General features: G+C 31.3%; 4 protein-coding genes and 1 long non-coding RNA gene across 14 annotated transcripts in view; 3 read left to right on the forward strand and 2 right to left on the reverse strand.

Moving 5' to 3' along the window:
• LOC134715629 (uncharacterized) overlaps positions 1–10,271 on the forward strand; it is a 17,666-nt gene extending 7,395 nt beyond the window's left edge. The window contains exons 3-10 of the mRNA XM_063577937.1: positions 1–76; positions 772–950; positions 2,219–3,388; positions 3,601–3,791; positions 4,165–4,315; positions 4,977–5,168; positions 6,434–6,591; positions 7,005–10,271. The exon at positions 1–76 is cut by the window's left edge and continues 728 nt beyond it. Of these exons, the coding sequence (XP_063434007.1) occupies positions 1–76; positions 772–950; positions 2,219–3,388; positions 3,601–3,791; positions 4,165–4,315; positions 4,977–5,168; positions 6,434–6,591; positions 7,005–7,157 (2,270 nt within the window). The 3' untranslated portion in view covers positions 7,158–10,271. The remainder of the gene's footprint in view (positions 77–771; positions 951–2,218; positions 3,389–3,600; positions 3,792–4,164; positions 4,316–4,976; positions 5,169–6,433; positions 6,592–7,004) is intronic.
• A 2,590-nt stretch (positions 10,272–12,861) lies between these two features.
• LOC134715630 (cilia- and flagella-associated protein 99-like) lies at positions 12,862–38,005 on the reverse strand. 9 transcript variants are annotated; one of them, XM_063577939.1, is made up of 20 exons: positions 37,907–38,005; positions 35,486–35,601; positions 34,970–35,114; positions 33,832–33,926; positions 32,771–32,883; positions 27,853–27,944; positions 27,382–27,440; positions 26,591–26,698; positions 26,121–26,273; positions 23,193–23,213; positions 20,126–20,214; positions 18,519–18,723; positions 18,213–18,271; positions 17,797–17,879; positions 17,222–17,274; positions 16,474–16,614; positions 15,966–16,049; positions 15,308–15,387; positions 14,741–14,921; positions 12,862–13,779 (listed from the first exon to the last, which is right to left on the reverse strand). In XM_063577939.1, the coding sequence occupies exons 2-20, from the start codon at positions 35,597–35,599 to the stop codon at positions 13,651–13,653; spliced, it is 2,004 nt and encodes a 667-aa protein (XP_063434009.1). In that variant the 5' UTR covers positions 35,600–35,601; positions 37,907–38,005; the 3' UTR covers positions 12,862–13,650. The 9 variants fall into 9 exon arrangements, with proteins under 9 accessions (XP_063434009.1, XP_063434008.1, XP_063434010.1 ...); XM_063577938.1 differs by lacking the exon at positions 37,907–38,005 and adding an exon at positions 37,679–37,816; XM_063577940.1 differs by lacking the exons at positions 23,193–23,213; positions 37,907–38,005 and adding an exon at positions 37,679–37,816.
• A 7,962-nt stretch (positions 38,006–45,967) lies between these two features.
• On the forward strand, positions 45,968–84,408 carry LOC134715632 (uncharacterized protein ZK1073.1-like). Of its 2 annotated transcripts, XM_063577948.1 has the most exons (14): positions 45,968–46,117; positions 46,284–46,334; positions 47,975–48,032; positions 48,426–48,543; positions 49,474–49,509; positions 56,384–56,446; positions 59,991–60,051; positions 63,428–63,514; positions 67,629–67,706; positions 77,034–77,149; positions 77,871–77,906; positions 79,264–79,408; positions 80,164–80,215; positions 81,117–84,408. In XM_063577948.1, exons 1-14 carry the CDS (start codon positions 46,091–46,093, stop codon positions 81,320–81,322), a joined length of 1,134 nt encoding a protein of 377 aa, XP_063434018.1. In that variant the 5' UTR covers positions 45,968–46,090; the 3' UTR covers positions 81,323–84,408. The 2 variants fall into 2 exon arrangements, with proteins under 2 accessions (XP_063434018.1, XP_063434019.1); XM_063577949.1 differs by lacking the exon at positions 49,474–49,509 and having other exon boundaries at positions 45,974–46,117.
• Positions 84,409–113,236: 28,828 nt separating this feature from the next.
• Positions 113,237–124,484, forward strand: LOC134715634 (uncharacterized). Its single transcript, XR_010106784.1, has 3 exons — positions 113,237–113,352; positions 123,572–123,608; positions 124,233–124,484. It is a non-coding gene; the product is annotated as an uncharacterized LOC134715634 (long non-coding RNA).
• LOC134715633 (matrix metallopeptidase-21-like) lies at positions 113,927–136,951 on the reverse strand. Its single transcript, XM_063577950.1, has 6 exons — positions 136,775–136,951; positions 129,041–129,785; positions 126,053–126,364; positions 121,188–121,442; positions 120,564–120,739; positions 113,927–119,075 (listed from the first exon to the last, which is right to left on the reverse strand). Exons 1-6 carry the CDS (start codon positions 136,949–136,951, stop codon positions 118,749–118,751), a joined length of 1,992 nt encoding a protein of 663 aa, XP_063434020.1. The 3' UTR covers positions 113,927–118,748.
• Positions 136,952–144,179: the final 7,228 nt, after the last annotated feature.

Raw genomic sequence — 144,179 nt, forward strand, 5'->3', positions numbered from 1 at the left:
ATCATGGAGACAGAAAAGTAGATGGTAAAAATCATCCCCAACATGATACTGACAACCACACACAGAATTTATATGTGTAAGATAAAAAGGCATTTCTTACATTAGTTTTTATACACCCTTCTTTAAGACGGGACATATTATGGTATACTGTTGTCTGTCCGTCCGTCGTCCACACTTCTGACAATAACTCAAAAATACTTTCACCAATTTCCATGAAACTTAAGTGAATTGTTTATATCTATTGACGTAAGCTCACTTTCGTTTTTTTTTAATTTCAGATTTTAAGTTTTGGATTTATGGGGCTTTATTCATAAAAAAAAAAAGGGTGATTTTTAACACTTCGGACAATAACTCAAAAAAACTTTCACCAATGTCCATGAAACTTTGGTGAATTGTTTATATCTATTGATGTCAGCTCTGTTTCAATTTTTATAAATTTCAGATTTTACATTTCTGTGTTATGAATTTTTATGCTTAAAAAAGGGGGATTTTCCAATTTTGGGACAATATATTTAAAGCATAAAAGACAAGTTAAAAGAGCAACGGGCGTATCATGCGCTAAAGTGCAGCCCTTTATTTATAGTATTTCTTGAGGTTGGAAAAATTACCCATTTCCCAATTAACACCTTTCATGTTAATTTAATCAATTTATTATGCTTAATATAGATAACATTAGATCTGCTTATTGAAAAACATAGCTGCCTGGTAATACCAATTATATGTAACAATAGACTTGTATTTTAACTTTTAAGAATGCTTGTATTTTTCCAGACCACCTCCTCCTGGTATTGCAGAAGTACCAAAGATGACAGCTCTCCCTCTATCTGAGAAGGAGACACTCACACAGAAGAAACCAATGTTAGCTGCTCGAAGTCTGTCTATGTTGACTGGTCTGATGACTACAGCCAAAGCTGAGAATGTCATACATGAGCCACATATTAGTCATAAAGGTAGGTATGATGATTTATGTATGCTCATTCATGTCATTTGAACTTGGGTATCCTTCTGCAACAGTTTGTCATTGCAATTCCTCTGAACTACACAAAAAAACCTAATGAAATTTTGTAGTTAATAAAAAGATAATCTGTAGATATTGTATTGACAAGAAATTATTACCAGGTGACTTTTTTAGGAGTTGAAGAGTGAGGTTTTGTTTGCCCAGTGACAATGTGGGTTATGTGAGTGCTCAATTTTTTTATTAATTTTTTTAAGCAAAGCAGATACAAGACATTCTGAATAGTAATAGGCACAGATGAAGATTTTAAGGATTGCAACTTTGTATCTTATACTAAACTAGCAAGGGACACAGGGTTTCCGCTGGCGGTCGCCATTTTTGCAATTTGCGAAAAAACAATAATTGTGGCGATTAAAATTCGTCATTGGCGAAAGAATTAGGCGAAAGAAATTTTCAACCATCTTGTTTATTTAATCTTTTCGGGTTTTTCTGACTTTACCGATCAGACAATACTCTGAATTCACCTTGAACTTGTTAAGATTTTGACAGAAAATTAATTATCAGCTGATTGCATTTATAGCTATGGTCAGATATCGACATCAAAGGACTAATAAATAAAGGTGTTGATTGTATGATATGGTTAAATGGCTTCTGTCACATGTCACAAAAGGAATTAACCACGTTGCGACGCACATGTTAGAAGCAAAAATTTTACGCTTCCTCTCCTTTTTTTAATGATAGGCCAGAAAAGAAAACTGTTGTTATGACGAAAAATGTTCAAAAGCAAGAAAGGTCTCTGATTTAAAACTTTATCATTTAACTTTCATATAGATTATTGATTTGAGTGGTACTTTAAAGTCGTTTCAGTGACACACAAGTATCAAGCATATAGTTTTACTTATTTACGATGGTCTAGAAGTAGAAAACAAAACTGTCGTTATGAAGAAATCTATTAAAAAGGTTGGCATGAGAGTAACCCTTCAATGAAATGACTACACCTTGCACAAGGGATCAATTTCAAGTGATAAGATGTTTTGTTTTGTTGTAAAAACCACTTCTCATTTAGGGAAGTGGGGAAAAAAAGGGGGGGGGGGGCTGGGAAAAAAGTAAAATTTTAAAAGAAAAATATATTTGTGTAACTTGGCGAAAAATATATTGTTTTGGGGAAAGAGGTGGCGAAAAAAATAATTGACCCAAGGGAAACCCTGAAGGGACATTCATATTGAATATTGCCTACAATTCTATTATTTTCATGCATTTTAGGTCCTGAAGATGCTGAAAATTCAGACTGGTGGCGAAAATCATCTGATACAAACAAATTCCAGTCACATGTATCTCCAATTATAGAACCCAAATCTATTGAAAAATGTCTGCCATTTGGAGGAAGTCTAGGCTCAGGGGAAAGTAAAACAGAACATTGGTTGAATGACCAGTCAGACATGGTGACCTCTAATTCTATTACAAGTACACCTAAAGGTCAAAAGAAAATTGCTGAGTCAATATATACAGATCAAAGTCTTACCGATGAAGAAGCAGAGGAATTTAGATTGAGGAGACCTTTAAGCAGTATAAAGATATCTCCCCGTCCAGTAACGGTTAAAACTGAAAAAGATGCAAATAACAATTTTAATGCTATCCCAATAAATTATAGAATGGCCAGTCTAGAAGGAAGTGGTGGACATCTTGACCATAAGAAGCAGAGTATTATACCATCACCCGTAAAATTTGAACCCGTACCGTTGCCTGTTAAATTTGAACCCGTACCATTACCTGTTAAATTTGAACCCGTACCGTTATCTGTAAAATCAATGGTCAAGACTGAAAATCTTCATACCAAAGATGACAGGACAGATTGGGATTCAAGCGGTGTAGCTGATTCTGGCTGGGAAGAAGATTCTGGAGTGTCTGATGGTAAAGATTCCGGAAAGTTTGGCAACAATTCGTTGGAAACCTCCCAAGAGAAAGCTACATTCATTAGGGGCGGAGAAGTATGGACAGAAACTGTTCCCAAGGTTAATACGACTGGGAAAAGTAACCCTCCTTACAGGTCAAATGTGGGGATAGGTCACAATGCAATGAATGACTGGTGTGAAACAGGCATAAATTCTAAAACAGGACAACATTATGTACACAGCTTAAACAAGTTACAGGAAGCATATAGTTCAGGTGATGAATGGTGTGAGACAGGATCTGGTGCTAAAAGTAAACAAGTAACCAGTTTGTTAACAGGCAAAAAGGGGCATAACCCTAAAGATGATTGGGGTAGTTCAGGAACTGGTACTGTAACAGGAATCACTATCAGTATGAGCAAAGTTAACATCAGAGAACCAAATGAAACAAAACTGAACAAACCTGTACCAGACATGCCAAGTGTTAATCCTAGAGCTAGTACACTTAGTCCTGTTGCTAAATACATAGAGAAAATGTCAAAAGGTATATTATAAACATTTTAATAACAAATGTTACAATTTAATTTATGAACAAATAGCAAAATGTGTGAAGGCTTAAAGACAGCCTTGTATTGCTGTAATTGTGGTTTTCCAACAATATTAATGTTCAGTAGTAATTGCTCATGTATGTAAAAGTATAAAGTTTATAATGGACAAACCTGATTAACTTGCATGCATGTTGATTTTATATTATAGGTGTATCCAAGATTCTGCCTCCAATACCAGCCAAACTCATCGGAAAAATTGGTGGGAAAGACCAGGGTTTCCATTTCCCAATAGGTGTCACCACTTCCAGTAAAGGGGATGTCATAGTGGCTGACACTGGAAATCACCTTGTTAAGATTTTCACAGCTGACGGCAAGCTGAAACTGACCATTGGTACCACGGTAATTTAATTTATAACAAATTGTGGTTAAGAACAAAACAAATGATTCAAAATTTTCATTAGTTTTGAAAATGTTAATAAAATTCTTAATTTGTCTTTTTATATTGTTTTTCAATTTTGAATGTGCCTGTTTTTGTGGGTTTCATGATTGATTAAATGGAACAGTTTGCCCTGAACATGCAAGACATATTTTCCACTGGATGTAAAGCAACCAACAATCAATCATAAATAGAACAGCCCTTCCATAATTCAGACTAAAAACAGTTCATTTTCTGCATAACATTTCAGGTAATTTTGAAAAGCTATTTGTTTCAAGTGAGACCTCTGTGATGTCTATCCCGGTTATTTAGCATACTATATTATTTTTTTGTCAGCTAAAACCTGCCATGCAGAGACCATCAGCAGTGGTTGTGAATGAGAGAGATGAACTGTTTGTAAAGGATGATAAATGTATCAGAATGTTTGATTTAGAGCGAGGTGCTATAATTAGACAGATGGGTATTGGTCAGCTCTCTCAACCTTATGGTAAAATATGGTTATATTTAGATATAGATGTGTTATAGTTAATAGACAGATGCATAAGGCAATGGGTAACACTCCCAGCCTTCTGGTACGGTATGATTAGTTCAGATATAACTAGAAAACCACTTTCTCACCCGTATGTTAACGTATTGTCATACTGTAAATTCAGAAATTATTGCGTGCATTTATTAATGCGATTTTGTCATTTTACACTTGAATGCGATTTTAATTTTAACGATTTTAAGAAAAGTCATGCTTAATTCAGTTAAAATATTACAAAATGCGAGTTTTAATTATTGCGTTTACAACTCAGTCGCATTATTCGCAATAATAAAAACCTCGCAATAATTTCTGAATTTACAGTATTCAGATATATAGTTTATACTTGAAGAAAATTGGAATTACTCAAATCCTTCATCAATATGCCTAAATGGTAAAGAATTGTTAAATTCAGATATAAACATCCAATACTTTGAAATGGTTGGTACATAATTATGTACAAGATTTAATGCAAGATACAAAATTTTGAAGATGATCAAAATCATCAAATGGCATAGACCCCAGTAAAATCTACAAGTCTTGTTTGGGTAACACTGTTGTATATTAAATGATAATTTTCAACTTGAATTTCTATTCTTCAATGTAATCAACTGTGTAATTTCAGGTCTGAGTATGACTCCAGACAAAAATCTGTTGACACTGGATGTTGATAAAAGAAACCCCAAAATAGTTATTTTCTCCCAGAAGGGAGAACTGGTTAACTCATTTCCTTATGAGCCACTGCAGGGACGTATTCCACAGACAAGATGTAGATTTCTAGATGTTGGCCAGAGTTCACTTGTTGTCAGTGATCTAGGTAAATAGCTACTATAGAATCTGAACTAGAAGCACAAGTAAAACAATAGCACAAAAAAAACTTCATCAACAAAGCTCAAAATACCTATTAAATCTTAGATCTGTTGCATTTAAACATACATGGTACCCAGAATATAGCCATTTTGAAAACAGGGTAACCGTCTAGATGAATAATAGAACAGTATTTAAATGTAGGAAAATATAAGATTTTTTTTTATGTCTCTCAGTGAATCTAGTACAACTTCATAAATTGCATTTACAACATCTGACATACTTAATGGCAAAATGTCTTAAAGGGGAGATAATTCAACTCATCTTGAATGTAAATTTTGATGGATTTTACATCCTTAGGGTGCAATCAACAGTTTTTTTCTAACCCATCATATTTTGAGGGACCATGCATATGTGACCCTTACTGGTGGACTGATTAATAAAGATACTTGTATAAAACTAGATAACACTGGAATCAGAATGTTCTCTAGTTTAGAATGAAATAAAAATAATGTGTACTTTTAATATATTATAAAATTTCATTCAATGAACATGGGGGAAAAAGGGTATAATTTTCACATAAAAAACTTGAAATCAGGTCATGTGCACACCTATGAAGACTTACCATGCACATTTTTCTTAATCAAAACTGTATGAATTTTGAAGGTTTTTACCTGGCCTTTCAAAAAAAATCTTTTTTCAGCGACGGTTTCCTGCTTCGAAAAGAGCTGCAAATAAGTTTTCAATTTTCACTGCTAAAAACAGTCTGTTTACAGTGTTGTCTCCCCTTGAAACATGTATATTTAATATAATTTTTTAAATTATTTCAATCATTCAACCTGTTTGAATTGAAAGCTAATTAACTAATTTTTACAATCAAATACAAAAAACATGAGACTTTTTCACCAAGTAAGTAAATAAACAGGGGTTTCCCTCCATGGTTATTTTTAGTCGGGGGGGGGGAATAACTCCTAGTTTTTTTTATACGAAACTGTTTATAGCACCCTTATCAATCAATATCAATAGAAAACATCCTACAAAAACACATACAGGACGTGGCAGTGTACATTTCCATCCCTCATCTCTAACAACAACATAAAATACCCTACTAAGTAGTCTGAGGTGTGAGAGTACTTGACTTGCAGTTTGTTTTCAAAGCAATTAACATCAAAATTGAAAAAAATCAGTATTTCAGATGAAAATATCTATCAATCAATACACATCCAATAGATTTAGTTTTCTAATTTCTGATTTACTAAAACATTTATTTTCAAGGTCGACATGAGATCTATGTCACAGATCTAAAAGGAAAGATCAAGTCATACTTTGGTAGAGGAGGATATGGCAATGGAGAGTTCTTTGAACCCTCAGGTGTTGTTGTGGATAGTACTGGTAATATGATTGTCGCAGACAGTAAAAATGACAGGGTTCAGGTAGGAAATAGTTTACTAGGTTGTGGATAGTAGTGGTAAGATAAGAAAATGATCATGAAATTTCAGCATTAATTACATTTTGCCTCTTATAATTATGCCCTGTCTGTTTCTGTGTATCCTATATCATATTAAACTTTTGATAAAGGTAGTTGGGAAGTTGAAACTTGGTAGTACACATGTTCTGTTTATTGTGTTTTGATGTTTTAGGGAATATGGCATTTTCTCAAGTATTTGGTCTGGAACTTCAGGCTTACAAAACTTTTGTGATGATCTAGTCCCATGAAATATTTCCTCTTTAGGCAAAAGACTTTTGTAATTACTTGTTGATAACCTTAACATAATTATTGATGGGATTAATGGAGTTCCCTTGGTAAATGTGAACAACATTAAGTAAAGGATTTTTTGTATTTCAGATATTCCGTCCAGATGGTGGATTTTTGTGTATTGTTGGTTTCTCAGAACCCATCAAAAGACCCTCCGATATGCATTTAACAGAAGATGGACGTCTAATTGTTGTCAACTTCCTCAATCATCAGCTCAAAATTTACAAACTAGGTGATACCTGAGAATTATGTGGTAGGCGTGTCAATTAACCAAAATCATAATTGGTTTCAAAGAAATGGATATGTGCCTGTTATTCCCTGATTATTATAAGAGAAAAAAATATATTTTTCACGATAATGTGAAGTAGTAAATACATGTAATGGAGGAATTTGAACAATAAACTGATATTGAAAAAGAAGCAAATTAGAATGACTTTGTTAACACTTAGATAACAAGGTGGTAGTCCTACATGTTAGATTTTATTTTTCGCATTCCAAAGTAATCATGTTATTTTTTTTATGTATTTTTTGGTTTAAACAGTTATTTAGGTTTATGTAGATTTGTATTATATGTAAGGCCAGTATTTTAGACGAGGTATAATTAAGAATAATTGTTATGTGTTTGGCACTGTTGTCAGTTGCGGCCATAATGGTTGAAATAAATATACTGTGGATTCATTTATTTTCTTGGCTACCAATTTTCGTCGATTGGGGAAAGCTTGCATATTTGTAAATGTTTGATTTCGTGGTTTTCGAAAGTCTGCATTTAATCCTACAGCAAATAATCGATTCCTTGAACATTTAAATTTGTGGTTTCCCTGTACCAAGAAAATCCACGAAAATTTGTTTCCAACAAATGATAATGAATTCACAGTATATTATAGACGTGTTTACACTTGTATGCAAATTTGTCTGCCATTATGTAAATCACACAAGTTCACGTAAACTTTGACATCATAATTCAAAACATTTGACGTCACAATTAAAAAGTGATTGTTGCTTGACATCAAAAGGTGATTCGGAGTAGATCTAAGGTCATTTGAAGGCAAAATACAGCTAAATACAAAAAGTGTAAATACGTTTATTGATGTAAAGGTGAACCTGAAAAGCAGTATAAGTGACTGCCATTTCCAAACTGATGCTGGTATTTCTTTTCTAATGTCATTAATTTTACTATTTGCCAAATTTTCAACAACTATGGAAACATTGACTTCAAGTGTACAACAATGTTACCAAATACTTGGATGTTTATTTGTCAGAGAGCTTTCATATACTAGGTAGGAGGACTATGTGTAGTTCCATTCTCTTGACTATTCCACCTGACAGATTTCATTTCAACATAAGTAAACCATAGTTTTAAAGTCAGTTGCAGAGTTCACGAAATCTCTTTTCCCCTGGTGGACCTTGAAGAAAATCTGCTGGTCCTAACTATTAATTCTATTGAAAAATACTAAAATTGTGTCAGTCCTATGCAAAATTTTGGTGGTTAAATCCTGAGAACCACACTTTTTGCGAATTCTGCAGTTATCCTTTAGAGTGAAATTATATACATTTATACAACTTTGATTGCTCTTGAATCATTTTTGCAACCTTATTTCTTGCATAACCATTTATATTAAGTCTGTAGTTCTTGATTAATTGGAAGTTATGTCTTTGATTGATATTATCATGAATTAGCCATGGTACACAAATGGGTTTGTTAGTATCATTAAATCTGTTTTTGTTTTCAATAATTTTGTATACAAGTTAAAAAGGTATTTTTGTTATATTTTTTTTTAGTTAACATATCATAATTTGTTATTGTTGTATCAAGTTTAACATATTTTAGTGTTAGAAATATAATGTAAACAATTACGAGATTTCATGGAGATTTTAGCCCTCATTGAAATGTATTTATATATTTCTTTTTCCTAGATCTTTTAAAGTCATAAAAGAAGTAGTTTAAGAAAAAAAATCAGGATAAATATATCGTAGAAAATTCCTACTTGTAGACAAATAATTTTACCATTTAGAAAAAGCAGTAAAAGAATAAATTGCACTAATTGGTTTATATTCTTCATCAATTGGCAGTGGCACCTTATATCCAGACACTAAAAGTGGAGCTATGTTGCATTCACCATGTCCGTTTATCCAGCACATGTTTCTTCCACACTTTTTCCATTGGGCCTTGGTAGCTTAGTGGTCTAATAAGACATATTGCTATATCCCAAGCCTGTCAACACTGAGGTGAGTTTGATCCCTTTCGATTCTTATAATTGACTGGGATTGTCAGTTTTCCAACTGAAGGTCAGTCGCTCTCTCTCTGGCACTTTGTCTTCCTCTAACATTAAAAACTGAATAAATACCAATCAATCCATTATTAACTTTTCTAATGATTAACAGAACAGTGATTTCATTCTTAGTAAGCACTTTTACAATGATGAGTTGTAATGTGTGTCTGCTTTCTGTTAAACAAGGCAAACATTGTTTGGCCAAGTTTCTTCAAATTGAAGGTTTAAAGAAACTGCAAACTGTACTTTAAATTGAAAACCTATATCCAAAGAAAATTATCAAAAGCAGTCATCATGCATTCAAATCATGGTCACATGAAAATTTGTATGTTTATATTTGTTGGGGGCCATGTGCTTTTTTTTTTAGGGGGCATTATGTTTTTTGGTCTGTGACTCTTTCCTGCTTCAAGTTCAAGTTTTTGGCCAATGAAGTTATTGATGATGTTAAAGTCCAATCAACTTGGAACTTTGTGCACATGTTCCCTATGGTATGATCTTTCCAATTGTGCTGCCAGGTTCAACTTCTAAGCTTTACTATTGGACAAGTGTTCAGATCCTGAATTGCGCATTCCTCAATGGATATGGTAATCGTATCCATCTCGGTTACTTAAACTTGTAGCTTTTTCATCCTTTCTTTCCCATAAGGGCTAACTGCAAGGTTTATGATAATAGCTAAATGATTGATAATAAATGTTTACAATACTTTATTTCAGAAGATTAATAATGATATCAGTCAGTGGAGACATTAATTCATTTATTCCAGAATACATGTATTTGAAAATTGCATTGAAAATTAAGCTCTCTTAACTTCCATTAAGAGATTTACTTTTTTTTTTAAAAGAAAAGAAGAAGATCACAAGAGTTTTTACTGAATATTGTAGTGCAAATTATCAAAATTATTAGATTTCAGTCCTGCTTTCTAAATAAAGGATGAATGTACATTATTAAACCAAAAACAAATTGTGAATGGAAAAACTGTTTTTGAGCAGAGATTGACCTTGTAATTATTTTCTAGTCATTTTGTTTATGGGAACATTTCTTTTTTGTTAAATATGTACAAATGTTACAAGAATAAAGTTTAAAAATATTTTATATTGTCATTTATTTGACTCTTCAGCTCAGATGTGTGTGTCTGTCTGGTTTTTTACCAAGAGTAATACATTATTAGCATGAAGTATGATAATCTTTCCTTCCAAGATGACCCACAATTAGTTAGATATATTGAATTTGCATCTGTCAGTGATTTTGGTCAAATGCTGTCAAATTCATATATGTTGGTTAGGAAAAAAATTGTTTTGTCTAACAGTGGTCGGTAAATATTAAGAAGGATGAGTGCATTATTCAGCTTTCAATTTCTATACCCTTCTCACACTAAGCAAGTCTAAGATAAATAGTCTTTGCTGATCAGTAATAGGAATACCATGCCTAGCTATTAAAATTTGATGAACTAATAAGTGCTCAAGACCAGAGTAGTTTTTAGCTTAAGATTTAAAAAATGATGGTGTACATGAAAGGGATTGGGAAACCTGAGCATGAGGAGGATAACCATAGAAATTGAAAAATTAAATTTATTTTTACTATCTAAACACATGAATACATGGGTTAAGAATGATGCTTTTCAGTGGGTCTCTGAAAAAGCTCATTTCATTAAAGACAAAAGATGAGGTTTTTGACACAAATCATAAACAAGAGTGATTTACTGTCAATTGATTTTATATTTCAAGTCTTGAAGAAAAAGTTTTACTACAAGGATGTCTTAAACTTAGCATTTTTAAAGATCCATGACAATGAAGTCAGTGTCAGATAAGTTCTGTTAGACAAACATGCACATCTTCATATATTCCTTACACCAAATCAGATGATATATTGATTTAAGTAATTGAAAAACAGACCAAAACACAAAAACTTAATATTTACCATTAAACCGTGAAAATGAGGTCAAGGTTAGACGATACCTGCCAGATAGACATGTTCATCTTATAATGATCCCATACATCAAATATAACACCAATTTCTATCAGTATTTGAAAAACACATCTAGACATAAAACTTTACATAGAGCAATGAAAAATGAAAATGAGGTCAAGATCCGAAGAATACAGCTGACTGACATATTCATACAACTATTCAATATACCAAATATAGTTGACCTATTGCTTACAGAACTTGAAAAAACAGACTGAAAGTGAAACAAAAAACTTTTGACATTGATCAATGCACCATATAATAAGGTGAAAGTTAAATGAAACCAGCCAGATTGATGCATTCTCCTTTTAAAAAATTAACACATACTTGAACTACTGCTGCTTTAATATCGTATCTGAGAAACGGACCTAATCACAAAATAGAAACCTTGACTGATCCATGAAATTAGTTCGATGTCTGGCAAAAGCTTTCTGACGGAAATGTAGACAAGGATTCTGTATACCAAATAGTTATACTTTCACTCATAATAAGGGAGAAATTCATATTACAAAATATTTTTTTGTAAACAATCACCGAACCATAATAATGAGATAAAGGGCAATAGATATGCCACAAGCGGAAAGTAGTCCCTATGTCTAGCATACTGTGAGTTTCATCCATAATGATGACTAAATTGGTCTATGAGCACTTGTGCAATATCCTGCTACACAAATCCAGTTGTTGCTCAACACTTATATCCATGACAATATATATATTTCCTGAATATAAAGAAGATGTGGTATGAGTGCCAATGAGTTAACTCTCCATCAAAGTCACAATTTATTAAAGGTAAACCATTATAGGTCATAGTGCAGTCCTCAACATGGAGCCTTTGCTCCCAAAAATTATAAGTGTAAAACCATTCAAACAGGAATACCTAAAAGGTGTAATCTATACAATACATTAGAAACAGTTGTGAACCACACCAACAAAAAACAACTACTGAACATCAGGTTCCTGACTTAAGACAGGTGCAAACAAATGCAGCAGGTTTAAAAGAGGGACAAAAGATACCAGAGGGACAGTCAAACTCATAAATCAAAAATAAACTGACAACAACATGGCTAAAATGAAAAAGAATAAACAGACAAACAATAGTACACATGACACAACATAGAAAACTAAAGAATAAACAACTCAAGCCCCACCAAAAACTAGGGGTGATCTCGGGTGCTCCAGGAGGGTAAGCAGATCCTACTCCATATGTGGCACCCATTGTGTTGCTTATGAGATAACAAATCAGGTAAATAGTCTAATATGCTAGGTAAAATTTATGAATGGGAAGGGGATTAAAGTTACGACGTAAGGAACATATCCAATATCATTTGTGAAACGGTTATTCCACAACTGTCAACCAACTCATGATTGTGTACGTCAAATTTACAAAGAAATGATTCCAACTTCACCATTTAATCATTTTAATAGGTACCAACCTTTACCCTTACCCGAAACAATAGTTAATGTAAGATCACAACATAGAAAGACAAACTAAAATATCAATTCAAATGGCTTAACTCAATCAAACGTAGAAACACAAATGATACACTGAACAATTCATACTTTCCCCATGTCAAAAATTCGAATATATTTTGTCACTTTTGAAAAATGTGAAAAATTATATGTTTTTTTTCTGACAAAAAAGTAGAGCCATTATCATACCTTTTTGACATCAAAAATTATTTTGGCAATGCAAGAATAATAAACAACTGTAATACAAAACATTATCTAATAAATAGTCACAAAATAAAAACAATTGATGTAAAAATAACATCTAGGGACAGAATGTTCATGATGGTACAAAAGAACTGCAATGACTTGTAAAACATTAAACTGGTCATTTAAATGTAGCTAAACATATACATCGTTATTAATTACCTAGCCAAGGTCTAACAAATGATAATGGACAGTAGTTGGTAAATTAAAATTGTACTTGTTAGCAACGTTTAGCCAAAGAAGTTCATCTGCAGCATAAAGAAACTTAAAAAAAAAATGCTTTGTTCTATGATACTACCAGTCCATAATAAATATAGCAAAAAATACAGAAATAAATTTACATTGTCCTTCATACTCAATATTTATACATATAACTTATACAAATGTTTACCAAAATAAAGTATTTTTATATGATAAACTCTTTACAGTAAAATTAACATTATTTTAGTCTTATCACAAATATAAGAACATTTCATTGGTTTCAATATTCCTTCAGTAAAATATATTTTAATCATGAAATAATCCTAAAAAAACCATTTAACTGGCCACTTTTTCTAATAATTATTCCTTCCTTTCTTTTTAGTATTTTGACAATTTAAACTTACATTAATCCTTCATTCTTTTATTTTTTAATTTTTGTAAAATATCCAATAACCTTATAAATACTGTATATTTCAGAAGTTATCACAGAAAGGGCTTCAACAAAATCAATGAGGCATTTGGAATTAGTCTTTTGTAAATTGGAATGCCTGTAATAGTGTGTGTTTTATAGAAATCAACCACAGTGTCTATGTCATAACCAGATTAGAAGCTAGTCGGGATGCAGATTTACTTTTCCCAAGACTTCCGTCCATAAGTTTAGCTGCTCTCTCTTGTGTAAGCTCAAGTTCTCTCCATCTGTTTTCTTCAAGTGCTTTCTGCAATAAATTCAAATCACTTTAGAGAATAAAGAAAAAAAAACAGAAAAACAATACAATAAATTTACATATATATTTCAGTTTAGATAAATGTAACACATAAATATTATTCAACACTTTTTGAAAGAACAAAAATTTGAAGATGAACAGGTGATTTTGGACCAATGATTAATTACAGGCAGATGAGCTGTGTTAGATAAAAATCATCCTTATGCAACTGGATATCAATAAATTTTGTAACTCATTTGTCTTGGTGAATTTTTTTTTACAGAAAGTCTATAACCATTTGAAAATTTATTTTAAAAACCATACAAAACAGACCGAAATTCATGTTTTATTTCGTATTTGAAAATCCAAAATCGACAATAGTGTTATACATGCATTAGATCAATAACTATCTGTCGCAGCTCAAATGTTTGTATACCAAGGAAGATACATTTTTTTACACACTTTTACATTGTTCTGCTTTTTTACAAATCATCTTTAAAAAATAAATTCTATCGTAAATTTTTCATGGCAAATAATTGCAAAACTGTTTGAGTGCACTTGTTTAGCAGACATAAGAATGTAACTGATTCAAAATCACATGGATTTCATAATATATTACACATTAATTCACATTCAAATGTATTCTAATGCATGAAAGTAGTTACATTTTACACCCCAACTAACATTTAGAAATTAAAGACACATGTTTGCTTTTGCAGAACACCAAATATCATATATACTTATACTTAAATAAAGTGAAAAGACCAAAAGGTGCTAACCACAAGAAAAAAAAAATTAACTCTGCTTGTGGCAAGGTGTGCTTCTCTTTGATTTTAATTATAAAAGATCTCCAGAAGGGATTTGACCTCCTCTAACAACCCAAACTGATCACCATAGTACAGCCATGGTCATTGTAAGAAGGGTTAAACACTTAATTAACAAACAAATCATAAATCATTGCTCTTTACAATACCTTCTGATTAATAAGACTTCTGGTTCTATTATCAGCTGAACTCCGTTTTGTTCCTAATTTTGCAGATTGTCTTTCTTTCATTCTCTGAGCTTTTCTTTCTTCAAGTCTCTTCTGTAATTCAGTGAGTTTTTCATCTTTTAATTCTATTTTCTTTGGTTCTGATTTCTTCTTTGTTTCCAATCTAAAAAGGAAGCAGCTGAACATCTTAATAAATACATATTAAGCATTATCAGTTTCTATAGACGTTTGTCAATTTCAGATTTGATCCTGTCTATCCTCACTTTTAACACAAGTTGATCCCCTCAACAAATTGTAGCCCCATGCAAATCATGGTCTGCTAAAAATGATAAATATGTTTTCAACCCAATTTTACGAAAAATATTATTGATATCAAAAGTTTCTAGTTTAACATGACATTTGAAAAAGTTACATATACACACATTATGCACAGATAAACTTTCTCTTTTACGAATTCGAATATCTAAAAATATTCATCTACTGACTAGACAAAGAAACAGATTAAAACTAATTATACTATGCACAGTCTGATTTCTTATACAGTTATACCTGGTGGCAGCCGCTCTAGTTTGTTCTAGTCTGTGTTTAGAAATTGTTTCTAATGTATTCAGTAACAGCTGGTCTTTAGCCTGCAAAGTATAACATAATTAATTAATTAATACTATAAACGTGGAAAAAAATACTTTTTGTGCATTCTTGTAAAAAACATGTGAAGATAATGAAAATTTGAAAAATAAACTTCAAGTTTTGATTTGATTTTATTCTTCACTGAAATAGATTCTTCAGTACAGGTTATTTTGTACAACCTTTCTTGTTTACCAATTTAAGCTGAGACACTGACAATTTATGATGAATTATCTCCCTTAGAACACATCTATAATTCTAAATTTAGCCTGATGTAAAAACAATGACAAGAAAAATCTGACATTGTCATAATTTGTGTATATATACAATTTTACATGGTTGGAAATACCAATGACCAAATCAGACCATTTTTTTTATTGAAAAAGAAAACATTTTTTTTTCAATTTCACCCAAAAAAGACCTTACTTTATTTTGTGTAAACCTTGGATAGACAGTGAAATACAAATAATATGCTTACATGCAAACAAGTAAGAACTATAAATGATAATTCCTATATTTGGCCTATAAAAACTGTTTGGCATAAGTATGAATCATTTTTTTTTTTGTAGAGAATAAAACTTGCCTCTTTATTCTGAAGTATGTCATCCCTTCTGGTTTCTTCTGATTCTATCTCTGCAGCTTTACATAAAGACACTCTTTCTCTTAACTGTAAAAGGTTTGCAAATAAAAGCATGGAAACATCTAGTAACTTAATCTACATCACAAATCTGCTTACAAAATATAACTAAACAAGAAAATTCTTTAAAGTTAAAATGCTGCATTTAGGTTTCACCTATAAATATTTATTCCTTCAAAGATTTCTCAATGAGAAAAAAAAATATATAACAGTTCTCTCTTTAAGGAAAAAATATGTTTACAGACTTCTCTATAAGAAAAATACAAGAATCAAGTGATGTTACAACAACAAAATATTTTTGTAATATTCCACTTCTCAAAAATAAAATCATAAAACCTATCTTTTCCAAGTAAGAGAGATGTATTAAAAATGTGGAAACAACCAAATCTCTTTTGATCTAAGAAGCATCCTTACAAGATATATGAATTATTAACACTAACAAAAACTGGCTTACCTCTGCTATAGACATTTCACTCAGTAAACCATGACCAGCAGATTCAGAAAGGTCCACCAATTTCTGTCGTATAATAGGAACAGCCTCCATGGCTTTTATTTGGTGTATTAGTTCCATTTTCCTTCTCATTTCTAATTCAGCCTGTAAAGAGAAATATCTGAGATTTATAAAAAATATAATTCAAACTAAACACAACAATTGTATCTTTTTTTTATGCTACTAATATCTAGGAATGATGTTGGTTTATTTGGATATTAAACTAGTTTTTTGTAACAAAAAGTGCTTCAAAGTTAGTTACTACTTTTCGTATCATTTAATTCTATTGTTTTTGTCGTAAGTATGCTAATGAGGGAATTCAGTTTTCCTTGAATTTAAGTTAGTTGTACTGTTTTGCTGTAGCATCTATTTCCAGTGTTAGCTCAGAATTATGTTTAACTCTACTATATACTAAAACCTCCCTGTCACAATGTGTAGGTATTCCAGGGGTGATGTTCAGTTTACTGTTGGCTCTTGAATTTTAAAATTTAATAGACAGTTTTTTTTTCTTCATTAAAGTCTTCCTTCTTGGATCTTTATTCAGTTAGAGGCCATATGTTGACCTCTTAATTTGAAAGTTTTCCTTTTATCATTCTTTTTACTTAGGTTGATAGTTGTACCACTGGAAATAATATCAACTTTCTCTATTTTCATTATAGGTTTTTTTGTATCAAAAGATGTGAGATGAACTTTATTTGCTATTGTTGCCTACCTCTTCCAAAGCCTGTTTCATTAGCTCTTTGCTCTCTTCATTGACTTCCTGGACTGAAAATAATCAGTATAATATTATAACTTTTACATTATATATATTGTGCCAAAATTGTAGCTTGATTTCAAAATGTGCATTTTTCCCTACATACAGCACTTATATGAGGCAATTTTTTTTTTTACATCTATGGGGTTGAAAATTAAAAACAAGCTCAGTTACCCCATATTAGATTTTATATATTAATGCAAGCTAAGATGATAAAAAATATGAAAAGTTATAAAAGAGTATTTCCCATTTTCTCTAACTGGATCCTTATAGTGATCAATGTTGAACTTTTTTATAGCTACTGTGTTGACTCATGTGACTTGCTTTATACATCGCTTGACTTGTGTTCATTATGTTTTTCAGGACCATTTGCCTGCTCATTTGATAAAATTTTGTTATCACAATGAGGATATTCATTTATTTTAATTATTGTCTATGAATGTTATTCGATCAAGTTGGTGACTGTATTTTTTTTTTATATCTCATGTTTTTTTGTTTTTTTTTAATAAATTATTCCAGTCGTAACTTCCTACCAATTTTTCTTTTATAATCTTTTAATTTCTTTGTAGCTTCTTTTGTATTCTTGTGGCCCTGCATGGTTTCTTCAACAAGGTTTCTATACAGAAAAAAGAAAATATCAATTTTGGTAAGACTTAAGTTTTCACATTCAATACAAAATATTATTGGCAAAAGGAAAAGTCACTGTGAGGTGTGTGCATAAAATGAATATTAAGTTATTTTACAAACTTTTTATTTAAGGTACAAAAAGCATAATAGTAATATATATATAATTACTGCCTAGTTCATTATTTGTAAGATATTATCTATGTAAAATCCCAATAGATGGAGCACTGCTTGTTTGTGAAACACATTCAAAATCACTGTTTATACTGTCGTTGTTATTTGGTTAATATTGTACCTGTTAGATTATAAATTCTAATTTCTTTACCTCATTTCTTTTTCTTCTTTAAACTTCTTTTCTAAGAATTCTTGCATCATTTGCTGAGTCTGAAAATTAAATACAACATATAAAAATAGGTATATATACAAAAATAAATAATAGATTTTTTACATTTTTCAAAGTGATCTATATAAAAAACTAAATCAGCAACATAATTACATTTGTGTAATTGAAATTATCTCCCTTTGAAATATTTACTGAACAATTTATCATTTTAAAAGCTAAAATTTATTACAACAAATATACATTTGACAGTAAAATCAGATGTAGGTAGGTATGTAAATTCAAGCATACCTCTTCTTTCATTTCTTGAACTTTCTGTTTGTTATCCTTGATGAGATTCTGCCTGGCAAAGATGGCCTCCTCATGACTTAGTTTTCCTTCTAATCTCCTTCTTTCTATGTCTGCTAGCTTACCCTCAAGATCCTTCTGTCTCATCTCAGACTGCCATTTCAAAAAGTCACTAGCATCTTTTGCACCTGCTTCTAAATTCTCTAATCTACAAAGAACAAAATTTTATATAAAATTATGAAGAAAAACTTTGATAGGTATTTCAAATAAGAGAAAATCTAAAATTAACTTTCTCAATCTGGTTTGTCTCCAAAATTGTATATTGTGTGACATTTTCAGGATTTATATGTGCGATGTGTTTGTATGGAGTATTTTGCTTACTCACGGCAGATTTTTCAGTTTATTTTCCAGACGAATTACTTTTGTGTCCATTAAAAACTTCAGTCTTCTACCAAATTTCAAATTATTATAAATACATCCCCTAAAGAATACCCAAAAAAAACAGAAGCATTATCAATTAAATAACAAAAGTGATGTGATTTTGTATCACTTTAGTTGTATCTCCTATGATTACCTCTTACTTAAGCATTTATCAGGATTTGAAATAATCATCATCAATAATAAGTAAAATTATAAAAAAGTTCACCTAGTTTTAAAATAGGTGCTTTCAGATATGACAAATTTATAAATGCATAAAACAATGAAAATGCTTCTACCACTTTTACTTTTAAATTTGACAGTATAGAAGATAATAAATACTGTTGAATCATTTATTTTCGTGGGTAGCAATTTTCATGAATTGCTGAAAACTTACATATTCGTGGATATTTAATTTCATGGTTTTGCCAATCTCTGTATACAAAGCCTATTGAAAATATGTTATTCGTTGAACATTCAAATTTGTGGTTCACCTGCGCCCATGAAAATTGGTATCCATTGAATGATAATGAATCTACAGTAGTACTGGAAAAATCCTACTTAAAGTCATTTTGACCAATGATAAAACAAAATTTAAATACCTTTATAACAAGACTTTTGAGTGACTATGAAATATGAAGTAGATTCCAATTTGCTGAATATAATCCCCATATAAAACAACTCAATTACTTACCAATAATGAAAATGAACAGACAATTGATTTAAGCTTCCTTAAGTTAATAGATTTATAGTGTTTACCCTCATTAAATATTCAGATCTAAACAATTAATTTACATCTCATGAGAAAACAACAAGTGATTAACTTTCAGTGGAATCAATTGGGTAGAAGATACATTTCCTCTTATATCTTCATTTAAAGAAAACAAGAACATTTTCTTATGCAACTTCCAATTGCATTCTTCTTTATTTATTTGCAAGAAATTAAATTCAAGCATGTGAAATTGTCATATACAAGATTTCATTTGTAGGGAACATAAACTAATTAATGCTTTATAAAAATTCAATCATGTCTAATGGAAATTAACTGAGTAAATAAGTTTAAGTATAGTGGAAGTTCATTACTGCTTGGCCAACTGATCAGGAATATTTTTTTGTTTTCAGATTGCTTGAAAGAAGTTACGAGTTGGTCAGTTGATGAGATTATAATTTTCTGTTAAAATGTGCCTGGTTACTTTTTAATAATCTCTTCTTCCCTCTGTTGATACAACTTTCCTTCTCTTAAAATCTGGGCAGTATTCATTTTCACAGGAACTTCACGAGTCTGAAAAATAATGTGCAAAAATTGTAAAAGATATGGATGTCAGAGTGCATGCAGCTAATGCACAGCTAGAAATGAAATGTTTTAGAGCATTACATGAAATATGAATAAGTTAAGCTGAATTGGTCTTTGATTTGTTATTTAAGAGTAAAAGTTAGCAAAGGAATGAACATTTTACCTGACTTTGGAAACTACCATCATTATCTTTATTAACCAAAACCAATTATTATTCCTCTAAAGCATTACAATTATACAGAAGAAGTTGAAAATGCATGAGCAATCAATGTGGTAAAAATTAATGCTAATCTGTTATATATTTTCTTAATTTCAAATTTATGTAAAAGATGTGCCAAGATGTAGGTCAAAATGACCTATTTATGTAAGAGGCTTCAATCTATACTCCCTTTTACCAAGTGATATATGATTGTGGGCTGTTAAAATTTGACATACTACAAAAAAATGTATTCAAATCCTTGTCAAATTATTAAAAATATGTTTTACTTTCAAGTCTATCTTATTGAATAATCACAGAAATTATTAAAATAAATCATTTTTTTTCAACTTCATTTCATTACAATCATCTATACATGTAAGATTTTCATACAATGAACACTATCTTAGAATTTAGTTAAGAATTTCAAAATAAGAAAAAATATGAAAAACTTAAACATAAAACAAGATTGTGTAAATAAAATTACTTAATTCATTTACACAGCAGAAAAGCATTTTGAAAACAATACTTCAAAGTTATAATAAGACACACAATGCACATCAAAAGTCAAATGAATCACATAAAAAGTACTTTTAAAAAAAGCTAATGATTCCAGATGCTAATATAAGAAATTCATTAATTCAAAATGCAACACAGCAGTAAAAAAATGATGAAAACTTTTCATTGAAATGATAATTTATTTACTTTTATTGAAACTTAAATAAACTTCAACTTATTTGCAAAAAAGAACAGCACAAAAAAGTCTTTCAATCTTAATCTCAGCCCTGGACTGCCTGGAAGTTTCAACAGTAAAAAAAAACATAAATGAAAATTGCAGAAAAAAAGGAACATTACAAAAAATAATCCCATCACTCAATTGCATTGAAAGCTTTTTAAAGAATTGATAATAACTAATATTCAGCATGTTCAGTATAATTCAAATATTACACACACTGAAAGAAAGTGCCACAATTTGTACAACAAAAACCACCGTCTACCACATATATACACTTGATGACAGACTTACAAGTATGGCCCTCCATTTGGTGGGGGTCATATCTGATATCTCTGGAGTAGACTTAACAATGAAAGATAATGTAATATGTGTTAAATGTCATTTATAAGCAAGCCAGCCTCAATATGAGATGAGATATATTAGTTGATTATCTCCATTCACCCTTCAACATTTATTTCAAGGAGACAGTTTCTCAACATATTGTAATGTAAAACATTATTCATTAACTTACAGATAAAAGGAGACACTATAAATTTCAAACATTGCTTATCAGAAATCACAATCAGGAGGAGATAATTCCATATAAAGACTCATCAGTAAATTATCTCCCCTAAGGGCAGATACAAGAATTTTCTTCATGAAATTAATCATGGAAATGGTCACTAAGTATGGTTGTACTTTCCCTGTTTGATGTAAAATTCAAAGAAGAATATCAGTTTAAAATCTATTACATAGTATATAGTTATGGCTTGGCAAAGCAAATACTAATAAATTTTAATATTATCTATTATATTTTTTTTCAGAATTACTTCCTTCAAATGGTTCACAAAATAGGATTGAAAATTTATTTTTTAATTCAATCCTTTGAAATTTGAAATACTCAATGTAATTTATAAGTCATTTTTATTGTGACAGTTTTTAAGCAGAATATCCTGTCTTCAGAAAAACAATACTATATAGTAATTTCACTTATTTTATCCAATTTGTACTTTATCCCAAGAGTTCGTGAAAGGAGAGATGGTAAATCTCAGAAGATATTTTCAATAAAGAGTAAATAACCCTGGACTTTCACTAAAACAACTTGTAATTGCAATTTTTCTCTGAAACAGAAACACACTTAAGGACAAAAAATAGAACAATATGAAAATAATTATAATTTTCTTAATCACAGAACAAATCATGCTTTATGAATTTTCAAACATTGATATTAATATAATGATACGCTGTACATACTAAATGTCTATTCTAGCAAACCTATCTCAATTCTTTTAATCCTATTTTTACATATCTGTGACTTATTTCAATGTCAAGCAACAACTTAAATACGGAGTTTCTAAAATTGAACATTATATACTCTGTACAATTTTTAGTCAAAAAAATAAATGATCTTAGATCACTAAATGTATGCAGTTGCTATGCATTTTTTTCTAGCTATAAAGCATTTATGGTTTAATGACTGATAAATGTAAATGGCTAATTGGAAATAATCATCATGGATTACATTGCTACTGGTGAAATTGTAAATACACATCCTCTTTTTTATTGAGTGAATTTAGAGAAAAATTAAATTACTCGGTCTATGTTAATCCTATAAACAATTTATACAAAATAATACAAATGATATGTTGAGTATATATCAAGAAGACAGCAACCCAACCATAAAATCAATAGACTAATCTGAAACACCAGAATATAGGACAATAGTGAATAAGTTGAATTTTGATTCCGATCATGTTTTAGTTGCATGTCACCAGTATCGATGTAATAAACACAAAATTACTATTCTATTTAGGAAAAAACAAAATTTCAAAATCCTGACTGAACATTTTAAACATACATGCGTTTCATTAATGCTCTATGTGTATCTGTAAACAAGTGTTCTATTTAGTCACTAGCTGTATATATTTGAAACAAAATGTCTTAAAGTAATTGTTCTATAATTATTTGATGGTAGATTATGTATGTACAATGTATATTAAGGGAAATATCAACATGCATTTAATAATATACATTCGCATGCATGCAATTCCTAACCTGTCGAAACTTCATCAATCTCTAAAAGTAATCAAAGTTCATTGAATTCTATGTCTGAATATATTTTACATATCACTGTAAAACTAACCTATTAACATTTTTTTCATAATAATTATTGTAAAGAACCTGTTTGCATTACATTAAATTATGAAGTACATGTAAAAGTATTATGATTTTTATACGACCGCAAATTTTGAAAAAATTTTCGTCGTATATGGCTATCACGTTGGCGTCGTCGTCGTCGTCGTCGTCGTCGTCGTCGTCGTCGTCGTCCGAATACTTTCAGTTTTCGCACTCTAACTTTAGTAAAAGTGAATAGAAATCTATGAAATTTTAACACAAGGTTTATGACCATAAAAGGAAGGCTGGTATTGATTTTGGGAGTTTTGGTCCCAACATTTTAGGAATTAGGGGCCAAAAAGGGCCCAAATAAGCATTTTTTTGGTTTTCGCACTATAACTTTAGTTTAAGTTAATATAAATCTATGAAATTTTGACACAAGGTTTATGACCACAAAAGCAAGGTTGGGATTGATTTTGGGAGTTTTGGTTTCAACAGTTTAGGAATTGGGGGCCAAAAAAGGGCCCAAATAAGCATTATTCTTGGTTTTCGTACAATAACTTTAGTTAAAGTGAATAGAAATCAATGAAATTTAAACACAATGTTTATGACCACAAAAGGAAGGTTGGTATTGATTTTGGGAGTTTCGGTCCTAACAGTTTAGGAATTAGGGGCCAAAAAGGGACCCAAATAAGCATTTGTCTTGGTTTTTCGCACCATAGCGTTATTATAAGTAAATAGAAATCTATGAAATTTAAACACAAGGTTTATGACTATAAAAGGCAGGTTGGTATTGATTTTGGGAGTTTGGGTCCCAACAGTTAAGGAAAAAGGGGCCCAAAGGGTCCAAAATTAAACTTTGTTTGATTTCATGAAAATTGAATAATTGGGGTTCTTTAATATGCCGAATCTAACTGTGTATGTGGATTCTTAATTTTTGGTCCGTTTTCAAATTGGTCTACATTAAGGTCCAAAGGGTCCAAAATTAAACTTAGTTTGATTTGAACAAAAATTGAAACCTTAGGGTTCTTTGATATGCTGAATCTAAAAATGTACTTAGATTTTTGATTATTGGCCCAGTTTTCAAGTTGGCCCAAATCAAGGTCCAAAATTGAACATTGTTTGATTTCATCAAAAATTGAATAATTGGGGTTCTTTGATATGCCAAATCTAACTGTGTATGTAGATTCTTAATTTTTGGTCCAGTTTTAAAATTGGTCTAAATTAAAGTGCAAAGGGTCCAAAATTAAACTAAGTTTGATTTTAAAAAAAATCAAATTCTTGGGCCTCTTTGATATGCTGAATCTAAACATGTACTTAGATTTTTGATTATGGGCCCAGTTTTCAAGTTGGTCCAAATCAGGATCTAAAATTATTATATTAAGTATTGTGCAATAGCAAGTCTTTTCAATTGCACAGTATTGTGCAATGGCAAGAAATATCTAATTTCACAATATTGTGAAATAGCAAATTTTATTTAATTAAGAGTTATCTTTCTTTGTCCAGTAAAGTAAGCAAGAAATATCTGCAAGATTTTTTTTAATTGGAGTTATCTTTCTTTGTCCAGAATCAACTTAAATCTTTGTTATATACAATATACAATGTATATTCACTTTTTACTACCAACTGATAAATTTAAATAATCTTTACCATTCAGTGATAACAAGCAGTTTTTTTACATCTTAATATTTTATGATGTATTTAAATGAGTAGTAATTGTTGCAAACTCCATTAGAATATTTTAATTGAAATTAGTTTTGGAATAAGGGAGAGGGGGATGTGATTAAAAAATTGGGTTCAAATTTTTCTCATTTGAAATTTCATAAATAAAAAGAAAATTTCTTCAAACATTTCTTTGAGAGGATTAATATTCAACAGCATAGTGAATTGCTCTAAGAGAAAACAAAAAAATTAAGTTCATTTGAATACATTCATTCTGTGTCAGAAACCTATGCTGTGTCAACTATTTAATCACATTAAGTATTGTGCAATAGCAAGTATTTTCAATTGCACAGTATTGTGCAATGGCAAGAAATATCTAATTTCACAATATTGTGAAATAGCAATTTTTTTTTTAATTAAGAGTTATCTTTCTTTGTCCAGTATAGTAAGCAAGAAATATCTGCAAGAATTTTTTTTAATTGGATTATCTTTCTTTGTCCAGAAATAACTTAAATCTTTGTTATATACAATATACAATGTATATTCACTTTTTACTACCAACTGATAAATTTAAATAATCTTTACCATTCAGTGATAACAAGCAGTTTTTTTACATCTTAATATTTTATGATGTATTTAAATGAGTAGTAATTGTTGCAAACTCCATTAGAATATTTTAATTGAAATTAGTTTTGGAATAAGGGAAAGGGGGATGTGATTAAAAAATTGGGTTCAATTTTTCTCATTTGAAATTTCATAAATAAAAAGAAAATTTCTTCAAACATTTTTTTGAGAGGATTAATATTCAACAGCATAGTGAATTGCTCTAAGAGAAAACAAAAATTTTAAGTTCATTTGAATACATTCATTCTGTGTCAGAAACCTATGCTGTGTCAACTATTTAATCACAATCCAAATTTAGAGCGGAATCCAGCTTGAATGTTGTGTCCATACTTGCCCCAACATTTCAGGGTTCAACCTCTGCGGTCGTATAAAGCTACGCCCTGCGGAGCATCTGGTTTGAAATTATGAAATCGTGAATTCTTTTTAATATATTATTTTATATCTAAAGAAAAAAACAAACTACATGAATATTCAAACATTTATTCATTGGCCAATTAAACTTTTTTAACTAAGAAAAGAGCCCATAAATTTGTTTGATCTCCCTCATGTTTATTTTCATGATTATTTTATTTGTTTACATACCAGGAAAGCTGGTGTAGGGTTGGCTTTGTGTTTCTCAAAGTCTATTTTACTTTCTTCCTCATAGATTATATTGCTTATAATTTCCTTTGTTTTCTGTGATTTATTTGGATTAGCACAAGCATACTGTAACCTGGAGGCTTCCATCAATCTTTCCTGTAAAATAAAGAAACTGTCTAACAAATACAGTTTTTGTCCTATTAGGTTCATTCTAATTTGCTGTTTCAGATTGGTGTTACCATCCTTCTCAAACCCCTTCTGTTACATCATTTGTCGTATATCATTTTTTTGGATATCATCACCAATCATTTGCTCAGAAGTTTACCCAGAATGCATTTGATTTTTAAATGTTTGTCTGCTTTTTAAGTTTTTTTCATATATGTCTAAATATATTTGTTTAAATATAAGAACGACAAATGAAACAAATATAAATCTTGCAGTTGTCTCATGTTTTGTAAGCCATTTTATATTACCTCAGCCCTTCTTCTATTAGCTTCCTTGGTTCTTTGTATCATCTCTAACTCAACAGGTTTATCATACAGGGTCACAGGAGCTGGTTTGTGTTTCTTTAACTTTGGTATCTTGAATAAAATACAAGGAAAATAAGCTTATAAAGACTTACAGTTGTTAATTACTTTGCCATTTTGGTCTCTTGTGTAGAGTTGTCTAATTGACAATCATACCACATCTTCTTTTTAATATTAAAAAACTTACACAAGAACGAGTATCAAAGAATAAGCAAGTACAGCCATTCGCAAGGCAATCTGTACTTAGCTCTAAACAATTGACAAATCAACAAACTTAAACAGACAACCATTGAAGGGTCCGAAAGAGAAAACACACCAACTGAGAATTTATCAAATGGACCACTGATGAAGTCAGACACCTATCATTTAGGCTCATGGATGTGCTTGGATGCGTTTTTTTTTGCAACATCTTAGATTCTATGATTGCATACGGATTCCTTCCACAATTTTGATTTTCTTAAGTGATTTCAAACAGTGCTGGCATTTCAAACGATATTACCTGTACATTTGATATGAGAATATAAAAAAAAGAAGAAAAAAAAACCACCTGCCCCTAGTTTGAATATCAGCCATATCTATAAATAACCTTGGATTGGCCCTATTGGCATCAGTAAAAACAAATAACTAACTATGATAAAAGTACTGAGCGATCAAACAGATTGGTATTTTCTAATGAGTCGTATTCTGTCATGATATTAACAATATATTCCCTATTTACAACAAAACCCTTGACTTACTGGTTCAGGTACAGGAATACTTCTAGGTCTTGGCTGTGTTATGTTAAAAGGTCTGGTCTCTGGAAAAAAACAGAAAAGGACACATTTGAGTCAGTTAGAGTCATGTTTTTTCCAGACATTGGGCTATATTTTAACTATTATATAGAAGACAGATTCAAAATCATTATTCATAGTCTTCTTGTTGATTCAAATGTTCACTTGTGATGTTACCTTATAGTTTCATTGAAATATTTTCAGTGTCTCCTCATCTTATTCATATACTGTCCTTCATATTCAATCTTTTTGTTAACTGAACTTACTATTTCATCTAAAAAATGAGAAGTTTGCATAGAAAAAATTGTTTTGTTGCTATTAAAAAATATCTTTAAAGATTGAAATAAGGGAAATAACTCTAACTGCCTTAAGACTTTATAATACCTGTAGTGTGTAAATGTTTTCTATTTTGCATGATAAATGTTAGAGATTATTTACCTGTGACAGAGCCTGCTCTGGATTTAGGTTTTAATCGGTTATCTATTGTGCTCTTCATCATTGATAACATGTCGTCAATTTCTGGCATCCATCTGAAAGAAATTACAATTTTTAAATTCATATGCAGAATAAACTAAATGTATTACATGAAATAGTTTCCTCACCTATTCAGTCGAACTAAAGAGAAATATCTAATTAGACTGTTTTACATAGGGAAGCTGCAATCAATTCTTTTATCATTAAAGTTTATTCTTTATTTCAATCACTTCTCCCCCTGTCCTTTATCTTGGTCATGATTTGAGGTCTCCCCCTCCCCCCTAAAAAAAATGCAAAAGTTCTTAAAAACACTGCAAACTAAGGACATATTTCTATTATCAGGTCACAGTACACCAGAAATGTGTCTTGAGAGTTGAGACACATTTCTTAGATCACAATACTTACCCTTAATAACTCTTAGTGAAACTAACATAAGCTCTTAACTTAAATATTTTAAGAAAATGATTAAAAAACCATTTATATGTTATAAAACAAGATGTGATGTATACATTTTCTCAGATTTGCATTTACTTTTGAAATGTAACTCCACTATACTCTTTACACCTCACTCAATTTATATTTTTATCAAATACCTTAACTAAGACTTAACAATTATGTGGATAGACAAATTAGGATATGGGACTTTTTCACATAATTTTTGAACTGCTATAACTCAAATTATTTGTTCCTTAACTAGTGATCCCTTATTTCAAGAATTGATAGTAAAATGGGTTTCTTAAATAGGTTAATGGAACTGAAGGGAACTTAACCTGTTTAAAACAATGAATGGCCTTCAACATGTTCAATTGAAGTCAAGAATTACATTTTTTCATATCTAAGTTTTTAGTGGTTATTTTTAACCAAAACAAATAAAACTAAACAGTAACTACACATCGATAATCAATTATGTTAAAAGAGATCTGATTCATAAAAATTTAAAACTGTCAAGGTCACGTTACTATAAAAAGTATATAGTGGTATTTTTATTGATCAGTGACCTTGTTACCGATAAGCAAAACAAATGTTTGGTTATTAATAGCTGACAAAGTTTGTTGACAAATATTAACACACGACTAGCCTGAAGTGTTGGAGGGAGAAATGTCTTGTTATCTAGACTTAGAAGTCAACACCACAGTTGACCGATTATCTGGTCAGATGTTCAATAAACTTTAGCTCAAAGACAGTGACCTTAAACCATTATTTGAAGTGTTATCTGTGTTCAATAAATGGTACCAATTTGGTTCTATATATGATAAAAATATGATCACATAAAAAGAATGCTGACCTATGAATAATTTGTTTTTGTGTTTTTCATGTCATTTTAATGCTCTGTTTAATATCTCTATATAACTACCAAAATATTTCTGTTTTTATTGGTAACTTGGGAGTTCTTTTGTGTTTAAAATAGGGAAGAACATACTTTACTGCTACATATATTAACCTAAATTTGACTGTTATTCTTTTAATTTATGTTAAAGGCAGAAAAAACAAGTATTTACTATTAGTATAATTCACTCAAAATACACATGCCAGAGTACATGTCAAGGAAGTTTCCCTTAAATACTATGTTCACTTCAGAAATATTTTGGTAAAACCTCTTCCAAATTAGCATGACACAGCCTTCCTTTCTAAGGTTATCACTTCTGGAGCATATAAAATTCCTGGTAATGTTGTCATTTCCTCTTACTGTGGATTCATTTATTTTCATGGGTACAAATTTTTCGTGAAATGAGAAAAACTTGCATTTTTGTGGATATTAGATCTCATGGATATTATAAAGTCTCAATTAATACAACCTTTTATATGGAAAATGTGTAATTCATGGTTTACCTGTATCCACAAAATTCATGACAATTGGTACCCAACAAATAATAATGAATCCACAGTACTTTTTTTGATAAAAAAAATATTTTTACGAAAAAAGATTAACAGGAATAGCCAAAAGCACAACACAAACATTAGGCCACAATAACTATCATTTTCTGACTTCTTCTTAATAACAAACATACATTTAAAGGAACAAAACATGGTCTATGATGATATTTAGGTCACTTTGATAAAAACCAAAGCAAATTTAATATTACAAATACAAGAACAAGAACAACTTTGCATACATGTACATGCAGGTGATTTCAAATAAAACACAAAATCATTGTTTGAATTTGTAATTGCTTTAATTAAGTATACATAGAGTTCACATGTAGTACTTTATAGAGGTAAATAGTACTTCAGACATAAATATCATTCTGACCTCTCTTTTTTACTTTAACTGTCAACGTGAAGAAAAATATGAAAACACAGCACTAATTTCAGTCAAATTTTGATGGGACATAATTTTCACCTTAAATTAGAGATCATACTTTTTTTTAAATAAAAAATATCTGTTATTAAGTTCATCTTCAGAGGCAGATTTAGAGGGGGTTTCAGGGGGCCTGGGCACTCCATTTTGGGGAAAAAAATATTTGATCATAAAGGGAAACAATGAAGCATGCCTGGATTGACACCCCTCTTAGGCAGTCAGTGGGCCCCCTCCCCCCTTATGAAAATTTCTTGATTTTTATAAGATTTGGTATTAAAATGAGTAACAAGAATGGTGAATACCACAAGCAATAACTATACTCAAAACTAAAATATCAATTAATGAAACCTATCTTTACATTTATAAATGGGGAAATTTCCAGAGTACAGTGCATCTTTAGCTTTGTTCAGATGTTTTGTCATTAACAGAACCTCACAACAAAAATTCATAACACAAAATAGAAAAAAAACAGTGGCGGATCCAGGGGGAGGGTTCCAGGATTGGAACCCCCTTTTTTTTTTGGACAATCAATGAATTTGAATGGGGACATATAGTTGTAACCCCCCTTTGTCCTGGGTTGAGACCCCCCTTTTTTAAATGGCTGGATCCGCCCCTTAAAAATATTAGTCAAAACAACTTGTCAAATTTTACATAATAATGTCAACTGTCTGGTGATTGTGATAAACTTAGAATTGAGAAATTAATATTCATTACACAGTTATCAAAGCAAATACAAACTTTTTAAATGTAAATTTGGAAGATTTATCATGTAAACACATTATGTATTCTTGTGATATTTCTGTGTTAAATGTCTGCAGGTAAAACTTGGCCACCTCTACATGTTTTAAAATTAATGTCAATTTTTTAAATAAACATGTCACTCAGAAGAAATAAAACAGTTTTCAATTAACATGATGTTTAATGTTAAATTACAGCTAAATATCAAGACCAAGTTTTTGCAGGAGGAGTAAAGTGGTGTGCCCTTTGAGGGTTTCAACCTAACTCAAGATATTTATTGCTGAGAAAAATACTAAACAAAGAAAATTCAGTACATAAAATATTCTATGACTCAAAATATAATTCTATACTTTTGTATTAGTTTTGAAAGTGCATAAATTCAGATTTATCTTACTTAAGTAATCAGAGATTCAAAATAACAAACAAATGATATATGCATCAATTTCTAAAATTACAATTAGCAAATAATGGAAAAAAAGAAATAAATTGTCTTCAAGCATTTGTCAAATAATATTCGGACAATACATCTTCATGGGAAGTAGGATGCAATTACATCCTATGCACATCTTTATCATCATTGAACTTTCTGAATATGGTGTTGATTTTCCTATCCTTTTACAAATGTTTATTTTTTTTCATTGTAACAGGGTCAGTAGTAAAGCATTTAAAAAGTTTGCAGTTGCAAAATGAAAAAAGTACATGTTTTTTCGTGTCCTACCTTTGTAATGGGGACAACAAAGATGTTTGTATGAACACATGTTCATAGTATTTCTCCCATATCCTACCTTTGAAATGGGGACAACAGTGATGTTTGTACGAACACATGTTCATAGTATTTCTCCCCACCATATCCTACCTTTGTAATGGGGACAACAATGATGATTGTACGAACACATGTTCATAGTATTTCTAACACCCATATCCTACCTTTGTAATGGGGACAACAGTGATGTTTGTACAAACACATGTTCATAGTATTTCTCCCTACCATATCCTACCTTTGTAATGGTGACAATAGTGATGTTTGTACAAACACATGTTCATAGTATTTCTAACACCCATATCCTACCTTTGTAATGGGGACAACAGTGATGTTTGTACGAAAACATGTTCATAGTATTTCTCCCAACCATATCCTACCTTTGTAATGGGGACAACAATGATGATTGTACGAACACATGTTCATAGTATTTCTAACACCCATATCCTACCTTTGTAATGGGGACAACAGTGATGTTTGTACAAACACATGTTCATAGTATTTCTCCCTACCATATCCTACCTTTGTAATGGGGACAATAGTGATGTTTGTACAAACACATGTTCATAGTATTTCTAACACCCATATCCTACCTTTGTAATGGGGACAACAATGATGTTTGTATGAACACATGTTCATAGTATTTCTTCCTACCATATTCTTCCTTTGTAATGGGGACACAGTGATGTTTGTACAAACACATGTTCATAGTATTTCTCCCATATCCTACCTTTGTAATGGGGACAACAGTGATGTTTGTACGAACACATGTTCGTAGTATTTCTCCCTACCATATCCTACCTTTGTTATGGGGACAACAGTGATGTTTGTATGAACACATGTTCATAGTATTTCTAACACCCATATCCTACCTTTGTAACGGGGGCAACAGTGATGTTTGTACGAACACATGTTCATAGTATTTCTCCCTACCATATCCTACCTTTGTAATGGGGACAACAGTGATGTTTGTACGAACACATGTTCATAGTATTTCTCCCAACCATATCCTACCTTTGTAATGGGGACAACAGTGATGTTTGTACAAACACATGTTCATAGTATTTCTAACACCCATATCCTACCTTTGTAATGGGGACAACAGTGAGGTTTGTACGAACACATGTTCATAGTATTTCTCCCAACCATCTTTAATCCAGGTCAGCAAATTCCTCTCATTCAGGAAAAATGATAAAAACTACAAAACAATATATATATATATATATATATATGTATCTTCAATTTAAACAACAACAAAGACATTCAACTAAAAGGGGTATGCTGTAAGACTGAAGATAAGTGATTTTTTGTACAAATTATATTCAGTTTTTTTCCATTACATTTCTGATATATATATTGATATTCTTCAACTTGAATTTTTTTGACAATCTTCCCATGTAATTTCTCACAGTAATTTGCATCAAATTCTGACATATATGTACTTCATTGATATTAGGGTATAGGCACAACACCTAATTTGAAAGTCAGGATAGCTGAAACCCAAGTAATGAAAAGATTTCATAAATTATATCTAAATAATTTAGACACATATGTGTATTTTGTTTATGAAAGTCATCCATATCTAATGAGATGATCTGTATAATAAACGGAACTGCCACTCACTAATTCTAAATATTTACATGTTGTTTTTCTCACAATATGATATATTTTATATGTGGTCTGACCTGATCTCATTACCTACATGGTCTTCCCTTATTTAGAAAAAACAACAAATAAACAAATACTTTCAGCTCATATCTGGACAAATGTACTGTTTTTACAGTATAATTTTATTCGTAGATCTTATCTTAAACTAATAAAAAACTTTTTTTAAACCATTCTCTAGAGTTCTGTGAAAATAACCTCATATGTTTCAATATTTGCATTATTTTTTAATTAAAAAACAAGAAACAAACAAAAAGTATAATCACTAGAGAAAAATATTTAAAAGCTAAAATGCAGGTGCAAGTCTGAATACAATAGTGTTAAATTCATGCATATGGTTTGTGCATAAAAGCTAAATGCTAAAATTCAAGTGTTGTGGTTTGTATACAAATTTCAATTCATTTATATTTTATTTTAAAGTTTTTTTCACATGTCTAACATAAGTAATTTAATCATATATGGTTTTATGAGATTTACCTACCCTATACATTTTGTTGATATCTTGTGAGCTAACAAACTTTCTGAAATGAGCCATTCCAAGCTCATCTAATCTGAAGGTTGCCAGGTAACAAATTACTGAAAAAAATAGTTTTTTGATAATCAATCATTATTCTATACTCACTTGAAAATAAACTTACTGCTCAAAACACAGTTTTTAAAAACTGGAGTCGCTAGTCTAGTTAACCATGATGCAGATTTTAATACACACACGTGCATACATGTATATATAAACAGGATGTTCAAAAAAAATTATGACATAACAGCTAGATTCTTTCAAAATAACAAATTTATGTACATGTACTTAACTCCATGGCGAAATTGATGGAGAAGTGTGTTTTTCCTGACTTGCTATAAATTCCACCAGAAAGTGATGGGTTAAACAGGATTTAATGCTATTTAATGTTCTGCAGAGTGTTGACTCAGAGGCATATCTATATTTCATGAAGACCAACATGCTTCCAAAATGTAGAAACTTACAATATCACTTGTTCCCAAACTTTATAACTAAATATTTAAAAATCATTTTCCATATTTGTACTTAAATCCAAAGACTCTCATATTATCTGAGATGTTAGCTGAAATCTTATATGGGTTATGGGATGATATCAGGATTGTCATGCAAGATAATTAGTTCAAATCTCTTTATCATACAAATCCAACAAAAGTGTCTATTAATCTACAGTTCACAAAGGTGGATCCAGGGGGGGGGGCTCCTTTTGTGGGAAAAAATTTGGTTGATAAATAGGAAATCACTGAAGAAAGACTGAAGCCGGCCCGCCTTAGAAATTTTTTTTGATCCACCAATGGTTCATTAATAATACTACAAATGTATAACTACGTAACTTTTTAATAAAGTATCAGCACTTGCATCCATATCAATGTAACTTTAAGCCTTTATGTTAATATTGTAAGTCATTAGAGTAACAAGTAAGACATTCATAAGCTGTCAGATTAGAAATAAAAATATAAGTGGAAAACAACATCTAAATAGATCTAAGTTTCAATTGATAAGTGATCGCTAAAATTACGCTGCAGCAGCATAAAGTGGCTATATCACAGTTATCTCAGATTCAAAGCTATGTGAACGTAGCTAGACATAAATTGTTTTCTATACTTACCATGATATAGATTCTGTTCTGAACGAAGAGTAGTTTTTCCATCTTTATTGTAAAAACCATTGAGGACAACTTCCATTAAGTTGGAATATCTCACACATTCAGAAAAAACCTCAACAATAAAAGTTTGATCACTTTCATCAAAGATCTGAAATAAACATGGACTTAATTAAATTCCAAATGCTTTATTATATTAATCAGGATTTATACAATTTTCAGACCAAATCAGATGTCAAACAAGATAAGATGTACAAGCTCCTAAATTTGATTTCCTTACTTTTTTCTCACAATTATGTCCTTACTGGAAATGACAAATTTTGAATTTGCAACCTCTGGTGTGGTATTGAATAGGTTTTTTTAAATTCTTTTGTGTTATTGGGTTGCTGTCTTATTGTATAACATCCAACTAATTTAACTTTTAATTTGTATTTCTGCTTCATTTTAAATGAGGTATCACATTATGTCATATCTTTACATTTAGGAAACCTCTGCATTAAAATTTGATTCGTAATCAATTACCCCATTTTCTTTCAGATATCTGTTGACATGTTCCTCTACAGATTGTGTATCCACATTATAAGTATTCAGCACTTGGACACAGTGGACAAATAACTGCTTGTGATTCTGTGTCATATCTACAAAAACAAAGATTGATTTAACAGAGGCTAGCCTGGTTGCAAAACAAACAACACCAACATGTAAACAATTGAAAAACAACTTAGTTTTGCTGATACTTTATTTCATGAGCTGCCAACTGTGAAATTGGGGTCACAACTCTAATTTGGCATTAAAATTACAAAGATTATATCATAGGACATAGTGTGTACTAAGTTCATGTAAGTTTATTGGGCTTCAACTTCATCAAAAACTACCTTGACTAAAAACTTAAACCTGAAGCGGGACAGACGGACAGAAGGACGGACGAACGAACACACATACCAGAAAATATAATGCCTCTCTACTATCATAGGTGGGGTATAAAAAAGAGTTCCTTTCCTAGCTTTCCTATTTTTTCAGCTTGGAGACAGAAAAAAGCATACGGGTATATATGGGTGTTTTCGTCTTAAACATATGCCATCTTTATTTTCCAATTTTTCCAATTCAAATTTTGTTTACTTTTCCAGTTTTAAAAATTATACCTGTGGGGTGTAAAACTACAACCTTGGGGTTTCTGCTTCAATTCAGGCTGCATCAGTACTAACTTTAAAATTTGATTGTCAAAGTGGACAGTAAGAGATTAGTCAGGAAAAAAATAAGATTCAAGAGGTTAAAACTATGAATTTATAACTAATAGAGGAAAAATGACAAACAAACTGCAGAAAAAAGCAATTATTACTCATCAAAATTTTACCCTCTTGCTGCCAGTAATTAAACTAAAGTTGCATTTCATATGCCAAAAATACAACAGCTTCACATTTGTAGCGTCCAATGACCAACAATGATGTTACATTGGGATCTATATGCATATTGAAAAGAAAATTATTACAAGGTTTAATCTTCTGTAAACTCTTTGTTTTCAAAAATCCTGGACCAATACATGCAATAGGGAACATACTTTATATAATTGTATCAATAAACTAATTTTTCAAGACGTTTCAGCCATTGGCCTTCTTCAGTTTTTTTATTTCTCATCTCAACTACATGGCTGACATTATATTTTTCAATCATTTAAAAGATGTTAAACTATTATATATTTTTGAAAAAGATACAGCACTGAAAAGACAATTGCATGATCATGATAATTGAGCATACATGTACATGTTTCAAGCTGATTGGACAGTCTGAGGAAAAACAGCTTTTCAGTATAAGAATTGCCAAATTATGGAACAAGTTACCGGATAAAGTAACAAAAGCGCCATCTATTAACGCATTTAAAAATAGATTAGATAAGTACTGGGAATACAAAGAAATATATTATTCTGATTATCGAGCTGAAATTACTGGAAGCAGCAACAGAAATAATAGAGGTAATAATCAATCATATGAGTCTGGTGAAGAGGAACCCTGAGGATCCTGTACCGGAAACATCATTACAAATGTAACTTGTAAGTATCATTCAGTAAATATATGTCCCTCTGGCGCAGCAATTGGGGACAAAAGTCGGTTTAAAGCTTAAATAATTAAATCCTGCAGCTCTAAATTAAGCATATTTTTTATTATTAGTTTTAAGAATACAGAATCAGTATTTAATGTACACCTATTAGGGTCCGAACACATGAGTATTTTGAAAAAGTATGCATACGTTCCAAATACTCATACAGTCTGGAACATTTACATTGAATATGACATCCATAACATAAATAACATCACAACTAAAATCCCTAACATCGCCAAAATCAGAAACGTTACAGCAGTTATGTGTATTTTCTAACCATTTTGAAGTTAAAATGTTTGAATTAAAAAAAATATTCATACAGACTTCGTCCCCTTTCACAGCCTGAATGTCTGACTTAGACTAAAGACCTCATATTAAATACTGTTGTCTGTATTACACATCCATTGCCCGGCATTGGTCTATTTCATTGTACAGTTGTATGCCAATTGGGAGAATGCAATGATTTCGATGTAAATTCAGCACTATATTGTTTTTTCTGACCTGTTTGTCTCTGTTGATAATTTTTTTTTTTAGTGATACTGATACCCACAAACACCACCGACAAAATTCATTTTGATTCAATTTGATACATTCAAATTTCATTTTTATCAACATACTATGTGTATAAAGTTGCAATTGCTTTAGGATTCTCAGTAGATATGGTTAACTGACTTAAATGTTTGCTAATTTCATCTAAGTTTCGTGTTTAAATTTTCGTAAACACTTTTACATGGAGGTCGCCATTTGCAGTTTCCTTGGCAACAGTAAACTTGTCGTTATTTGTTTATTTCTAATTGTATTAAAACAATGTAACAAATATTCCTATCTTATGTGTATTCAAATACCTTTTCGTATGGCCTAAAGCAAGTTTTACGTATTTTATATGAGTTTTTATATCGTTTTTGATTTTTGAGATTCAAACATTTTAGTAACGTCGAATAAGATAAATCTACAGAGAGTTTTTTTTTATGTAAACTAAAACATTACAGATGACGGAACCCCTCTGTAGTCAATGCGGAGTTATCGAATATGCAGTAGTAAGATCTAGTTTATAGATCTTTATAGCCCGAGAGAGTTTGATCGATTACTGATCGATGACTTCAAGTCATCAATCGATTACTGATCAAATATGATCGATTAGTGTTCGATTACCGATCTGATCGATTAGTTAAGTCTGGTTATAGTAGAGGGTCATAGTAGACAACCGTAATAGAAAAATATATAAAAACACAAGCAATTCTTTATTGAGCTAGATTACATACTGAAAACATTAACCCATTACTAAAAGAAAGTCAACACCTTGATTCACAAGGAATTTATACTTGGTCCACATTTATAAAAGATTCAAGGCTCAAGAAATGAATATTGATATACAAAAAATAATGTTCTGTCAAAATATGGAACAAGTAAAAAAACATTAAGACTTGGATTAAGAATAGTACTAGCAACTTTTATTCAGAATTACTGGACAATAAAATAAACAGTTTGAACGAAAATAACAAACTTTTTCTGTACACAAATATCAAAGTCAAACAAGACCAAGAATTTTATCTAAGATATATCCAAATTTTGAAATTAGAGGTTTATTTACAAAATTAGAATTAGTGACCATGATTTACTTATTCAGAAGGGTAGATATCTAAAAATACCTCGCCCGGACACAATAGAACATGTCCAACTTGTACTTTGCCGGAAAACCTGAAGAGGATGTATATCACTTTCTCCTCTACTGTCAAATCAATAATATTTTACGTATACAACTTTTAAATGACATGGCTATAGATAATCCTTTTGTTTCCAAATCTATCTGATACTGACAAACTAGTAGTTCTACTATTTCCTTCAAATATAAACCAAGTGAAAAAAGCACAGGTTCCTTTAAAAACAGTCTTTAGAGATGAGTACAGGGGACTCTTAATTAGTTTTATTTGTATAGATAATTAGATATGTGTGTGTTCAACTCTGTTCGGTCCTACTAAAACTTGAGCGCCCGGGAGCGCCCTAGAGCGCCCGGGAAAAGAAAAAGCGCCCGGGGAAGGAAAATTAGCGCCCGGGAGAATAAATTAATAAAATTTTAGAACATTTTTTTCTCAAAAAAAAAAATCATTGCTAAGTTTGTCCTTAATATACATGTGAATATGTACGATGCTACATTTAAAGTGTTGTTGCACTTTTACATTTTACCTCAGCATTTTACATTTCAAAGTTGTATATTTATAAGCAGAGACATATTATATGTCTCTGATATAAGTTAGTCAATAAATATAAATAAAAATAAATAGAAGAATCATGAACGATATTGTCCTCGATCAAAACGTATATTTTTTTTATTTTAAAAAAATCCGAGTGCCTGAGGTCTAATATTTTCGCAACTGCATGGTAATAATTTTTTTATGCATATGCTGATATAGATTTATTAAATCCTTTTATTAAACTAAGACTGTGTTAATGGCTTTGCTTATTATGGTTTAGACTTTTAAAAATTTAAACCAAACTCTTTCTTTTTATCCCCTTGTTTTAAGTATAGTACTGCTTCATTTGCTGATTTATTATGTGTTACTCTTTTGATTTTGATTAAATTAATATTTAACTGTGAAATTTAAGTTGTTTGTTTACATTTTTTGAAAAACATGTATTTTGATGCCTTACATTTTATTTATTATAAATCTTCTGCAGTAACTATGATCCATTATAACCTGTCTTTCGAAGTAGTATTCATATATTTTTGTTAAAATTGAAACATTCATACTTGTTTTTGTGATTTATCACAAATGTATAAAATTTGAATTAGCAAATAACTTGTCTAAAATACAAAAAAAATCAATATGCATAACATATTTCTTCGACTCAAAGTTGCCTCATGCCAATAAAATATATCTATGAATTTTCACCGGGTGTTTTTTTCTTTTCCCCGGGCGCTATTTTTTCTTCTCCGGGCGCTTTTTCTTTTCTCCGGGCGCTTTTTCTTCACCCGGGCGCTCCGCGGCGTGCGCATTTTAGTAGGACCCACTCTGTTATCTTATTGTTGTTACTTTTCGGTTTATGTCACAAGTATAATGTTACTTATATGACAAATACAGATTATAATAAGTAACGTTGCAAGTAATGTTTTGGAGTCGGCACATTAACATATATAATGATTAAACATGAACACAAGGATGCTTTTTTTTAATAATCAAATTCAATTACTAGTATAAGCGAACATAGAAAAGGGCAATGATAAGCACACATAATCTCAGGCAATAATAGATCATAATACAATAAGTTCAAACCGGCGAACTTGAGCAAGGAAAATGATGATCACATATAAGGAAAGGTAGTTATGAGTGCACATAGTTTAATCAAAGATGATAAAAAAAAACACACATACGCAAAGTTAATAATCATGATGCACACAACATCAAAGTGAAATCAATTAAGTCGGGACGTATAACTAACATCTTATATATACGTCCTTGAGTCAGTCAATGATTTTCTATGCTATACTTTAATTAGTACAGAAAGTCCCTGAGTCAGTGCAATATATAGCACACATGAGCAACAGCCTTGATAAGCACACATTAGCAAAGTTAATATTAGTAAATAATAATCAAACATATAAAAATCAAATGAACTTGACAGTATTTAAATCAAAAGCGCATCAAAATGTCATGTAATTAGGGTGATAAAGTATAATCTTTATTGAAATAGAGAATGGAAATTGGGAATATGTCAAAAGACAGTCGAAAGCTACAATGATGGGTCTTCAATACAGAGAGAAACTTCTTCTTCCAGTAAGCAGCCACCGTCAACTGGTTGACTATCCTGCCACATTTATGGAGTGCGCGCATGAATAAAATTTTTAATTTAACAAAATAACAACGGTGTAGTGGCATGTGCATCGGACTACTTACGCAAAGGTTTCGTAGTTCGATTCCCATACCGGGATGAAAATTTCAGGGACTGGATTTTCGGCTCTCCCTTGACACCATTATAAGTTATATGGTTCGCTACTGACCCCGTACGGATCCATAGAGGGTTAGTAAAATCCATAGGGGGTGAGGCCGGAGGCCGAGTCCCCTATGAATTTTATTCACCCTCTATGGATCCGTAGGGGGTCAGTAGTTAACCGTATAACGAATTTATCGGACGCTGGACTTTTCTGCGTCGTTTTGTTGAAAAATAAACAATAAAAAAATAATAAAACGCAACAACATTAATAGATGACGTCGCCATTAACGCGTCATGAACCCCCTATGAAACCTACTAACCCCCTACGGTCTCATAGGGGGTCACCATGTGACGGCGTTTAACCAATCACAACGTGATAATTCATCTATGGTCCGATAATTGCGAGTATGGTCTTGAGGAAGCGACGATAGTCCGTCGGAAGGGGACAATAAATGGCTGACCCGTGTAAAGACAATCTAATTAAAAATAGATTTCGAAAAAGAGCAGGCTTATGCCGCTACAAGGTAGCAAGGAATTAATATAAGTTGTAAAACTTGTTTTCTAATCCACTTTAAATAAATATGTTTAAATAAAAATAAAAAAATAAAGTTTAAAAAGCATACCACGAATAAAATTTTGTACGCCAGACGCGAGGTTTCGTTTCTTAAAACTCATCATTGACGCTCGCGTCAAATTAATGAAAAGCAACATAAAATTCGAAGTTGAAATGCATTGTAGAACGATAATTCTTAAAGAATGTATATATACAATGCATTTAAGTTCATCTATTCCTGGGGTAGAAAATCCTCACATTTTTTATTTTTAAACAGTTAACCATGCATCCGGAGCACCTGAGATCACCAGTTTTTGATGGGGTTCATGTTATTTAGTCTTTAGTTTTCTTTGTTGTGTATTGTGTACTATTGTTTGTCTGTTTGTCTTTTTATTTCTTAGCCATTGCTTGTCAGTTTATTTTCGATCTATGAGTTTGACTGTCCCACTGATATCTTTCGCCCCTCTCAGTAAGTTCGCGTAAACACAGAAGTGCTGAATGTACTGCATGAAGATGTTTATATCCTCGTCGGAAGAAACCTCCACAAAAAGAGATACCTACACCTTTACCATAAAGCTCCTTGTATTTTAGCTTATATGTTTATCAATGACATTATTATCCGATTTGCAACCCCTATAATTCTGAGAGATATTTGCCCAAAACGTAAAAAACATAAAAGGAAAGTTTAGAACGTGAATACAGAAGTCGTCTCTGTTGTAAGTAAAAATACAAATTAAAGGTAAGAATACCTGAAATTGTATCTAGTGTATTCTTTCTTTGAAGTTTATTATGATAAATATAATTAATACTGTTGATACTTTAGTTTGGAAAAACGTTGAATAAACATTACATGTATATTGCTATTGGCTTTGGTCCGACTTTCAGTAACAACTAGCTAATAATATGAGTCAAGCCAATTCCTACTGACTTATAGTTTGTTCTTTATGTCAGTGTGTTGTGTTAGTCTACTGTACCATGTTAGATGTATTTAGAGGGAGGGATGCAAAACACGCTCAACTCCATCATATTATATACATCTTGTCACTAGTCATATAGACACTAGAGCTTGTGTTTCACTGAATATCGACTCCAAATGAAACTTTGAAATGAATTGAATACCCTGTTATTCTGTGCTTGTAACCCCCCCCCCCCCCCCAAGCATGGGGGGTGACCAATAATCACTGTTTTGGCCAATTTAATCACAATATCATTTTTTGTTTGAAACAATAACTTAAATATTAAATCAAATAATCCACTATTTGACCTATAGTTGATTAAATCTACTTCATTTTGGATAGTCGTCTTATTTGAAATACTACCACAGCCGGCCTGATTTTATATGTATAGTACGTCATAAAACTGTGTATTATCTAACGAGAGCACATTATCTATTATCATCTATATATTGTGATTTTTATTCTAAAATCAATTAAATCTACTTAGGGGAAAATCTAATTAAAAACCGTTTTCTCTTCGCTCCCGTTTTCTGATATGAGGGAGATCTAACGAAAATTGCTTTCATTCAGTTTTTACATAAATAAGACCGTTAGTTTTCTTGTTTGAATTGTTTTACATTGTCTTATCGGGGCCTTTTATAGCTGACTTTGCGGTATGGGCTTTGCTCATTGTTGAAGGCCGTATGGTGACCTATAGTTGTTAATGTTTGTGTCATTTTGGTCTTTTGTGGATAGATGTCTCATTGGCAATCATACCACATATTCTTTTCAAGTTATATTAAGGTCTCACTCGACATATGAGAAAACGAGAACGATGAGAGATGGGGTTTTCATTAGATTAACCAGTGTATATAAAACCCTGATTTTTTGCTGGGGCCGTTTTTGATGCTAAAACAAATGAAGTGGATGTAAACAAACTTCGGCCAATTATAGACAAGCGCACAGCATTCAACAACGAGTATAGGGAAACCACATACCGTATGGTCGGCGGCACGAAAAATATGAAGCAAATCAATTGAGTAACCCAACGGTCTATCTTAATTTCAAAACACTTTACGAATTAAAGATATGACAAACATGCACCTGACTTGGGACAGGCAGATAATGATAAGTGTAGCCTATATCACCAATCATTCAGCTAAAGATTATTAATTTTAGCCAGACTACAGTACAATGCTACTAAACTATAGAACATAGACAAGTATTAACTTATCACTGATTTTCCTTAGTTGAATTGTAATTGATATCTTTTAAAATGTTGACGATGGAAGTTTTTAACGACCTTGACTGACTATACAGTCCTTGCACGGTCGGTTGAAATAATGTCTGGGACTAATATACATTTAGTTGTACTTATAAACCGATCATAGTGTACCTCTTATGGACAACGCGGCATATTATGTCAGTCATTTTATGTGCGTGTGGAAGTGCGTGTAATATCTTCACTTGCACCAGGGGTCGGAGGGCATGGGGGTTGGGATGGGCGTGTTATCCGATCACTGATTTTAGATTTTAACTTGACCATGTCTGAAAACGAAGATATCAATATTTGTGATAAATTTTTCAAAAAAAGTTTTCAGAATTTGACAATGGAATACGAAAAATAAAAATGAAATAAAGGGGACAACAAAGGAATTTGGGAAAAGGAGAACACCGTGTCACCCCGACAAGGGGTCCGTCTATAATTGTCTTTGACAGCTTCAGACATAATGATTTTGTACCTTTTTCAGCTAGACAAAATCCTTTACGTTTACTTAAAATGCATGAGTGCAACACGATCTGGGTTTGTGTTACAAGAAATTTCTGCTCTCTTCTTACATTGTAAAGCCCGCATAGATGAAGTAATGAATGCGGAATATATATGATTTTTTTTCTAATAGTTCGTTATCCACATTAAAGCATCATAAGACTATAAACTAGTATGAAGAAAAAAACATTGCCAATAACTAGTAACAAGATTGGACCCAACAATAAAGATTACAAAACATTGATTTTTGAAAAATGTCCATATGATATAATTTGCTACCCCTGGTGCTGCTGAAGATAATATAACACGCATACACACATAGTGACATGCGCTTTGTATTGGCCGGACACATAGTTCTGGTACCAATCGTGTAATCCGATCACTGATTTTCAATCTTAAGATCATGGCTGAAAACGACGATATCAATATTTGTGATAAATTTTCAAGTTTTCAGAATTTGACAATGGAATACGATAGTATGAACTTCACAGAATGGCCAAATTACTCGACTCGCTACAGGTGTATAAATAGTGGAAAAGATTTTCAAAGCAGACTAGTTTTGAAAAGCATTTACAATGGCATGTCTAACCTAATAAAATTTAATTAAAATTCCGAAAATGAATATTGCAAGTAGCCCCTCGAAGTTCGATATTAGGAGAGGGGCTGGGTTTTTTTTTGGGGGGGGGGGGGGGGGGTGTTATGGCGGAGGAGGAGGTTACAAAAAGTGGAGATGATGCATATAGGATTATATAAAGTTGGTAATGAAATAAAGGGGACAACAAAAGGAAGGATCGGGAGAAGGAAAAAAAAAGGAATGGGAAAAGGAGCACACAGTGTCACCCCGACATGGGATCTATAATTGTCTTTGACAGCCGTTCAGACATAATAATTTTGTAGCTAAACAACATCCTTTACGTTTACTTAAAAGGCCTGAGTGCAACACGACCTGGTCAACGGTTTGTTTTACAAGAAATGTCTTCGCTCTTCTTACAATGTAAACTCCAAAGATAAAGTAATGAATACGGAATATATAATATATGATCCCTCCTAACTATTCGTTATGATATCCGCATCAGAGAATCATTAGACTATAAACTACATGTAGTATGAAGAAAACAACAATTTCAATTACAGTAACAAGATTGGACCCCAACAATAAAGATTACAAAACCGTTGATTGATTTTTGAAAAATGTCCATATATATAATTTGCTACCTTCTGGTGCTGCTGAAGCTAATCATAGGCGGATCCAGGAGGCCCTGGAGGGCCCGCCCCCCCCCCCTTTTCGTGGGAAAAATTTGGTTGATTATATAGGGAATCATTGAAGCATGACTGGAGCCCCCCCTTCTTTAGGCCAGTCAGTGGGGCCCCCTTTAGGAAAAGTTCTGGATCCGCCACTGATAATATTACACGCACACACATATATTGACATGCGCTTTGTATTGACCGGACAAACGGTCCTGATACTAATCGTCCGGCTAGCCGTACAAATAGCAACTGCCTTGTTAGTTTGTTAACTCCCCGTATAGACCCCCTATAACGGTACTTTCCGGAAAATTGTCATGAATCTTCCGGATTTTTTCGAGGTTTTATTTATCGAATCTTTCAAAGGCAATCTCCAACCTTTAATCTGATAATACAATTTAAATAACTTCAATTATTTGTATCGTATTTTCATGTTTTGTTGTCTGCTTATATTTAAAAAAAAAAAATTGATGCTCACGGAAACTTACGGACATAAACGAAGATTGAGCAGCTCATAAATATTCATGTTAATAAACATAGCGTAAACAGTGTGTGGATATTTTTGCAGAAAACGCTGTGTTTCATACATTATACAAGAATGTCAGCTACAGAGCAACCTAGGGAGGTATGTTGGAAACAAAAGTTTTAAACAAATTTTTAGCAAGTTGCATTCTTTTTTTGCGTGAAAATGCATTATGTATTTTGCATTTCGAAAACGCGCGGAATGTTTTGCATTTGTGAAAATTGTGGATATGCCAAAATGCTAACGCTTTTTCTTTTTCCATTTCCAGACCCGTGAAATTTCTGCTCCAAGAGTCGGAAAATTTAATGTGCACGTTCAGGTTAGTATAATTTTATTTTATGCACATGTGTTTTTTAAACCTAATGGTCAATGCAAAATGCAAAACTGTGGTCTTTATTGATTATTTTCTTTTGTCAAATTATCCTTTGCAAACCATGTTTTAGATAGCGTGCAATACGCATATTAATCAGGATTTTTCTTATAAAACTTTGCAATAGATAACGGAAATTATTTCCCGCAAAAGCCTCACTGAAACGCTATAGTTGTCGCACTCTAATGTTGATATGTGTCAAGGTACAAGTTCAAGGTCAGACACTAAATCGGTGAACAGAACAGCAATTCTTTTGTTTTTAAAACTGCAATACAGTAATGAGTTTGAATATTAATAGGGACCATAGAGTACCAAAAGTTTATAATAATAAATTCACCATTTTTGCTCTCTTATGAGGAATATTGTACTTCTATAAATTATTGATCCACTTCATTGCTTTATTTGTAAACAACATGCTTGGTTGACCTCAGTTAACTTGCAATATTTGGCAGGTGCCCTATTGATCATACTGTTAAGATAAGCATTCCAGTTGTCACACTTCACAATGAATAATACATGCTTTAAGTATAAAGATAACAACAAACATAATCTTAGTAAAAATGTTACATTGCATAAAACTAAAAAAAATGCTTTTTAAAGTGCTTCTACATTTAAATCACCACTAGATATATTTTTTCAAGGACTAACTAACATATGTTATACGCCCTTGATTATTTTACATTGTTTGCCTAGAATATTCAATTTTCTATTTTTAAACCACATACTCAACACTACGATGCTTGTACTGTCTTGTTTTTGGTGATAGTATCTACTATGATTTAATATCCCTTATTTAACTTTTCATACTAAAAATAACAATAGTATAAAAAATAAGGAGATGTGGTATGATTGCCAACAATCAACAGTTCTTTCACTGGTGAGGCCATACCAATTGTTTACATCTTAAAGGGATTTATTTGCTACCGATTTGATTATTTTTTTGCTGTTTATTTTTTTATCCAATTTGAAAAAAAAAATCCATCAGTGATAAAAATGTATACATATAATCTGCATACAGTATCAAGTCAAATGTTCCATTATAAAAGAGGTTTTATTGAAGCTAATAAATAAAACCACTTGAAAAATGCATCTTTTCCTGAAATGTTGCAGTTTGACCCACTTTCCCAAAATGACTGGCTTTTTTTATTTTTCTGCAAGTTTATTGTTTATTGTCTGGATTCAACGTCACAGATTTCTGGTATCTATCTCTGAAATTGGAAGGGGACAAGGCAAAGTTAATATTTGTCTTCAAATTTCCGATATAAATCAGTTGATTTTAACGACTTTTTATTGAAGCTGTTCATGCAAATACAAATAGCATATGGTCTTGATAACAAAAAATACAGTTAAGGGGAGACAAGTCATAGTATTTTGTAGATCATATGTGTAGTAACATTTTCAAACAAATCCAAACTTAATTATATAATGCTCCTAAATTTTTAACTCATTTTGTGTTTAATAACATTATAATGTTAATTTAACAGATAATTAAAAACATAACCATAATAAACTTTTTTTTTTTTAAATTTTTTCAATTATAGAAACTTACTAAAATTGAGGATTTATTTTATTCTATTTTGAACTTACAGGGAGATTTAAAACACAGACAGTTTGTAATATTAACAGTTCATGATCTAGGATGCAATCGTAAGTAAAAAGTAACAATAACAATAACACATACATTTTATTTGGAGAACTTTTCTGAGATTCAAAAATCTTTATTATTAGACATATATAAAGTTAGATATATCTAAAGTGGGCTAAGACAATTTTGAAATAACCTGTAACTAAGAAAAAACAAAACATGTGTATTGCATGTATTTAGTAGTTAAAATTGAAGTAAAGATACTATACCATTAATTTGAAGATTAAAGGGGTCATACATTTTATGTGACAATTGAAGGGTCTATGATCAGTAATTACAATGTATCTATTAACTGCTGTGTAGCTTTCTCAAGTCTCATTTAAAATTATTTCCAACCTCTTTATATTCTAAGAAAATAAAAGAAGTTGGACAACTACTATATTTGTATATTATAGACAATCAATGGAACAATTTTCTGAACCATTGGTCGATGCAGGAGATTACAAAGAGGGCAGCGTTCATTCACATTGATATCCCAGGACAGGAAGATGATGCCCCAGATCTTCAAGCTGAGTAAGTTATCATATTGTATGTCATTGCAGAGGTTGTGTCATTGTCATTCATCAAGTATATATACAATACATATAATCAAACATGAACTGAAAATAACTCATTCTTCTTACACATAATTACATCTGGTTTGCAAGTACTTAGTTGTTGACATGTTTATTTGCCAATTATTTTTTTAAGCACAATTTTTTCATTACAATTTCTTCTCATTTCTTCACCTTTATGAAGTGATGGCATATCTTCAAGTATTTCCTTTTTTCACAGGCTTGGTATTTATCAAATTATTGCACTGTATTACATGCCATTTTTATGTCCCTTATATAAAGCTTCTTAATTGAAAAAGTTAGCAATCTTCTAAACACATTTTTTTTTTACTAAAGAATGATGATTTTCAAGCTTTTAGATTGTCAGATCAATTACATGTAATTACTTTATAGTATTATGCATTTCAGAGTTCTTTTTAATAGTTGAAATACCTCAACAGTTTTAAACACAAAAAAAGTGTTTGTTACATGTACATGCTGAAGCCCATATAAGATACATGCAGAATAACAATTTTCATATCTTAAGATACATTATGATTTTTAGATAAGTGTTGAAAGCTATTAATTTTGAATTCTTGACAAATCGAGAACTATTACCTTCAAATATGGATAACATATTGACGTAACACTATGTTTTACACCAATGGTTTTGCTGTCCAGTTGACATGTTTATATTCTGATCAATTTTGATTTAAATTATTCAGTTTGAGTTCATAAAGTCATTTTTTTTATTTGAAAATTTCCAATTATCCATTAAATGACAACCTCACACTGTTTCTAAATATACTTTTGTCAGTTTATTTTGAACACTTGTTTTATTTTACACAAACACACAACAACACATTATCTTTTTGGCTGTAACAATGATGTGCATGTTTGATTTAAACAGGTATCCACCAAAGAAAGGTTCAGGAATATCTATATGGTAACGTCACTAACGATGACGACTTTCGTCACATTTTCATCTTACTGGTACATTTGTAAAAGTCTGCCTCGTACCTTTTGGAGAATGGATTTTTGCCTCCTATATTTATAGTGTAGACAAATCCCAAAGTCTTATTTCAGCCATTATCACATATGTAAATTCATATATATTTTTTTAAGTTATATGCCAGAATCGTTTATTGCTTCAGAGTTGAGTTTGCATGAATGGAAAATTTATTTGGATATTTTGCTGCTTTTGGTACAGGAAAGAGCAAATATTTTATTCAAAATGTACCATTTATAGCTGAAGGAATATTTTGTTTTATTTAATTTCATAGTCTTTTTAACAAACAATGTCATGGCCTGTGGTTATTTATTGTGACCAGTTCTACAAATGTATTGCCAAAGAAATAACAATAGATAATTGAGTCAGAAAAAAGTACTATTTCTCGATATCATCTTTTACATGTTTTATTTTCAAATTAGTCATGATATAACCCTTGATACTTGTTATAATATATATATATAGTATCAAATATTGGCCATAGAATATCATCTGAATATATATAGAATAATAGGAAGTTGAGTTTTTGATAATGACTATATCATGTGGAATATCTAGACGAGCCCGTTAGGGCAAGTTAAGATATGATATAGTCAGTATCAAAAACTCAACTACCTATTATTCTGTTTATTGGTAATTATGACGTCACGCAATGTATTGCCTATATTTTCAGTGATACAGACAGTACTTTGATAATCGAAAATATTAGGCAGTAAGATCAAAGGGAAAATATAAGAATTACCACTAAATAAACGTAGCCTCCAAATCTGGGAATTGAATGGTAGAAGAATATACCAATTTTGGCATAAAACATGTATAAAGCTTGCAGACTAATACTTGTACACTTATTTTTACTTTTTTGTCGCTATAGAAATACTTCCCAGCCAAACAATTTAAAATTGAAGATATTACTTGTAGTTAGCTTTACAATGGGAGCATCTGTCTAGTCTATTAGAGAACAATTAATAAGCTGATTACATGTTGCATGTCATTTTACTAGATCAGAGACACTGCAGATTTAGAAATTTGCACATTTTGTTCTTAGTATTATTGCTGCTGTGGAAATTTCAGTCTCAATTTTATTCAACCAACATTAAATAATACATAACTTCATAATTCAAACAAAAGAACGATTTTCATTTATGTCTTTGATGCAATTAAGAAACATATGATTTTTCAAATTATTGAACAATGAATAGGAGTAGTTGAATGTAATCTGACGTACATGTATTACAAAAAAATAAAATTATGATATAATTTTTTATAGTTTGTTAGCCCCCCCTACTATAGCAAAGGGGCACAGTGATTTTCTTGCCTTTATTTTGGGTCAGAAAGGCCCAATTCCAAATAAGAAAAACCCTAATTTTTTCCCAAATGAACACTGAAAATTCCCAATTCAATCAAGTAGTAGCTGACAGGTTATTGACTATTTTATCGTTCATATGAGGTAGCCCTCTTAGCTGGTAAAGGAATTTAGTTAGTGTCAAACCCTGATGATATATATATATTAACATAAGAGGTACATGTATCTGCTTCACATTTAAAATATGTCGACTAGGTATGATTTCCTATGGGAAAACTACCAACTAGAGACCAAAAGATATAGAGGTTAGCAAGCTTGTTTTTCAAATGTTTTTAACCACCAACAAGTTGAGAAAAATTTTGATATTTTCTTCGGAATTTAGAGCAAGAAGTTGTATCCATGTACAATTACTACTGAGAATGTACTACTGAGAATGCACAATATGGGGAAAAAGTTGTCTTTTTGGGAATAATTTTAAGCCATTTTTTTTCAAATTGGGATGTTTCTCCAGGGGAAAAAGCCTGTGTTCTCCAGTAATTTAAGGCAAACAATGTCACTGCAGTGAGTTACAAGCTTTGTCACAAACTGATATAGAAGAGCATAGTCTTATGACTTACTATCAAGCTCAATTAGAAAACTTAGAACAAGGAGTTCAATCATACAGGAAAATACAGACTAGCTCTATCACAATAAAACTGACAGAGCAATGCAAACATTCAGTGAGTTACTGATAAGATTTCACAAATGACAGTGACATGGTTACTGAAAAGCTCTATCATAATAAAACTGACAGCAATGCAAACCTTCATTGAGTTACTGAAAAGCTCTATCACAATAAAACTGACAGAGCAATGCAAACCTTCATTGAATTACTGACAAGCTCTATCCTAAAATATTGGCAGTCCAATGCAAACCTTCAGTAAATTATTGACCAGATCATCATTAAAAAACAGCATTTTTTTGCAAACATACTGAAAGGCTCTATCCCAAACTAATACATGAAGATCTCTGAAACTTTTATTGAAATACTGGAAAGCTCCATCCCAAATTGACAGATCTCTGCAACTGTCAGTGAGTTTAAATACTGAAAAGCTCTATACCAGACTGAAAGATCACAGCAACTGTCAGTGAGTTACTAAAAGCTCTATCCCAAACTGAATGATCACAGCAACTGTCAGTGAGTTACTAAAAGCTCTATCCCAAACTGAAAGATCACAGCAACTGTCAGTGAGTTACTGAAAAGCTCTATACCAGACTGAAAGATCACAGCAACTGTCAGTGAGTTACTGAAAAGCTCTATACCAGACTGAAAGATCACAGCAACTGTCAGTGAGTTACTAAAAGCTATATCCCAAACTGAAAGATCACAGCAACTGTCAGTGAGTTACTGAAAAGCTCTATACCAGACTGAAAGATCACAGCAACTGTCAGTGAGTTACTAAAAGCTCTATCCCAAACTGAAACTTTCAGTGAGTTACTGAAAAGCTCTTTCTCAAAGTGATAGATCTTTGCAACTTTTAGTAACTTTTCCAAACTGGTAGATCTCTGACATTTAGTGAGATACTGACACAAATTGACATAGCAGTGCAAATCTCTAGTGAGTGACTGGCAAGCTCTGTTGCAAACTGACAGAGCGGTCAAAATTTTCAGTGATTTACTAACAAGCTCTTTGTCAAAGTGACTAGAACACGGTTTGAAGAAATCTGATAGGGTTGGTAAATATAGTCCATGACAGTCATATATTATGATTTTTATAATAAAAAACCTTATCTACCTCAGTACCTGTCCTACATACTGAAGTATAGAGTAAAGGTTGTATGTAACTAAATATTTGGAAATTAAGAACATGGGTTTTTATATGTTAACCAGAAATAACATGTTGCATGTATTTATTGAAGAAAAGTAATTACACGAGACCATTAAAGAATGTTCTGTTGTACTAAATGAAACAAGTCATTAGCCTTGTTTACTGTATTTCAAAGGCCATATAACATTGTTTACTTCATTCCAAAGGCCATATATATTATTTACTGTATTCAAAGGCCATATGACAACAAAGATTGAAATGAGATTCAATATCAATGAATACCTGCTGGCAGACTTTTATAATGCTACCATTAAAGATGAAAATGTGAAGCATGGGAAACTTTTATGTTGATATTGTGATGAATAGAATGATTTTATGTTGCTATTCGAGACTGAGATTTTCATAACATACTGTACATATTTGTTGTTGGCTGGACCAGAATGATTGTTGATATTTTATTTCAGTGACTATTGTTTTAACTAACTTCCATAGATTTTATTTAGTTGTAGATCAATATATATATGGCACAATGTTTTTTCAGTTGGAATGGATGTTGGGATATTTTTGCAGAAGAATGGTTTTAATCATTTTTGTTTTATTTTAAGTGTCATTCATTCATTTTTGTGTCATTACCACATATATCTCACCCACATACCAAAATTTCACATTTTAAGTTTCAGCTTTTTCATGCTTATATTTGCTTCCTTTTTTGTTGAAATTAAAGGGTTTGTTGTATATTGTACATGTATTAAAACTTTTAACAAATAGACTAACTACATGTATTTTTGCCATAAGCCAAGTGAACTTAAATATGATTACAATGTATGGTATCGTATCGTGCACATAGACATGTTTTTACCTGCTATGTGCTTTAATTTTGTCTGAATCCCAAATCTCCTCTTAAACAGTTTCTTGCTATTTTGAACTCATTTATTAAAAAATGGTCATTGATCCATCAACCATGTCCTCAGTCATTATTAAAGTATTATTTATTCATCTGACCTAAAGGACCATTGTGCAGTATTGTCCTCCTATAAGCTGTATACTTTAACATGAGCAAAACCCATATTGCATGGTAAGTTAACAAAGGTGACATACTTTATCTATCTTAATTTTGCTATATCTTACATTTATGAATCTCTGGCATAATGATGCATTGTTCTGACGCCTTACACATTGGCAGATCCAGGGGGATGGGGGGTGGTTCCAAGGTTGGAACCTTTTTTTTTTATATAATCAATGCATTTGAATGGGAACATTTAGTTGGAACGCCCCTATATATTCTCTGGGTTGGGAACCCCCTCTTTTTAAAATGACTGGATCCGCCCCTGTAACATCTCCAAGTTATAGCTAAAGACTTGTTTTCATCAACTTTCTTTAATTGAAATTCTTTGAAAATTGCTTGAAAGAATTCAACAAGCTTGCAAAGATTTTTTAAATGCACCTGCCTTTTTAATATCAGATCTGATTGATTACAAGTTTTCCCATACTAGAATGTGGGTGATGCTATTTTTGCTTCTATTATTTAGAGAAGACATGAGACTACTACATTTTTGGTTGTACCTATCTCTATGATAAGTTGTAGATTTAAGATTGTCCGTCATCTCTATTGAACCCAATAATAGTTAATACAAAGTGTCTCCACTCAGGATTACATAGATTATTTGGTCATTGTTGCTGTCTGAAAATTGAGCTCAAGATTTTAATAGGTTTTTGGCATTTTCATTTCATTGCATTATTTTAGCCATTTTAACCAGCATTCATAATTTAACATTAACTACTTACTAGTCATTATCATGGAGTACATGTGAGCACAATGTGTAACAAGGTCCTACTTACTTACCTGCATTCAGTAGTCAATGTTTTCTAGCTAGGAAAGTTTGAGAAGTTTTGAAAAGCTGCATGGTATGATTTGATGTGACAGTCTGTGCCAAATTGTTTTGTGGTTTGTCTGATCGAAAAAGAAATTTGATCTTTTCTGCTATATTTTCAACCAAAACATCTAAAAATTTCTGTCTGACCAAATGATCTTTTGTCAGATATTTTGTCGGTCCTTCAGAGTTTGGGATACACTGATGTGATATTACTTATAATCTGACAACCTTTGGCAAGATTTAGAAAAAAAACATTGATTAGACTGATTTTACCAAATAATTACATGAATCTTCTTCCATCCATTTATAACAAGTAATGTTTTTTTTCTGCCAATAATCACAGATTTATATTTTAAGATCTAGAGTGTTAGGTAAATAGAGTTAAAAGATTTGGAGTCGGTTTCACAAAAAACCTTATGACTACGCTGAATTTTTCAGGACTTACGATCAAACTTAGTTGTAAGATTTTTGTGAAGCCAACTCCTGAGTTTTTCTTAACAATTTACAATTGAAGAAGTCTGTTTTCAGATTAAAATTCTTGTTCAAACAGACTATTTTCGTATTTCTTAGGCTGCCAACACCATTTAATGACATTATATTTTATTGAATTAGAATTATTCAGACTGCATCAGGATTGTCGACAAAGTAAATTAACTCTTCTGACTTTTACACTGAGATTTTTAATGACTTTTACTTTCACATCAGTTGATTATTGATGGGGACATTTCTTTTTAATTTCGATCAACTGGGTTGTCAAGGCCAAATTCCACGATTGATTATGGGTTAAAATGGTTAAAAAAACCTTTATATGTCAAGGCTTTATACAGTTGACAGTTTAAAACATAAACATGCAGAAACAAATTTGTTAACATGCAAATGCATCACGTAAATTGTACTTGTTACATTTGCATAAGATGTTGTTTTTGTTTTTAACAAGGCAGATCTGAAGTATGTTGACATTACAGTTTAATTGCCTTAAGCTTAAATGGTTCACTCTGCATAATGGATGATAAATTAAAACTGACAAAATTAGACCATTTAATAAACAATTTGTTCTTTTAATGTAATAGATTTCTCCTTCCTGTGTTAACTAAAGATGTAACATCAATACGTAATTCTGTTATGTCTGTAGCTGTCATTCCCTTGCTTTGTAATTATGATGACAATAATGCCTGTCTGATCCATTATCAGAAGAGAATAATCTAGTGATTGGATATTTGGTTAAAATCTTCAAAGACTTTTTTCTGATATCAAATTAATCCATAATTTATTTTTGAATTTAGATACAAATTGAGACTTTTCCACTGAATTAGATTTTTCATAAGTAGCTGAGATTGAGATAAATATTAAATTTTCTGATTCGATCAATTTTAGAGTACGGACTTTTGACCTGGTAATATCATTGAAATATAATATACAAGACATACTGTTACCATTAACATGATTTTGACATCCTGGCAAGCAGCATGAATATGGGACCTGCTTCTACATTTTTTGTCAAGTAACTGTTAAATTTTAATTGAAATGATTGCTTTGTGCAAAACATGAAATGTTGTTTTCTGTCTGTTAGTATTATTAAAAAGTGACTTTTTTTTTTATCAATTTAGTGTCCATGCATTTCAGTTTCAAACATGAAAAAAACTTTTTGAAGGGCACCATTTTATTCTTCTAGAAAAAGACTTTATAATCATCTTCATTGTACATTGACTACATTCCATTTGTCATTGAAAAAATATAGAATCTTTGATATCTTTCATTATTTTGTATGATTTTTATATGTAATTTAATTAAACAACATGATAATAGTAAATATTGTGTATTTTGTAGTTATACTTTCCCCACCATGCAGAGTCTAGGAGAGGATATCGTCTGTGTACTTGATCAGTTAGAGTAAGTATATTGTAATTTTAGGTTCAGTTTTGGATAAAGTTCAGCCTTCAGGAGATGATTTAGTCTGAGTTCTGTAAAGGAGAAGGTTTACTCTATTTTCTTATTTGACATATTAAGTAAGTATTCTATAATCAAGGCAGCATAAATGGCTTTAGGACACCAGTGTATAGTATGCTAGTTCCATGTTATAGGTCTGTAGAAAATTAAGCTTATGTAACTGTTGTTGCTTAGAGTTATAAATTGTGATCAGAAGATCAGTTCCAGGTTATGCATAATGTGCTGAAAGTAACAGAATATGATAAGGCAGTAGTATGTAGTTAAAAGAAATATGATTATGCTTCAAATTTCAATTTTGAAAAAAAGACCAATTATGGACATTGGCTTTAGATTGGTGTTTAAATGACCCTATCTTGATAATTCTGATTGGTTAGTGGACATTACAGTGGCTTTTGATTGGTGTAATCATATTATAGAACCCTTTCTTGATCTTTCTGACTGATTAATGTACATGGACAGTGGCTCTAAAATTGTAGTTTAATTGAACCTGTCTTGGTCTTTATGACTGGTATATGTTCAGTTGTTACTGATTGAAATTTAATGGGCTCACTCTTAGTCTTCATGGACAATGGCTCATGATTGGAGTTAAATGGACCGTGTTTACATGGTTTAGGTCTTTAGAAATAGAAATTGATTCCCGATTCTAAATATTTACCAAACATAAACTTTCTAACATCTGAGCAGCTTAGATTACATGATATTACATGGGGAAACAATTTTACATTGTTGTTACTATAGACAGTGCCATATTCAATCATTGATGTCATAAATGGGAAAATATGAATAAAGATTGCTGATGTTCTGCCTGTTATAGTTATTAAATTATTATGTAAGACAAAAATCAGAGAAGAAGAATTACATATGATTGATGCTTCAAGGTTTGATTTATATTCAATCTTGTTGTTTAAATCACAATTACATTATTTGTGTATGACTTTGATAAATAATAGTTGATCCAAAGATACTGGCAGAATGTGAATAAAGTATTTCTGTAACAGACAGCATTCAAAGGAGAAGTAGAACCAAAAGACATCTTGGACTAACATACACTCATTACAGTCCTCAACAATAGACTGATGCTGTGTAAAGCAATTTTCAATCAATCAACAATAGACAGCTCATTTTGGTGTATATCTTAATTTACTTTTATAAATCCATTCACTAACTGCAAAATAGCTTTACCCTTATTTAGTAATAAAACAGGGGCGTAGCTAGAAAGAACCGATGTGCAAGCACCTACCGCCGAGCGGAGCGAGGCGAAAAATTTTTGGGACCCTTTTATGCAGGAAAATGGTTTTTTTTTTTGGTTTTCGGTCATAGGACAGTTGAAAGAGGAGCTACATGTAGATAGGACTTATAAAATTTATGATTGTAAAACTATTCATAAAGCTTCTGAATAAAGTAAATCATGGTTAATTGAAAACATAAACTACACATTTTTCTGATACAGAATTTACTCAAAATTGTCCAAAATCTGCTCTTCGGGTCTAGGCAGAAACGAGCTTCTCTATTTATTTGTCAATATTCACACTGAAATCTCGTTGAATATGCAGTAATGCTAGCGATGATAACCTGTCATTGTTCATTGTTGATCGTACATTTGATTTCAACAGACGCAGTACACTGATAGACCACCACGGTAGCACTCGCGAGATGTTATAAACCAGTGTACGTGTTTGCCATCGAGCGACCTCCCAATTGAATTCGTCAAAATTACATACCAGGTCAGTTTCGTATGTCTCAGACAATGTTGAGATTTGTTCGTTTGTTATATTTCCTACAACACGAGGAAGCAGATACGGCAAAAAGAAGCGATTTTCTGATAATACCAGACGCGACTCCACTCTCCAGTTCCATTATCATATGGTCTATAAACGCAAAATAAAATGAGACTTTCCAATAATGTTTTGCGTGTTTGCAGGATGAGTGGCTCTGATAGTCCCTCGAACACATCGCCGTGGCATAATTTCAACGATATCGAAGGGTTTAAAGCTAATGCCGATTGGTACATCCCATTCCAAACAGATAAACTGTACTCTGTAAAATGTGCTCCGAAACTACAGGTATTAGACTGAGTATAACAAATTCAAATCGTGTAAAAGATACAAGTTACAGCGTCCGATTTTGTCATGCATGATCTCCAATAAAACTTCTATTTTGAAACCAAATGCCGTTATTTAATGACATTTCATCAATCAAAAAAGTGACATCATGTGTGTTTCCTTTAAAATTTGATTTATAAAGTTTTAATTTTGCAAAAAAATATTTTGCATGCCGAACCGATGTGCACGCAACTGCGTGTTGGCGTATAGGGAGCTACGCGCCTGTAAAAGTTATGTTGAAGGAGTTTATTGGTGAGTTAACTCATCCAACTCGCTCACAAACTGATAAAGACTAAATTACAACTTGGTTTACACATCATAATAGAAACATACTTTCATAGCCACGATAACTTACATTGCTTAACATATAATGTCAAAATCAATTTTGTTGTAAAACAACCTAGTCTGAACTCCAATAAAAAAAGTCTCTAAAAAACCAAATTAGCCGGGAGTGTATAAATTTGAAGAAAGTGTTTTAAAACGAGCTTAGTCAATCCAATTATTGAACTAGCTTTTAAAACTTAAACATTTCTCTGCTGTCTGATTATGATATTTGCATAAGGTTTTTTTTAAAGTTTATTTTATCATTTCCTTTGATGATTATATTACATAACTATAACACTGACATTTTAAAATTGTTCTCAATGCCTTTTGAGACTTTTCAGATGTATGTGAACATATGAGACAATTGTCTATTGGTAATGTATTATAGATTTCTGTTGACAGAGTCAATCTCCTTTTCACAGACTTACGTCAGAGAAGGAAAGACAAATATCCCATTGGAACTATACAATTATTTAACAAAAGAATGGTTCTAGTTTTCAATAAAAGTCTTTATATTCTTGTAATTGTTTTATTGATTGTCAGTTAATAAGGAGTGTAGGGAAAGATTTCTTAATGGCACAATAACATCCACACATATTCAAAATGACATTTTCTTCTCTATTATCTGAACAGATATGTGTTATTAACATTTGTGGAAGCATCTCTTTGTATGACAAATTGAATCAGAAAAACATTTCTGGATTCATTTGAGATAGAAGGCACCATTATTTTTTTGCGTATATGGTAGAGATGTAGGTGTATCAAAGAGCTTCCCATACCTTATAAGCACAAAATATATAATGCTATATATATAAGAAAAAAACTCAGAAGTGACTGTTTTGTTGGTACATGTATATATAAAAATATAATAACCTGTATCTATGTATAGTGCTGTATACAGTTGATTATGATGCACTAAAGAATTTCAAATACTGAATATATACATATGTTCATAGGTTTGGTTTTACTTTGGAACTGGTTGGTCATTATTTACAATTAAACCACTTTATAAGCCATTTCACAAATGTGCATTACCGGTAACTGTATGTTTTTTCTTTCAGTGTCAAGCAAGTTGTATGTATTGGAGAAGGGGCTGGGGCTAACATTGTAGCCAGATTTGCTGTAAGTTTTGTCATCAGTTATTTATCAATTGTTCAGAACAGTCTCTAAGTTGATCATCCTGTAAAGGTCCACACCCAAATACTTAACTGACATTGTGTGCTGGCTAACAGTTTTAAAACTTTCCATTTCGATTATTTTACTTCGACTCCAAAATCAACCAACCAAGATACTGTATTTTTTTACACTTGTGCGTACTGAGTAAAGTTTTATGACTTAAAAGCTAGAAAGCAGAATATAAGGTTCATTTGACTAAAAGTTATACCCCCACTTACTGATTGGGTAATATACTGCACTGACCGTGTCTGTATGTCCAAAACTTTTGTTTCTTATTACTCTGCACCATAATATCAATGAATGATACTTTTAAAAACAGTCTGGAATTTTATAATGATGATTTTTACAGTGCAGTCATTTCTAATGTGGTATTTTTTAAGACCCACTGACCATTGAATCATTTAGTATAAAATGTCAATAATGAGTTGGGAATGCTTTGAACAATTATTTGTGTGACTCCTTGTTAATCTTTATAATCTTTAGAAAACCTCTCACATTAAACATACCAGTAAAAGCAATTATCTAGAAAAATACTTAATTACCATTTGTGAAAAGAATTGTGTAATTCTATTACAATTGCACTTTATCGTCTAAAAATAACTCATACATGCTACAATGTTAAGGGAAGAACTAATTTTTGCTGACTGAATAACTATTACTATAGCTGTATACTAGAAAGAACATGTCTTCTGATAAATGATGGTGCCATTAATTATATATCGTGTAAATTGTAAAAGGACATACTTTATCTTCATTAGTTTTGTAAAAGGTCTTAATGATGTATGTATTTTGCCCAGTTAACAAGAACATCAGACTTTTATTAGCAAAATTTAACTACAACATGGTCTAACAAGTAATCCTAATAATGCATGTATTACATGCATAATTTTATTGACCTACATATATATAATATAAATATACTCCTGGCCTTGAAGAATACTTATTTTGAAAGCCATGCCTTGTCAGTAAAATGTTGTCCAAATTTCTATCAATATCAAACCTTATATGAAACATGGGGGGAAATGGACAGATAAGGAGGGGCCAAGAGACAATCAAGTTGATAGGTTTTATTCTTTTTTAAATTTTGATTTCACTACCTAGGTCAAATTATTTAAATACTATAATGAAATTACACATTTTTTTAAGGCTTTCCCATAATACACACACAGGATTCAGGGAAACTATTTCCATAAATCTCAACAACTGGTTGGTATTTTTTTGCCCAGCCATCTGTCAATGTCTGTAGCGACTGTATGTTTAATTGGACTATAATACTTACTCAGCAAGATATTGCATTAACAATTATAAGTTTTAAGGCTAACAAATAAATATATTGATTGTAATATTGATACATTGTACAATGAAGTGGGTCTCATTGGGGTCGAAGAGTGACCAGGGATTGCCGATTTTTGGTAAGCGTGACATGGAAAGTCAAATTATTGTGTCGTGAAAACGGGAAATGAGGTCATGCGGGACCCAGGAAATGACAAAAAATTAAGAATTGCTTACGTACATAATGTTAGCTGGATCCTGAAGGAACCCCCCAATGAAAAAAGCATTTATTTATTTCAAGGCGCTGCATTATTGAATTTATTATAGATCATAGTAATACTCTATCTTTGTATGGAAGGATTACACACAGCGAAGAAATCTATTTGATGGGTTTCTATCTAGAATTGATTTAATGGTTCTACAAGTCACTGATTATCTGACAATGTATAAAGTTCACTGTCACACAATTTGTCATTGTGTGTAAGGCCTAGCTGATTAACAGACAATGTATTAAGTTTAGGTTCACACCAACACTGTATGTGTAAGACCAAACAAGGTCACTTTCAGTAGTTTAAATCAATTTTTACATAAAGCTGCATCTTCTCATGTTATATCATTGGATACTTGAGAAAAGAAACACATCCAGACTTATGTTTATTATTTGGGTAGCGGGTGCGGATATCAGCACAGTTCAGTAGTTTTTAAGAAGAATTGAATCATTTCAAAGGAAATGCTTGTGGTTAAAGTATTTTTTCTTTATCTATGTTGTCTGATATTCAAGTACATAGACACTACTTGAACATAGATACTGAATTTGATCTTTGTACCCTTTTTCAACAAACCATCTTAAAAATTTTGAAGATATAAATCTTTACAGGCTATTTACTCACTGATACTGATTTTTTTTTAAATCTTTTTTAAAACAATACCAAGGATCATTAGGATGTACTAATTTATGAAAACCTTTGGTTTCACTGAGAAAATGATATTAATGTTTAGTTGTACCAATACAGTGAAAAAATGTAAATAAAAGATGTACAAAAATAACTTAAGTCTTTTATATCTTTTATGAAAATATTTTACAATAATAATTCCAAGAAATATGTGGCATATTCTTTAAATAGAAACAAGTCCAAGTCTAATATAAAGAAATGCAAAGAATGCATTGTAATGAAGGAATTTCTTAATAGTAACTTTGCAAATCTTTCGTGTGAGAGAAATTCCAAATATGGGTGAAATCAATGACCTAATAAGGAAACTTCCTTATAAGGTACATATCTTTGCAATTACTATTCCCTGTACTTCATAGGCCTTATTTATCATCCAAAACTAGGACATAAGGGAGAATTGTTTACCCTTTCTATTTTCATTCAGTCTGCCTGGCAGTCGATTGGGTTTCCTGATTGTAACTAAAATAAATTATATCAAGTCTGACAAATGTCAAGTTCAAATGCAAAGTTGCAAACAAATAGACAGAAATCATTCAGAAAAGTAGTTGTAGTATGCTTTATCAAATGCTGCATCATCATGTCTGAAAGTATAACCCTCTAGCATGTCTAGTAAATATATACAGTCTGTCCCAGTGTAATGAAAGGAGGATTGATCTGTATTGATTTTGCAATCATTTCGTTTAAGGTCAAGTTTATAGTATAGACACAAATTTATGCAAATTATTTTTTTCCAAATACTAAATAAAACAATCTTAAATTGATATTTGGTCATACCCTAAGTGGGAGATCCCTAATGATTTTGAAATAGCTCCTAGCTATTCAAGTTCAAGGTTATACATGTATTTACTAAAAATAGATTTGTCTAAACCAATATTACTTAGTCTGAATCTAAACAGAAAAAATATCTTTTCTTCAAATTAACAAAATCTATGTCATCCTTGAAACGAGTAACAATGATTGATAATTATAAATGTTTCAGTTTAATAGAATAAAATATAAGAACAGAAAGGTATATTTTATATTCTGAGCTCTAAATGAGTAAGTGAGCCAGCAAGATTTGATGTCTTTGACCTGACCTCTGATGATTGTTTTTTTTTTAGATTGCTCAACCGTCCAGAGTATTTGGTGTATGTCTTATCCACTGTACTGGGACTACAGCTGGCTTTATGGAATCGCTCAAAGACAAGGTGAGTGAAATTGCATAGGGAAAGAAAATGTCATGTTCTGTTTTTTGGAAAAGGATGCTTGATTTTACTAAACTAAGGCTGTCCACATGGCATGACCATAAGTTAATTTATTGTTGAAGAGAGGAATGCACATCCATCTCAAACATTTTCTTTTTGAGATATAAATTGATACAAATGATAACTGGACATACCTTATCCCTATAGAAACACGCAAAAGGAGATGTGATTTAATTTCCAATAAAGACAACTATGTCTGACACCAGAGTCCAATTGACATGGATATAAGCCACTGTAGGCCACTTTACACCCTTTGATCACTGGTAAACTATAGAAAAGGAGATGTGGTTAAATTGCCAACAAAACAACTATACCAGACACACAAGTCTTATTGGCATGGATATTTAAAGCCACTATAGATGCCTTTACGACCTTCAGTCACTGGAAAACTTTATGCGGATGAAACTTACCATGCTACTTTTGATTCAAAACAACAAAATGGTTTTATTGACTTTGTAAAGAATAGACTTATTTTAAAAAATGAACAAGGTTTTTTCATTACGATTTTTAATACTTGCATAATAATATTGATTGTAAAGCATGTATGTTGATGTGTTTTGATTGCAAGTGTCATTGGGTTGCTGTCTCATTGACATTAGACCCAAATCTACTTTTACTGGTAGATTATAATACTGCAGTACACTCTATAAAGTATATAGTTGAACGATTTCCTGTTGCATGTGAAATATTTATCTTTATATGCATCTTTCCGCTCTGTAAAAAATCTCTCCATGTTTACAAGGTTGTTGCAGTAGTTTCTGTGATAATTACATAATATTATACTTAACAAATCAGGAAATCAAAACAGGCTATCATCAGGTAAACTGTTATATAATACTGTAATCATATCCAGGTGTTAAACGCCACTCATCTCACCTGTAATTAATGGTGTAATAAAGACATGGTTTTATTAGAAGATGAGAGAAAAAGAGTCTTCATGATTGATTTTGTTGAAAAGCTTCAAGTCTTGAGAGTTGATCTTATATTTATTGCAAAATTTTGAAAAATAAAGGATTCTGTGTCTTCTCATGACAGGAAATTATTGAACTAAATTTTCTATCTGACTAAGGTGGTCAGTCAGTTTATCATGAAATCTATTTACTGTCTACAACTGAATCTGTCAATGTCTATCTTTGTAACTGATTGTCATTTCATAGGAATTGTAAATTATTTTTGAATATATGTTTTTTTCTGTCCTCCATACAGTTTTCAATATTGTGTTCTTACTTAGCATATTGTTTATTGACCAGTCAGCATTATAGTATACAGTGGCAAATATTTCATGCATAATGGAAAAAGCTTGGGGTCAGTTACGGATTCTAACAGGTTTATAGAAATGTTCATCTCATTTTGGTGAGTCAATATTTTTGTTTCTAACAGTTACAATTAAAAGGAGATATGCCATCATATAAGGTTTCTGTCAATGAGGCAGCAACCCATCGACTCCAGTAAAATCAAAAGACATTGTGACAATACCATCAAGTCTTTAACTGTAGATAAGTGTCACACTGTTACATTGATTTTTGTCTTGTCAGAAAGCAGTCATTTATCCCAATAGGTTAACATTGATTTTAATTTTATTGGGAACAATTACAATAGCTACATTGATTTTTGTGTATCAGAGGACAGTCATATCTATCCCAGGACAGTTATTAGTCTCTGATCCTTGCCATTCAGTAGTAGTTTTATTATGATAGACTTATTTATTAACTTAGATTTAGAGATAAGTGCTGTATGATTCTTGCAAAGTTAAGGAAATGTAAACAGCCTTCACAAATGTCCTTCAGAAATGATATAAAGGACCTCTTGTAATGAATTAGAAGTGCATAATGACTCATATGTTATTGTGTAAATTCAATGTCATCCCTGACCAAAAATACACTTTTCACAGTTGAATTTTAATGATTTAAAATCCATAAAGCAAGTTTTTATGTTCTCGAAATTCTAAATGTTTGCAAGAAATGTTTATCTCAACCACGAAAAAAGAAAGATTTTTTTTTCTTCAAATTTCAAATTTTATACATTTATTCTTGTATATTTTATCAATGTTTTTTTGGTAAACAGTTGCTGTAAACATTTTATTTAAAGCTGTATTGAGTTATTTATATAAAAAAAGTTGAGTAAAAATGAAAGGTCAAGGTGAATTTTGCATAATTAATTTCGAGTATCATACACTTATTCTGGGTTAGATTGCGTCAAATTCAAGGATGATTATTTATTGTAGGAAATGCAGTGGTCCAGGTCTATTTGATATCTTTGGTTTGGAGAAAATTGAAAACTATCATATATATGTACTAAATGGTTTTAATAGGTTATTTAATGGATTTCAGTTATTTGGACACTTACAATATATCTTTAATAAGTTGCTGGGCATATTAAGAGCTGATAGAAAATTGCACTTTTGAAATGGGGATCAATTTTAATGATTTCTGTTCTTTTATAGGACAAAATTATCCCTGTTGAATATTAATATGAAAGCAATGTTTTATGAACAAAATTAAATAAATAACTAAAAGGGTCCAGGTTTTAAACCATTGTAAAACTTTTAACTCACTCAGCCACTGCTTTACTTTGGTACCAACTCATTTGACATTAAGGTCCAAAGGACTATATAGTATGATGCATCAACTATTGAGTAGTCTTATCAAGCTATATCAATGAGATTACAATCTAACAATCAAATCCAACGCTAAAATCAAATTTTAACAATAGACAGGTCTATTAGATGACATCTTAATTCAACAAAGTTTTCATGTATAGTAGGTTGTTCAGAATTAGAGGATATTGCCTATTGGGAATACTGGCAGTCACAAGCTATCAAAATGTAGATAAATGTTGGACAGGCTTACAGTATGCTATAATCATTATGTTTTAAGCTACAAAACAGATTATATTGATGGATTAAGCATCAAAGCTTTGAAGGTTTACATCAATAGATACAGTACAGATAATAATTTAGATCTCTGATTATCTTATAAATAACACTTATAAAAATATGTAAGTCAGGATATTTAAGAAAAATGTTGTAGTTAGCTGTGTCAGATACTCCCATCTTAATTGTGCCAAGTTAGTGATTAAACACAGCATTTTACATATAAATATTTTCCACTCGGAGGAAGTAAACATTTTCTGTTTTTCTAAAATCTTGTTTAGGGTACGTGTATATATACTTTGAATGAATTGACTCCTATGTAAACACACTTACTATAGTTAAACATGGTTGATTGATCTATACATGTCTTTATTAGTCAAGATTTATAGGCTGACAATGGCTTATAGCATGGTGTCATCATTTATTTTCTTTCTGTTGGAAAATGTAGGTTAATGAACATACAGAAAGTTCTTGTCAGGGAATAAGAAATGAATTTTGTACAATGATCTGTCATTATTACCTCTGTTTTAGTCTGTAGGATTATTTAATCCCTCAGTGATACGTATGTCAAGATAGTAATGGTAATTCAGGTCTGCACATTTGCTTGTTGTACAAGGACTCAGAATTAACCATTGAATTGTTGAATTCTTTAACAACCTCTTCAGCTCTTGCAAGGTCAACCATATACAAAATTGTTTGTCTTTTGGGTTATATTTATAACTATGTAATATAAGATATAAATGATTATGAATAAAGAACAATTCATGTCTGATAGTAATATATAAAAACATACCAAGGAATGGCACATTGAAATCAACTGTCATCACTAGTTTTTTTTTCAGCAGTTGAAAACAGCATGAGAAATGATAACATTGTTTCTCTACCCTGTTTTCTAATTAGTGCCGTCTGTCATTGTCTGTGGGTACCTTGTATGTTTTAACGGAACAGGTAGAGAGCAAATTAATGTCAGGTTCAAATTATTACTGATTTGAACAAAAGTAATATTTGAATGAATTTGCCTACAAGTTGGCTGAGTTATATATATATAAATCTTATTTTTACACCCGTCTTAAGATTATTAGGTGCATTTTACACCCGTCTTAAGATTATTAGGTGTATTTTACACCCGTCTTAAGATTATTAGGTGTATTTTATCATTCCTCAATGTTTGATTATCCATTGTAGGTGATAGGATGGAAACTAGAACAGATTGGTATGAACCCAACAGCTGAGACTTATCTGGTACTACATAGATTTGGATCGGTAGGTATCCGTTAAAACACACAAATCTACGTTTAAATGTTCCCCCATTGTCTGCTTTCGTTGTTATTTGTGTTCGTTTTCAAGATTACTTCTAAACTCCGAAATGTCTTGACATACAAGTAGGATAAGTTATATAATTAAAAGCTTTAATTTTATCTCTTGACTGAATTAAGATTGACTTTCTTAATTTGGTATAGCAAAATCATTATCCCAAATTATCTTAACACTTTTTCTTGGCATTTTTAAAACATTCAAATTTTTACAGTTACTCCCTTCATTTTGTTCAGTTTTTCAATTCCAATACATGAGTTAGTGGGTTGAACATTCTGTGATTACTTTAACTCTACATAATAAAAAGTCAGAAGAAAAATTATTCAAATACAATGGGGAATCTAAGCACACAATATTTTTTTCACTTTACTTGAAAGTAATATATAATTAAATAATGCGTTTCAGATAATTGATTTTGTGATTAAACATGTTATTCAAACAAGGCTACCATATGTCAATTAATACACTGAAACTTGAAAATAATTCTCAGGAGGGAATTAAGTAATTACCCACACAGCAGAGTAAAACAAAATGCATTTTTAACTAACATGAATGAAATATTGCATGATTTTATTCTATCAAGTTTACAATTTTAACTAATACTTATCTGAATTCTGGGTAATATGTTACTTTTGGTATCAGGGTTATTTTATTAAACAACTTTTAATAAAAATAGTATGTTTCAAATTTCTTTCTGGTCACTTGATTTTTGCACGAAATGGTGATTAGCTAAGTCAGTTGATTTAAACATATAGATAAGCGATACCTTTTAGATTTTAAAGGGGGGAATGGGGTATGAGGGTTACAATATAATTTTTTGTAAGTCCTTTTATCTATCATGTTTAAGAGCTAGATCCTTTGACTCATTTTTGTTTTTTTATTGAATTTTGATGTAGTTGACCTAGATTTTAGGCTGTTCTTCAAGTGACATCTTGTTATAAGATAAATATCAAAATCTGTTTTCAGCAATAATGAGGATTTCTATAAATTCCTTTGTATCTTGTTCATATATCTTAAATTATTAATCCTATAAAAATAACATATAATACATTTCTAAAGAAAGAAGTAGGCATGGAAGAAATATATTGTAATTTGTAGTTGATCAGTTTGATTGTTTTATGCTCAGCTATACAATTGTTCAGATCAAATATATTCCCTAGTAATTTATGAATTTTTAAATTTATTTTTGACATCTTAGTATAAAATTTGACTTTCAATCCTAAAAGCCTGAATTGAAAGATTTTTTATTTTAGAAAAAACTAAAAACTATGAAATTTAGCTAGAGGGCTTGCAGTTCACTATTAAAAATTACGTTGGAAGTAAATTTGATCTGATATTCTTCATGGGCTAAGCATGGCTGCAATGCCATCTTTTTAATTGTAATTACTGATGCATTATTTTTGCTTCCAATATTTCCAGTCATCAAGCTCGGTGAGTTATCTCCACTTGAGATTTATAATTATCTCCCTTTTGTTTGACAAACTGCAACTTTTGTGAGGATGTTCTTTGTGCAGCATTTTCTTAAATTTTATGTTTTGATTTTATTTTTTTATAGAAATTGTTATGAAAAATAAAGCATTTCATCGAGAAGTTCAAATAAATTTTATGCATCTAAGTAGGAATTGAATTGTTTGATAGTACTGCCACACTTTAGATTTCAGTTATAAATCAAATTTTAAAAAAATAAGAGAAAAAAACTGATTTTTTTATTTAACTATGATTGAATTATTCACATTTTTTTATATAACTTTCATTGTTTGGTCTTATTTTTGCAAAATAACCCTTTACAATAGTTAATTGGAAATGATAATGATACAACTTTAATTGTGGCATATAAAACAGAATATTACTTAATAGTATTTGTTTAGGGTATTTTTTTATTAGTATCTGTATCATGATAATGGAACTAGACACAAGTCAATACACACAAAAGTTGTAGTTTAATTGATTTTTATTATGCAGTCCAATAACATTTATAGCTACTTCTAATTTTGTTTAATTTTATGAGAGCAGACACATATATAGTAATATCTTGGAGCACCAGATGATTTTATCAATTTTATAGAAGTATTGATTATTTCAGTTTCATTTATAATTATGATTCTTAGTTTCAATTGTAATAATAGTTCTGTCAATAATTGCTAAGAACTGTTACAGTTGAAGTGGATTGCTATGCACCAGGGTTTAATTTAATGTCAACATGGGACAATTTAATGTGTAATTTCCTATTTGAAATCTTATTGCTCCTGGGGTAAAGGGTCCCAGAGCTACTACTTAAATTTGACCTCCTATTTTGATATTATTATGGACATTATAAACTGGAACTACAATATTCCCATTTTTATGCCCCACCTACGATAGTAGAGGGACATTATGTTTTCTGGTATGTGCGCCCGTTCGTCTGTTTGTTCGTCTGCCCATTCGTCTGTCCATTCGTCTCGCTTCAGGTTAAAGTTTTTGGTCAAGGTAATTTTTGATGAAGCTGAAGTCCAATCAACTTGAAACTTAGTACACTAATTGTTGCTTATGATATGATCTTTCTAATTTTAAGCCAAATAAGACTTTTGACCCCAATTTCATGGTCCACTGAACATAGAAAATGAAAGTGGGAGTTTCAGGTTAAAGTTTTTGGTCAAGGTAGTTTTTGATGAAGTTGAAGTCCAATCAACTTGAAACTTAATACACATGTTCCCTTATATGGTATAATCTTTTTCTAATTTTAATGCCAAATTAGATTTTTTATCGAATTTCACGGTCCATTGAACATTGAAAATGATAGTGCAAGTGGGGCATCCGTGTACTTTGAACACATTCTTGTTCCAGTTTACATAATTGACAAATATGAAGGGAATTATTGCATTGGAATTAAAGCATTTGAAATACTGAAGAGTTGAAAAATTACATAAAAGATAAATGCATGAAGTTTGATATTTTGCATGATTATATTTCCAGAAATCTGAGCTTCATATTTTGACTAAACTATTATGCCTATTTATAATCAACATTACAATTGCTTTTTCTTACAAGAATCAGATTACTTAATCAATGATGATCATTAACCTTTACTCAGCTTGGAAAGCATGTATTTTATTATTTTCTCAATCTTAGATAATGGAAAAAGCATGGTTTATTTTACAAAGATTGAAGTGCAATTCGATTAATTGGGTGATATCATCCATTTTGCATTGCATGTATAAAGATTGAATAGCATACTTACAAGACTATTTGTTATTTATGAAATTTATGATTACTTGTAATGTGTACATTCCATTCTCAATTTTATGTATATCTAAAGATGCTTGTTTGACCTTGGATTAGTATTATGTTGTAATGATAACTGCAGTATGACCTTGATGTTAAATTTTTTAGGCCTTTTAACTGAAAATTAAGTCCAGTATTTTACAGAGATGAGACTTTTTTTAAATGTCAACATTGGTTTTTTTATACATTATAAAATCTCAGTCTTCGACAGAAATAACAATTGAGATAAAAAAAAAGAATAAACACTCAAGTATTTATGTATGATATTAGTTTTTAGTATGGTAAAAATAATGTAAATTAAGATTTTTTTTAAATTGTGGACTTAACATTTCAATGTTACACCTTTTTCTGTGTAAAATGCCTGTGTTAAGAGAGGAATATGAACTTAATGTATTCTTCGACTCTTTTTTCATTTGTTTTGTCTTTGAAATTGATAGATTCCTATGAATTATTGTAAAATTTTAATATTTGCCTCTTGTTGGTGAAATTTTGTAAATCTAAGAATTTTGGTCAAAACTCCGACTCCGACTCAAAAGACATCTTAAATATGTAAATGATTTATTGGTGGTCACTGGTGAGTGTACAGAACAATTGAAATGTTACAGATTATCCGTGACAATGGCTGCTTACAATTTCTCCCTATCCAATATTCAGCACCAGAGATGTAATCTTAAGCTGAATTAATGACTACAGGATATCTCATCTTTACAATGTCGCAGAAAATCATTTCCAGGGATTACATAAGATTTTGATAATAACTATAAGATAATAATTGGTATACTTGATGACGTGAACAGAATTTCCATGATCAATATGTTCCTTAGGGTTGATTTTGACAAGACTAAATGGTGCATGTTCTTACATTTGTGACAACAATTACACTCTCAAGCCAAGAAAATTGATTTTTGGAGAGTACAAATTTTTCTATATATATCATCACTGACAGTTTGTGTAATAATGCTGCAAGGTTGTATCCATTACATGATAATTCATTTCCCATTAGGCTTTTAGAAGAATTTAAATCAGCTTTAAATTTCATGTAAATTCTTTCCCACTTCATATTTTGTTGTGAGACACTGCTTATAAGGAATGTAAAAGAATTATCCAAGATCTAGATTCATCATTAAGATGACTTAGATGGCAAATTTATATTGATTGGGATTTCAAAGAGATAGTTCTAGTCAGAAAACCAGGAAACATACGTTTCCTTTAGAGTCTATGTCTCGTTAATTTGATTATTTTTTGTATTATTTTCAACATGCCCAATTGGTTTCTAAGCTGGTGAAAAATGTTTTTTTTCCTTTCTGTGTCGCCTCCACATAGCAGTCTCAAAGAAAACATAGGGTTTTATGGAATGCTTTCAAATTTTCAGTTTTACAACACAGTTATTTAATTATCTTGGCCGGGTTGTTCAAAAGGCCGGATAAAATTCTAGCATAAATTGTATGTTTCTTTTTTATTATTTCCATAGTTTTTATAAATCGGCTATTATTACTGAACCAAACATGATAAACTATCTCCGGTTGTCTTTGTAATAGATTGACCTTATAAACAGTACAAATCACTTCAGCCTATAATCACTATTGATAGTTAGAGGTTTTGATGCTTGTGCAATAAATCTTCTTTTAATGAGAATCTGCATTCCCTCTTCTCATAAAGTGTAGAAATTATAATGGCCTCAATAAATAGTCTGTGACTGTTTGTCAGCAATTCTATGTTGCATGATAAGTCAGGATTACTTCAACCAATATCAATTTTATTTCAGAGAGGGGGGATATACATGTCTTCTAAATTATTAATGCTGAAGTATCTGTTTGAAGTTCTTTGTTCTGGTTGATTCCATTGGTATTGAAAACAGCTGACTGCAGTTCAGTATAATTTCTTTATAACCAGTTCTTATTCCAGGAATCGTTTTATCTCTATGCTTATTAATTTTTATTAGTAATTGTATATGATATTGATCAGTTAATGCCTTCAGTTCAGGATCGAAATTGATTCTTATAATCATGATGATAGGACTTTTTTAAAAAGATCAGTATGTATAGAAATCTGTTTTTTCCTAATGTTGATCTGAGAGATTACTTTTTTTGTGTGTGTAGATAATCAATTTTTCTTAGATTAAATGTTTTCCTCATTAACAGGTAACACTGTTCCACTGCTGTTCAGATTAAAACAAAATACAAACACGTTTTATTTTATCTCTCAAGTATTGGCAATCTGTGAAGTACATAGCTCATTATCCGTAGATAGAGGTTGATCATACATTTTTCTTTTTTTGGAGATGAATATTTCTTTTAATGATTTCATATCTTATGATGTTAGGATGCCCATATAATCTATAAATCTCATAATTTGTAGAGTAATATATGTTTGCCTTGTTTCCATAATGAAATAAAATGTCTGAAATATTGTCTTTACTGAAATTAAACCATGATAAACAATCAGTGAGTTCAATCTGATCTTCAGGTTATAGTATGTGATCTCCCCAATAGAGTAATTGTATGTTTTACACCCTGCATCATTTCTCCATTAAACCTCTTACAATCCTCATGTTCTATTGATTTCTACTGCTATTTGAGTTAGTGTTGCATTAAGGTGTTAAAATACAAACTTAAGCTATTTTTCCTGATTAGTGTCGCGATGTTGGCTTCTATAATCAATTGTTGATGACACAGATAGAATCATTAAATGAACTCTGCTCAATAATAATGATTATTTTGGCGTAATAGTAATTTTCCATGACATTAGTACTTCTGATGTGTTTTCCATGACATTAGTACTTTTGGCGTAATAGTAATTTTCCATGACATTAGTACTTATTACTTGACTAATAACAGTTCCTCCCAATGGGTATTGTCTAGCCAGTGGCAGATATTTCAGTAATGGCTTCTGTTGCTGCAAACTTCTGTTAAAAAATAGATATTCAAGAGTTCTTATCTTTCATTATAATTTCAATCTTCTCCATATTTGATGTCCCTAATGGTGTTCTACCTTTTAAGGTCCAAAGGAGAGTGCTCCTTAAATCTTTCCTTCTATATATTGGAAATCAGGACATTATTTATTTAAAGCCTTTTGATTGATTAACACTGCCATGGATGTATTTGCATGTTTTCATTGTGTGTCATGGTTGCTGTTTGCAAAAACTTAAAACAAAAATCTTGAGTATTAAGTGACAAGGATACCATTATACAACATAGAGTACAAATCAAATTTTAATTGATGAGCTGAAATACTGATTTATCATTTGTTACAAACAGAAATTTGAAATAAAAACGATACAATCATGTTCTTGTTAAGGTTCATGCCTAGCTTTAGAAGTACAATGTACTTATACCAAAACTATTTATTTTTGATCCAACTACATTCAAACTTGAAGTGTGAAATTCTACGGTTTCAACACAACCCACCACTTCCTAAAAATGACTTATTTCTGCTCTAAAATTTCACTTCCTTCAAACATGTTTTCAATCCTGTATTGTATAGAAGCAACAGATCTATTTAAAAATGTTAAGAACTAATCATTTATTTTCTTTCCAAATTACTATTTTCCATTCCTTCCACAGTGCATTGTTGACGACAAGTTTAGATAATCGAGTTAATTATAAGTTCTATAAAGGCACCTGTATAACATCATGGATGTAAATATTATTAAAACCTTATATACAGGACATATACGGAGACCAATGCCCTAGTGACAGTTAATTTGGAAATGGAATTAACTGACTTTTCTGGAATTTTCAAAACATTTTCTGTTTTGATAGTAAAGTACTCTGTCCCAAGTTACATAAAGTGTATCCCATTTAATAGATTGTTTATTGATCGGAAATAAAGGATGAAGGCTGTCTGTCTATAGGACAATATTTATTTGTTTGATGGCTAATAATTGAATGGTCTAACCTCAATGAATAACATTTATATTCATGTTGAATAACTATTCCGGTATTACTGAATTGTTCCGATATTCTATTGTGACTTTATGACTGAAAATATTATTTTGAATTCATCAGAAGTTACTTTTATGTAAGGATTTTCTACCTTCAATAATAGAATTTGTTGAAAGATTTTGTGTGTAATAAAATCAGACTATAAATGTCCTTTCTTGATGTTTATATTGTGTTTAAGCCTTAAGGTCAAAGTCCATTTGGGAAAGTCTTGTTTCTTTGCTATTGCAGAAAAAAAACATTTTACCTAAATATTTCCTGTTTGCTGATTTTAGAATTTACAGGCACAAAAAAATATGTAGGGCTTTTGTTGGATAGATAAAAAAATTGTATGTTTTGTACAAGTAAAACCAATCAATAATTGGACAAAAGATTAGTTTTATGTTTAATGGATTATTGAATTTTTGTTCTGCAAGTATAAAAGTAGACCTTTGAGAAGAAATCAACTGGTTGTTATAGAATATAAGATCCTAATACCTTTCCTAAACAAAATAAACAAATTCTTTACAAAGTTTGAAACTGTAAGAATGAAGAAAGAAAAATAAATTTATATTTATATCTTAAATAGTGGGCCTTAGATTCTAAATGGTCCAAGTAGTCTATCTACAGTAATGACTTGCCTGTTAACTTTGAGCTTTTGTGCTTGAAGACACTTGTGGGTAGTCCTTTATACTCTAATCTGAAAGGACAAGGATTTCCAGTATGCCTATTGAAGGTCATGCTCCCCATTACTTAATCTTGCTCAATACACCAATAAAAACTGACTGCCATGATAAACTGTTTATTCATTTATACATAATGTAATTTTGAATGTAACACATCTTCTGATTGGCTGACGTTTTTTTGTTATGAGCCCATAGACATGATTTAGTCATGTGACCGTGACGTCATTAACATTTTTTCATGTTTTTTTTTCTGTTTAAAATGGAATTTAGAATTAAATTATAAGAAATGACTGTAATATTTTTTCTGTCTATTTGAAATAACATTAAAAATGTGGTGCACACTGTTAAATAACTCGCTACGTGCGTTTTTAAGTGTACACCACATTTTTTATGTCATTTCTTCATAGACAGAAAAATATTACAGTCATTCCTTAATTGATTGTACAAATTTTTCTTGAATTGAGAGAAAACAAATTTTGAAGCTATTTGATTTCATATTTTTGCACAAGTTTTCCTTTAAACTTTTAGAAATTTGTACTTTGTTGAAAATTTCATCTTTACCCATGAATTTACTTAAATTGGTATCCCATAACTGGTGATGTATCTACAGTATCCAAAGTTGCTGAAAGTGCTAAAGGAACTATTTAAGAGTTCCTTTCTTTTGTCTGTCTGTTGGTAAATTTTTGTAAGGCCATGAAAACAAAAATAGTATGTGTGGTTCCAATCACATCTAAAAAAAAAGTGAGGGTAGGTAGGGAGGGATTTTCTTTTTCTTTTAGTTTTTTTTACACTGAGTCTATGGGGCAACCTTCTGACTTTAACAGTGGGTAATGAAAAATGACAAAAAAATCTTTAGGGTAGGCTATTATTAAGACTCAAAAGTAGTGTTGTATGTTTATATACCTCTCTAAAATGTCTTGAATGTTTTACTATGACTGACAGTATTTGTTGTATGTTTGATTAATATCCTTTTACATCCATAGATATGTCATTTGCATATATTATAGAATTAATATTTAACATATTATTATATGAGTTGTATTTATTTCACATCATACCTTATACCTAAATATGCTTGTAATACTACTTTTATAACTATGATGTATATATATTTTGATTTGTAGTTAGTGTCTTTATTATGTACTAACACATTTTACAACGATAGTTGCATTCATTTAAAGCTCAATGATAACACCATATTTTGGGGAGGTTGAATATAAAAGTAAATACTGGAATTTATTTTGTTTTTGTCAGTTTTACTTACTTAAGGTACTGATGCTATTAATTATTATGATTTCCTTAGCTATTTGTTTTGTACAGTTGTTATGAACCTATTTTTCAGCTAAACAAGATACATCTTTAAATGACAAAAGTAGTAAAACAAGATTGTTTCATTATTTTTTATATAGTTTGAGAAAGCAAAGAATAAAGAAGACTTAAATAAAGTGATTGCAACATTCCAGAATTCTCTTAGACACCACATAAACCCTCATAACTTGCACAGATTTGTACAGTCTTTCATGAAGTAAGTACACTGTATAGACACTCATAACCTAAATACATTTGTACAGTCTTTCATGAAGTAAGTACACTGTATAAACACTCATAACCTAAATACATTTGTACAGTCTTTCATGAAGTACATTGTGTAGACCCTCATAACTTGCACAGATTTGTACAGTCTTTCATGAAGTAAGAACACTGTATAGTCACTTGTAACCTGAATAACTTTGTACAGTCTTTCATGAAGTACATTTTGTAGACCCTTGTATTTAACTTACACAGATTTCAACAGTCTTTTAAGAAATAAGTACACATTATTGACCCTTATAACTTGCATAAATTTGTACAGTTTTAAGAAGTGTGTACAGATTCTTATAACTTGTAATATGTGTTGTGTGGAATAAAATTGCAAGAAAGTGTATCAACTAATCATACTTGTCTGGACTGGATCTTCAAACAAAGTTTTAGAAAGTCCTTTTTTTTTTAATCCTGACAATAAAACTGATGAACTTACTTGATGATGATTAATCTAACCGATAAAAAAATAGATGTATTTATAAATCAAATTGAAAATATGATTGGTTTGACATGATGTAACTTTATCTTCTTTTTTGTAACTAGAATCAGAATGAATTTCTAATGAAAAGTGATTTCATTTAGATAATTTCTGTATTTATATTATTTGACTATATACTAATGCAATAAATCATTCACTGTAATTGTATATTTTTTTGTCTTTTCAGGAGAACTAATATTCTAGATAGTATTGGAAAGTTAAAGTAAGTATAGACAATTGAATTAAAATACTGTAATCAGTATGATAAATGTCAAGGTCATTTCATAAGATTGTAGGAGCTTCAACTCAAATCTTCCATATGATCATTGATATTGTCCAATGTCTACGAGGAGATCTTACTGTAATCAGTATGATTAATGTCAAGGTTACAACATAAGATTGTAGGAGCTTCAACTCAAATCTTCCATATGACCATTGACATAAAACTGGGAACTTCAACTCAAATCTTACATCAGAACATTGACATTGTCCATTGTCTATAAGGAGATCTAAACAACTATTAATTTTGTAGATTATCGGTCAAAAGCTTGAGAGACACACGTGGGATTTCAGATAATTAGGTTATATGTTCCAAAACTGTACTTTTCTGGTGTTTAAATCTTTCTTTTGTTATGCTTACAATCTATGTCAAAGTTATGAATTTGATCCAGATTTTGCAAATAAAAATAATGTGTGTAAGGAAGTGGACATATATTCATTTATTTATGTATTCTTGTTTTATATTACGTTTTGAATATAAAAAGCAATTTGTGGGCCTAGTTGGCATTCAAATACATTGTAAGTGACAAATTAAAATATTAGATTTAGAATAAACATATGTTGAAAATAGAGAGTGATTAATCTTGGTGTAAATGACAATTTGGATGCATATTTGTGTATCTAAACAAAAGATTTATTTTACCCTTATTTCTTGTTATTTTGATTATTTACACAACAGATTTAACCTTCAAAGTAAATGACATCAGCTTAGTAAATTGAATACAATTCGGTTAGTTAATTAACAAATTTATGGATATAAAGATAATACAGGCAAGAAATGTTTTTTCTTCTCCCATTCAATGAATGTAACAGATTTAGAGACAGAGGAATGTTTGTCTGGCAGGTTTTGCTCTTTCAAAAAATACTTCAGAAGGTAAATTTTTAAAGGCCTTGATTTTTCATATCTTGTAAATAGGCCTTATACATTTGTATTCTGACTTTAAGTCTGTTATATGTCTTCTTGCTGACCTTATTTTCATGGTTGTTGACTGATAACTAAACTTAACAGTGTCGACTTGTTAAGTGTGTGCTGTTTTCAGATCTGTCTGGACATATACTACTTGTTTCCAGATACCGTTTCAGATCTGTTTTATCACCTGCTTCTTGTTTTCCAACCCTTTGAATTAAAGAGGCATTGTATGCATGACAATGCATAACTTCACAATAGAAAACTAGTTCGAAATTTGTCACTTAAAGTTTATTTCCCCTAGTAATTTAAACCTATGCTACAGATACACATTTGATTTGTCTGATATCCAATCTCTCTTATTTAAAATGATCAGTGTCTAACATATTTGTAGATGTCAGGTGTTGATGATCACTGGAACTAAGGCCTCTTTCAACCACACTGTACATAACTTATATGGTCACATGTTACAAAAAGTGGACAAGAAACAGTTGGAGTTACTAGAGGTAGAGGGTGTGGCTAATGTAATAGAGGAAAAGGTAGGTTGCTGTCTCAGACGATTGACAGGAATTGTTAGAGGTAAAGGGTGTGGCTAATGCAGATTAAGAAGAAAAAGGTAGCCCTCTCAGATTATAAACAGGAATTGTTTGAGGTATAGGTGTGGTTAATGCAACAGATGAAAAGTATGAAGCCTTCTCAGACTATTGAATGGTTCATTCATATTGTAACATGGTTTTGATATAAATCAACATTTCAGTCATATTATTCTAAATTTAAACAAAGTATAGTAAATCAGTGTGATGTTTGATTGTTTTCATCATAGAGATGAATGAAAAATTTGCCACAAAACATTAATCTTGTTTAAGTGAATACACCTGTATAGGCATGCTGTGTTGGTTTACATATAAATATAATCAACTCTGGCCTGATTTACATATATTTCAGATGTCTTGCTTTTAACCAGTATTTTATAAATAACAATAAAATACTCAATGAAAAGAAGTAGAACCAAGAAGACGAATGTTATGATTAGATGTATTGTTTGGGTAGATGATGGAATGTTGAAACATTTAGAAACTATATTGAAATTCTGTGGTCTTTGTAGACATCCTGAAAACATGCATTTGTTTCCATACATTTAAAAAAAAAACATGCCTCACGAAAAAATAATTTCATCAGAAAACATAGATTTAATATTGGTTGACAAACAGGTAATACTTGCAACATGTTATTTACCCATCATCAACATGTTGGAAATATAACTGTTGATTTAATGTACTTATTTCTTTTACAGACTGAGAAGTTAGGAGAAGCCTTTTTGTATTTCTGTCAAGGATTAGGACTAAGTAAGTTATCAGGGTAAAAGGTTGAATAAAAATCTTTTTATTATGATTTTGGTATGAATTTTACTTAAAATACATAGACCTAAAAACACAAAAGAAACCGAAAGTCATGTATAGAGATTAACAAATGATCTTGAACAATAGATTATATGCAAAATCAAGCTTTAAAACAATGATTAAAGACGACCACTGATTAAGTATATTATGTGTGACAGGCACTCAAATGTCTCTTCTAGGCACTGCATTTTAGAAAATATGTCATTTGCATGTTATGAATGTTTTTTTTTTATTCTTTAAGCAAAACATCATAGCATTGTTTAGTTTAAATTTCATATTTTCCAATGAATAGAATTGATTTGAAATTTTTAGATTGCATACTATTTGGAAAATTATAATAAGTCAAGAAATTAGAACACGTGTATGAAGGGAAGTAACTCAAATTATAAAATTTCAAATCTTTCTGATTAGTAGATATAAATCAATTATGAAATAGTATTATATGTAGGCTGCATTTTAAGCATTCAGTGTTTTTGCTATTTTTGTTACTTTGGGGTATTTTTTTTTCGGTTTTCTTGGCCTTTCAAAGAGTTGATTTTTACTGATCAAAATAAAATAAAAATATCAAATTGAAATGTAAGTATGAATTCATTGACCCAAACATGAAAATGTAGACCGTGGTAAACTGCCAACCAATGTTTTATATTTTTTTGCCTGACTTCCTTATTTTGTTGGAGTTTAACCTATGATTTACGTTTCGGCTAGACCTTTCATCCTCTTGTAATAGTTGGAATAGATCCTATGACCTATGTGTTTGGCTATACCTTATTCTGTTTTGTATTTACAGTTTGATGTGTACCTATGATTTATGTATTTGGCCTGACCTTATTCTGTTTTCTCTTTATAGTTGGAGGTGTACCTATGACCAGAGTTTCCAGATCTTCCTCCATGGATGGAGCAGATATTCCTCTCAGAAAGAGAAGTATGTCGATGGAAGAAGCTGACAAACCCCTGGGTATCTACTCCTCTAGTCCTGCTAGAACTGCACCATTATCTACTAGTCCTAAAAGTGGTATTCAGATGTCAACAAGTCCTCCTAGGATTCCTGAATAAATTATTTTGTCTGGTTGTTACAGTATAGATGGTTTAGTTCGTAGAACGATAACAAGTTTAACTCAGTTGAAATGACCTCAAGTTTATTACTATGCAAAAACCATATTTTCTATGGAGAATTTTGTATAAATTCATGAAGGATTGGTTTTATATTGTTATAGGAAGACAGCAAGAAGAGTGATCTATGATTGTAATTAGCACTTCAGATAGATGAATGTTTATAACAGAGGTGATTTTTTTCAGATTTTTTTTTAAGTTCGTTTTTAATAATCAGTTAAATACAGCAAATTGATGAGAAATAAAAAAAAAAGGTAATTTTTAGTGAGATTTTTTCCCCCTGTAAATCTTAATAATAGAGGTGCAATCCTGGAATAAAAAATTAGTTCCACGGAAGTTCTGTTAAGAGTCTACTTAATGATTTACATTCTATCAAATATTTAAAGCTGAAAGAAAAAGTTAAAAAAAAATGTTAAAAAAAATATATATTGAAAAGAAAAAAAAAGTTATATAAAAAAAGAGAACTGATGTAGTATATGTAGTAAGCATATTTGAGAACTCTATCATTGTAATACAATTATTTAAAAGTATTCAAAAAGACATCTCATATCATACTATCACATCAATATTAAAACCATACATTGTGTTATGCAAAATGGAGATCTTTATGTTTAATTGTTAATATGATATCAGTTCCTAGTGCCATCAAGAAAACATATAAGTTACTTTTATGTTAGTAAGATATATGAATTTTTAGTAAAAACTTGCATTAAACACTGGTTAAATTAATAATTTGGGTTTAAAAAATGTATTGAATTATCTAACTGGCCCAAAATTTGTGTTATGTCACAAGTAGAAGTTATCAACTTTTCTGTTGTTGCCATATATATGTTTTCTTGATTTATATGTTTTGTTAGACTATGTTTTGTTTTGTTTTTTAAGTTTTTAAAGACTATTTGCTACAGGGCTTGTATAGAATTCTTTGAAAAAACATTATCAATCAAAGAGAAGAAATATATACTATGTAAAATATCAAATGAAATATGTATTTAGTCATACAGAGATGTTTTTCATTAAGGTTATAGGGTAGATCTATTTTTGTCTTTATAATGAAATGTTTCACTTTCCTTGCCCAGTTTCACATTAGTGTTGATGGAGCCTCTTATAATGTACTAACAATTCTTTACAAAATGTGCCATACAAATTTTTATTTATTTTAATTAAAGTTTATATAGGAAGAAAAAATGTTTATATTTTTATATTAATGAAATAAGTCATTGGTTTGTTTTTTCTATTTTTATCATAATTTTTGTTTTGTTTCAAATTGAATGGTCATATTTGCAGATAGAAATAAAAAATGTTTAAAAAAAGCTGTTTATAGGTTGTTATTTTAATAAAGATACAATGGTATTAATTTGTGTAGTGTTTATCACAAGTGCTAAGTTACCCTAATTATAGTTATTTTCATTGTACACATTCCATTTTGTAGTAAAACATTGTTTTAAAGAGAGCTTTTATTTAAACAGAAATATTTTTCATGAAATTTACTTTTTTTTGGTTCATGTTTTGAAGAAATAGGTGGCATTTTGAGTATGTATTGTTCAGAATAATAAATATTTTAATATATCTGATAAAATCTGAAATAAGTTACTTTAGATTTTATGATGCTTTTACTAATTAAAATTAATTTTTCTGACATGTTCAAGAAATTGTTTTTGGTGAACAATTTGGATGGCCACAACCACATATCTACAGCATTTAACTTTTATATTCAATTATTTTATTTTTAAAATGTATGTTTTTTTTCTGCAATAGTATAGTTTTGCAATCGGCATTTATGCAATACCCATAGTGTTTTGATTTTACACAATTTTTTGGTTTTATTCTTTATTATATATGCAAACCAATATTTTAATAATACAGAAAAGGTGCTTTTTGTCATAAATTTTCATGTTTTGATAACAGAAGGATTATTAATGTAGTTACAGCTCTTATGACCAGCATTTTACAATAAATATTTATCTGCAAAGTTTATTAAACACTTGATTGCTACAAGCAAGGGTAAAATAATGATGAAAAATTCTTCTATTATTAAATGTATTATTAATAAGGTTTTGAACAACATAATTACTTATTGCTTAGTAATGGATTTTCATGTAGTATTAAATCAACTCTTAAATACTTAAAATTCATTTTTTTTTAGATTATTTTCTCAGTTTTATTTTTTGCTTTTGATACATGTGTGAGAATAGAAAAATGTAAATGAATGAAGTATTTACTATATTTTTAAATTGTTTCAATATTTGCTTGGTTTATGTGGCTTTGTAGGTTAGAATACATTTACGTCCATTATATATTTTTATCTATATGTGTGATTAGGTACAGAAACATTGAAAGTAAAAAATGCTGCTCTGACTTAGGTGTTTTGACAAATTTAAAAAGTAATTAACAGTTTTGTCATATTATCTTCTTGAAAATTTACATTTTATTTGCTGAACTGATTCTACCAAAATAGCACTTAATATGTGCAGTGAAAAACATGATATCTGCAGTTTCACATTGATCTTGATACTTATTGTTGATAATTGTTAGCTTTTCAGGGAGCTTTTGTTATGCTTGGATCAATCCTGTTATATTGAGATTGTTTCAGTAACACCATGTAAGCTCTGCTTTATGACATGGAAAAAGGTTTTTATCTTATAAATGAAAACAGTCTGTTTCTTGAAATTCATTTATGTAATTTTACAGATCATTTGAAATATTAAAAATACAATATAATGAAAGACAAAACTACTAATTGATATTAAAAAATATTTACACCGAACTGTAAGCTGGTGTGTTGCTTGTCTACATCTGAAAATCAATATATGATAGAAACAAAATACTTTTTATTATATTAGCAAAGCTTTTATGCTGGACTCATGACTTCATGTTTACCAGTTGATCTATTTATAGTGGAGGGGGACATTAAACGGAGTGGTGATGGGATTATATGCCATGTTGTAATGAAAACCTTATCTGTTCCATGTTTATTATGTTTATATCAGTTTGTTTCAAACATTTTCCAAATAAAGTTTGTACAAATTAGATTGTGTCTTTACTTTTATTAACCCAAAAATGTCGGTTATTGATTTGGGGATGTACGGCGGGCGGCAATCAAATGTTGTCAGTGCATTTACTCATGAACAGTTCAACCAAATCTTTTAAAATTTTAATATGTTGTTACTGATAACAAAATGGAGGTCAAGTTCAATAATGACGATTTTGACTTTTACCGTTCAGGAGTTATGGTTCTTGAAAGATTGAAAAATGGAGTTTCCAGTCGTGTCCGTGCATTTACGCATGAACTGTTCTACCAAAGCTTTCCAAATTTTAATATGTTGTTACTGATAACAAAATGGAGGTCAAGTTAAATAATGACGATTTTGATTTTTACCGTTCAGGAGTTATGGTTCTTGAAAGATTGAAAAAATGGATTTTCCAGTCGTGTCCGTGCATTTACGCATGAACTGTTCTACCAAAGCTTCCCAAATATTAATATGTTGTTACTGATGACAAAATAGAGGTCAAGTTCAATAATGACAATTTTGACTTTTACCGTTCAGGAGTTATGGTTCTTGAAAGATCTTAAAATGGCGTTTCCATTCATGTTATTGCATTTACTCATGTACCATTCAATCTAAGCTTTTCAAATTTTAATATGTTGATACTGATGACAAAATGAAGGTCAAATTTGATATTGACAATTTTCACTTTCACCATTCATCAATAATGGTTCTTGTAATATTGCCAAGACACAAATAAATGTTAATAAATCCGGTTTGCTGTCGTTGTGACAGCCTCTTGTTCTTAATAACGAGAGACAAAACAAATAATTCAGATATCAGTTATAGAAAAGAATTATTAACATAGTAATCCGAAACACTTTTACTAAAATAAACGAGAATCAAGACACTTAACAGAATTCATGAGTCGGCAAACTGAAATCTGAAAAAAACGGGCTGAGATGCCTCAGAAACGTTGCATCTCCATTTTAAAAGACACCCTTCCTGTATATGTTGTTACAAACTATTGCTGATGAAACATACAACTGTGGATTGGTGTATAAATTTCGTTAAAGTTGAGGCATTATCAAGTTTATAAACGAGGTAATAATTTCCTTCTGAAATAGTAGCAGAAAATGATTAGTGATGTTAAAAGGAGACAAGGATTGTGGCCATGGTGAATGTAACATGTTCATAGATATCTGAGATGTAGATATTTCATAAGTGTCAATCAAATCATGATGGTTTCCTAAACAAAATTAAAATCAACTTTAACATTAAGATCTCTTGATTAAATGTCTTCTTATGAGCAGGAACCTTCTATCATCGAAAGTATTGAGGATGCGATATATAATCAATCGGACTTTTCATGTAAGTGTATTATAGATCAGCCAACCCTCCTCAAGTGCGTTCACATAATAAAATATATACCACATGTAATAAGACTTGCATGCAAAATTAGACATCTGGATTTAAAATTGAACTTTAATACCTTATGGTTGTCAAGACAAAATTATAGTATATATATTCGATAATGTCTTCCCTGCAGCTAGGTGAATGTAATAGATATTTCCGACCCTTGTCAAATTAAAAATTTATCAAAAACAAGGCTGTTTTTAATAATCTATTCACTTTACTTACCTGTTCAACAATTTTTCAACACTAGCTTTATAGTTTTGAGATGAAATCAACATTGATGGCTCTTGATTTGAGCACTGAAATTTAACTTGTCTGCCAGTTATAAAAGATCAGCTAAATGCCGTAAAGAACAACTCTACATTATGTGTAAGCCTTTTGTCCGAAATTGTATAAGCCAAAAACTGTTGATCAAATAAAAAATATTTGTAGCCGCTATTTCATTTAACAAAATCTGCTATTTTGACAGCATTTAATTCATTATTCATAACAATAGACTTATAACATTGTTAAAATATATAAGACGTATGTCCTATTGCAATTTTTATTATTGCTCAGATGTGTGTAGAAACCTTGTTCAGGCTACGGTCATCACAGCAATCTATTGACTAATTGTTTTCTGTACAACAGCCGCCCCTAAATTTTCCAGCATATTTAATTTGTTTAACCTGACCAAATTGTATATCTATCATGCCAATCTATCTATATCGTGTGTTGCTCTATGCTGAAAGATTTTTATCATGCTTGTATACATTGTCATTTATTACCTGATCATAATCTTTTTTAAGGTCAAATGAAACTTTTAGGCAAAATTAAAAGTCCCAATAATAGATATTAACTACAATACCCTATGGTTGTATACGTAATTACAAAAATTAAAACAATAAACGTGTGTGCGATTGTATTTTGTCATTGCTTAAATGTAGCATATTCTAGATCTCATCGACCTTCGATGAGTGGAAATATGTTTTGTGTCAATTATAGGTTCAAACTATACCTGATAGAATCCAAAGCACGTATATTTCCTTTTCTACAATACAATGTCATAATTCAACTAATAATCGATCTGGGAAAGGGGTTTAACTCTTTTTTAGAAACCTTGTTGAGTCTGCGATAATCATAACAGAAACGTGTTGATCCCTTTTTTGTACAACAATCGTCCCTGAATTGTTATTCATATTAAACTTTTTAAATCGACAAATTTATGTGTCTGTACCATGCCAAGCTTTCTATACCATGTGTTGCTCGTTGTTGAAAGTTTTGAAATCATGTTTTTATAAAAGAGGGACGAAAGATACTAGAGGGACAGTCAAACTCATAAATCGTAAAATTTACGAAGGGATGATTTCAATTTTACCATTTGGAACTCTTGTTTTAATAGCTTCGTGAGCAGCAACCCTCTATTAAGAAAATCATGATAGGAAATGCGTATCAATTTGCAGATATATACCTCGGATTCAGGTACTGCTGTAATATTGCTACTTAGAAATGGAAAGTTCACATTTGGAAAGCGGAAATCATCTCTTTTGTCGTAAAGTGTTGTTTTTAACCGATCCTCATTGTCAATTTCTAGATGTAAGTCAAGACATGAGGCCGATTTAACTGTATATGTTGTATCTTTTATATCTTGTTCGATGGGATAAATGCGTCCAAGATAGATACCAAATTTTGAATTATTTAGTGAAAGAACGTAATCTATATAGCGGAAAGTAGAGTTAAAGGATATCGTAACTTCTTATCTTTCTTTCTTAGAAGTTCCTGTTTGAAGTCAGCCTCATAATAATAAAGAAACAAGTCGACAAGAAGAGGGTCACACTTGGTTCCGATTGGAATGCCGACAGTCTGTTGAAAAACTTGTTCGCCGAACGTAACAGAGATGTATAAGATGTCATTAATGACTATGGTCAGATTATTTTGAAAGACGAAATAACTCAGACAAAGTAAAACTATCTAATTCTGAACTAAAAATTCCGTAAGTTGTGATTACAAAGTTGATAGAACATGTATTTATATATTCTGTAATTCCCTCCTGCAGCTTGTTAAATGTAAGATATATTTATTTTCAATCCTTATAAAATTTGAAATGTATAACAACCAACTTGTTAAAATATCTACTAGTATTAACCTCATATGCATGTACCACTATTTATCTTATTAGAATCAATAGTTTTAGGGTCAATCAACATTGACGACTTCAACAGTAAACCTTCTGATTTCACAGTTAGAAGTCAACTTGTCAACAACATTTTCGACCAATTTGCAGCCTCCAATGTTTTCAAACAACTTTTAAGGTTGACAGCACTTCAATTATACAATTATAACATTGCTTAGATATATAAGACTTCAGTCCCATTATAATTTATATTCAATGATTAAATGTTGCAAATTCTATGATTAAAAAACCTTCGCCGAATTAAAGACCGATGTGTGAAAACCTGGCAGTATCCAAAGCCCAGATGCATTACATTTGAAAAAAAATACCTAGCCATCTGGGTCTTATATCATCGATTCAGAAAAGGGTTCGAATCGTTTATAGAATATTCGTTAAGTCTGCGGAAATCATCACAGAAACAGAAACATCATGATCCAGAGAGAGAGAGAGAGAGAGAGAGAATGTTGAATATAAGATATACTTATTTATTTTCAATCCATATCAAATTTGAAATGTATAAAAAAAACCAGTTTGTTTAAAGATCTACTAGTATTTACCTCATATACATATACCACTATTTATCGAACTAGAAACACTAGTTTTAGAATCAAACCAACATTGATGACTTTAAGAGTAAACCTTATAATTTCACCAGTTAACTTGTCAACAACATTTTCTACCAATTTGCAGCCTCCAATCTTTTTACAGCAACTGTCGGACCGAGGGTATCACCAGCCCAGTAGTCAGCACATCGGTGTAGACATGAATATTAATGAAATGTTCAATTTCATAAATATCCTGTTACAAAACTTTAAATTTTTCGAAAAACTAAGGATTTTCTTATCCCAGGAATAAACTACCATAGCCGTATTTGGTACAACTTTTTGGAATGTTGGGTACTCGATGCTCTTCAAGTCTTATGTAGAATTAACGGGCGTTTGGCGTATTAAATTTTAACACTGGTACCTGTGATAAATATTAATGTTGACAACACTTCATTCACGACTAAAGCTAGAATTAACTAATAATATCTCTGAGTATAATATTGTTACAAAACCATCAAAAGAAGTCATAATCACTGTATATCAGTGAAGCCTAAAATAGTTTGGAGTTGTTGCCCTTTGTACATTTCCTTCTGTTTCTTTTTTCTTTATATGTTTGTATTCCGTTTTTATTAGGTTTTGTCTTTATTGCAATCATAGCGAGTATTGTGATTGTCTATTATGTCATTGCATAAGACACCTCTGTAATCTCGATACAAGATAGAAAAAAACATTTTTGTCATACTGTGGCCTATAGATGTATTTCTGTATCATTTGGTCTCTGATGGAGAATTTTTTTCATTTGCAATCATACCACATCTTCCTTATTTTATTTTTAGAGTTATATCATTTTTGTTATTTAAAGGGATTGAATTGATTTACATTTAAAAAATCAAAATTAACTGTTAGTAGTTTTTATAATTATAGATTTTTAAAGCAGTATATTGTGAGCATTAAGCTTTACTTTGTTTCCTTTCCATACTTTGTAACGTTGCTATATTTGAAAAACAACCTACTTATAAGTACAGAAACAAATGATACAAAATGATAAAAAAATAAATAAAAAAAAGACGAGTATGCTCAATGGTATCTTTTTTCGTTTACAAGAACATTTTTCTTACCAATGTAACTGATGACTCGATAGTAAGTTCGATATGAAGTTTGGAAACAGTTGCCGTTGGTTGATTTCGTTTTGACCTATACCACTCATATAATTCATTAATATCAAAACGATTCCAATCAACAGTTTGTAAAATAAGTGAAACGTGATATCTCAACGTGACCAAATTGACTGGGGGTTTTTCCTCAGTTCCCTAGTTATACTTACACACAGACCACTGAAGCAAGGAAAAGTCAAGTGCAAATAAGTGATAAACAGGAGCATACTCAAGATTAAATTATTTCGCTTATTACTCTATATTAAGTAATTTAACGGTTCCAGAAGAAACATGTTATATTCCAGGCACCAGAATTTATCATGTCAATAGAAAGTTTTACATAGTAAAGTGGTTGTATATGCCTAGTATTTAAGAGTGCTGTAATAACTTAATTGTCACTGCATAGTACTACTGTAGGTCAAGGTCATGCTTGATTTTTTTTTCTTCATAACCGGGTTATTTGTATTTATGTTTCTCACAAATTCTCTTAAAATATATTAACCAAAACTATCAGCTTACAATATATACTCATAAGGTGATAAATATAAGGTTAGTATATGAAATTTTTATTTGAAAAATAATAATAATCAGCAATTATAAAGAATTATAAAGTCATAAATCTACTGATGATATATGAAAACCAACACTGTCGTTATTGAATAATATGCGTCTGTAATCAATTAGACCATAAAAAACTCAAAGTTTGGCGACAAATTGAAATTATATGGTTTTTAAGCAGATATTACGATAGATACTAAAGACATAATTTGACCTTTGACTTTTAAACTGCGTGTAGTCTCAAATCTGGGGTGTAACCAATTTTTGAAACAGTGGATATTCAATTAAACGGCTACACACGCCCGTTATATTATTTCATATTTTGTTTATTTAAGATTTAACGAGTAGAGCACATGAATAATATTTGTCATTTGTTCAAACACTTATATATTTACCAAATCAGGAGTTAGTGCGTTTGTCAATGAAATTCAAAACTTCATACTAATACAAGGATCTTAGATTTTAAGTAAGTTAAATGTGAAAAAAATCTAAATTGTTTGAATGCAAAGAGACGTGCTTAGAAGTCAAATATTGTTTTTTTAATGTGTGCGTTTTTAAATTGGCCACCAAATCCAGTTCTTTCTTCAAAATAGTTTACATAAGGATTTTTTTCGTTTAAAAAACGTCATATCAAGTAGATGAATAGTGATATTCTTTCGACTGAAAACGTTCAAGTACTCCTGAAGACCGCCTAAGCTATTGAAATCACTTGTGTCCGTCGTCTCCCGTTCGTCGAAAACTTTATACTATGTATTAGAAAACAACTATTCAATTAGTAAATTAGTAAACCTGTAAATGATAATGCGGGTTTTTCGAGAACGGAATATCGTTTTATCTGTTACATGCGATATGGTTTATATTTGATATTATACACAAATATATCCTGCATTTTGAGGAGAAGTCATCGAGTCTGGTGGTTTATTAGTTCAGTTATATCCATTCCAAAAATGGCCTCCCCTCCCATCATAAAACCCAAAGTGTCATTCCCTCACGTAAATATATATAAAAAAAAAAAAAAAAAAAAAAAAAAAAAAACTAGCTTTGGACACAATCAAATGTTTGTCGATGATAACATGAAATTATGGGCAAACGAAAATCCAAAAGAAGTTGCAAATAGGAGAGACAAATAGAATGATTGTGGTTTCAAAATCAAAATATTATTAGGAAGCTTAACGCCCAATGGCAGATATTGCAAGCACACCGAGGGGGAAAATACACCAATAAAGATAAAAACATGTCATTTGATCAATCTGTTAATTAGGTTTATGCTGTTGTTAATACAACTAGTTTTGTATTTTGCACATGGCATAAAAGAGGGACGAAAGATACCAAAGGGACAGTCAAACTCGTAAATCTAAAACAAACTGACAACGCCATGGCTAAAAATGAAAAAGACAAACAGAAAAAACTATAGTACACATGACACAACATAGAAAACTAAAGAATAAACAACCTAACCCCACCAAAAACTAGGGGTGATCTCATGTGCTCGGGAAGGGTAAGCAGATCCTGCTCAAAATGCGGCACCCGTCGTGTTTAACGTATGTCGATTGTGTTGTTGCTTGTTATCAGGCTTTTTTTTATTCAAATGCAGTAACTCATTCAAGGAAAATACATCAATGGTAATCAAGTTGCTTAGTTTTAAAATACATTATCAAAAATCAAAGCAATTTCTGGAAATATGTGTCCTTTCAATTTCATAAAAACCTTAACTACTTTCTTTTCTATTAATTTTAGACTCGTACAACTTCAAGTGATAAAAATAATATGGCTATTTATTCTACATTACTTCTAGCCAGACAGTCTAGAAAACTGTTACTACTTAAACCACGATCAAATAATTCTGTTGCAAAAATAGCAAAAAATAACACTTCTTTAAGAAACATTTACAGCTATCGGGAAACTGTTTAACATTTTAAGTTGTTAATTAGAATGATTTTATAGTAGATTGGTACAAATATAGATTCATAATCATGGTGCTTTATGAGAAAATGTTGAAAAAAATGATAAAGAATGAAAGCCATACATTACATGCGTGACGATATTGTTAGGATTTGTTTAATGGAAATACTTAAGAGTTAAAGTGTAATTTTACAACAATTTGTATCTTGAAGCTTTATTGATATACAATGAATGTTAAACCTCCTGGAATAGGAGTTAATTACTTTATGTATATTTAAGATAAGAGAACCAACCGCAGATTTACGTCATAATAATTAGACAAATGTATTTAATGTTTTCTCTTACTAGAGGAAAATTAATTGTTGTGGGATGAAACTCAACAAAAGATCGGGAAGCAAATTAATAACACGTAGATCCTGAAAAAGTGCTTGTTGTTTTTATTATCTAATCAGAACAATGTTAATAGGTAAACTCAACAATGATTGGGTAATTTCATAATAAAACCAACCGGATCACCCCAAAATAGTGGAATGTCTACAAGAAAAAAGGAAACTGGGTATCTAATACAGATCTAATAATTAAACGGTTATGTAATGTTAACTGGAGCATTGTTATTGGAAACATTGACGTGTATTAGATTTGAAAAACAATTGACCCATTTATCCTTTTTTTAAGTTTCTGTGTAACATTTATTTTCCACAAAGTTTCTTCTTAATTTGTCTTCGCGTATTGTTGCTCATTCACTACAACTCTATGATATTGGTATCGGTTAAATAGAAACATTGAGCATATGGGCAGTCAATACAGATGTTAATGCTTTGGGTTCCATAACTGGTAATATGTTAATTTCTAGTTCTGAGAACTAGAAATTAAAGAAACTACAGACACGGTCTCATCTGACTCATTTTAGACTTATATATCGAATTTGACATAAACGATCATGCATCTCAGTATATCAGATCAGAATCTATGATAATCGAGACGATTTTAATTCTGAAATTATCGATTTCATCCAATTTTGTAGCAACTTTTCAACATCACTTGCATATGGGATATTCATTTCCCAACTCATTCGGTTTTCTAGAGCTTGCAGCTGCTTCTCACTCTTGTTCAAACGCCACAACTTTCTGAGCAGAAAGTTGATTAACCAGGGGTATGTCAAAGATGGTATCAACCTATTTCTAAAAAAAAAGAGTCATCGGAAGGTACCAAGACTTTGAAGTCGTTCACAAATTTTCCGTTTCAACTTCACAAATAATAAATGATGGTCTTGAAGTATAGATTCTGGGTACTGACGTTGTTTATCATTTAAATAATGTGTCATGGTATTCTTTAATCTTGTCTTTATAAATTATTACTTTTACTGATTAGTCTATTTTTTGGATATTATCCACTGGACATGGTTCGGTACTTCTACACCCCCTCGTTGTGTTATTGTGCTATGTTAAATTGTTTTTTTTTCTTTCGTTTTTGATAATGTGCTTTGTTTCTTTTCCCTTTTTTAAATTTTTTTGTTGATTCATTTGTTTGTTTTTACAGTGATTAAGAATATAACACAATGTTGACTGCTGTACTCCTTTTTTGACATTTATACCTATTATGTCTGTTTGTTTTGTTCACACATCGTTGTCGATATAATGGAATTTTAAGCGACTGTCATACAAGCGAGAAGTTTAGCTAGCTATAAAACCAGGTTTAATCCTCCATTTTCTACATAGGAATATGACAGTTATTATCCATTCCTTATATGTGTTCGACTTTTTGAATTTGCCATTTGATTACGGATTTTTCGTGAAGAATTTTCTATCGGAGTTCGGTATTTTTGTTATTTTACTTTTTTCTTATGCCAAAAGGCCTACAATATTGAGAAAAAACTTTTACACTCACTGCCGTGTTTTTTTCTTTTCTAAATACTATATATACCATGGTTTTTACGAGTTAACATATATGTTAATGAGTAAGACACATGGAATATAAAATTTGTAATATAAATAAAATGATTGACAGCTTCAAGACCTTCAACTAATATTGGAAATTGATCACGTTACAGTTTTATCCAATGAAATGGAAGCTCGCGCAAGTCACTTTTGCGCCTCGTGTATGACCTTTTGTGTATTTCATGTAAAAGAACCCCTGAATTTGCAAAAAGGAAAGGAAATGTCAGATTTTCCCGATTTTTATTTATTTTTGCGCCCCGTGTATGGTTGTTTGCGCATGTAACTTCATAATGTCATCAGACTGAGGTAAACAAAAATACCGGATTCCAGCGTCGGACAAGGATTAAATAATTATTCTAATGGCGAAATGATTGTTTATTTTTGTTTTCAAGTATCATACAAATTAATCATATTTTACAGAATTTTCATCTCATTGAAAAATGCATATTTATACATTTCTAGTTTTCGTACAAACTGCTTTCTTCCGTTATTTTATTAATTCGATTATTAGATTATTTATTAAAACACAATTTTAATGATAAAGCACTGTATTTAAACAGTAGCGGATCGAGGGTCGTAGATAGTGTACGTTCCCCTCATTGATCGCAAAAAAAAAAATCATGTTTTTTCACAGATATTTGTAGCCGATATTTATTCCTTTTTCTATAGGTACCCCCTTTTTTAAATCGAAATTTAATTGCATCTTCGCAAAGGAAATGATAGTTTCACATTTCATTTTTTTCACAACTTAAAGAAGAAACATTTAGTAATTGTTCCCAAATTAGGGGAATTCGTAACAATCCTATATAGTTTGAAAAAGGTTTTTTAAGGTTTGGGTACACATAATTTATTGCTTTTTGTTATGAGAAGATTTTGACCTTTTAGTTCGTTTAACAGTTTCCTAAATATTTAAGGGGCGGATACATTTAAAACTGAAAAACATGAATATGTTATACCATGGCTGAAGCTCCGCATTTTTTCCTTTGAATTCTAGTTGAGTTGCATATTTAGTTAGCAAAGTATGGTACAACATTAATTTGCATATAATATACCATGGTTTTCCCTCACCACACTTTTTAAGCAAATTATTTCATAAAAACATCAAAGGAAAAAATCCAATATATGTTACACTACAGAACATAAATTAAAATAGCGTAAGGTATACGCATGAGAGACAGCAACCTTACGACATAAAGACTCATCATAACAGTGCGCTGTACCTTTACCATACATCACAATGAAATAGTCATTGCAGGTATTTATAATCTCCCCTTTTCATCCGTTTGTTTTACATTTTTAATTGATTGATGACGATTTTACGCCATATTATAAGCGATCATTTGATTGAACGAACCTTCCATTTTTATCTTATTACAGTGTTGAATTGGTAAACTTTTTTAATAAGTTTATTTAAAACATTGATAAGTTTACCTGTGTCGTATCTAAATTTCTGGGCTTGGTAAATAACATTCTCGTAAAAACAATATATGCTGTTCCGTTTGAAATATGTTTTCTAACAAACTTTAAAACAAAAAATATATTTTATATAAGATATAAGATGTTGAATATATCCACTAACTGAGCTCCACTTTCGATGACATATATTTATAGACAAACTATACATGCCCACAGACATCTCTGATTTCGATGACGTATATTAATAGCCAAACTTTTTCCACCCACAACATCCTTGTGAAAATGTTATATATAATAATTGACCAATAACTGTTTACCTATTTCCTGTATTAGTACTGATAAAAATGAAAAATGACACTGTTGTGACATTTGTCAATTTTCATAAGGGAAAATATCCACATGTAATTCATGAATGAAAGGAGGGATTATCCATTCAACGTCACATTCCTTATCATACACGGACAGGTCTTAGAAACTGAAAAACGAGAAAGACAATCAAACGACAGTACAGTTTGATAAGATCAAGTTTGGAATGTTGTTTTAGCAAAATGTAAACACATTTGTTTTAATTCATAAAACATGTTTAAGAGTTTAAAGGAATTGGATTTTTTTTATGACGAGGTATGCTTTCACATAAATCATGATAGGTCTATTGAAATATTCTCACCGACATAATTTTGTTAGGAAAAAGTACAACATGCTTATAACACCAAGGCGTTACATGTTTGTGCATTTTATTTCATTTGTAGTGAAATTTATATTCAGTTGATAAGGCTTTTTCTTTTTCAAAATTACAGGCATGATTTTTGATTAACAGTTTAATAGCTAAATAATGGTGACTTTATAACTAAATACAACTGATGTGTTGTGATCAAAGAATTATGCTAGGTTTGTTGTAGAACATATAGTTTAATAAGAGCTCTTTGTCGTTACTTTGTGATAGTTTAGGAAGCGATTTTATTCAAAATGCTTACAAGTATTAAGATGACTTTCTATTCGAATTTCGAAGAAATTTAAAATCATCTCCTTCCAAGAAAAATAGAAGTATGAATGAAAAGAATGAAGTTGAATAATTCCTAAAGTTAACATAATGAGTTTCATGCACAAAACACACGTGATCTAAAAAAATGCTTATCCTGTAACACAGACGTGAATTTTAATACTATAATTCTTTGAAGGTACGAATCTGATTGGACGACACCATATATTTTGAGGATGTGGGCTTGGTTGGGTTGGGGGATTTAAATACCGGTCTGTACTGGAAGTCGCCATTTTTAATTGATGAATTAATTGGTGTATTATGTCTGCACTGAAAATCACCTCTTTATCAGGTATTGGGTTCTTGCCTCATATTTTCCCCTTCTTATTGTGATAATAAGTCGTGATGTGATGTGACCAGTATTTCGTTCTATTTGGTTTGAATGTGTTAAAGCATACTCTCATAATTGAAAATTCGAAACGGGTAGTCCCTAATCAAATAGCAAAACCAAAAGCTCAAATACATCAAACGAATAGATAACAACTGTAACATTCCTGACTTGGTGCAAACATAAAATTTTCTTACGTAAAAAATGGTAGACATATTAGGTAAAAATGTAAAAAAAAATGAGAACAGCAGTAAAAATTGTACTTTAATCTTAATCGTTATAAATAAAAACAAACAAATATGTAATAAAAAAAGCACTAAAGGCATTTAAAATAAAGCACATTAGCAAAAATTAAAGACAAAAATACAAAAATTTACAATAGCACAATAAAAGATTGTATAAGTACAGATCTAGAGCCACGCCATATTTTTCAAAGAAAGACAAAAGCGTATATGGAAAAAGCGCATTAGCAAAAATGAAAAACAAGAATACAAACATTATCATAGAACAATAATTCAATGACGGGATGTATAAGTACAGAGTCACGTCTAATGGATATCACAAAACACAGACTAAACAGTAAAAGCAATATTTACAAAGACAAACAAAAGAGTACTATAAATAAGGGCAACAGTAGTATACCGCTGTTCGAAATTCACAAATCAATCGAGATAAAAAACAAAACAAATCAGGGTTACAAACTAAAACTGAGGGAAACACATCAAATATAAGAGGATAACTACGACACAACAGAAACACAACACTGAAATGTGACACACACAGAAACGAACTATAACAATGGCCATTATCCTGAATTAGTACAGGACATTTTAAGAAAAAAGGTGAGTGGAACCTGGTTGTGTGGCGTTATTAAGATGACAAACTACGTAAGTTCCAAGAATGTAAACTTCAAGACCATCGTGTATTATTTTTGAAGTTGATACGGTATATTTATCATCAAGGTCTTAATACCTTCCAACCAATGATTCTTTGTTTTAGAAAAATAAAGAGACATTCTTTGACATACCCCTCGTTGATCAAATTTCTACTCAGACATTGGTAACGTCTTACAAGCTGCAAGCTCTTGAATACCGAATAAATTGGGAAATGTATATCCCATATGCAGATTGGTACATTGCAACTAATATCGGGGAAATTGATAATTTTAAAATCAAAATCTACTCGTTTATCATGCATTCTGGAACTGAGATGACCGTATATGTCACATTCGAGGTATAAGTCGTAAAATGAATCGGAGGAAGCCGTGTCTGTTGTTTCTTTAATTTCAAGCCTTGCCTTGAGGGATATAAATTGAACCTAATAAAAAAATTTGAATTGTTAATGGAAAAAACATCATCAATATATCTGAATGAGAGATTAAAAGATCTGGCTTCTTTGATCTTCTTTTTTTTTTACAATTGTCTGAAGGAAGTCCGACTCATATGACAATACGAAAGGTCACGACAAGGACAGGCGCATAGATCGTTCCTATAGGAATGCCGAAAATTTCTTGAAAACATTGTCAAGTCTACTACCTTCATATTCATCATTGGAAAAGTTGAAAAAGAGAAAAGACCTTTTCTTAATCTTTCCTTCGCAAACATAGGTCTGGATGGCGTCAACTTAGGCAATATTCTTCCTCATAAATTAGTTCAATCGAAAATACCTCCTTATTTCAAAAATCAGTCTGTACCAATAATTTCTAATACCTATACCAATCCTATTTCAACTAAAATTTTCAATTACAAACACGTTTTGCAGGATATCAATATTGACGACTTCAAGTCTTAACCTCCTGATTGCACTTGTGCTAGTTCTCAATTCATATATAATCCGGCTGGCCACTTTATTACCTGTGACCTCAAAATTATTGTCAATAATACTTCCCTGCGAAATGGCCCTCTTGTCTCAGGGAGGGATAAGTCCCACTTTGTAAAGGATCAATATGCTTCAAACGAAAAATTCTCTGAAGCTGAATTTATAAAGTTGCTTGATTTCTAGATTGACAACATATGTGTTACGTTCGGTCGACGTGTTTTTAACAAACTGTCGGCATTCCAATGGGAACCAATTGTGACCCACTTCTTGTCGACTTATTTCTTCATTATTATGAAGCTTGCTTAATACAGGAACTTCTTAGGAAGAAAGATAAAAATATCCTTTAACTCTCCAATTCGCTATATAGATGATGTTCTTTCACTAAATAATTCAAAATTTGGTGACTACGTTGAACGCATCTATCCCATCAAACTAGAGATAAAGGATACAACAGATACAGTTAAGTCGGTCTGATATCTTGACTTACATCTAGAAATTGACAATGCGGATCGGTTGAAAACAAAACTATACGACAAAAGAGATGATTTCAGCTTTCCAATTGTGAACATTCCATTTCTAAGTAGAAACATTCCAGTAGCACCTGTATACGGGGTATATATCTCCCAATTGATACGATATTCCCGTGCTTGCATTTACTATCATGATTTTCTTGATAGAGGGTTACTGCTCACAAAGAAGCTATTAAACCAAGAGTTCCAAATGGTGAAGTTGAAATCGTCCCTTCGTAAATTTTACGGACGCCATCACGAGTTGGTTGACCGTTATGGAATAACCGTTTCACAAATGATATCTGATATGATCCTTACGTAGTAACTACAACCCCCTTCCCTTTCATGAATGTGACCTACCGAATTAGACTATTTACCGGATTTGTTATAACATGGGCAACATTACGGGTGCCACGTGTGAAGCAGGATCTGCTTACCCTTCCGGAGCACCTGATATCACCCCTAGTTTTTGGTATTGCTTATTCTTTATTTTTTTCTGTGATGTTGCATGTGTACTATTGTTTGTCTGTCTTTTTCATTTTTAGCCATGGCGTTATCAATTTATTTTCGATTTATGAATTTGGCTGTCCCTCTGGTATCTTTCGTCCCTCTTTCATCAAACAGGTTACTAATAAGAAACTCTAGCATACTTATCATGTTTTCCTCTTATTAACCTGTTTTACCTTTTTGTTCACTACTCTTTTACTGAGGACAGAATTTATGTCAATCTAATGGACAATTCTTTAGTCGAACATGCAGATAAACTAGCAATGTACAGTTGTTTGTATGGAATTTTGTGAAGCTTAGGTATTTAATACAAACAAGGTAAGTCCTACGATTTGTTGTTCAATACAATGTTCATTTAAGTCATGAAGGACTCATGATTCACCAAAATCTCACCCTTGTCGAATGATATGTTTTGTGTATGTGTGATTACCTGAGTGCTCATTTATTTCTAATTCTTTTACAAAATACTTATAGTATTACGATTTACAGTTTTATAAAAAAAAAAATGACTAAATAATTGATATTCATGTCAACAATGAAGTGTTGACTACTGGGCTGGTGATACCCTCGGGGATGAAACGTCCACCAGCAGTGGCATCGGTCAAGTGGTGTCAATAGTTATCAAAGGTACCAGGATTATAATTATGTTTAGCTTCACAGTAATAAACTGACCATAGGGTCTGTTCGTATCAAATTAACACGTACTTCAGTAGGCACTTCTACGAACAATGATTAATGCTAACAGCAGAAGATAAATGATCCATACTAGCAGCAAAGGAGAGTTGATCTAGGCTACCATTAACGATTCATGATAGCAGTACACGAAACATGATCCATGATCCAAGCTAGAAGTTTGTAAAATATGACCCATGCTTACAGCATACGATAAACAATCCGTTTCAGCACCTAATGAAAAACGATCAAAGCTATCATCATACGATATATTAAATTTGCAGCATACGGTAGATGATCTTTGCAAGCGGCTTACGTTTTTGATCCACGCGTGAAACAAAGAATATATGAGGAAAACTTGTAGCATACAATAGACAATAAATGCCAGCAGCATACGATAGATGATCAATGTCACTATGCGATATATGATGATTCATGCTTGCAGCATATTATAGATGATCAGTAACAGCACTATGCGATATATGATTCATGCTTGCAGCATATGATAGATGATCAGTGTCAGCACTATGCGATATATGATTCATGCTTGCAGCATATGACAGATGATCAGTGTCAGCACTATGCGATATATGATTCATGCTTGTAGCATCTGATAGATGATCAGTGTCAGCACTATGCGATATATGATTCATGCTTGAAGCATATGATAGATGATTAATGTCAGCATTATGCAATATATGATTCATGATTGCAGCATATGATAGATGATCAATGTCATCACTATGCGATATATGATTCATGCTTGCAGCATATGAAAGATGATTCATACTAGTGCATACGATAGATGATTTATGCTAGCAGTATACGATAGATGATTCATGCTATCAGCATACGATGGATGATTCATGTCAAGAGCATTCGATAGATTATCAATGTAGGAGCACATGATAAATAAATTATGTTATTATGTGATGGTGACTCATGTATGCCAGCAGTCATTGGTAGTCAATGTTTGCTAGCTGTGTAGTGCGTTGTGATCCAAACTATCAGCACGTGATAAATGATCATTATTATGAGCATTGCACAAGTCATGTCTTCTCTGACTGTTCATGACGTTAAGACTAAATTTTCACTTCTTCTTACTACATTTGTATAAACTTCAAGATTTACCTGTATTATTAAAACCTTTTTTTCAAAAGTGATTATTTTCGAAGGGTTAAATATTTCGCATTGGTGTCTTGCCATGGATTTGTTTGGACTTGTTTGTTTGCCATTTGGCCTTGAATGTTTGTCCCTAATATTTTATTAACTGTGCATTTGCATTCAGATATCGCAGATCAAATTTATTCGTTCATAGTATATTTATTTACGTTTTCTGATTGATTTAAGCCTGCCAATTGATATTTTATCGTGTGCGTTTGCTATGTTGTGATGTTATGCTATTGTTTCAGAAAAAATGAGAAGGTTTGGTACCATTAAAACGTTTAATCCCACTGCAAATGTTTGCACCTGTCCTAAGTCAGGAATCTGATGTACAGTAGTTGTCGTTTGTTTATGTATTGTATACGTGTTTCTCGTTTCTTGTTTTTTTTTATATAGATTAGACCGTTGGTTTTCCCGTTTGAATGGTTTTACACTAGTAATTTTGGAGCCCTTTATAGCTTGTTGTTCGATGTGAGCCAAAGCTCCGTGTTGAAGGCCGCACATTGACCTTAATAATGGTTTATTTAAAAAAAAAATGTTATTTGAATGGAGAGTTGTCTCATTGGCACTCACACCACATCTTCCTATATCTATAATATATAATGAAATATACATGTATATATTATAGATTGTAAGATAAAAAGTATCTTGGTAGTAGCTATGAAACGGAAGTAGAGTTATAGTATCAACATATTACTGATTTCTTTCTAGTATTACATTACAATGCTTGCATGCTGGCATGATATGGTATGCCATACAGTTCATACTCGTGATAAATGATCGGGGCTCTATATGACTCCTTAAGTGATCCATTTAAGAAAAACATGACAGAAAATTTATCAATTTATGCAAGAAGCATTGGAACGACGATTTTGGTAGCAGCATATCATAGAAGGTCCATAAAGCTGGAATTTGAAAGATGATGCATGCTAGTAGGACATGATAAATTATTTATCATAGTTTTATTCTAAAAGTATGAATTAGAATATCCATGCTAGTAACTCATTACAGATAATCAATGCTTGAAGAACATTACAAATGAAAATGCTAGAACACGGTAGAGATTTACCATGCTATCCTAATATGATAGATGGATTATTATTCTTGTAGCAGTTCATAGTTTATAAAAGTAGCAGATGATAAATGATACATGCTTGCAACGCATGATAGCTGACGTAAGAACTAGGGACCCGGCAATGATCAGATCTGTTAGAAAGACAGTATGTTATTGATGTTCAAATCGCACAAATCCAATTAAAAAGGTACAAATCAAGGTAAACATTAAAAAATCTGAATGAATTATATTAACTCTAAAATGAGATAAACTAGGTGTATCTATAGGGAAAGAGTTTCCTATAATGAGTGCAATACCCGCCTTAAAAATGCACTGTAATGTATGATACCAGCATATGATATTAATGAAACATGCTAGCATCGCATGCACGATCCATATGACATTACCAATGACCAAGCTAGCAACACATGATAGGTCATACAATTTAGCAGTATGTTATCTGATCGTTGCTACCAGTCTACTGATCTCATACCTACGAGATATTGCGCATTTCCCAAGTTACAAGGCATATAGTAGTGTTGTTAACATCATAAAATGTGTTTGTATAAATATCCATTTTTACCTGGAACTATCAATAGTCCCTGATACTTTTCTGAATAATTGTGTTGATTGTCTTTCAATCTTGTCTGTAATACTGTTAATAATAATAAACAATACTTTTATGTTTGCACTATAAGAATAAAGAAAGCTGAGATTCTTTTTGATGAAAAAACAACTCAGCATTGTTATGACATTTTACAATATCATCCCATCAGCGTTCATCAACATGCATCTTACGGTGCATACAAATTGATACACTGAGTTGTTTATTTATTTTATAGACAACATTGTAGACTATCAATTATAACAAACCTATAGAGATACTTAACCATTTTCTATCACTTAACGTTGGTCTGATTTGAAGAAAAATATTCTGACGTATTATAGACATCAATTTGTACGTCTGACAGTTTTAAAAAACGTCAGAGTCAGACGGCCATCATGTTGTGATCTAAAAGAATTGTAATGCGCACGCATGCGTAATTACATTTTTTTGAGATTGATAGATGTGTTACTTAATGTGTCTTGTATACTGTTGTAGGTAAATTACAGTTTACACAATGTTCAAAGGAGTTACAATTTTCCTATGAATTCCACAAGTTATAATACGAACAGCATTGAAGCTAAAAATAGCGAACAAGGAAAAGACATCGGAAACGGTAGATAACGAAAAGTATGAACTATTTCCTACGCTACTTAACCGAATTACAACTCCCCATATCTTAGTACATAATCAAAGGCTATCAATCTATTTCGGAACAAATCGATACATTTTAGCGGAAATTATTCACAAGTCTTTGAACGTTTAATTGAAGGAAAGTTAACAGACAGAATAATACTGTTACTGTCAACAACTTTGAAGTACTTCCATACTAAGTATTTATAGATCATAGTGATAAATTTTCCCGCAATATTTGCTACTTTGCAGACGGCAACACACCCACTGTAGTTTCCGTTCTACGAACAAAATCGTGACCATTCTTTTATTTCTTAATAAGGAGGTATACCTAGTTGATCTCCATTTCCGTTAGTTTTAGCAAAATTAAGTTTTTAGTGTCAATGCATACAAAATTTGGCAAACCAACCCTTGGAATACAATGAGTCATAGAAAAGTAATTGTATTGATAGTATAGTAATAGCCTCAATAAACAAAGGAAACCTATATTTGATATTTGTAACTTCTATTTCAATACAAAATTAATGACAGTCAAGTTTATTTTAAGAACGCAAATAAGAGCAAAATCATGTCGCCATTTCGAAAATATTTCTTTTAAAAATCGAAACTCTTTGGAATATTAAAAAGAAACAATGTTTAAGTTGGTGCTATTGACACGATAAGAATAAATTTGTAATTTCTGTAAATCTTTAAGTAAACGAAAGTCGGTTATTGAGTGTCTTTTTAGTATAAAAACAAATGGACAAGTTGCATACTTTGAACAAATTAAACATCTACACTAAATTTCTCAGAAACACTGTCGAGTTTCCTGACGAGACACACGATTTTATGAAGTTCTTACACGAAGACGTGCAGATTGCCTTGAAAAATAAAAGGACATCAACAGTACCACTTGCAGACTGTATTCAACAAAAGACACGTACACCTTGCCACATGTTAATGCTCGAGTCATTTGAAAATTAAGTGTCGATTGCAGGCCTTTAAAAGATTTTGTTAAATTTCCTGTAAACATTTTTTTTAAAACTCGAAGCAATGTTGAAATGGTGTTTAGACGCCGTTTTATTTTTGACGCACACTGACTATTTACTGAAAGACAAAGTTTAATTACATCTTAATGCATTAATTGATTTTGTTGTATTACTGCTTGGGTAAATGCTTCTACTTTTTACAAAAATAAATCTACAAAAAAACCTATAGGATAAGAATAAAAAATAAAATGACATATCAATTTCTTTTAATCGTAAAAAAATATTGAGAGTTTTTTCTGATCTATCATATTATGCATAAAAGCTGTGGCAAGATATCGCCAAACCATATATGTATTTGGTTTTAATGGCACCATCTGAGATAATGAGGTGTAGTAGTTCAAATAATAGAATTTAACCAATCATAAGTCACCGTACGGTCGTCAATAAGCTAAACCCATACAGTGTAGTCTATTTGTTTCCAAGTTATTAGTTTTTCCAAATCAAGACAACTCTTTAAGTTGGACAAATCATATGGAAGAAGCATATTAGATGTAAGTAGCATGTACAGAATTTGAGTTCCGTCACCCTTTGAGTGGCGCATTTCAATATATATACATACAGCCAAATAGAAAAGGGAAATGTCAGTTTATGAGAGAAAAAAACCGATGCTCTTATATTTTCGGTATAACGCAAAACAGTCATACATTTGTAGAAACGGGTCAATTTGGGAAACAAATTATTGTTTACCACCTAACACAGAAAAGAACGGATCAACCCGAGAAAAAGAGAATCGCTTAAATCTGTATACTACCAAATAGACAAAGTAACGGGTCCGTCTTGTAAAACAGTTTGCTTCTTAAATATGTAGCCCCCCCCCCCCCCCCCCAAACAGACCAGACATATAAAAAGACAAAGGAAATCGTCTGTCCATATCATTTTGACTTTAAATTGACTCTCTGTAACTATATATTAGTAAATCTAACGTAGAAGTAACATAAGATTTTGCAATGATGTCTAAGTTAGATTGTCACAGGTTTTATGAATGAGATTTTAATTCGATCAAACATTACAAATATTATATAGTAAACACTTGTCGTATCTTGATAACACTTCACATACTTAACCTCTTTTTTCCTGTTTGCACCCGCTTATAGATACTTATCGTCAAAAACGATCTCTAAAAATGAGACGGAGAAGTATTTAAATGAGCATGTTATTAAAAACACAATAAAATACCAACAAAACAATTAGACAATAATTGGGCAATTAAATTCTTTTTATTATCATCTGACGCATCTATGTATAACATTGCAAACACAAAAATGTGCCATACATCCAATTATTGTAAATTTAACAATTCAAAAAACGTAAACATAACAAAATCAGCTACGTTGCGGTGAGCAACAAAAAACCACAGAACAGGTGTGTAACCACGTGGTTTAAAGATAGGTAAAACAGTATTAAAGACTACCAGATGGTTTATCTTTGACAACATCATATTCTTCTTACAAATATAAAGGAATGACCTGGTTTACCACGTGTCACTCATGTGCCACCGTGCATGTGTCTTTTTACCACAGTGACAATACCTTACGTCACCCAGTGAATAAGGATACATCAGAGTTGGACGTTGAACGATTACATCTTAAATTAATCATTATTTCAAAGTACTAATTGTTTTAAGTATTACGGAATGTGTCAACACAAAGATATTTATGCACTTTAAGGTGTCTGTTACATTGAAATAGTATTAGTAAATGATTTTGGAATGTTATAAAACTTTTAAAAAAAACTTGTCATTTCTTGCAAGCGTGAAAATTAAGCATATAGATATAGAAAGATGTGGTGTGAGTGCCAATGAGACAACTCACCATCCAAATAACAATTAAAAAAAGGTAAACCATTATAGGTCAATAAACGGCCTTCAACACGGAGCTATAAAGGACCCCCAAATTACTAGTGTAAAACCATTCAAACAGGAAAACCAACGGTCTAATCTATATATAAAAACGAGAAATTTAAAACACGTATATATTACATAAACAAACGACAACTACTGTACATCAGATTCCTGACTTAGGACAGGTGCAAACATTTGCAGCGGGATTAAACGTTTTAATGAATCCAAACCTTCTCCCTTTTTCTAAAACAATAGAATAACATCACAACATAGAAAAACACAAGATAAAATATCAATTGGCATACTTAACTAAATAAAAATAACGTAAATTAATACACAATGAACGAATAAATTTGATCTGCGATATCTGAATGCAAATGCAGAGTTAATAAAATATTAGAAACAAACATTAAAAACCAAAAAGCAAACAAACGAGTTCAAACAAAGCCATGGCCAGACACCAATGAGAAATATTTAACCCTTCGAAAATATTGATCAATATTCACTTTAGATAAAAACATGTTAAAAAAAAATTAATTTAAATCTTGAAGTTTATACAAATGTAGTAAAAATAAATGAAAAATTGAAGATATCACAAATAATCATACATTATCTGTTTTAAGTACGACAACAATAAATACCATGTGCAATGGTTGCCTGGGATATAGAAGTGTAGGCACCCAATATTCTTCCATCCGATACTTATTCCATTGTGGATGGATGATGTAAGACTGTTTGACTGTGCGGGGTATATAATTTCGCGGTCAAGTAGTCAGCACTTTGGGGTTGACATGAATTTTAATTAAGTGGTCATTTTTATAAATTTCCTGTTTACAAAACTTTTGAATTTTTCGAAAAAAAAGGATTTTATCATCCCAGGAATAGATTACCTTATCCGTAATTGGCACAACGTTTTGAAATTTTGCATCCTCAATGCTCTTCAACTTCGTACTTGTTTGGCTTTATAACTTTTTTGACTATGAGTCTTATGTAGACGAAACGCGCGTCTGGTGTACTAAATTATAATCCTGGTACCTTTGATAATTATCAAGTACGGTGACTAATTGTTGGAAACATGAAATGCAACCCCTCATAAAGAGAAAGTACAATGCTCTGTATTCTTTAAATGACCATTGCAACTGCTTTTCTATGGAATCTTAGATGACCTGTTGCAATGCTAATTTTCAGCCACTATTTAACATATTGAAAATTCTCTCTCTTTTATTGGCAGCGTCCAATCTTCTTGGTCAAACCACTTTGCAATATATACTTTATTTATTTGTGATTTGTTTTCATATTGAAATATTTCGGGTGTTGATGATGTTTGGGAATTCATATCATTTGTTATCAATAAGAATATAAAATCGGTTTTCATCATACTCGTCGGTAAAACCTTTACCAATCCTTCTTCTAGGTCAAAATTATTTTAAAACTAGTGAAAACGACATTTATTATGTGCTTGCCTTTCTCATGTCGCTTTTCAAACAAAAGTGTTCACAAGATAATCAAAACATAGGTATGTTTGTTTTCTCTTGCGTCATAAGAAATATTACAAATGTTACACTGAACTTAACGGAATTTTACATATATGTCACGAACAAATGTATGTACGAGAAATCAAGAAACTTAAATAATTAACCGTCAATAGCAACAGAAAAATCAAAGCTAGCCATTTCTTTTGATGTATACCAAACCCTTTCCAAAAATGTTTAAACTGCTAGGATTTAATGTAATAATGAAATGCACGAGCTCAGCGTTTTTGCTGCATTTACTTCTACGACAATGTATTTGTTGACATTTTTGTACTAAAAATTGCATTGAAAAGAAGCAGTTTGGTAATAACCAGCCATTAAGTAGAACAAGTTTGTCTCTTTTCGTGTAATTAGTTTAAGGCGGATCGTAAATGTTTATTATGTAACCCAAGAAACAGTATATAACAAAAAGACTCTACAAACGTGACGTCGTTTTAATGTTTCATTGAAAAATTACAGAAATAAACACCAGATCTCACAAAAACCTCAACAAAATTTTACTTTTAAAACTTCATGACTGGTACCATTAATACTTTTTTCTCAGCGTCGTTAAACAATGACGTGTTTTCACAATCTGATTCATTCAGTCTGAGAGGCTTTTAAGTACATAAAAACTAAGGAGACGTGAGGTATTTCAGTCAATGGTACAGTAGCTCAGAAAGAAATACTAGTAATAAGATAGAAAAAACGTCATGGTTTCAAGATATACAGTTTTTAACAGAAAACAATTGTTTATAGGAATCGTCTGCACAGGTACATAGTAGTAGTAGTACATAGAATTTGCGCACGTGCAATTGGGGCTTTGTTTTAACGATATAGACGGCAATATTTTATTATACATTTTGTGCAAATTCATTTTACAGGTAACATATACGTAAGAAATTTTTAAATGAAAATGAGATCTTTAATTTTAATACATATCTAAAATTTTATTCATATAGAATTAAAACAAAATGTTTTTAGAGATACACAGACATATCGTAAGTTCTTAAGATGAATATTTTTACTAGGAAAGGTAATGCATATATTTTTAGAGACTTCAAAAGCAACCATCGACACCCGATACTAATTTTGGGATGGAAGAAATGATTAAATCTAATAAAATATATTAAAAAAAAAGAAATTCCTTGTAGATGCAACTTATAGTATTTTAAAATAAAAAAAAAAGAGTAACTCATAATTCAAAAATAAACTGACAACGCCATGAACAAAAATGAAAAAGACAAACAAAAGTACACAAAAAAGAACATATTAGTCCGTTAGTTTTCTCATTTTTACATTGTTTTACATTGTCATTTCGTGACCTTTTATAGCTGACTATGAGGTATGGGCTTTGCTCATTGTTGAAAATCCGTAAAGTGACCTATAATTGTTAATTTCTGTGTTATTTTGGTCTCTTGTGGAGAGTTGACTCATTTGCAATCATACCACATCTTTTTTTTTTATATAGAAAACTGAAAGATATCGTCCCTTTGTAAAAAAATCAATCAAAATGATATTACACGAATGAAAGAAACCAAAAGTCATAATACAGGTGAAAACTCAAACATAAGAATAACCAGGAGAAGATATGAACATAAAAGACAAGTGTATCAACATTAAAGACACGTGTACCAATATAAAAAAAATATGTTCGAACATCAAAAACAAGTGTGCAAGAATAAAAGATAAGTGAACCAACATAAAAAGACATATGTACCAACATAAAAGACCAGTGAACCAACAAACAAGACAAGAGTACCAACATTAGAGACATGTGTACCAACATAATAAAAAAAAAAGTGTACGAACATAAAAAAAGTGTACAAAAATAAAGGACAAGTGAAACAACATTAAAGACAAGTGTACAAACATAAAAGACAAGTGTAAGAACATTAACGACAAAGGGGGAACCAACACAAAAGACAAGAGTACCAACAAACAAGATAAGTGTTCCAACAGACAAGTGTACCATTAGACAATACAAGTCTAGTAACAGAAAAGACAAGTGTACCAACATTACTGTACCAACAGACAAGACAAGTGTACCAACATTAGAGAGACGTGTACCAACATAAAAATACAGGTGTACGAACATCAAAAACAAATGTACAAAAATAACAGACAAATGAACCAACATAACAGACAAGTGTATCAACTTAAAAGACAATCTGATGTACAGTAGTTGTCGTTTGTTTATGTAATATATACGTGTGTCTCGTTTCTCGTTTTGTTTATATAGATTAGACCGTTGTTTTTCCCGTTTGAATGGTTTTACACTAGTAATTTTGGGGCCCTTTATAGCTTGTTGTTCGGTGTGAGCCAAGGCTCCGTGTTGAAGGCCGTACTTTAATCTATGATGGTTTACTTTTTAAATTGTTATTTGGATGGAGAGTTGTCTCATTGGCACTCACACCACATCTTCTTATATCTAAGTATAATAACATAAAAGACAAGTAAACCAACACAAAAGACAAGTGTACCAACGAACAAGACAAATGAACCATTAGACAAGACAAGTGAATCAACTGACAATACAAGTGTACCAACAGACAAGACAAGTGTTCCAACGGACAAGACAAGTGTTCCAACGGACAAGAAAAACGTACCATTAGACAAGACAAGTGAACAAACTGACAATACAATTGTACCAACAGACAAGACAGATGTACCAACAGATAAGACAAGTGAACAACCGACAATACAAGTGTACCACTAAACAAGACAAGTGTACCAATATTAGTGGACCAACAAAAGTGCACCAACAGATAAGATAAGTGAATGGACAAACAAGACAAGTGTACCAACAACAAGATAAATGTATTAGCAAACAAGACCATAGTACATACAAACAACTCATTTGTTCTGACAACTTAGAAAACAGAGCAATGAGTAACCTTGTCCGATGGCATCGGTCATGCATGTTTCTTGAAAAGTGTATTTATTTTGAAAAATTCAGCATAAAAATAAGGAACCGTATCTAATGTTACAGATGTTCTCAAATGACAACTGGTAAATATTGCTGACCGAATCATGTTTACCCTTATCCCTTTGTATTGATATATGTCACAATAATGCAGTAAAAAAATTGTATTCCTAATATTTAAATTTGTCTATAAAACGATGTCCAAAGGAATTGGTTTGTTTAAGTGAATATTGTTTAGCATGTTTTACTGAGAACAAAGATATGTCTACTAAAGAATGGAAGTGATTATATCACAAAGAACTATCAATATATCGAATAACTCGTAGATGAATACAAAACCATGATTACACAAAAAGATTATAACCATCCCGGAATCAATGACAAAAACATGGCATAATTGTGCATTCAAGTTATTTGTGCAATTTTTGTTATAAACCGTTCATTTCTTATTCAGACTGTGCAAGTACAAGAAGTGGGTCGGATTAATAGAAATAAAAAAAAGCTTCTGTTTACAAAATGTATTGCATGATGATTAGGTTGTAAAACTGTTCAATAATTATCTCGATCTTAATAAATAGGTCAATTTATTGTGAAATGACTTCTTTTGTATTTTTATTGTCAGCCTTCATATAAATTTAAAAAAAATGTTTTTACTTTACCGTTTTTTGTTGATGATTCGTGTTGCTCAGTCTTTAGTTTTATATGTTGTGTTTTGTATGCTGCAGTTTTTTTATTGGTCCTTTTCTTCTTTTTATGCCATGGCGTTGGCAGTTCAATTTTGATTTTTTTCCCACTTCTCTTTGGAAAGTGTTGTGTAATTTTTCCTATCTGTAAGTCTGTTCGGTTTCTTCGTAAAAAAATGTGTATTGTAATTCTTATCTCTAGTTGTTTGACTGCTGCAACGTTGCGTCTCTGATGCATTTAACTGCTGTACCTATTACTTACACTAACAGTTAAAACAGTTTGACTGTCCCTCTAGTATCTTTCGTCCCTCCTTTGAAAGAGTAGTTGATTTACTCATTTTACGTCTAGTGGCATGACAGTAGATCAGGTATGATGATGACCACATATTGACGCCACCAACATTCTAAATGTCCAATTGAATCTAGTGACATAAAAGTAGATCAGATATGGTCATGACCGCATATTGATGCCATCAACATTCAAAATGTCCGATTGAATGAAGTGGCATGAAAGTAGATCGGGTATGGTCATGAACACATATTGACGCCACCAACATTCCAAATGGCCGATTGAATCTAGTGGCTTGAAAGTAGATGAGGCATGGTCATGATCGCATATTGACGCCATCAACATTCAAAATGTCCGATTGAATGTAGTGGCATGAAAGTAGATCAGGTAGGGTCATGAACACATATTGACGCCACCAACATTCCAAATGTCCGATTAAATGTAGTGGCATGAAAGTAGATCAGGTATGGTCATGACCGCATATTAACGTCACCAACATTCTAAATGTCCGATTGAATCTAGTGGCATGAAAGTAGATCTGGTATGGTCATGACCACATATTGACGCCACCAACATTCTAAATGGCCGATTGAATGCAGAAGTATGAAAGTAAACCAGGTATGGTCATGAACACATATTGACGCCACCAACATTCTTAATGTCCGATTCAATCCAGTGGCATGAAAGTAGATCAGGTATGGTCATAACCACATATTGACGCCATCAACATTCTTAATGTCCGATAGAATGTAGTGGCCTGAAAGAAGATCAGGTATGGTGATGACCTCATATTGACGTCATCAACATTCTAAATGTCCGATTGAATCTAGTGGCATAAAGTAGATCAGGTATGGTCATGACCACATATTGACGCCATCAGCATTCTAAATGTCCGATTCAATCCAGTAGCATAAAGTAGATCAGGTATGGTCATGACCGCATATTGACGTCATCAACATTCTAAATGTCCGATTGAATCCAGTGGCATGAAAGTAGATTAGGTATGGTCATAACCACATATTGACGCCATCAACATTCTAAACGTCCGATAGAATGTAGTGGCATGAAAGTAGATCAGGTATGGTGATGACCACATATTGACGCCATCAACATTCCAAATGTCCTATTGAATGTAGTAGGAGTTGTTTATTGTGATGATGTGTATATTTTGGCTAATTTGTTTGTTATATCCACTCATTACTTCTCTCAACATTGTTTGTATAAGCTATAGAAAATATGCAAACATCTATCTTGTGTTAATGTTAAAGTTATACCATGGAATCATATGTATTCTTAACATTTCGGTAAGTTGATGATGATCATTATTAAGCTCTATATTTAGAACAATTAAGTCCACAACTTTACTGAACACTCGCATACAAAAACTTATAATTTATTTTACTGTTAACAAAATGTTTGCACTCTCAGTGGTTGTTGTAGATAAAGAGTTGAGGAAATCATATACACAGCTGTTTATCGAAAGAGGAGAAAACACAAGTGTGGGAGGAAGAATGGCTAAAAACCAAAAGTTAAAGAAAAAACAGAAGAAAACCAGAAAGTCTTTAATTCACACGACACCACAAAAAGCAAAAGAGCGAGCGACAAGAACTTAACAAAAGAATCAGGGAAGTACACATGGGCCTCGAAACAATATGGTATAGCGAAGATAAACTATAGGAGATTTTTTTTTTACCCCGATCCAACCATACAGCTATCAGTGTTCGAAATATATCATTAGCATTTTAAGATATACGGGGAAAATCGTGATTCAAAATATGTGTTTGTCCTCTTCTTGAACATACCTTGTCTCAAAAAAAAATAATTATGAACAGTATTCAATTGGCCCTCCGTATAGATATGTTGAATAAAAACTCACTATTCAGTTTTTACTAAATTTTATTTTATTAACAAGATAACAAAGCTGCATCTTTAGATACAAGCTCTCCTTTTTAGGCATGCCATTTGATACAATTCTGCCTTAAAAGACTTGATACGTCCAATGGTGTATTGTCTGTACATATCATAAATTTTGTTTTCCTTGAAAGTGAAATCGTAACTGTTGTAATTCGCCTGTCAGAATCTATTGTATTTCGAGTTTAATTTTTCGGAAGCGTACACTGTTACATTGTGATAGCCTTTCCACATCGTAAACAATGGAAATACAACCAATGACGTGACGCTATTTTCAGTTTGGGTTAAGAAAAATGAAATTTCTCATAATGCTTTAGATTCTGACAAGGCCAATTAAAATAAAGTTTAGTTTCCTTGCAAAATACATATTAAGGATGATTTAACATTTTCAGAACTAATTTCATTTATGATTAACAATAGATCTCGTACTGACAGAGTATTATTATATACGAAACCAGAATACAAGTTAGAGATTACCATAAAATATCATATTGAATCTGACATACCGCTTTCAATTCTTGTTTGTCAAACGTCAAAGTTTAGCTTACATACAGTCATAGATAATGATGTTTTACAAAATTCTCCTAAATATTCACAAACAAAATAAAAACTTGTTGTTGTGCCATTAAAATCTTGATTTTTCAAGAGAAACACGTATCGTAGAAGATGTAAATTTCAAATAAATTCAACTTACTATTTAACTTCCAGTGTTAAATTATAAGAATTGTGCACTATATCTCACTACAATTTGGCTTCAATTTTACGATTTAATTAGACTCTTAACTCTGCTTAAAAATTCAAAATACATAAACTAGAGATGAAAAGGTAAGGAAATAGCAGATCTGAAAATTGAAATTCATAATTTGTTTTGTGCCTCTCAGAAATATCTTATGAAACCTCATTAAAGCAAACATCTTATCCTAATCAATAGGGAAACACATTATTTTAGCAGGCAAAGTCTTATCAAAGGTACATTTTGATGTTTTGAACTTTTACTTTTGTACTTTGAAATGTTAAAAAGTTTAATTTTTCTACATTCCTATGACAACATAGACTTCACATAATCAACAAAGAAAACATATGTCGTCTCTTGGACAGTTTTTGTTCATAGTAAAGTTTTATAGTCTACAGAATAAAGTAATATTGGCGTAAGACCAGCGTGTCTTCTCAAAAGCAATTATGTTAATGCTGTATTAAATTGATTATGTAGAAAACAATTGATGTTTTCAGTGCGATACACTTTAGTGAAACTGAATAGGGTTACTAGGTGAAAACCAAATTTTCTGTATCGTCTGCTTCAGAATAAAAAGGACTATCCAATGGCGGAATTCATAAGTTTTGTAGAAGAGGTTTAAATTTGACACCATAGGAAAGCGATATTGGTGTGTGGCTATCCAGTGTTTTTTGGGTAAAAAAAAATGGATAAAAAGATAACTTTTCAGCAAGATTCACCTTAAGGGTAAACATAGACTAGACACCCTATAAACTAAAGTGTTTTCTATTAGTCAAAAAAGAAATTAAAGAGCAATAATACTACTAGTTATAATTTTAAAGCGAAAATCTTCCTATCAAAACCAGGTATTCGCTGGCTTCCAATCAACAAGTGTGTCTACATCTCTGGTGTCTTTGATAAATATTTAGTTGACTAATGAAGGACGCTTAAGGAATACATGCCAAATAAACGTCATTAGAGATACAACTGAAAGTTATTTGCATAAATGTGATATTTCAAAACCTTTCTGTTTACATGCTTGTATCTTATAATATTGTTAGGTATCATATTAAACAAGAGAAAGTTAGCATTTAAAAAATAGACTTAAATCAAATTACCGGGAATAAAAAAAATCTCTTTTTTAGAATCGTGATCTGTATCAACAAAATACTTTCATATAAGAGTTATGTGTCCTTTCTACTGTCTACTGCTCAGTTAATTTTTATTAATTAAAAAAAAAAAGGTTTCTCCAACTCGATTGTTTGTTCATTCTTTTTCCAGTATAGATATATGATATTTTAGCATTTCTTTTTTATTAGCTACTTAGTATAACGAATCAAACTATTGATTATAAAAAAAAGTTTGCAATAAAAACTTTAAGTCGAATCTATGAGATCATCACCATCTCAGAGGTGTTTCCCTCAGTTTTAGTTTGTTACCCCAATTTTGTTTTTTGTCCATGGATTGATGAGTTTTGAACAGCGGTACACTACTGTTGCCTTTATCTAACATTGACATGTAAAAAAGTCACAGCGAGACACAACTTACGCATACGACTATCTGTTTAAATAAATACAAATATTTTGATCTTTACGTAACAAATGATATAAATAAAACACAATTATTATACAAAGTACGAAAAATATAATCTCAAAACATAACGAATGATAAAATACCATCAACGTCACAACAGTGTTTTACTACTATCAATTAGTTTATTGGGAACTATGATCTAAACTAGAGTTCAGCAAACTATAAGATGCTTCACATAAAAATGGTTAGAATATAATAATATATATTTTTTTCAAAATTATGATGCATTGATAGTAATCAAATCACTGTTGTGAAGATGAGAATAATTACAAAAAATGGAAGCTGTAACGGCATGAGATATTGCACAGTTTGGTAAATTAGTAAATATTTACAACGGACGGGAACTAAAGTTACTTCTACGTTCTACAAATAATCATGTGTACATCATCAAATCAAATATCAACAACCGAATAAACACAATATACTCAGGCTATATTCAGTATAGGGAATCATTTCTAAATAGTAACCTTTGTTCAACTTTGTAAAAAATGATAATCATATTTTATATTCGCAAACTGGTCAGTGAACCCAAAGCAGACAAACATTTTATTTTGATCTTATAGAATTTCGATTATAAGCCTCAGCGAAATCTGTATTCAAGTGGAGGTTCACGTTATTCAGTAAAAAAGGTAATTGTTCCAGTCTAAAAAGAGTTCTTGTTGCAAAACGGCAGATCCTCAAAACTGCTGGTATATGTCCTATTATATATGTTTTGTTAGTGCTTTACCACTAGGATTTTTGATTCATCAAAACTTTTGTTTCGATATTTTTCTGGTATTTAATTGATTATGAAGTTGGTTTGAATTTATTTGATGAATTATTTAAAAAAAAAAAAGTGAGGTTAAAAATCAAGTTACCTCTTGGACTCAGAACATTTCAATCTGATAAAATAAATCTCACTTTTCATATGTTAACATTCAAATAGTTTTAATAATCGTATTTATTAACCCTGTAATTCACAAGGGTAAAAGTTGCCTGTTTAGTTAAGCATTTAAACCAACTGTAAATGGACTCTGAGTGCACTTATCCATTTGGTCGCCATTGTTAAAAAAAAGAATGATATAATCTTAGTGGTTCACCTAAAATGATACCGAACAAATTATTTACACAGCAGTTTTCACTTGTCAATAAAAAAAAATAACATACATTTATCTACACCAGAACAATTGATTAAATCGCATGTGTAATTCTTTGCCAAAATATATCTAGGTACCGGCAGGGGAGTGTTTTCGCCTATCTTCATCCATTACATAGTCTTGTCTTCTGTCAAATCAAATTATTATAATCATTTAGAACAAAAGCTCATCCAGTATGCGAATAGAATAATTACAAAAGAAAATACTTTAATTTGTGATTATTTGTTTTCTTTCTAGATTTCTATATTATTCTTATAAGTCTTAAAGAGTTTGCACATCATCTGAATTTGATAATTGGATTCGAAACACAAATTCTTAATGTTTATTAATTATCTTGGTATTAAAAGAATAGAAATTGATCCACCATTTAAGTGATTTTGTAAATCTAACCGAAAAAAGCAGTCAAAAATGTATAAGCTGGTTTCTATTTTATTTCGCATGATATTTTCTTAATTTGCATATAATTTAGCAATACTGCGTTACAAAGGAACCCAATTATAATCCATTGTTATTGCCTTTAACGTTAATTATTTTGAAACTGTTAATGAATACACGATACATTTCGAGTTTCAATCTAAACAAAAGGTTGTACAAGGAAACAAACCAATAGAGGGCTTAAAACATATCTTAATTATTGAGTAAAATGTTTTCTCTCGTGGAACAATCTGACGAAGGTTGTACAAGGAAACCAACAGAGGGCTTAAAACATATCTTAATTATTGAGTAAAATGTGTTCTCTGGTAAAACAATCTGACGAAGGTTGTACAAGGAAACCAACAGAGGGCTTACACATATCTAAATTATTGAGTAACATGTGTTCTCTGGTCAAACAATCTGACGTATCACTGCATGATATGGCAACATTGTACTACACATATATATATATTAGAATACAACAATCATAGAATGTTACGAAAATGACAAAAATGCTTATAAATATTTCACATTATATATATATAAAGGTTATCACAGTTTAATCGCATGAAACGTCTTCACAGTAATCACAAAAGCAGTTTGTAATATAGACATATATACGGATAAATCAATGAAGGGAATGTTTCAGTATCTTCAGGACACTATTGACTGTTGGTCCAATATTACTCTTGTGTTATTTGAAATGTTTCTCCTGTAATCGATGGAGCACACATACATACAAACACTCATTAATCAAGTGCTGTCTTTATATACCTTTACAAACTGTGTTACATGTCACTTCTTATTACATAATCACAGAGAAGCAACTTGTATTACAAGCAAGCTATGTCTTCCCCACTGACAAGTAAAAAGTTGATAGAAATACAACATGTATTCTTCTGGAATGACCTTGACATTGAAAACAAAAACATAATCACACATGACTATTTGATGGGATTTCAAAATGACTAAATGTTGGTCGTACGTCACAAATATCGTACCAATGTGCAAACCAGTTTCCCACATATTTCACCCCGTTTTTGATTTGCTTTTGCCTCGGATGAAATAATTCGTTTTTCCAAACGTCTTCTCCTTTAAAAAAGTAAACAGTTGTGTCATTGTAAGAGTAATATACAGCGTCTAAATCACCTTCAATTTGACGTTCTCCATCAAGTGGAGGGAACTCTTCCCAAATTTTTCTAATTCGTAAGCAGCAACCTTTTGTTTCGTCTTCTTCATCAGTTGGGTCGTAAACATAAACCTACCAAGAAAAAAATATTTCAAATTGAATATACCGACTTAACAGTATTTTTTTTACGTTTCATAAAAAGTATATGCTTACGATTCTTACTCTGATCATTGTTAAGCAAACTGAGTTCCCGCATAATGAATTAATGAGAGGAAATCAATTTCGAAGTAAATGCGACGATGCTGCATAAGACAGTTCATATCTGTAGACGTCTATTTTAAAAGTGTTATTACAACGCTCATACAATGAAAACAGTCACACTTCACAGGGAATTTTTATGTTAAAGTTCTAAATTTGTCACACAGTCTTATATGCATTGTAGAACTTCAGTTGCAATCGGTACATGAATCATAAAATCCGAGAGAAAGCCAAAATCAATATGTGATTATTTGATACTCAAGAAAAGTAATTTATATATGTATTGAAATGATACTATTGACCTGTTAAAGAAATAACTTTTTTAATGTTTCAAAACATTGTTAATGGGATGGGTCCTCAGCATGGATACTTTTAAGATTAATTGAAATGTGTCCTCAATGTTATGTCTGACAACCATAATAACCCATCTTTTTAAACCTGCAAACTTGCACAAATTTGCGACATACATAAACAACAAAAACAAAATTCAAGGGCATCAATCGGATTTTCAAGGACATCAATGGGAAAATTTCAACAAAAAGAATGAGTAATAAAATGAACTTAACAATTCTGCTATGGTAAACTACATTGAAAATTTGCCAGTTTTTAGACAGTTTGAACGTTAAAATGGTTGATAAGTTATATCTCTACGATTGCATTCTTAAAAGCCTTTTCAAAGAGATTTTTCTACTTCTACAAATAAAAGGATTTACATTTAAATAACTTCAAAAGAAAGGGAAGCTTGATTGTAAGCAACGGATTGAAGTTTTTGAGCAAATATCCATTGCTGCTTTGAATAATGTCAAAGACTTCAAAACTAATCCTAAAGTCAATGTTTGTGAATTTGAAACAATGACAAGAAAAGATTTCATAAGAATAAATTAGCAAAGTTAACCGTCACATTCCTTCCTGTCTGTACTATTGCCATATACATGTACTATTTTAACGCCTGAATTAATATAATTTATGTCAAAGAGGTTTTAACAAAATATAAAGACGATACCGGATAATTCGTCTCAATAAAAAAAAGTAAAAAAAAAGAGAAAGATCTGTCATATCGGAAAAGTAAACAGATACAGAGAGGAAAACAAAAGTACTCATCCAAATTGGAAACAACTCTGACGTTCTAGAGTGAGCAGTTCCAACCCATCAATAAACGACAATTTAAAATTCCTGTTAAACATGTGCATAATTTTGTGAAAGCTCATTAACATGAAAAATAGAATGTGTGTCGGCTATGATGACGTTCCTTTTTTAGTACCGTTTTATTGAACTTAAAAATTCAATTCTTTCAAATGTAATTATATTTGAATAATTAGGTTAGTGAGGTTTACATATTGTAATAATAGACTTTTGACTTACAGTATCCCCTTTGAAGAAATATATATTTTTATCTCGCTTATCAAAGTAAGCTGTATCTAAATTGTCCGGAACGCCTATATCTTGACCTTTCTTTGGTCCAAATTTTTCACTGATTTTTCCAGTACCACCATCGTAAACTTTATCTTCTTCGCTGTTATAAAGGAAGTAATCTTCACCTGAAACAGAAATCAACACAACTCTAACTGTATGAAACGACAAAAAGTAGTTTAACATGTTGGCTCATACTAATACTGAAGAAAATTTGGCTTGTTTCGAGTTTCAGAGATAAATATCCCCTCGGGTAGATTTGATCTATAAACAATATCATAATAAGGGATCAGAAATTAATCTTGCGAACAGTAACTTACTCTTAATAAAACATTGGTAAAGAGCGATATCCAACAGTTAGCTAAACATAATTGCAAGTTCATTTGACTAGGAAATCAGTTCCCGAAAACGCCATTACCAGGGCAATGCTTTTAAACTACAAACACATCTACAATATATTAAATTTGATATCTACTACAAAATACAGCTGGAATCCAATGTTTATTATCATATTTCATTGACCTTAAACGCATACCCCATATCTCCTTTATATATTTTGCATGCGATATTAAATACCTTTAAGGAAGTATGTATCGTCAATAATTCGAGTTCCAGCAAAGTACCATACATGGAGGTATCCATCAACATTATCTGGCACACCTTTCCACTCCTGGGCAACGTATAATGGATCACCATATCGAGTACGATTAGCGTGATTTTCATACATCCAATATTGATTACTTCTGAAGAAGTAGGTATTGTAGATAAGTCCATTACTAGGTGTTTTCCTTACCCAGTCGAATATTGTGTTGAATTTGCCTCTACACACTCCTGTTTAAAGTAAAAGAAATCAGAGATAAAGGGTTGGATGTGCCTGAATACATACTCTTATTTATGGTATTTATTAAATATTAAAGGTTCAATATTCTATTCCGTTTTCCTGTAAAAATGTGTTTTTTACAAACAATCATCAATTCTGAGCTCCTTTCTTGATGACGTACATTGTAATATATATGATGTCAAGGTATATTTCAATGTTAAATAAAATTGAGAATGGAAATGGGGAATGTGTTAAAGAGACACCAATCCGACCATATAACAAACAACAGGAGAAGGTCGCCAACAGGTTTCAATAAATAAACTCATCATAAATACCACTCCAGGACTAAATTTTGTATCTACGCCAGACGCTGCAGCGAGAAATTCCCGCACCCGCAGGCTCCCTTCAGCTGGCCCCTTAATGTCTTTTGAAATTTCCTTAAACATAATTTTGCGTCATGTTAAAAAAGCATTAATGTAATGATAGTTTATTCTTTTCTCTTTTCTTTTTACTAGTACGAAACAGTAATATAAGAAATCAACCTGACTTCCTGTTGTTTTTGTTTTGAAAACCAACTTATAATTCAGAGACTTTCGTTACCATCCATATAAAAAAAATCAAGAATATTTTGGATATCGAAATGAAGGCAACAGTAGTATACCGCTATCTAATATCATTAAATTTAAAGGATGGGAAGCAATTGTTCAACTGATATCCGGCTTTTAATTTATTTGAAACGAAGAAACAGTGACATGATGGTGTCATAACAAACCATTCTTTGATTTTTGTTAACAGGAAAACGGAATAGAATATTGAAATTTTATATATTTATTATTTACTATTAATAGGAGTATGCAAATTTAAAAATTTGAAACGACGACGAAAATAATGAGCAGAAACTTATGAAAAGTTCATAATCTGTAAATTTACAACACAAAAATTACAAAACAAACATTTTTAATTGTTCAATACGAGAAATTCGTGATTTTCATGTCACTTATTTCGATCATTAATTTATCCCGCTCACAAAAGGATGGGAAGCAATTGTTCAACTGATATCCGGCTTTTAATTTATTTGAAACGAAGAAACATTGCCATGATGGTGTCATAACGAACCATTCCTGTTTTCAATTAAATATGGGAAGTGGCTCATTAACAGTTCATTTTTAACAACTGAACGATTTCCTCAGCTCTTATGTATTATTGCCATTTAAATGATATGAAATTATCTGTACGTTTCAAAGTTGTTTTCCGACCTGCCATTTAAAATAACATCCATTTACTTATACTATCTTCTCGATTAATATCATATTCATTCAATGAAAACGATGAATGGATTTTATTATTCGTAAGTTTGAATGATCTTAAATGAACACCCACAAATATTAGTGTTTGACTTCATCAATAACGTAGCAGGCGACAAATGTTTTAAAATGTCCACATATGAAACGTTAGAGATTGAAATCTTGGGATGATTTATGATTTTGTATGTTTTCACTTTCTGAATGGTATCAGATTCGCCTTTAGTTTCCGTAAATCGATTAATGGATGAACTTTTTCAATTAACATTTTATTAGTGGGATACCAATTCATTTTAAGTTGTCGTACTTGTCAACACATAACTAACCTAATGTTGTGAAGACCATAATATTGTTTAAATGTATAAAATCAAGTTACTTCCCAGACATCTTGTTAAATGGAGTAAGAATATGAATTAGCCCCTTGTGCTTTTGGATATAAAAGTCAATATTCTTTAAACAAATATAAGTTTTCTTTTTTTTCCTTTTCAATAATCAAAATCTTTGTACTCCTTACTGGCTCATGTTATCTATATTGAAATACAAAAGTCGATATACATATGTAAGATATGTAAATAAGAAGATTTGGTATGTGCGCCAATGAATTTTTCCTAGAAAGCATGCTATACCAATAGAATTTAAAAATAGCATAGCCTAGACTTGTTTATATCGAACCTTTACTTCTTACCACTTTTGATATTCAAAAAATTAACAAAGAGTGTTAGAGGACATAACTAAGTCCACACAAAAGAACATAAGAACCTTTGTCCAATGTCCGAAACATTCCACATATATTGTCTTTGCCTATTAATTTTAAAACTGATGTGTTTCTGTATATTCAGGAAACGAAGATGCCAGCCCTTTAGTAGCTTCATAAAGGTTGGTATATTATATGGACAATTTTTTCCCTTCAAAGTCGTAATTTGCTTCCAGACGTAAATTTAGGATAATAATCTGTTCAATTGGTGTCTCTTTATCGGTATCTTTCATATATAACATTAAAAGGTTTTCCTCGTATAGTTGATGTGTGTCCCTCAGCCCCACATGTTATAGCATAATGTACGTTTCATTGTCACAGGCAATAGCTGTATACTACATAGTAATTGAGGATTAAAAAAAGGAAGTGTGTTCCAAGAAAAAAACATTTTAAACTATACAATTAAATGATTTTATTTTTTATTTCTCTTATGAGAAAGGGTACGTGTGGTAATGCTTCAAATCAACATATCACCCGTTTTTTTGTGAATCTAGCACCATTATGTGTTTCAAGTAGATTTCACAATGAAAGCCTTTATGAACATGTATTTGTTAGAAATTTAGGGTTGACGCTTTTGTGTCGAATTTTGACAGGGGGTTTCTGATCCTTAACAAAAACCGATACCAAAGGTTCTTTATTTTAATTATAACGCTTGTCATATCTTCGAAAGAGATACTGTATAGACTATCATAGAATGTACTGATAACTTTAATATGTCATTCTTTTTTCTGTTTTTTAACAAACAGATTTAGTATGTCATGTGCAACAGAAGTGGTGTTTCTAGTTGAAGGAACGTCTTATCCTTCAGATGAAGATGATTTCAGAAGATATGGTAGTTTTTGTATATGAACTGTTTATAAAAGAGAAGTTTCCAAATATGACCAAGCTCTAATTTTTTTTAGAATATTTTGTTATCAATGTCCTTAAACTCGTATGAATGTTTGTATTTGACCGTGTTACTGTTTTATTTTGAGACTTTTTAAATGGCTGGATCAGCCCCTGGGTACTAGTATCACATAATACAAATTAATTTAAGATTTGTGTTTTACAGTTTTTCAGTTTTTATAAAAACAGTATTAGCTTTCATATTGTGTTAAATTTCATGCATTGAATGTTTTAGCAGTTTTTGAACATTAGACCATTTTTTCGCATTTTATTCACATGTTTGTATTTTTATAAAAGATCAATCAAGATACGATAATAAATTAATATGAGTACATTTCAATCTTTTAAAGATTAAAGCCTCAGGTTTTAAATTGATAAATAATTCAAATAAATGATTAACCTATTTTTTGTAAAATTAATCATAAAGTGCCCCCGTTGCAGACACGTACTAATCAGCATTTTTACTGGCTATGACGTCACAAAGTGATAAAAATTCACATGAAACCACTCAATTATGACCACAATATGAAGTACGACAGTGCACCTATTTAATTTGTTTGATATTAATAACATATTATAATATGAATTGACGGTGTCCTTCGGAATAGACCAGAATAAGACAGTATTAGACAATCATGAGAGAGATCACCAGCATCAATGTAACAGCCAAACTGTAAGTGTTCATCCGGTGCTCCAGAGGGGTATGCATGTTGTATGTATTACCTGCAGACATTTCTGATAATTTATGATATCCGATAAATTGTCATAGCTGAAATGTTAGAAATGGTATATAAAGGCACCAGTAGTATATCGCTTTTCGAAAGTCATTAATAGATTGAGAGAAAACAAATCCGGATAACAAACTACAACCGAGGAAACGCATCAACTGTTAGAAGAAAACAACTGAAGAACAAAAACACTTATAATCAACATGATGGGTGTCGGTAATGGAACGGGAACTACTTAGCATGTTTGATTAGTAGTACATATGTTAAAGGAAGGCTATAAATATCAGCCATCAATACATAGTTCCAAAATCTTTCACATCAATCTTTGACAATGCAAAGTATGTCAAATCCAGTGTAAAGGAACAGAGACACACAAAGTACAAGTCAAAACAAAGCAAAATAAAAAAAAATTACGGTAGAAATCTCATCAAAGATACCACTTGTTTGATGCACAACCTCCGATGCGTGATGTGTCTGTACAAGATACACCAGTGAAGCTCAAAGTTAAACAGTATGATAAAGAACATTGACAACCATAAATAAAGACAATGTGTGCTGAATCAAACAAATGCAATATATTCCTAGTTGTAGATAAACCCAAATGTTTCAATGTTTTCGATCAGTATACGAGTTTTAAAAGTCAAAAATGAAAATCAACTTGAAATTGTAAATGCGCAATATTGCTAGAATCACTGAACAATGCTCATTACACTCTTAAATATTTGCTCGAATCAAGAAAGTGGATTGATGAGCAGAAAATGAAAAGCAGGATATATAAAGGCAACAGTAGTTAACCGCTGTTCGAAAGTCATAAATCCTCAGCATAAATTAGTTTAGGGAAAACAAATCCAGGATACAAACCAAAACCAAGTGAACTACATCAGCCATAAGAGAAATAAGCAATATGTTATAGATTATTTGACGATAATTAAAAAAAATCAAAAATTCTTTACCATAAGCTTTCTGTACTGCTTTCCTATCATCCCAGGTTAGCTCGAATTCTTTATCTGGATTAACATGACTCTGATGATAAATAGCGTACATGATAGATGTGATTTGGCTAGAATGAGATAGTCCCAACACATGTCCTATTTCATGAACAGCTACACGTAATAGATAAATCCCATCTTTTTCTTTTGTAATTGATTCGATAGATTTATAATCCTCTTCATCGTCGAAATGTACAACGTCTCTACCGTTTTCTCTAGAATGGGCAATCTCACCGCCATTACCATCAAATTTCCTCTCACAATTTTGATGTGATCCTGTAAAATATTAGAATGGTTAACTAAATTACATATAACAATCAGGTACGAACAAATGAGAGTAATTGCTTTGAGAAGACAAATAAAAGTAATAGTGAAACCAGTTGGATCCGAATACACCCCCAAAAACAGATGATTATGGATGCATCGTACAGACAAAAATAAAAACCAACAACAAATAAATGAACACTTGACCAACTACTCATTGTGCATGTGTATGCATATCTGTATAGGCATGAAGGAAGAAAGCCAAGAAAATTTGGACAGAAGGACAAGAAGATGTACATAGGTAATATATATACGATGAAGTGTCGAAGTCTAAGAAAAAATGGCCTAGTAATCTACACCCTTCTCTTTGCTGAAAAACTAAATCAAATCTTAATGCTTACAGATATAGTAAATGATACCATAGTAAACTTTGTTTAACAAGACAGGACTTGTACAAAGCATCAAAATCAGACACCTGATGTACATATCCGTAATCTTTATTGAAGAAAAATATACGGATGCAAATTTATACATATGTATGTAGCCCAAGATAATTAAAGGCATCAGTAGTATACCGCTGTTCAAATGTCAAACAAGACAATTTAAAAATGCAAAACAGTGCAAATAGTTTACTTTCGAAATTAAGAAAATGCATTTCACAACCGACATTATTGAGATGTTTCTATGCATAAATAAAATCCGATTACATGTTTTCGTATCAACAAAAAGTCAGGAGATTGATGTTCACTTCATCAATCAATACAAGTTGATATATCTAAGAAAGGTTTGAGTCATAGAAAAAAAGATCAAGGTTTCGAATATATCTATTATAGAGAGACTATGTTAGAAGGCTTTTCAAATTGATAAAATGAAAATGTTTCAATTGGCATTGGCTAGAACAGTGGCGTCTGTAGAACACATAATTATTTAAAACAATATAAACTATTGGCATAATAGAAAACAATGCTAGTTTAATTTTTGGGAACTGTCGATAAACGTTTTCACATTCTGGGGCGTCTTCAGATAAAGTAATGCAATGTCTGTGGTTCTCGCTTTATTACCTCTTTGACAAGAGTTTGATGATATAATTTGAAAATGTAATATAACAATTTATAACAGAAAATGAATCATAAAAGTTAACTGAAAATTCCTTCAAATCTTAACATCAATTTGCAGAAAAGACGCGACCTCTGTGTTTTCATACAAAATGCAATCTAAAAACTCATAAATCAGCTGATTTTAAGATGAAATATTTGTCAAAATGGATTCTAATTAAACTGCAGAGCTAAATGACGTAATTTTCCGGACAGCAACCGAGTGATAATTGCCGACCATCTCCATACTCAATCATATAACTACAAACCATTTTTCGTAATCAAATTTGATTGATACGGAACTATCTATAAACAAGCTTTCATGTAAACAGCAAAATATCCAATATTAATGCCATATTTCACATTTAATTACATTATATGTATAGTATACTACGAGTCTAGTAGACTGGCATAGTAACCGAATTAAACAACAGTCTGAAAACCTTGAAAAACCGTTATTATTTGTTTCATTATATAATTATATTTTATCAGCTTAATGATAATTGTATTAAAATTCCAGACCTCCTGGATAAACGTTATGATTAAACGTAGCAGGCACGAGGAGATAGAAGATTGACCAGAAGTATTAACGTTATGATTATACGTAGCAGGCACGAGGAGATAGAAAATTGACCAAGATCGATCTGTTTTTGTCTGAGATTAAGATATTTCGTCTGACATTTAGCAAGCACTGGACAAACATGTCAAATGAAGCTAAATTAAAACCTTGAAATCATTGATTGGTTGTTGATTGTTTAACATCAAGCAACAGAGAAGTCAGTTACCAATATAAACACTAACAAACGATATAAAAGATTTTTTTTAAGAGGAGTATTCGTGTCCTCTCCTTTTTTTGTAAAATAGAAAAGTATAATATACTATTTTAACCAATAACTAATTGCCAAGACTGTTGACTGGTTTTAATAATTAATTCGTCAAACTATCGGAGAAATAGAGGTGTACTGTTCCGGGTAATTGTAAAAAAGAAAAAGAGGATAAAAAGTAAGCAATCGAACTTCCTTGGTCCAATAAAAGCAGAAACAATATGGTCAAAATTAAAAATGATATAAAAGACAAACCATGTGTGTTTAGCAACAGACGACATCCTTAAGAAACTTGTACAAAGAGATGAGCTCATATTAAAAAAAAGTGGATAAACAATCTTCTGATCCAAAAAAACAACTTACAATTCAAAAAACAAAAGTAAATCGATCAAAATACAAACAACATTTTACAACACACAACATACCAGGTAGGCAACATTAAACTGAGCAACACGAACCCATACAGAACACGTTGGACATTCAATGTCAACGTCGATTAGGACATCTATTCAACACATTTCGGACGATACGTTGATCAGTTCTCTGAGATCAGTTCCCATGGTATACCATGTCACAATGGTTGCAGTGTTGTCATAGACATAATGCCACGGGAATACATTTATGCATGCCCACCAGTAAATTAACCAAAAACAAAAAAATCAGAATTTCAGATGTGATTCTGATTTTTAAATCAAATGGTGTATATGTAGGTTAATCATGAAGATAGTCGAATAATTTCAAACTACTTATGTATACAAAACAATTCTCACCTCGTCCAAATGCTATTTCTATATCTACGACTTTTATATCACCAGATACATCCTCTTCGAATTTGAGAGGAATGACCTCACTCCACATGCGGAATGCCATATTAAGACTTGCTCTTTGATCTTCTAAAGGTATTCTTGTGCTGAAACCAGTCTCTAATAATCGCCATCGAATATCCGTTTTTGTAAATTTTTGACCGTCTCTTATTTTTTCACCGTTCAGTCCTGTTTCATTGATATGAATGTTAACAAATCTTTTGTGTCTCTTTGGTCGCAGCCATATTGGATCTTCATTTTTAATTTTTTGAATATGATTTAAAAGGAATTTAGTTCTTCTTTTACCAGATATCTTGACACTACTTTGAGTTAATTGAGGAAATAATAAGTTATATAATACTGTATTTTTGGCTGTTCTTTTCCACCGTTTTTTACTCGGAGGAGGATTAACAACTTCAATAGGAACCAGATCAGCAACATCGACTGGTTCAATGTCAGGGTTGTCGGCACTATCCGAGTTCCCGCACCTTGAAGTGCTCATGAACTTTCTTGTTTCTTCATCTACTACACCTGTTTCAGGTAATTTATATTTCTTTTGATATTCTTTGATTGCAGTTTTAATTTCGTCCTCACTACAACTTCTCCCATTTCCCTCAAAAACATTAAAACTATTGTGTGTCGGTGTATCCACCGACCGCCGTCTGCGTCGACCTACTTTGCACCGCAGGTATCCATATTTTTCAAGCTGCATCTGTAATATAGATATAGAAAATTCTTATACTGCATAAGAAGCAATCATAAACAAAACAAAGAACACATGTTATATATGTTTTTGTCTGTGGTATGCACTCTGGTAAAGCTAGCGATGAATTTTAGATTTGTTTAACAGACGTACTACCATTTAACAGGTTGCGTAATACGTACTTATTCAATTGTAAACAGTTTGATAAAATGAACAACGTACTGTAGATATTCTACGTATAAAATGAACACTATCAAATGAAGGGAGGTAGATAAATATATCTTGAATTGTTTATGACTTTAGAGGGGATCAGGTATGAAGAGATCAACCAAGAATAAGATTTACTGCTTGATTGATAGATGGTTAAAATCCAACGGCAAATATTACATGCACATTCCAGACCAAGCATAGTATATAACATAATAATGACAATTAAAGCAGTAAACGTTAAAAGGTGTTGGTATGTGGTTTTCTATTCTTTTAAAAGTAAAACCTGACGCAGGTATACTGGACATGGGTTTTTTGTGCTTAAAAACGAAAGAGTACGAATCCAATTTTAAAATGTCTGGGGTATATCTATTGGTTACTGGAAATGTATGAAATGAAAGGGACGCACTGAGGGATGCATGCATATATTCTGAACTACCGGTAATCATATTTTCCCGATTTGGTTGTCAAATTGCTGATTCCCCAAATAAGAAATGAATATATTTGGAAATGAAAATACTATTGTTTGTATGTTTGTTTTTTTTCCAATGAAGTTGTTAGTTTATTTTCGACTAGTGAATTTGAATGTCCCTCGGGTATCTTTTGCATTACTTTCAGCTTCGAATGATTTTTTTTAAACTAAAAATGAGAGATATTGTATATCTAAAGGTGTGTAACATTTTATTTAAATAAGAAACACTTTCTATAAATCCCAAGCAACCGGTGTCTGTACATTACATTTCACCATATTTCCTCCGTCTAATAAAGTGTAGCTTTACCATCAATGTTACTGTATGTCTAACACAGAGTTTAATGAAGTAGAGAAGGCATCTTTTGTGTACTGTTTCTCAACAATGGAATGATAAGAATGACATTAGTGCTAAATTGTTTAACGGTAAACCACATGTGCAGTGGTCAAATATATAGGTAAAATCTACTAAACTAACAGTACCGTAGCACATGAAAACATGTTGAATATCAGAAATACGTGATGAAAAACAAATGCCTCAGACAACATCTATCAAACTATAGATATAGGTGTTAGATTGATGACTAGGAAATGCATAGATTGTAATGAAGCGATAAGAAAACGTCGAAAAATATAATTAAAACAATGGGCGGGTCAAGCTAAAAGTCTGCATCCATTGATGTATACGGGGTCATCTGCTTAAGATCTAGCAGGAAAAGTATTAATCAAACACGACTTCGATCATCATCACATATAATTATTATTTATTTCCCAGTACGTGACCTTTGGAATGCATGTTCCTTCTCGTTTTAAGTTTCTGTCTGTAGTTTATACGACTTTTTGACTGGTATTTTTTCTACATGGAGTTGATGATGCCAAAGAATAACTATCACATCGAAGCTTCTGGCATCTTATCATTTTTACCAATATATCATAGGATGGTGAGATGTTGTCAGACTACAGGTGGGTATACAGTTATATAGACGGTTATATATGTGATTTCGTAAGCTACGATCATTTATATCTACATTTAAGTAAGGTTGCAAAATATATTGTATGTTTGAGAATGAATTCATCATAGATACCAGGATTGAAATTTTATATATTTACGCCATAGAGATTGTTTTCAAGATAAATGCTTCTAAAGAATGCAATTGTTGTTCGTCTCAGAATTAAACATTCTCTTTGATATTTAATGACGACGCGTGTTGTACCTAACGGGTGTCATTAGTGGAGCTAGAGGTACCGACTCTCGTTAAGCATTGACCAGAGTTCATCTCCGACTATTGGTGAAGTATGTGTTCTCTTCGGTTTTCTGAGCAGGGTTTTGTGGACTATTTGTCATCGCTCCATAAACTTCTCTGACCTTCACCTAAATATTTGATGCAGTCCTTTCGTGTGTAATCGGTACATGGATAGCATATAATATGTAATGATATACTTATAGTAACAATGATCTTGGCCTACTTTCGTGTTCTATATTATCATATATATTTCGTACCGAATAAACAAATTAATGCGTCCGTTATAAGACCTACATTAAAACACAACAGTAAGTCTACTATTTTCGTAGGACATTGAGACTAAATCATGTGAAATATACGAAATACTTGTATTTTATTTGTTCACATAATTATTTCTTATATGTGAACGTGGAAAAACACAAATCCAGAACAAAGTGTCAATAAACAGAAACGTTCTTTATCTTATTTTTTATAATGAGGGAATATTTTGCTTTCAAGTGCATGAAGTGTGTCGCCTTTTACCTGTTCGTATTCATCCTAAGTAAAATTCTATATGTGTTTTAAGAAATTTTAGTATTTTACCATCATCATAATTGTTATGGCACAGATCTTTAATATCTGCATTTTTTTTTAAATTTTCAATATTGCTATATTTTTTTCTCTCTCAAATATCCCATGCCAGTTGCAATGCATATCCTACATATGTATACATGAAATTGAGAGTCACATCTTTGAAAGTTCTTTGGTGGTCTAGAGAGAAAATTAAGGTGTACTTATTAAGACCAGCTATCGCAGTGGTTCACTTATGTCATGTATTAAAATGTGTAACACTACACTCAATGTACAGTAATGAAAGATATTAAACTTTATAATTATTTCAAGAATACAAGCAGATCATTTAAATGTTCACTTGAATGAGGGATATTAAGGAGTTTATGGGATACGATTTAGTAAAACGGATTAAATGTTTCCTTCTGCTGTGTTTTTGATTACATGCTGGGCTTTCATTTAAAGGTGTACTCGCCTGGCTTGCTATCGAAGGGAACGTCTGTATACGCAATGCTTTGATACCCTTCATTCACTCTCCCCTAGCTGATTTAAACTGTCGTTCATAACAAATATAATATGAAAATCACCATAAAAATATTAAATTGTCTCTTTAGGTAGATGAACATTTTCTATTAATTTTTGCACGTGTTCATTCAATAATATTCCATAACTTTACATCTAAGAATACACCCCGTCAATCATGTGTTATTATAAGGAAAAAGATCAAAGATAAAGATTTAAAAATTAATCCAAAACTGAATCTTAAAGTTTCATTATGTGCAGGGGTCTACCTGGTTTAAAGAAACATGGGATTTTAAATGAAAATAAAAAGAAGAAAATGAAAAAAAGTGCACTATGATGAATTGAATGAAGATTAACAATAAAAAGAGCTTACAAATGTGATCAAAATTAATTTTGAACAGATAAGTATTAAATAAAAGTTCTAAACTATACAAGGAGGCTTACAAGAGTCTATGTCAAATAAAAGATTTGAAAATAAGGAGATGACTCAATGTAATGAATATTCAACAATACGACAATACACGATCATTTAGCTTATTTATTATGTGCCGATGTTCTTATACTATTGAATGTATGTTGAACGTCCAGTTGCCACTATTACAAGCTAAAGAGGTAAACATATAATTGATGTCAATGGACTAAGTACAGCGTTATTTAACAACTGTATAGGTCGGGAATGTGTAAATAGCAAAACCAGAAACTAAGAAACCAGAAATCAGAAACAAGAAACAAGAAATTAAAAATTATCTAATATTGAATATGTGTCTAATAACTAATTATAATTGACCTGATATAAATACACATGTATAACTGATAAGGACTCTGATCTTTATGCACCTGCTGTAGCTGAAAACCTTATCAATTGTAATAAAACTTAATTATATACAAAAAAGTGTCAGTTCAGTGTTGGATTTTTAATTGTGTTGAAAGGTTGACATTGTTTATAGATGTTTTAATCGTGTGTTTACTTTATAGTAAAGGGTTGCTGATGTAAAACAATTATAAAGTGTCAGTTCAGTGTTAGACCACAAACATAACTTGGTACAGATTTTTATTTGTGTTGAAAGGTTGACATTTTTTATAGATCTTTTAAAAGTGTGTTTACTATAGTAAAGGGTATAATGGTATACCGTTGTCCGTCTATCCTTCCGTCCGTCTATCTGTCCGTCTGTCTGTCGTCAACATGTCGGACATTAACTCAAAAATGCTTTTACCAATTTGCAAGAAACTTTGGTGAATTGTTTATATCTATTGACGTGAGCTCCCTTTCGATTTTAATAAATTTCAGATTTATGTTTCCGAGTTATGGGGTTTTATTCATTAAAAAAAGGGGGATTTTCCAGTTTTCGGACAATAACTCAAAAAAATGCTTTCAGCAGTTCTCATGAAACTTTGGTGAATTGTTTATATCTATTGACGCCCTTTCAATTTTTATAGATTTTAAATTTTATATTTCCTAGTTATGGGATTTTATTCATAAAAAGGGGTGATTTTCTAGTTTTCAGACAATACTTTTATTGCTTTGAGCAGTTTTCATTAAACTTTGGTGCCTGGTTAATATCTATTAAGATAACCTCCCTTTAATTATTCATAAATTTCTGATATGACATTTAGAAGTTATTGAACCTTATTTTTAGAAAATGTGACGGGCGTATCATGCGCTCATGGCGCAGCTGTTTATTCTTTTTTTACTCATTTTTACATAGAAACTATGAACAGTGTAACTGATTTATTTTTTTTCCAATTTCACTTGTGGTATTCTGATCACTATTTATCTAAATGATTAAATAACATGACACAATTTGTACTCAAAATGCCACTTGAAAGATATTTTTACAGCCAGAATATAAAACAATATTAAAAAATCTATAATCAATGTCATCCTTTCAATGTAACAAGTTAAGTATGCAGTCCAACACTGAACTGACACTTTTTTGTATATAAGTTTTGTTTCATCTGATAAGGTTTTCAGCTACAACAGATGCATAAAGAACAGTCCTTATCAGTTTAATATAAATGTGTAATTATATTATGTCAATTATATTTAGTTATTAAAAAAATAATATTCAACATTACATATTTTTTATATTTTTTGTTTCTTGTTTCTTGCTTCTGGTTTCTGATTTCTGGTTTCTTGGTTTCTGGTTTTGCTATTTACACATTCCCGTATAGGTCTAGGGCGGTTCCTTCAAAATCAGTTTTTATTGTCTGCTAAGATAACTACACATAAATTATAGTGTGAAGAGTAACCATAAAAGCCTATATCTTTCTCACGCCTTTAATATCTACTGCCTAAAACTACCTTACTATGAATCATTTATTTATATACAATGCAAATGTATATTTATATACATGCTTTATTTGGGTTTCTAATGTACATATTTTTTACACAGACATGCATTACATGCTGTTTTTTATTTTACACATAGACAATGTACAGCTATAGTGAAATGTTTTATTCCATTCAAAACTATGTCAGTTAAATCGAACGTTTTAAATGAGTAAACCTACATAATGTCCTTAAGTTTATTGAGAAATAAATCAAAACTTTTAACAAAAGATCTTCATAAAAACGTCCTAAATAATCTGAAGACATGCTTAAATAAACAGTTGAACAGATAACGTCTTATAAACTGATACTCTTTAAGATCAGACACAAGTATTTATTTGTGAAAATCAAATATGCTTCACTCCTACCACTTATTTAAAACGGGCCACTTAATTCCTGAAGACTGTGAAGTGAAGTTTAAATAACGGTCAATATGTTGGACTATAATTGCTAGTCATACTGCATTATAAAACGTGGCCAATATTTTTGCGATGACATTCTTTTAGTCCATGTCACCGTCTGATCGATGGCAGGTGATGACAAAGTATATACAATATACAACAGGTGAATTTCTATTCCTGTTCTTCATCTTTAATGTATCTTTAAGATTTAAACGACGAATAAAACGATTAATCCCGAATATACAGTTCTATTAAACTCCAGGTGATCTCATTGGTTTCTGCTGTCTGGCGGTATGAGGGGTCAATTTTGGGGATACAAATGATGGCTAGTCCAAATTCAGTCACCTGTTTTGCAGCAGACGTTTTCTATGTTCATGAAAATGAATAACTGAGTATCATACAGAGACAGCAACCCAATGGAAAAAAACAACCCAAAACAATGTAATGTTGACCCTTTCAACAAAATCTATGATTGCGTTGTAGATATCCCAGACGTGTTTTTAATGGTTTAGCTTAATGTTTGGATTAAAAAATCAGCTTTGACTCCATCTTGCTTTTATAGATAGTAATCTTAGCATTAAGTTTACGTATAATTATCATGGTGTGATAATTGAACGTGTTTAATTACAAACAGATTTAGGAATTAATCTTAGACTAATAAATTCATAACTTATCGGGTTTAACTCTGTGTTAATGCCAACTCATGTCTACGCGATTAAACAGTCTAAATTTAACATTACATTTAGATACCGTCATGATACAAGTTATATTGAGAACAATAAAAACAAGTTTGTACAATTGTTATTCTTGTTACAAGGCATGTTTTTATCAATGGTAGACGTATGTAGAACAAGGAACACGAATTAAGAAATTTTCCTGTTAATGTTTGGGTGGTGCGTCGGAAAATATGAATCTTAAATAACGATTTACATGTAAACTGAATGTCTAATATGACCTCTCTTGAAAAAAGTTTTTTTACTAAAATTTTGTTTATCATGTTTATGAAAATATTTACAGACGATACTTTTGAATTAAGCAAAAAGACAGACAGGTATTACATTTGTTTATACAACATTCTACTAAAGCAACAGTGAACTATAATAATCATACTCATCAGTTATATATAGTTGTAAAAAAGCAAAATACAGAAGAAGAAAAAACAATGACATTGAGTGTAAAACAACAATTGACTACAACAGAGTACCACACTGATTGTGTGGGACAAGACATAGAATAACTAAAGAATAAACTGATTACATAAGACAAGTATATCTTACCTCTGCTTGTACTTCATCTTGAACTTCATTCTTATTTTCATTGGCTTGTTTCAGATAATAATTTTGGTCTCTATGGTCCCTGTATTGGAAAAACTTTTCAGACGTAACAGGTCGGACTATCCATATAATATGCACAACAAAGATAGTTTGATGGAATAGTACAGACCATTTAGCCATGGTAGGACATCAAAACTCTGCTGAAATTTTACAGCCACAAGGAATAAATATCCACCATATCACATGATTACAAGTCAAAATTTATTTCGTTTTGTATAAATTATGTTCCGTAATTTGCATTGGATAACTTACGTCGCTTCCGTATCCCCAGCAGGTGACAACGTCTCCAATCAGTAGCGTGGTTAACTACGTAGGTTTTGATACACGTGTAGCTAACGGAATTATTTATCCACAAATTGCCCTGTTCCTGTAAGAAGAACAAAGCCTGTTAGTAACTCAGGAAATACAGAACATGTATAGGGTCGTTGATGATGCTTGTAGTTCATTAGAATTGATTGTTCTTTGTGGTACATAATCACATGGAAACCGTGCAAATAAAAGTAAAACATTATTCCTAGAAATCATAATGTCGCACAGAATAATCTTCCAAATATTCCAATCTCATAGAGAATGGAAACACGTGTTCAAAGACATACAGATAATACTTTCGCTAACAACCTCGCGAAGCATCCTTGCTCGTTATGGGTCAAATAATTATATATCTCTTGTATTATGTTATACAGCGGCTAAGATACTGTTGTCGATCGACAAATATTACTCATAGCAAATAGGTGGGATCAATTATGACTGACAGCTCACTTTGGCGAATGTCCATTTTGATCATCAGAATTGCTCCGTTTTCTTTATTGAAAGAAAATAAGATTTTTTAGGACCACACACTGATTGTTAAACATTTTACCTAAATGTAATCTCTTAGACTATCTCCAATTGCAAAATTACAGTAATTTAGTGAACACTATACTCTGTTAAATGATCTATATATACTACATACACGGTTTGATACATACGATGTACTTGTACTATCAAAGCCGATGGTTTAACAGGTAAAAATATGCTTCTTCATACCTTTAATTCATACTAATTACACGACGGGAACAATTGGTTGGTGTCATATTATACAGAATATTCACGATTACAAAAAGACTTACAACAGTAACAATGTTATGTAATAATACGATATACCAAAATGATTTTTATTAGATATTTTTTCGGTAGTTAGTTGAGTTAGGTTAGTGGTCTTATTTGGTCACATCCAGACAGTGATAAGGATATTTATTAACAGATGGTTAACAAACTCTCCGAAGGAGACGGGGACACATTACCGTGTGAAGAAACCTTTTACATTTGAATATCGAAAAATAAAATAGAATTAAAAGTTCATTTCTACAATTAAATTATTAAAAGTTGAACATGACAGAGCCCTTTTCCATTATGTCACTGTGAATTCTGCATGTTGCAGCGTTTAAACTATTTACTTATAGGTTGTGGGTATTATCATGAAAGCATTTGTACGGTTACATTGGTCTAGACAAAATGCACATTATCCCGTCAGAAACGTCAACTGATTCAAAAACATAAAATGTTGATAAAATTATGTAAAGTATTGTAGAGATTTCTATATATGTTGAGTGTAATTTTCAAACATTTATATATTTATATATACATAAAAGTTTGAATACATGTGTTGGTCTTTGTAGGCATGGTAAATTCTCGACATTTTGATTTTGCTTTCATTCCGGTGGATAATTGGAAAAAATGTTGCATTGTTAACTCAATTCAACACGTTGTACGATATTTTAGGCTAATGATCACTGTAGATTTACTTCAGACCATTAGCCGCCGAGAACCAGTGCCTAATGTATATACTATAGCCAATACTTTGATTTTCAGCGTACAATACTCGTTTTAAAAGATTGCAATAGTAACATATACTATCGCCTAATAATTTATATCGTCTGAAAGTAGGGAAAAGAATGTTTGGATATATATTTTTAATATCAAAAGAATTATCAACTTTTGGAATCTCTCTGCATTAAAAGGTCGACAAGTCTACAAAATATTAAATTTATGAATTTAATATAAAGAAAACTTTTTATCATTTAAACTGTCTAGCTAAATACACATTTAAATAAAAGACTACACAGATATCAATTTACGTCTTAACATTAAGATATCAGCCAGAATTTATATTGACTGAAAACAAATACAAATATTCAACCATCTCTTAACAAAACAGTACATGTTCTGTGATATTAACATAAGAGCAAAACTATTTCAAATGGAACAGTAGCTAGTTTGTTTAGTGTAATAAAATCATATTAAATATGAGAGACACAATCCGTAGACTGTCCCTCGTGATACAACCGACATACTTCTATCGAATATCATGTACTTTTATCTATACATTTAGTACTGCTCTTTATTATTGTCACATTTTGAACGAATTATTTTTATGACCAATTTGATTTACTGCAATCGAAGAGACCTTAGTGTTTTGGTTCATGATAAAAATAAATATTTATGCGCTTTGCAAAACATAAAATTAAATATCAGCGCTTTTATTAAAGATATTCAACTTTTAGTTGGGGAAGCTTTAACAGATAAAAAAAAACACCTCCCTCCCCTTAAAACAAAGTCCCAAAATGTTGCACATCACTTATTCAGCTCCGTGTCTGCAGAGTCATCTATTTCACTCTACATCTATCTTAAGGATGGGAGAGAGTGAAGGTGAAATGTGGAAGGGGAAGCGTGGAAGGGAGGGGGGAGCTTTGAAGAGGGATAATCATTATGGATAAAGAATCTCTGATAACCAAGTACTAGTATACGATGAACTGAAACCGTGAACAATGCCTCGACTTTTGAGGCGAAGCGCCTTGCCTTCACTATTGAGACATAGCGCATTGCCTTCCCTATTGATACGTATAGCGCCTTGCCTAAGCAAGGCCCTTCACAATTAAGATGTAGCACATTGCCTTCACTAATGAGATGTAGCGCCATGATTTCAGTTTTGAGACGTAGCGCCATGCCTTCATTGTTGAGACGTAGCGCATTGCCCTCACTAATGAGGCGTAGCGGCATGACTTCACTATTGAGACATAGTGCTATGCTTACATTATTAAGACGTCGCGCCATGCTTCTCTAATGAGAGGTAGCGCTCAGCCTTCACTATTGAGACATAGCGTCATGCCTTCAGTATAGAGTCGTAGCGCCTGCCTTCACTATTGGGACGTAGTAAGCCACCTTTCATTACTCCACTTGTGTTCCTGTATTTTGACGCATGCCTTGTCCTTTTGAAGTTAATTGTTTGTTATCTCATAACTTCTCACACATACTCGTACCATAATTTTATCAACACATCATGCACTTTAACGGTTTAGAGATTCCTGTTTTGTTAAATTGACCTTATTTGACAGATTGTATCGTAATAGCGGTTACGATAACCCCATTAATGTATTATTTCCGCACAATTACATCTAGAGTATTTACAACAATTGAAAAACAGATCATGATAAATTGTAAAAACTAAGACGGAGGTAGTATATACGATGTACAGGTGTGATGGAATATTAGGTATTGGTTTTTGAATATAATTACCAAAAAAATAGGACCATAATATATCACAATACTTGATCACAAATTTCAATGAAGTGATTAAAATAATTATTGTTAAGACTTGTTGTTGAAAGTTGAGATCCAAGGTGTATTATTGTAATGGTGTTTTGACTGAATGCTATCTGTATACGAATAGATAAGATTGAAACAAATTTGCGCAGTAAAACCGCAGAAGAGACTGTCTGACAGTCTAGCGGCCATTATACAATGATATTTGCCCAAGTGAGACATTAGAACAGATAAAAGAACGAGATTGTTAGTCCATCAATTAATCTTGAAAATTGATATTTGCTTTAAAAAAAAAAAAAATATTTTATTGAAAATCTGAAAATCTGAAATTCTTCCACCACGTGCCCAAAAGTAGTTTGACCTAGTTAACCAGCCGTCTTTAAAATTTGCCGATGGACAACAAAGTAAGGAACATAGCACACTATATTATTATAAACTCTTTCCAAATCTAGAAGAAAAACATTTGATGCTAAAACAAATGCGATTACATCATCAATCAAGACTTTAATGTTGAAAATATGATTTTGTTTGCACAAATGACGTAATAGTTGCTGAACTGCAGAAACATTCCGTCATATTTTTATAATACCCTTCTTTAACGCATTGTAGCAATATTTAGCTATGACTTACATGCTAAACTGTTAATGTGTTCTTGATAAACTTGGAAAATTCCTATATAATTTGCTGATGCAAAAAATGTTATTGTGCGAATGGGTTCTGCAGTATGTTATAGTCAATTCGACTTTCACCGAATCCAAGCAACTCATATTTGCAGTCATAAACTTTCGAGATGGTATATCGTACTCGGAATTAACTAACCAATTTAATGAAAATTCATAGACCCTAATAGCTCTGTTACAATATAATATTCGTACCGTTTGCATTGTAAATTGTTTCCATAAGGAGTGTATTACTACAAGTCAAATACTATTTAAAGCTACCTGACAACCAAAGAATGTTTATAACTATACTTTTAAAGTCATTTACTGTTTATTTAACTATCTTGAAGTCTTTATTAGAGGTTAAGGAGTCAATTAATGATTTGTTCAAATGAATTGAACTCGATACATGGCATTTACGTTTGCGGTTTTAACCGCATTATTCTATTAACTTAAAAGGGAACGCATACACAGAGTTGCCGAAATGTAAGATTAGAAACGGAGAGAAATTAGAGTAAATAGAAACACAATTGGAGAGAGTGAGAGTAAGAGGGTTCGAATCTGTTATGAAATATTCGTTGCGATTGCGGAAATCATCACAGAGACGAGAGAGTGGGAGAGAGAGAGAAACGTGATACAAATCAGATTCCAATAAACAGTTGTAATATTTAGATTGTCAAAAAACGTAGCGGCAATAAAATAATTGATCGAATTTTTTTATACATTTTTCATTAAGTTTTTAAGTTTGAATAATATTACCTTTATAGAAATTTTGTATCCTGAAAGCTACAGTTGTCCCCGATATACATACATCACATACTTCCACTGGAAAAATGCTAAAATGCCATCATGCACTTACGTAACCAGCAATTGTAATAATTAATATCAAGACAGTCAGGAATATTTCTGGGATTAGTGGTCAGATCGCAAGGATTATTTCTCATGGAAACAGTTAAACATCAACGTGGACTATAGTCATTTATATGTTCTCTTATTTTATTAAATATACAAACAATAAACAACTTGAAAGGCGTGTCCAGGAACGATATTGTTTATCAAGCTGTGTGTACAAAATAATAAAAGGGGTCCAAGGTGTGACGAAAAGAATGAGTGTTTATCTGTATGCCCCTCACCTGATGACGTAGAGTCGGTGTTCAATGATAAGACGATTTATTATATTTGCTCTTTACCTAAAATAGATTTAGATTTCATTAGGAAATCGGACCAAACTGTCTGAAAGAATCAACTATTTACATATTAGGCGTGGAGAAGTGTTTATTTAACGGCAAAATATTGTAAAAGATATGACTTAAAGTAGGAAATCTAAACTGTTTAAAGTACAGTTGTAACAGTATGTATTATGTAAAACTGTTGAAGACAAAACTTAATGGTTACAATGACAGAAATCACAGCAAGCTCATTGTAAACATATAGTTCTGCACATACAGTGACAGAAAATAGCCCGTCAAATAGAGGGACACAGTTTTTTGGAAATAATTGCATACTACATTCACTAAATCAAAGATCATTTGATTTTGGCATAGGTTTCTTTTGTAAATTTTTCGAGGGCATGTTGCATAAGGACAGACAATTATTCATGCTACGAGTCACGGTCAGAACCCGCTTTTTTTAGAGACTTGTAACGCCCCAGTCATAACTGGACCTGACTGTGCATTTATAAATTCCGAACAGCGGAACGGTGTTTCTCTATGGCGTATGTTTTTCTACCAATTTACAATTTTAGATGACCATATTTCTACACCTGATTTGAAATAAACTTACAAATAAAAAAAAGTTATTTTACAGTCCATTCAGTTATAAGGGCTAGAGTATTTGTGCAACTGTCTGAGTACCTCTTATTTGTTTTCATTTTCAATTAAATAAAGGTAATAGTAGTATACCACTGTTCAATGACAATTAAACATTCTCTTCCATTGTCTAAACATGCACTGCATACTATCCCCGTCATGAATACAATACTTGTCATGACATTGAGTCGAGACTAGGAGTGGGGAATATAGACTGTCAGTCATTAGGAAAAACAATGTATGGTGTATATTAGCCTCATAATAGTCCATACACGGACCCTTCGATTAGTGTTCTTTAACGCATGGACAGCTTGCATCCTCCTATTTAACACAAAACATATGTTTTAAAGTCCCCGTCAAGACCGGGCGTGACTGTGTATTTATACATCCTGTGCTAAACGGAAGTCCGCCTTGATTATGCAGATTGGAGAAGTCCGGCTGACATTATTTCTACATCCCAGTCAACCATTGGGAACAAATCAAAAGACGATACATAAAATTAGTAAAAAGAATTAAACAAAGATGATATAAAACACAATATATTAGTAAAAAAAGAAGTAGAAATATGACTGTGATTTTACAGAATTTTTGTAAAGAAAGAATGCACAAGAAGACGAATATATCTGTTCTATGTACTTTTACACTGAATAATCACATAGCAATTTATGTATATACTGCCTGCAATAATGCAGTTAATCCTCCTACATGTATAAATATGAAAACACATCAATTTCCTGAACAAGATTTCTCATCGAACGCACACTAACTGATGTGTGTGGTCAAAAATCCTGTTCTATTTCATGTCATCTTGTCGAATAATGTTTCATTATTTGAAATATGATTTAATTTTTCAGTTTTATTTTCAGTGGTATTTAAATTATGAATGAAAAAAAATATAAGTACTTGGTGACCAATGGAAGTGGTGTTGATATTATATCGTTTAATGGCCATTTTGGTTTATTGACGTATTGTCTTATTGTTTTTATATGCTATCCTGCATAGATGTTGTGCACTACAACAATAAAAAGTAACCCGTCTTGGTTTCAATTTCAGAGGACAGGTATTGTTATGTATTTTGTTAATAGAGTATAGAATTTAACCACATATATATATAGTCTGTCTGCGGGAAACTGACCGATTTTCAGTTAACATGTCACCACATAAAGAAATATAAATTGTATCTGAGGTTTTTACTTTTTACATTATAACGTTTTCACTGTCACCATGCAATGATGGATTTGTATGGAAACCTGTTTGTTATAGAACTCAGTCATGATATTTTTCTTCTATGTCCCTTCA

Source organism: Mytilus trossulus, chromosome 4 (assembly GCF_036588685.1).
Source record: "Mytilus trossulus isolate FHL-02 chromosome 4, PNRI_Mtr1.1.1.hap1, whole genome shotgun sequence".
NCBI classification, from domain to species: Eukaryota; Metazoa; Mollusca; class Bivalvia; order Mytilida; family Mytilidae; genus Mytilus; species Mytilus trossulus.

What these genes read in the sequence shown, in the direction of transcription:
- LOC134715630 (XM_063577939.1), bottom strand. Translation starts at nt 35,599, where the DNA reads ATGACACAGAATCACAAGCAGTTATTTGTCCACTGTGTCCAAGTGCTG. An exon ending in GATATCTGAAAGAAAATGGG is followed by an intron (nt 35,115 to 35,485) that starts GTAATTGATTAC and finishes TGTTTATTTCAG; the next exon opens with ATCTTTGATGAAAGTGATCA. An exon ending in TTCAAGAAATGAAAGAAGAG is followed by an intron (nt 18,272 to 18,518) that starts GTATGCTTGAAT and finishes TTTAATTTTCAG; the next exon opens with ACTCAGCAAATGATGCAAGA.
- LOC134715632 (XM_063577948.1), top strand. Translation starts at nt 46,091, where the DNA reads ATGTCAGCTACAGAGCAACCTAGGGAG. An exon ending in ACATTGTAGCCAGATTTGCT is followed by an intron (nt 60,052 to 63,427) that starts GTAAGTTTTGTC and finishes TTTTTTTTTTAG; the next exon opens with ATTGCTCAACCGTCCAGAGT. An exon ending in CTAATGTAATAGAGGAAAAG is followed by an intron (nt 79,409 to 80,163) that starts GTAGGTTGCTGT and finishes TTTCTTTTACAG; the next exon opens with ACTGAGAAGTTAGGAGAAGC.
- LOC134715633 (XM_063577950.1), bottom strand. Translation starts at nt 136,951, where the DNA reads ATGGCTAAATGGTCTGTACTATTCCATCAAACTATCTTTGTTGTGCAT. An exon ending in AAGATGAAGTACAAGCAGAG is followed by an intron (nt 129,786 to 136,774) that starts GTAAGATATACT and finishes TCTATATTACAG; the next exon opens with ATGCAGCTTGAAAAATATGG. An exon ending in AGCAGTACAGAAAGCTTATG is followed by an intron (nt 121,443 to 126,052) that starts GTAAAGAATTTT and finishes TACTTTAAACAG; the next exon opens with GAGTGTGTAGAGGCAAATTC.